Genomic DNA, 120,953 nt, shown 5'->3' with positions numbered 1-120,953 from the left:
GCCACCGAGGCCACACTGATGAAGAAGCGTGCCAACTACACAACCGATGTAGTACGGTTTAGTTCTCTGACCAAAATATTTTCAAGTATATGGACGTATATATATATATATATATATATATATATATATATATATATATATATATATATATATATATATAGTATTAAATATAGACTAATAATAAAACAAATTACAGATTTCGTCTGTAAACTGCAAGGCAAATTTATTAAGTCTAATTATTCCATCATTAACAAATGTTTACTGTAGCATCATATTGTCAAATCATAGCGTAATTTAGCTTAAAAGATTCGTTTCATAATTTACATGCAAACCGTGTAATTAGTTATTTTGGGTGTGTTTAGTTCCAAAGTTTTTTTCTAGACTTCCAACTTTCCATTCCATCAAACCTTTCATACACACACAACTTTTCAGTCACATCGTCTCCAATTTTAATCAAATTTTAAACTTTGGGCCAATCTAAACACAATATTTATCTATATTTAATGTTCCATATGTGTATCTAAATATTTGATGTGATAAAATTTTTAGAAGTTTGAAAGGACAAGAACAGGAGAGCTCCTCGGAATCCGACCACCTCTCTGCACTAGTACTGCATGCGTCACCGCGCTGGCCACCGTTAAGAGCAGGTACAATCACAGGCTATAAGCTAGCTGTAAACATATTTTAAGTAGATAATGAGAAGAGAGAAGAGTAGCGGGCTACAGATTTGTAGCCAGCTGTAGCATGAACTCCAAGACGCAGTGTGTGTATGACAGGTGAGACCATATATTAATAGTGTAGTATATAACTATTATATAAATAAACTATTAGATTGGCTATAAATGAATTGGAGCTAGTAATTGACTTTACTATTAAACTTGCTCTAACCGCTGTGCAGCGACAGTACGTGCGTCAGTGACATCCAACTCCTCGCCGCCGGCCGGCGAAAGCCTAGCTACGAATAGCTCACGAGCCTCTGAGCAGAGCAGCAGCTAGAGGAGTGAAAAAGAGTGGTAGTAGTAGTCCATGCTGGAAAGGGGATATAGTAATAAAAAGGTCCCCTCGCCGGCCGGCACGACGCACGGCGACCGCCGGGACGTGTCGCCCGTGCCGCGGGCGTCGGCAACGACGAGCACGACGACGCATCGCAACCCCTTGCTGCCCTCCCTCCCTGCCCATGTCGGATCGACCCCTCGCAGTCGAAGCCGTACACTGTCGTAAGGCAGATGGGTCAGGGTTGGGCTTGGACATGAGTCTTGGGGCCAGTTCTTTTCTCCAACCAGAATTAGATAAAGATTAAAATTTCCGTGGCACGTTTTTCAAACTTCTAAATGGTGCGTTTCGTACGAAAACTTTCTATATGAAAGATGCTCTAAAATATAATATTAATCCATTTTTAAAATTTGTAATAATTAAAACTCAATCAATCATACGTTAATACCACCTTGTTTTACGTAAAAAACTTAATATTCATCTTCATCTCCATCTTCAGGAGATTCAAATACCACCTTAGGTGGTGTTTGAGCCAGTTTGGATAATGGATTAAGAGAAAAAAATCACCTATCAACATGATTCTCTTTTGGATATTAGAGGTTAGTCGATTTCTTCTGCCTTCCATTATCATCTCCCTCTCACTCATTTTAATATTTTATCGTAACCCTGCACTCATTTTGCTAATCACAATCCCAACCATCTTAACATACTATAAAAAAAATCATAGAACAAGTTTAATAATATAATAACTACTAGCTTAAAAAATTAAGGCATTATATATGACCAACCTAATAGTTTACTCATGGAATACTAAGTTATATATAGATATAGACATATTGTATCATTAATATCTAACACACTTATCTCTCTCACACAGTATATTGAAGTTTGTGCTGTACGGTTGACTATAAATCTAGAGCTCGTTTTTCTTCTCTCTCCTCCACATAAATACAAGTATGATGTGACAACTTGTACGCCTCATTTATACTTATAGTATCCTGTACCCGCTCTTTTTTTAAAGGTTAAGCAACTGATTTCTCCTTTGAAACAACAGACTTTTAGAATGTTTCTTATAGGACTAAATGGCTAAAACTCTCGCAAAAATCGTTTAAATTCTGTGCATTGGAATGATCATGCCATGAGGCTATTGAGGGTGCATGCAAACAGGGTGACTCATTATCACACGATCAACTAAGTATTAGCTATAAAAACCTTGAAAAATGGCCGGTTTAATATGTTTTTTCTAAAAATAATTTCTATATAACCTTTTTTAATATACAATGCTTAGATGTTCGGAAAACGTATGTGCGAAAGACGAGGGAGTAGAAATTAATGAGCGTGTTCTACAAAACACACCATGAGCAGACCATATAAATATGTTAGTGCCAAGACGATAAGTTTGGCATGTTTGTATGGATATACTCTTTGAGCAAGTTTAATAGTATAGCCAACTACTAGCTTTAATTTATCTATAACCAATCTAATAGTTTATCCATACAATAGTTATATACTACACTATTAATACCTGGTCCTACCTGTCATACACACACTGCGTCTTGCAATCTGTGCTACAGCTGGCTATAAATCTGTAGCCCGCTACTCTTCTCTCTCCTTATTTATCTTCTTAAATTATATTTGCAGCTGGTTTATAGCCTACTATTGTACCTGCTCTGAAACGTTCATTTTTATGAAAATACTAGGATGAACGGATGAGCACGCTACATGCATAGTATACTAGTAGTGAGCATTGTGTTTCCACGATGCAGAGCTGACAAAATGATTAGCAAATTATCACCAATGTGTCAAGTGGACGCAACACACGCGTACTAGTAGTACAAAACACACAAATGGCGTTTGATGATGAGGACGTCGATCGAACAAGCTAGCTTACAGAAGACATGCTCCAGGATCGATTTATAATTAGCTGGACAAATCGCGGGATTTCCTTGAACATCCCAACTAATCGTACCATATATCCTAGCTACTCGATCGTGACTAACATCGTCCACTCGTCTTGTTGAGTCTTTGCCTAGGGTCTTTCGGAAAAAAAAAGTCTTTGCCGAGTGTACATCCTCATTCAAAGAATCAACTTTAGGTATGATTCTAGATCCAAATTTATCCTTAGAAATTGATTCTTTTTCAAACGGAGATAGTAACATAGTAATTCCTCCGTTCTAAAATATAAAAATGCTCCGTTCTAAAATATAAACATTTTTAGAAAAGTAACAAGTCAAACATTTTTTATTTTAACCATTAATAGGGAAAAAAATCAATCATGTAAAATTGATGTTACTAGATTTATTATTGAACAAACTATTCTAATATGCAACTTTTTTATTTAAACTATCTTACTTTTATAGATATTGTTGATCAAAGTAGCATCTCGGAGACCACATGTCAGGATAAAAAATACTTATATTTTAGAACGGAGGGAGTAGTTGTAGTATGATGGACTTCCCTAGATACTTAATACTATTATCAGTTTCGGATATCTGTTTAGTATACAGTCGCCGGAATTAAATAATACTAGATTCTTAATTTTTAAGAGCAATTTAGAAGGATCCACTATTGGAAAAACATAAGGGTGAGATTGCTTTTTGTCAGCTCCACAACTAAGCTATTTCAGACATTAAAACTCTGCCAAACACAGAGATTTGAAACTCTACCAAATATATATGCTAACTCAAGACTGTCATACTATTTCCACCTATATATTCATGGTTTTATGATAAGAGGGAGAGCACGGAGGACCAACGTATATCTTCCCGACATTTTCCCAAACGGCCGATTGCATATTTGCATGCCCACACAAAAGTTATTACTCTTCGCAAGGAAACAATTTTTTTTTTACACTAGCCGTGTTTAGTTCGTGTGCCAATTCTTTTTAAATATATGGACACATATTTGAAGTATTAAATGTAGACTAATAATAAAACAAGTTACAGATTCCACCTGTAAACTGCGAGACAAATTTATTAAGCCTAATTAATCTGTCATTAGCAAATGTTTACTGTAGCATCACATTATCAAATCATGGCGTAATTAGCCTTAAAAGATTCGTCTCCCAATTTACATGTAAACTGTACAATTGATTTTTTTTCGTCCACATTTAATACTCCATGTATGTGTCAAACATTTGATGTGACGGAATTTTTGGAAGTTTGAAGGGAACGAAACCCTGCCACTGTTAAAAAAAACAATATTCTACTAGTATTTTTTTTCTCCAATAGAAGAACTGATATTTTTTTTTGACGCACTTGAAAAACACCAGCTGCTTTGCTAGCTGAGCACCCAGAGGCCAGAGCAGCAGCAGCAGCAGCAGCAGAGCGAGAGCCGCCGCGCCGCGTGCGTTTCGTTTTTTTGCTTTCCCACTCCCGAGACGCCGCAGAGCGCACCTCGCTCTTCGTGCTGCTGCTGTTCGCCTCGCCGCCGCCGCCGCCGCCGCCGGAGTAGCCGAGCTTGTGTGCGTGGTTCATCTGGCAAGAGCTAGCGCCGAACCCCGCGGCGCCGGCGCGGCGGTCGTGCCATGCGTGGAGGAGGAGGAGGAGGACTCTGAAGTGAACTGCCATGGCGAGCATGAAGCAGCAGCAGACGCCGGCGAGCTCCGCGGTGACCGCGGCGGCGGCGGCCTCCTCCTCCGCCACCGCCGCCGTGGCCGCATGCGAAGGTATACTGCTTTTTTTTTTCTCTTCTCCTCGCTCGTCTGGTGGCGGTGGCTGACGCGGCGGCTGCGGCGGTGCAGGGGAGCGGAAGGCGGCGGCGATCAACTCGGAGCTGTGGCACGCGTGCGCCGGCCCGCTCGTGTCGCTGCCGCCGGTGGGCAGCCTCGTCGTCTACTTCCCGCAAGGCCACAGCGAGCAGGTCATCATCATCTCTCTCTCTCTCTCTCTCTCTCTCCTCTTCTTCCATCATCGACCTAGTTTGATCGAAGACTTCTTCAGTTCTTGCTGTTTAATCTCTGCTGTATTTTGGATGCTCTCTCCTCTCCTCCTCTAGTATAATGTTAATCTGATGATGCTGCTCATGGCAAGGTTGAAAATTTGTGGTCTTTTTTGTGCGTTTTGAGGTGAAACTCTCAGATTTCTGTGGGTTGTTCAATGGGAATTTTTTTTCTTTTGGTTAATTACAGAAAAGAACTTTTCTTTCTTTCTTTCTGTATGTACTGTTGCAGTGATTGATACAGTGCAACGATCCTTCTCAGAGCAAATGTTTTACTTACACCCCAAATAAAATTTTGGCTTTGGATATTTGATCTCCTATGGAGATAATTTTTTTATAACAAAAGAGTTGAAGAGTATTTCTCGCATGATGCATTGTTCACTGCTAATGTATGTGAGGATTTTACTTGCTAGCAGAGACATCTCTGCTTGTATGTAGCTACTAATAACTGTACTTGTTCATTACCAAAGTGGTTGGGAGCATTGGGCCTACTGGCTTCCCTTTTCTGTTGCCCTACTAGTATGGTGAGTACTGTTTCGATGTTAATGTGGTTTGGTCTCCATGAAGCATCTTATGGGATTTGGATTTCTTGCATCCATGACCCTGAGATGGATCATTTCTAGTCCAACCGATTGTAATAAATAAATACTCCTACTTGTTTTGAGAAATTTTGTCAAATGGTAAGGTATGGTGCTCTGATTGAAAAAATAAATAATTAATTATTAGGTCAATAGACAGTCTTGGGAGGACTAGTCCTGCAATTATTCGTGCATTTCTTTTTAGAAAGATGAGAAAAAAGGTCCTTTTTCATGAATGATATTTGGTTGCGCTGCACATGATGGTAATTGTACTTATGCGAGTTTATCTAAAAAAAGTTCACTCATGAACCGCACTTTCTGGACTGGACACTACGAAACTTCATTTTTTTATTGAAATTTTGTTGACAGGTGTACAAAAGTAACATAGTATGTTTGAAAGGTTGTACTTTCTTAAATTTTTATGAGATGGTTATCGAGTGCTAGTTTACAGAGTAGTGCAGTAGTACTTTTCTTTTTCCACTTCCATGTTCTTGAGCACAAAACCTTTTTTTTCAGTTTGAAAAAAGTGGATGTTGATCCACATATACTGGCTACTTGGTTCAGCTGACTGCATTTTTCATTGTTTCAGATATTAAGAAATGCTTTCTCCATGCTATTGGAAACAGCAGAATATCTACTTAATCTAAGCTTTTTGTTTCAGGTTGCAGCTTCTATGCAAAAGGATGTGGATGCACATGTTCCAAGCTACCCAAATCTTCCCTCCAAGTTGATATGTCTTCTTCACGGTGTCAATTTGCATGTACCTAAAGCTACTTGCCTTCCATTTTCTCTTTGCTTTAAGAACTAGCAATCAGCAATACTAAAATCATTATCTTTACCTATCAGGCAGACCCAGATACTGATGAAGTTTATGCACAGATGACTCTTCAACCAGTGAATACAGTGAGCAAACAAAAAATTGTGGTTTCCGCAAAAGTTCCTAGTCTGTTCAAATGCACTCATCAATTGCTTTTATCAGTATGGAAAAGAGGCGTTGCAACTATCAGAGCTTGCACTAAAACAAGCAAGGCCACAAATGGAATTCTTCTGTAAGACACTCACCGCAAGTGATACAAGTACACATGGAGGATTCTCTGTGCCTCGCCGTGCCGCAGAGAAGATATTCCCTCCCCTGGTATGTAGGCTTCATATCTTCTGATTTTCTGCAACAAAAGATCTGTTCTTAGCACCATTGTAATTTTGCCACTCTGCACTGTAGGACTTCTCTATGCAACCTCCAGCTCAAGAACTGCAAGCTAGAGATATACATGACAATGTGTGGACATTTCGTCATATATATCGAGGTGTGGAAAATTTAACATTCAGTATAACATTCTTTGTAAAATGGCAGGATAAATGAGATTCTCCATGCATCTAGTATCTACTTTTGTTCTGGATAGCCCCTCCATTGACCTTGGTAAGGCAGAGTATGCCTTTGCAGTTTCGGAAATTGAATTTGATCTATAGTTTTCCTATAATAATACCAACATGGGTACCACTTCTGCATCAGTTTTCTATTATTAAGCTAATTAATAGTGAACAATAATGTCTGTCTTATGGTTTATAAAAGTTAACAGAGGTCCCTAGTTCTATACTTCTATTGAATGTCTTTGATGCGTATATGTAAAGTTTGGAGACAGTTAATTATTTCTGTGCTTTGTGTTATCAGGTCAACCAAAAAGACATTTACTTACTACTGGTTGGAGCCTTTTCGTGAGTGGCAAGAGGTTATTTGCTGGTGATTCTGTTATTGTTGTGAGGTGAACTCCATGCTTCTTTCCTTAGTTCCATCTAATAAAAGCTTCTCCTAGTTTAGGTACAGAATAAACAGCAAAATCCAAGATGTAAATGCCCCCTTTTTTTTTATTGTCATGTTATTTTCAGGGATGAAAAGCATCAACTTCTACTAGGAATCAGGCGTGCTAACAGACAACCGACTAATATATCATCTTCAGTACTTTCAAGCGACAGTATGCACATAGGAGTCCTTGCTGCGGCTGCCCATGCTGCTGCCAACAGTAGCCCTTTTACCATATTTTATAACCCTAGGTTTGCGTGCTGACTTTATACTCCTGTCTGTATTGTTTACTGTATATTCAATAGCTAAGTTGTATAGACAAAACTGAATAGCTCTGAGTATTGTGTTTTGACGTGTATGAACTTTCAGGGCCAGTCCTACTGAATTTGTTATCCCATTTGCAAAATACCAGAAGGCACTGTATAGTAATCAGATATCTTTAGGAATGCGGTTTCGCATGATGTTTGAAACCGAGGAATTAGGAACAAGAAGGTACGCTGGCATTTATTATCCGTAAAACACATACTTTTGAAACATAATGAGATTCATGCATTTTGCTTTCTTTTTAAAACATGGAGAAAAAAAAATCATGGCTATGTTGTCCGTATAGGTAAATATCTACCTTTTCAGGTACATGGGTACAATAACTGGAATAAGTGACCTAGATCCTGTGAGATGGAAAAACTCCCAATGGCGCAATTTACAGGTTGAATTCCTGAATACCTTTCAAGTTGTGTTAATCTTTTTCCACCCTTCATTTTTCTTCCATTTCGCTGATTTGATTTCTATAGGTTGGCTGGGATGAGTCTGCAGCTGGTGAAAGGAGGAACAGAGTTTCAATCTGGGAGATTGAACCGGTTGCAGCTCCCTTTTTTCTATGTCCCCAACCTTTTTTTGGTGTGAAGCGCCCCAGGCAATTAGGTATAACTGATATTAGTATGTTCAACAAGAATACTCAACACTGATTTCCTTCAAATGGCCTCTGAACATTTGGTTGCAAATACCTTTCCTTAATTTAAACAGTATGCGCATATACTAGTTTGGTACTTCTCTGCTCATATTTTTTACTTATTCTATGTGTGCTGGAAACAATTGGTCTGCATATTTGTTAAACATTAGACATCGATGCGGAATTACTTAATGGGTTATTGTGTATGGTTATAGTAGACTGAACAGGATAACAAGTGTATAAATTTCGAAACCAGGATTGCTATAGGCTACATTATCGCATTAGCATATGTTTTTTTTTATGGTAGTATATTTCATATTCTTTTATCTGAATTAACAGATGACGAGTCAGATATGGAAAACCTTTTCAAGAGGGCAATGCCTTGGCTTGGTGAGGAGGTATGCATAAAGGATACTCAAAACCAGAACAGTACAGCACCTGGTCTAAGTTTGGTTCAGTGGATGAACATGAACAGGCAGCAGAGCTCATCATTGGCTAACACCGCTGCGCAGTCTGAGTACCTGCAAGCTCTAGGTAACCCTGCCATGCAAAACCTTGCTGCTGATGAACTTGCAAGGCAACTATATGTCCAGAACAATCTCCTTCAACAGAACTGCATACAGTTTAATTCTCCCAAGCTCCCTCAGCAAATGCAAACCATGAACGATCTGTCCAAGGCGGCAATTCCGTTGAATCAGCTTGGTGCTATCATCAATCCTCAAGATCAGAAACAAGATGCTGTCAACCATCAGAGACAGCAGAACTCCATACAAGTGATTCCCCTGAGCCAAGCTCAATCTAATCTCGTCCAGGCTCAGGTGATTGTTCAGAATCAGATGCAACAGCAGAAGCCATCTCCAACTCAAAACCCGCAAAGGATTAATGGCCAGCGGCTGCTTTTGTCTCATCAACAGCAGGATCAAAATTTACAGCTGCAACAGCAGCTTTTACTTCAGCAAAAACAACAGTTACAGCAGCAGCAGCAGCAACAACAGAATCAGCAGCAGCTAAATAAGTCCCTTGGACAGTTGGTAAATCTGGCAAGTCAGCAGTCTAAGTTGTTTGATGAGGAGCTTCAGTTGCAGATATTACAGAAACTGCAGCAGCAATCACTGATGTCACAATCCACATCAACACTCTCACAGCCACCTCTGATCCAAGAACAGCAAAAGTTAATCACGGACATGCAAAAGCAGTTGTCAAATTCACATTCACTTGCTCAGCAACAAATGATGCCCCAACAAGAAATCAAGCCTTCATTGCAAGCAACACCATTGCTACCCACGGTCCAGCAAGAGCAACAGCAGAAGCTTTTACAGAAACAAGTCTCACTTGCAGATGTGTCAGGAGTTGCTTTTCAACCAATTTCATCAACCAATGTGATCCCCAAAACTGGAGGTGCTATGATCATTTCGGGTGCTACACAATCTGTAGTTACAGAGGAAATGCCCTCTTGTTCAACATCTCCATCCACAGCTAATGGAAACCACTTTACACAATCAACCAAAAACAGACATTGCATCAACACAGAAAGGCTGCCACCGTCCACTGCTCCAATGTTGATCCCAACCTCCATTGACGCTGTAACAGCAACTCCACTAATGACCAAGGAATTGCCAAAGCCGAATAATAATGTGAAGCAAAGTGTTGTCAACTCAAAATTACCAAATGTTGCTCCTGGCCCACAAAATTGTATAAACAATGCATTGCAAACAGACAACTTGGAAACATCTTCATCAGCAACTTCATTATGTCCTTCCCGAACAGATGGACTTGTGCATCAAGGTTTCCCCTCTTCTAACTTCAATCAACACCAGATGTTCAAAGATGCACTTCCTGATGTAGAAATGGAAGGTGTGGATCCAAGTAACAGTGGCTTGTTTGGGATCAACAATGATAACCTGTTAGGATTCCCAATAGAAACAGAGGACTTGCTGATAAATGCACTTGATTCTGTCAAGTATCAGAATCACATATCAACTGATGTTGAAAACAACTACCCGATGCAAAAGGATGCTCTGCAAGAAATATCAACCTCCATGGTTTCCCAGTCATTTGGTCAGTCGGATATGGCTTTTAATTCCATTGATTCTGCGATCAATGATGGTGCCTTCTTGAACAAAAATTCCTGGCCCGCTGCCCCTCCGCTGCAGAGAATGCGGACATTCACCAAGGTATTGGCTTTTCCTTAGCTTAGGTTATGATGGTGTAGCATTCAAGATGTGTGTTTTTGTGGCTCGTATGCTAGTAAGCCTAATCTAAGAATTATAGGTGTACAAACGAGGAGCTGTAGGCCGGTCTATTGACATCGGCAGGTACTCTGGATATGAAGAGTTGAAGCATGCTTTGGCTCGCATGTTTGGTATAGAGGGTCAACTTGAAGATCGACAGAGAATAGGCTGGAAACTGGTCTACAAGGATCACGAGGATGACATCCTGCTTCTTGGTGATGACCCATGGGAGTAAGTATATCTATCTTTCTCCTTATGTGAACCTTTAATTTCCTGCTCTAAAATAGGCCCCAAGATAATAAAGATTGCTAAAATTGACAGCTAAAGATATGTTTACCAGAGTGAAACATGGTTAATCCAGCATGATAATATGACAGAAAAATATGTTTATGCATAAACTGAAAAACAATGCGTGTACAAGATGTGCAAGTGAACTATTCGATGAAAGATTTTACTGGTTAGTTATTCTAATATGAGCTGTTGCGGATTATGCAGGGAGTTTGTGAACTGTGTAAGATGCATTAGGATTCTATCACCTCAAGAAGTGCAACAGATGAGCTTGGATGGTGATCTGGGGAGCAATGTCCTCCCCAACCAGGCTTGCAGCAGCTCAGATGGGGTGAATGGTTGGAGGCCTCGCTGTGACCAGAACCCCAGGAACCCTTCCATCGGCCCGTATGATCAATTCGAATGACCTGACTTAGAGGTTCATTCACATATGAAATATTTGACATCCCTGTCTTATTTTGCGTCCATTATGAATTCAGAATGGGATCAGAAGAGATGCAATGGCTACAAAAACCCAGCATAACTATCATCAAATCCGTGGCCTAAAAGGCTATGCGCCGAATTCAGTGTAGAGTGTCAGCTTATAGCTGGGAGGGCAAATGCTCCTCAGAATATTTCTTTTCCTCTTTTGATATATTGTGTAGTTTTTGCATTTGCAAAAAGTTAGAGATAAGAATGGAACTTACCTAGAGCTGTTAACGAGTTGAGACAGGGTTTAGGCGAAATTTAAGATAGTGTATTTTAGAGAAAACATTTGCCCTAACTGTTCTTGGGGTTGTTCAAGCCTCTATTAAGATCAGACCCAGATTAGAAACCACTATAGCAAATATTCTGCACCTTTCCTTCTTTATCCTGTCATCTCCTCTGCCAATCAATCAATTTCTGAATTGAAGATAGTTTGTTTCACATCATCACATGTAAAATATGGACTGATTCAAAAGCACAGAAATTATATGTATTTGCACTCAAGCTTATAAGCACTAAAATTGAAACCACTGCGAATTCTGTAACTGTTGTCTATCAATTAATGGTGTAAACATCTTATTTACAAACAAGAGGAGAACCATTTGACAATGCACATACAATTCATTGTTGAGTGAATCCTTCTGGACGAATGAGTGTTGGGCTTCAGGTCTCGGTCTTTGGTTCGAGCTGTTCCAGTTCCTCCATGAACTCTTGTGTCATCTTGACATAATCCTCCAAGTGCACCCTTTTCCATTCCTACAGATAACACATTGCACAGGAATTAAAGGTACCGAGGACATCACAATTCGACAACAGAAGATTCAAAGAAGTTGACAGCAGAAGAGAGAAGAGCAATGAATGAGCAGGGCTCAAAAGTCAGTAAACATTCTACACAGCTAATTGACCATGGAGTATAAGTCTACCAGTTCTTGAGTGTGTGCTCTATAATTAACCAAAAGATCTGACATGCCATTTCTATTCAAGTTCGAATTTGACCAACTGATTCACGTCTATGTTAAATGATTGATGACTGATTGAAGTTAGTGATCTTGGTCACTCAGAGGAACAAGGATTGCTGAACTGACAGTAGAACTAGAAATGGCTTTCTACGGATGCATATACTATTTCTGCAAGAGCTTGCAGCTCTCATGGTGTTGGCTGCCAGGTTGTTGCATTGGATGATTATGATAACATGGTTTCGCAAACACGTGAATTGAGTATCATTGTGTTAAGAACCATGATAGCATAGTGTTAGGACGTTATACACTGTTATGGCATATGGAAGTTTTTTTTTTTAAAAAAAGGAAACATCCTCACCTCAAAGTCCCATTCACCATAGAGGTCAGGATCATCCTGATTGCCCCAAATGTATGCATAAGCAAGCAATTTCTCCGATGTGTCCTGAAAATCCAAACCATCCCATCTTACTGAAGCCATATGATGAAAAGAAGAAGCTAATCAAAACATTTCTCCTTCAAGACACAGGGTCCAATCTTGCTGAACATTCAGAATTTCAGTACAGCATGACAGACTGCTGAAGCAGCAATTTCAGGCAATCTAAACAATCGGAATTTGCTAAGTACATAGTAGAGATAGGCTTACAGTTAGTGATATCTCAACGGTTCTCTTGACATACTCCTCATCTTCAAATATATCCAGCACATTGAGCTCCCTGTCAGTGATGCCCTTGAAAACCTGCACAACATACATAAAAGAAGAGTACAGATTAACTGGCCTTAATTTTCTCCACATGCTGATTTAGCAACAAGCACTTGTGATTTTTCTCTTCACTTGACTCTTCAGCTTTCTTGAATCTTTGATTGCCTAACCGAGAGAGGAAGCAAGAGGGGCGTACCTTCCCTGAGACCTCCTTGCCGTCGACGGGAAGAATCGCCGGGTAAACGCGCCGCTTGATGCTGAACCTCTGGCTGCAGGAGACGGTGGCCGGTCAGAATTTCGCAGCAGAGAGGAGGGGATTCTTGGCAAGAAGAAGAAGAAGAAACAGATGTCTCGTGGACGGACTGGTTTGGGAGGACGGCCGGGGAGGAGGACGGCGAGCGGCCGATGAGGACGCGCACCACCTCCTCCGCCATTAGCGTCCCGTAGACGAACACGCGGTGGGAAGCCGCCGCCGCCGCCATGGCGATGGAGGAAGGAAGAACACCCGAGGCGGCAGGAGGACGAAGGCAACTAACGAGCAGAGAGAAGCGAGGACCGACGAGTCTATGACAGGTGGGGCCAGAGACCGATGAGTCTATGGCAGGCGGGGCCAGGATGCCAGATAAACAATCTTGGAGGTCAAATGGTCAATCGATCGACGATGAGTCGACCAGACTCGCCGCGCCGTCGACACCGGCGAGCACACCGTCCTCATTCGGATTCGGATTCTGCCTTCCCGACCTGCCTCAACGCCTCGGATTCGCCGGTCGCCGGTGGTTGCTTCCATGGGCTCATCTACGTCTACGATGACCACGGCGGCGAGGACTAGCGTTACCATGCTCTCCCGCCGCCTCCCTTCCAACCCGACTCCTGGTCGGCGGCGGAGGCGGCACCTACCGCTTCGACACGGCGCGCCGCCGACGACTGGACGCTGCCGTTCGATCGGCGGCCTCGCCGAGTACGTCCCGGAGCACGGCCTCTCACCGGCTAGTGATGGCAGTGGCATGGTCCTCTCTCTGCCACGGACCTTGACGCCGGCAAGCCGCCGGTGTGGTCGCAGCCTTCTTCCTCGGGATTACACGCTGCCCGGCGCGCTCAATCCCGTCGGCTCAGACCTCGTCGGCAGGTTCCTGCATCGCCAGGTTCTTGGAGACCGACGACGAACACCGTGATGGCCCGGAGCTGTTCGTGGTGTTCACCGCCGTCGAGGTGGAGCTCTGCGACGACGACGACGGCGATGCACAGGTCTCTGATGTATAAGCTCATCAGCAATATATTGTACTCCATTGGGTGCTAACAGCTTTGATTACAGCTGATTATTAATCATCGGAAAGCAAGTTCAGAGAAGCACCGTATATTTTCACTGAGCACCGTATGTCGTCTAAAAATAGTTATAACAGAAAAACTAGCCAACGGAATTCCCTAGGAACGGGAGAAGTGAAAGGATATCCAATCTTATCTGTCCCTTTCTACCTCTCTCTCCCGGAGCTTTGCTTGGTCGTCCTCCTCCTTCGCCTCTCCTCCTCTACGCCTCTCTCCCTCTCTAACTCCTCTCTTCATTCCTAATTAATGTGGCTGGGCAAGTACTCACAGCAAGCCCTGCGACAAGGCCAGAGCGGTGTTTGCTCTTGTTGTGCTAAACATCACATCGTTGATGGTGGTCATGGGAGCTCTCGTGTACCAGGTGCTTAGGAAGAGCTTCAATGAGTTCGAGCTAGGAAGAGAGATTGAGGTGTCCGTCCTACTGTCACAGGCGATGTCCATAACCATCATGGTCACATGCGTGTCGAGGATGTAGCAGCGGCGATCCGAATCAAGGATGGCAACAAGAAGGAATAGTGTTCTTCCACCTCCAAGGAAGATAGCCATCTTATTTTTGTGCTTGCCTCGTCTCTTTTCCCTTGTTCTCATAGCTCCCATCGGCATGAGGGCCTAATATCCATGAAACATGCTTGATACCCACAAGATACCTAATGCTTAGGTATCGAGTTCCTAATAGATAGGTATCATGTAACTGGTACCCAGATTGTTTCGACTGATATCATAGGTATCAGGCCTGATACCTAGGGTAGCAAGGTACCTGGTACCTAGATCGGCATGAATCCCATAGGTACCAGATCTGGTACTGGGCATCGGGTACCTGGGGTATCATATACCTGGAACCTAAACCAGCCTGATACCTGGGGTAGCAAGGTACCTGGTACCTAGATCGACATGAATCCCATAGGTGTCATATCTGGTACTGGGCATCGGGTACCTAGGGTATCAGATATCTGGTATCTAGACCAGCCTGATACCTGGGATAGCAAGGTACCTGGTACCTAGATCGGCATGAATCCCATAGGTACCAGATCTGGTATAGGGCATCGGGTACCTGGGGTATCAAATACCTGGTACCTAGACCAGCCTGATATCTAAAGGTACCATACCTAGTACTAAGATATCATGGTACATGGGGTATTCGGTACCTGGTACCATCTGAGTATCGTTGGGTACCTAGACCAGCCTGATACCTAAAGGTACCATACCCAGTACTAGATATCATGATACATGGGGTATCCGGTACCTGGTACCACCTAAGTATCGAGTACCTAGTGTGTTGTGTCTCTAGTGAAAGACTGAAAGACAACCATAAGCCTGTAGACTCTCACGTGATGATGTGAACATATGCTGACGCTTTGACCCTTGTATGGAATTACGTGAAGTGGATAGATTGACAGAAGTGGTTGGTTGGTCAAACAATCATCCTCATTAAGTTATCCCGTTAGGACCGGAGTCCGTGGTGTAGCAGTCCTCTAGTTATAATCATCTACAGTTCACACATAGCTTCAAATATTATTCACGTCCAGATCACACGCCCTCGCCTTCCTCCCTTCCCACCCGCCGCGTCCCCCGGACGCCCCCGCACTCACCCCCCTTCTCCGCCGCCACTAGAGCGGACTTCGTCGGCGGCCAACTCCTCCTCCCCTCTCTCCACTCCATCTTCCTCCGCCATTCCCTTCCCATCGTCTGTCCGCCGCCGGTGACTATCCGATTCGCTTATGTTGAAATTATAAGCACATAATGATTTAATTTATTTCATAAATAAATCATGACATTGCAGATGTAAACTAGTATGAACACATCATTAGGTCTACACATGTAAACTAAACAGTAAAATATGAACAGATCAAATATGCGCAACATGTCGAACACGTACCGAGGTGGCGGAAAGACTGGTTGCTCGGCAGGGACTACTCGCGGTTGCAGGCGTCGACGAAGGCGCGCAGCACGCAAGCGAAGAGGAAGGCGAGCCGTCGCGGACGAACAGGGAGCAGTCGCGCGAAGTGCTTCCCAAAAACCTTATTGCCGCCTTCTCCCGGTGCATGACGTCGAAGGCAGAGGTTCCGGAGATCTGCTCTCCCGATCGCTGGTGCACACCGGCGAGCGGGATGGAGTAGTCTACGAGCGATGGCGCAGCACAGAGTAGGAGGCAAACCCTAGATTGATTTTGCGTGTGTTGCGTGAAGGCGGCGTCTCGGTTTATATAGAGATAGATCGCATGATCAGGGCGCCCGCATGATCTCCACTCCGCGTAACCGAATCGGATAAGTCGCTTTGCAACGAGAAAGATCGTTTGGCTTCGTGAAAACCCTAGTTATTCGTGGTGGGGGAGAAGAAGATCCAGAGCAATCCAATCCAATCAATCCAATCAATCTTTAGTAAGATTACTTCATTTTGGGGACGATCATCGATTCATCCGATCGATCGACGATGAGTGTTCGTCGGTTTGTTCAACTGGTGCTGGAGGAGTTCGCCCCACGCCGCAGCAACTACACGCTGCGGAACATAGACATGGACCGCTTCTTCCTTCCACGTCCATCTCCGGTGCCATCCGCCGCCGCCGCCGCCGACGCGGTGGAGTACGGCAGCCTTCCATGCCCGGCCATGACCTTCTACCCTCCCTCCTCCAGCTTGTCCGGGAACCAGAACATGGAGTTCTTCCTCCTTGGAGGCAACCACAACATGGTGGTCGCCGCCGACCAGAGCTGCCGCACCGTCCTCTACGACCCCGGCGAGCACGCCGTCCGCACCATGCCCGCCCTCCCCTACCAGGTGACATTGCCTGCCACCTCCGTCACCGTCGGCGACGACCTCTACATCCTCGATGTCGACGACGGTGGAAGCTTCCATGGGCTCATCTATGAGGATGGATTGAACGAGGATTGGCGCTGCTGCGCGCTCCCGCCGCCGGCGCTGTCCGACTTCGAAGTCGACTCCTACGCTGTGATCGGTGGCACGGACATCTGGTTATCCACGCACGGCAATGGCGGCATCTACTGCTTCGACACGGTGCGCCATGCGTGGAGCACAGTGGCCACAAGATGGACGCTGCCATTTGTTGGTCTCGCCGAGTATTGCCATGAGCACGGCCTTTGGTTTGGCCTCTCACACAGCACCAGAGACAGGAGGAGGAGGAGCTTGGTGCTCTCCGCTCTGGACCTTGATGGCGGCGAGCTGCCGCTGCTTCGCAGCTTTCCTATGGAGTTCACACCGCCAGACGCCCTCAATCTTGTCAGCTCGGACCTCGTGAACCTGGGCTCCGGCAAGTTCTGCATCGCCAGGTTCTTCCGCACCGATGAGGATCATCGCGATGGCGAGGAGCTGTTCGCTGTGTTAACCGCCGTCGAGGTGGAGCGCTGCGATGACGATGAGGATGATGCTGGTGGTGGTGCCAATGGTGGAGGGCTCCGCATGCTGAAGCACAGGTCTGAGATGTACAAGCTCACCAGCGAAATGATGTATTGGGTGCTTTAGTTATCTGGCCAGGGGCCTCAAATCACTGAACCAACCAGAGTCCCTACTTTTACTCTAACTGAGCTAGGAAGGATCGATTAAAGGTTTTTATCATGTTCAACTTGCTGGGTGGCCCGCGCAAGGCTAACGCCTATACACAATTATTTTTTTATATGATTTTACTTAAACTTTATTAAATAACCACCTCATTGTCTTATAAGACTTTAAAAGACCAAATCTTAAAATCCCCATGTTTCTAATTTTATAGTAGTTTTTAAAAAGTCACACCACTTACTATCCCTTACATATTCTTTTTTATTTGCTTGCTCGGTCTTCCACTGTTTCTATTCATTCTCCTTGGAACCTTTAAAAATTGGATCTTATAGTTTTTAGAGTTTATTGTCTCGTTGGGTTTTGTTTTTAGATTTTTTTTATAAGTTCTGTCAAACGTTGCCATTATACTTCTCTACGGCCAGTCTGCTGCATCTTTGGTATTTTCAAAATCGAATATAATTATCGTTTATGTTTTTTTTTACTTTCTAGAAGTTCCGCCAAAATGTTCGTGAATTTGTCACTGTACTCCTCTACGGCTCGCCCGCTGCCTCCCTTCTTTATTGTCATTGAGATTTTAAAATCAAACATAATTATCATTGGAGTTTATTTTTTAAAACTTTTTAGAAGCCCGAACCTTTTAAAATTGGACCTTATAGTTTTTAGAGTTTATTGACTCGTTGGATTTCATTTTTTATAATTTTTAGAAATCTCGTTAAACGTTGCCACTATACCCATCCGCCGCTTACTTTTTATTGTTGTTGGGATTCGTAAAATCAAACATAACTATCGTTGGAATTTATTTTTTTACTTTATAGAAGTCCCATCAACCATTGCCGGCTCTGCCATTGTACTACTGTACGACCCGCCCGTTGCCTATCCTTTTTATTGTCATTGAGATTTTAAAAATTAAATATAATTATCATTGGGGTTTATTTTTCGACTTTCTAGAAGTCTCGCCAACCGTCTTAACCGGTTGCTTTACGACCTATCCATCATCCTTCCTTTTAATCGTCATTAATATTATATTTGGTGTTTTATTAATAATTTTTATATGTCCCATCAACCGCCACCACTATACTCATTTATATGCTTATTACTTAATTAATCTCGTCATGTGTTTTAGATAGTCTTTTCTTTCAATAGTCTTTATTTTTTATCATCAATTTTAGTTATTTATAAATTGTATTCCTAGTTGAAATCTTATTTTTATTTTTCTAATTTAAGAATTTATTTTATTTTTTATTTCTAATATTAACTAATATTGAATTGTGTTCTTTTAATATTTTTATTTTTTATTTTTAATTTCAGTTGTTTCAAAATTGTATTCCTTCCTGAACTCTCTTTTTAATTTGTCCAATTTTGGATTTTATTTTATTTTTCATTCTAAATTTTAATTAATCTCGTATTGGGTTTTTATATGTACTATTATTTCAATATTGTCTATACTTAATTCCGACTTTCAGTACTCTTCTTTTCTTTTATTTTCTATTTTCTATTTTTTATTTTTATTCTGAATTTAAATTAATCTCGTATTAGGTTTTTTATATGGACTCTTCTTTCAATATTTCTTAATTTTAATTTCGGATTTTATTTATTTTTCAATTATATTTCTGCTCGAATTCTTCTTTCTTTCTTTTTTGCTAATTTCGGATTTTATTTTATTTTTTATTCTGAATGTTAATAAATCTCGTATTGGGTTCTTAAATGGACTCTTTTTTCAAGAGTTCTTATTTTTAATTATGAATTTCAGTTATTTTAAATTGTATTTCTAGTTGGACTATTCTTTTCTTTTTCTCCGATTAATGTGGGAATTTTTAGCCTCCAAAGCAAACGTGGTACCTCCTTTCAAAACTGTATGGCACAGTAATACAATAAAATGGTTTTAGAGGGAATCATTTGAATATGTGTCCGATCTTTTGAGTTGTGTCATTGTTGTTATTTGTAATCGTTTTGTGATCAGATATGGCGGTAAATTTTATTTTGTTTCAGTCAATTTTTTTATCGTTAGAGTTATCCTGGTATTCATGCTATTTGGGGGTTCTCAAAGGAGAGGACAGCTCTCAGAGCGGAGTGCTTGATGTAGTTAATTGCATGTGTTACCAGTCATGATGCATGGATACGTGATATTGGTACGGAGATACGGGAATTTTGAAAAACATCAACATGACGATACGGTGAGTATATACAAAAATATTTTTAAAAAACTAAAGTATAGAGAAGGTAAAACAACAAGATTACCTTAACAAAACAAAATTCTATGCATTGTTGACTCTTACAAACAAGCAACAAGCTTAACACCTTGTAACCTTAAATAATAAAAATGGTCAGTACTAAACTTATAAAATATAGTAGTAGTGTAGCATTGGGGTTTTAATGGGCTATTGAACAAGTGGTTATAGGGCTAGGTATCAGAGAAGTATCTAATAAGTATGGTGCGAGTATCGTTAATTATTTTTTATTTTTTCACTGTTTAGTGTCCGTATCTAATACTCCTTCGATATCGTATCGATGGAGTATCCGATATAGGTACGGCAAGAAAATAAAGTATCGGTGTTTCACACTCAGTGGTGAGTATGGGTGTTCTTTTAGTATTTGGTGAGGCTTCCATGTCTTCTCCCACTCGTTGTAGCCTTCTGCCAGCAGTGAGTGATGATGAGTCTGCATCTTCTTGCTCTTTGACCAGTGTGGTCACGCTGTGTGCACTTTTGGGTTGGTTTGCCCCCTACGGTTATGGGGTAGGGATGTAGGGTGTTGATTTTGAAGTCATGCTGGGAGAGAGTGATGGAGGAAGGTGGTTTCAGGGCCTGTTTAGTTAGTGAAATGAAAATTTTTGGGTGTCACATCAAACGTTTGACCGGATGTCAGAAGGGGTTTTCGGACACGAATGAGAAAATTAATTTCATAACTCGCCTAGAAATCGCGAGACGAATCCGTCATTAGCACATATGGGTTACTGTAGCACTTATGGCTAATCATGGACTAATTATGCTCAAAAGATTCGTCTCGCGATTTACATGCAAACTGTGCAATTAGTTTTTCTTTTTATCTATATTTAATGCTCCATACATGTGTCCAAAGATTCGATGTGATGTTTTTAGGAAAAGTTTTTTGGGAACTAAACAACCCCTCAGTTTCTCGAGAGTGGGTTTTAAACTATCGAGGGAACGTCTTCTTGTCGTTTACATGTCACTCAAATACTTATGAAAAAGTTTGAAAAAAATTGGGAAGATGTATTAGCATGTGATATATCACTCCACAAACATGTAAATTCAAATTCAAATTCTACATGTCGCAACGAAAAAACAAATTTGACTGTGAATATACGTTAACTAGGTGTAGTTTAATTTGTTTTTTTCGTTGTAATATGTAGAAATTGAATTTGAACTTGCATGTTTGTGGAGTTATATATCACATGTTAATACATCTTTTTTTTTCAATTTTTTTCACAACTATTTGAGTGACTGTTCATAGCAAAATTTGACATATTCCATTGAGTAAGGAGAAAGCACATAGTGGTATTGACGGCATGATTTTGGGATCTAAAGTTAGAAGATTGCATCGACTAAAGCTATATCGGCTGGAATATATCAGCGGCAGAGCTATAGAAGATGCCGATAGAAGTTGGACAGTAGCCAGAAGTCAACTCTTTGTCGGACTCGATATCTCAAGATTTGGAGATATTATAAGGGAAGTCGAGTTCGAGGAAGATATCGTGGGAAGTGTTTTATATTGTAAAAAAAAAGAGTTTTATTTTGAGCTTTGAACCTCAACCGCTCATGCAAAATCATACAATATTGTATTTCTTTCACACAAAAAACCATCTCGTTCTCCTCATTTATGCCATCTGATTGGCTTTGCATGTTGCCCATCAGATGAGTGACACATGACGAAATGTAACCCGTGCATAGGAAGTGTTATAAAAAAAACGAGCTGAGATTTCAGAAAGAATCGCTGATATTTGTTTTTCTGTTTTTAAGTCCTTTTTAGAAAGACTTGTAATAATTTTTTTATTTATTAAGTGTTGGGTATATATAAGATGTGGGATGATAAGGTATGGGCGGTGTGTTCATCATCACCTAACATTGGTTCATACAAAGAAAAATAATGTATATTAGTTAGGATTTGTAAAATATTTGATATCTCAAAATGTACCTTTAATCTAAGCTTTGAGGCTTATGATCGAAGAGTTTTAACGAAATTAGGATTGTTGTTAGAGTTTCAAGAATAATATTATAGGAAGTTTAAAATATATGATTCTAATACAAGATTATTTAGGGCTTAATTTAAAAAACTATATATTTTTAGCATACATCGAATATCTTTTAACTATTTGATTCTAATAAAAGATTATTTGGGGTTTAATTTTAAAAACCATATATTTTTTAAGCATACATCGAATATCTTTTAATTACCTCAAATTATTTGAACTTTCATACACCTAATCCTTAATATTAAATACTTTTAACTCAAACAACTGATATTATCATTGTATTTTCTTTCATTCTTTAACATATTGTGAGTGAAAATTTAAAACATATTAATTACATGGATTATAATTATGAAAATTAGACTAGATTTTAAAAAAACTATAAAAAATCTAAATTATGAAGGAAAAACCTAATTAACATGAAAATTTTGTTAAAATAAACATGTATTCTATTTCATCCCTTACAATTGCGTGTGCTTAAAAAATTTATATACATTTTTTTAGATATTACTACGTATTATCAAATATAACTAAAATAATATATGATTACTTTATTTAAGATTTATTAATACAGACACATATTATTAAATATGTTCCGTCTCACGCACGTAAATTGGTGTGCCACTAGCTTTTTATATTTATTTTGTCAATAAGATGTTTTTATTATGAAAGCATAAGTGAATGATAGTTATTAAGTTGATAGAAATCGCCTTCTCTCTTTGGCTGCTCGGACAACTATCACTTGAATTGTCCTGCACTTTCAAAACAAATATATGCTAGTGACATGAGTGACATATACGTTATCCTAACTGTACAAGAATTCAGCAAACACGAAGCATTCGATTGGTTTGATTCGTTATTTTCTTTCTTTTTTTTCGTTTTTGTTATGTAGGAAGCCACGTGAAGTGCACGGTATATTTCACAGCATTTACCCACTAACATGGAGTACACGACCAGTATCCGACTTCCCAATTTTTTGATGGCTCATAACTATTTTCTCTAATTTTATTTTTAAATGGCTCATGACTATTTATCTGTGATGATATATAGACACATACTTCGTCCCGAAAGAAGCCAACCTACTTCTAGTATAGCGGATCTGAATATATTCATAAACATATAAACAAATAGGGCCGTTTTGATTTGCTACCAAAACTGAGACATACCAATATTTTGGTTATTGGACCAGTAAACTGGTTGGTTTGGATTGTGATCTAATCAATGGTAGTGCCTAAATTTAAATTGGTAGCAACGGCTAAATTCAAATTGATAGTGTCATCGGCCGGAAGTGCCTAGAAGTAACCCCACACAACTACCATTGTAATTATTTACGCTATGTAATTGCCGTGATGAGCAAAATGAACCTAATTATGCATATTTCTTATCATCTTATTTGTGCTTATTCTGCAACAAATAGTAACAAAGCTATTACTACTAAAAAAAATTGGTAGCGCTTCATTGGTACCAATCCAAATGGAAATTGACCCACAAAAATTTGACACCTTATTGGCATTAATCCAAACTTTCATATGTACTATACTACCCTACCAAAACCTTGGTAGTGCCAAAACTTGCTATGGCACTACCAAAATTTTGGTAGGATACTAAGAGCCTATTTGGATTGTTATCCTATCAATTTTTCTGGTAGTGCTAAAATATATGTAAGTTTTGGCACTACCTAATCTTTGGTAAAGTAAGATTGTATTTGATCATATTTGGTTTGCTACCAACAAAATATAGTCAAAATGTGAAATTACAGTGAAGAATGCTTTAGATGATGCCAAATCTAAATTATGTATTAGTAATGAACAAATCAAACACAATTACCATTCAAATTACCAATATATTGGTAGAGCATGTTTTTGTAGCAATCTAAATAGACCCTAAACCAAATGAGCCTATAGCCAACCTACTTCTAGTACAACGAATCAAAACATATTCATGAACATATATTTAGGATGTGTCACATCCAGTACTATGTTGATATTTTTAATGGATGGAGGGAGTACATGGTTAGAGGTTACGGGCTTGTTTAGTTTGGAATCAATTTTTATACTATCAAAGATAGTTTTGGCACTATCAAATTAAGTAGTATTGAATTTGAACTATTATGGGTAAATTTGGTAACAAATCAAACATGCACTTGCTACTATGAAAGTTAGTAAAAATTTTAGTAGGGTAATAAATTGGTATCAAACCAAACAAGCCCTATATCATCATACAGAACATAGAGAAACAATGAGTCATAAAACTTGAAGAGAGTTGATTTGGTTTGTGACATAAATTGGCCTTACAAATTTTTATCAATGCTAAATTCTGACAAGTTTATAGCTAATTTTAGTAAGACAATTGTATTTGAATTGAAGCCAAAATAGTCTAAGTTAACTTTTAAAATGGTATATTTCTTAAGCATGCCAAAATTTGGCTTCAAACCAAAGACACTAAACACTATTGAAACTACCAAATTTTGACAAATTTTGACATAATTTTAGTAAGACAAAGTTGTATTTGAATTGAAACTAAAATAGTCTACGTTAACTATTGAAATGGCCTATTTTTTAGGCATGCCAAAATTGACTTCAAACCAAAACCAATATTTAAATTAGTACTCCTTTCATATTAATGTGTGACGCCGTTGTTAAAAATATTTGACCATTCGTTTTATTCAAATTTTTCTTGTAAATATGAAAATATTTATGTCATGCTTAAAAATATTTGACCAGTCGTTTTATTCAAATTTTTCTTGTAAATATGAAAATATTTATGTCATGCTTAAAGAACATTTGATGGTGAATCAAGTCACAATAAAATAAATAATAATTACATAATTTTTTTATAATTTTTTCAAAGAACATATGATGAATCAAGTCACAATAAAATAAATAATAATTACATAATTCTTTTAATAAAATGAATGATCAATTGAAAAAAAATTCAATAACGTTATATATTATAAATAATAATTACATAATTCTTCTAATAAAAAGAATGATCAAAAAAGCCAATAACGTCATATATTATTCATATATTATGAAGGTAGTAATATACAAATAGACACTAAACATAAGACCAATTTACGCCTCAAAGCAAACCACAAAGCAAACCAGCCCGAAACCAGACAGATACAGATACTCAGAAGATACTCAGAAGCTGCTACTGATCTTGTTCTTGACATAAATATAGTTACAGCCTTTTTTTTGAATTTTCGGATTGTTCTCCAAAATCACCATCCAAACTCACCGGCCAAAAGATTAGTACAGCACTAAAACTAGAACTCTAAACATCTCCTAAACTCGTCTACTAATTGCACCAAAAGCCCACTGAACACTGAAACTAGTTCTACATTCTATGCACACTGACACTATCTGTCGAGCTGATCACTTGTGCATATTGTCTCTAGTCCCAACTCCCGGACAGCAGCGGCTTCACGTCGGCGACCTCGCCGAACATCTTCACCAGGTCCGAGCACTTGGCGGCGGCGGCGCCATCACCTTCGAGGTCGGCCTCGGCGTCGGTCTCGGTCTCCAGCTCGAGCCCCAGCTCCTCCTCGACGTCGTCGGACGCGGCGATCAGCAGGAACTCGCACCCTTCGTAGTTGAGCAGGTCCGGCGGGTCGGCCGGCGCGTAACGGTGGTTGCTCCCGAACCGCCCCTGCAGGTGCGCCGGGAACGCCGCCCTGCGCTTGCTCTGCAGCCCGCGGAACCCGCCGTCGCCCCCGCCGCCGGAGGGTGGCGGCTGCTCGGGGTTCTTGATCTGGATGAGGTAGGACGCCTCCGGCTCCACGTTCATGGCCTCCTGCGGCTCGCCGGCCTCGTCAGCTTCGGCGTCGTGCTCGCGGCGACGCGCCGGCAAGGGGAGCTCGAGCTTGTAGACGAGGTGGGTGTGAACGCGGCGCCCGGAGTCGTGCTTCAGGATGCGGTACACGCCCTCCCCCAGCGCCCTCGCCGCCGCCCTCCGCCGCGTCCCGCGCGTCGCCGTGCTGTACTCCTCTGCAAAATCGATCGCAACAAATTCATACATAAGAAGTTCACATTTCGATTTGGAACAACGAAATTAAAATTTGAATGCGTTTTGTACCTTCCTTGAGCGCGTCTTTGATGTGTTCGACGTCGGTGGTGACGAGCTCGACGTAACCCCAGTACGGGCGGCCGCGCTTCGCCGCCGGGTCCGGCAGGCTCTTCTTCCCCATCACGATCAGCCGGAGCAGCGCCTGCTCCTCGACGTTCACCTCCTGCAATGCAACAACACCGGCATCCATCAAATTTAACCTGAAAATCTCTGAAAAATCTGCAACTCTCTGTCACCGAGACGACCTCCTTGCCGTGTCCGCCTTCGCCGCCGCCATCGCCGTCGCTGTTCTGCGGCTGCTGATTCTTGTGGCCCTCCTTGCCGGAGTCCGGCGCCTGCTTGTCCTCGACGGCGCGGTCGCCGCCGTCGCCGGTGGCCTCGGGGCGGAGGACGATGTACATCCGCTGCACGTCGTCGGGGCCGCGCGCCTCGTCCTTGCCGACCTTGGGACGATAGAAGAAGAAGATCTCGCCCTTCTCCTGCATCCCATCCCACCACATCGATCGCCATTAATCCACTCCGCAAGCTAAGCTAACACTGATCTGAACTAAACTGTAAAAAAGAAATACAAAATGCGATCAAATGGGGAGAAATTAATTAAATTAAGCAGCAAACCTAACCTGGATCTCCACCTTGGGATCCGGCCTCGTCTTCACCTCCTTGCCGTGCCCCATGATCGCTCGCTTCTGTCGGATCGATCTCGATTTGCTCTGAAAAAAATACCCAAGATGCAAGTATAGTTTACTCCATAGCTGAGAGCTTGAGAATTGAGATAAGTAGACGGTGCAAGCACAGGAGCTTGCTGACGCGTGTGCAGAGACGTGTAGTATACTGGAAGCGTCTCGGCGGCCGCGGCGTGGCCGACGGACGGCGAGACACGTCGGCCGTCGGGCATGGGCCGTGGCCCAGAGTGAACGGCCGATATTGGGCTTTGGTTCTCATGGGCCTACCCGCTGCACGCCCAAGCGAGAATTCGGGCCGTATTATATCTGTGGATAAGTCTATATTGTGTCCCTCAACTTGTATCCCTCGATTTAATCGCCTCTCCCTTAACCGCAATACCGGTGTAACATCTCCTCCGTCTTAAAAAACCGGAGCAAATTAAGTCCCTCGTCTGTTTTAATAGCGGTTTGGTCTATGGTGCTCATGGACCCAAAAATTTAAAAGGAATAACAGGCCTACATGTTAGGCTGAATAGGACAATGAACAACCAAACATTAAACTAGAAATGAAAACCACTACATCGATCTCTCTCTAAATCAGGACTTTATGATTGCTAGTTGCCATAGACATCGATCGATCCCAACATCAAGGCCACTAACTAGTACTAGCACTTGGTTTCTACACATAGCCAGCTTGATCAGCTAAACACATCATTATTGCAGAAATGCAGAGCCAATTCGTATCACTGGGCCAGTTTCGATTGCTACAAACCAAACACCTCTATTAAAATACTACTTATGCTATAAATTTAGCTTTGCCCATAAACTTGCTAAATGTTATTTTATCAGAATATTATTATGTGTGGTCTAGTTTAAAGATTTAATTGCAACTAATTCAATGGTACAATCAAATTTTAATCAGATAAACAATTTAAGAGAAAATATAGTTTATAGTTTATTAAAGAGGTGGCTATATGTGTACCTAGAAGAGAGGAGAGAGAAGCTATTGGCTTAACACTAGAGGCTAAGGGGACAACAGAAGGGTGTGGGGGTGCCCGATATATTTTTACCCGAATCGGGCGTCCGGCCCAGAGCAATCGCGACAGACATGTGCCATATAAAATCAGATCTCCTACTGTAGATGCCAACCACGGGTGTGTTTAATTCACGCCTAAATTAAAAGTTTGGTTGAAATTGGAACGATGTGACGGAAAAATTGGATGTTTGTGTGTGTATAAAAGTTTAGATGTGATGGAAAAGTTGGAAGTTTGAAAAAAAAAATTGCAACTAAACACGGCCCACGTGACTTTCTTTAGACAGTTCAGAGTTCCGGATCGTCAGGTTCAACAAGATTTGCAGCATTGAAATTGAAATTCAGGGGATTTAACATTTTAACACTTTTTAATAGATCAGTTTAATCCCTCTCACAATCGCATCTCTCACAAAACGGCAAATCTATTGACACTAACCATTCAGAGTGGCAAAACATTAATTATTCCAAAATTCAGTGGTAGAAGCAACAAGTTCAGGTTCTAATATCTTGATTCTCTTTAGATAGATAAAGAAAATGGTCATATTGATGTATGAAGAAATATTCTTTGGTTCGGGTTCAGTTGCTAGTAAAAAAATACAAAAGGTTAAGCAGAAAATAAAATGAAGAAAATCAACGGGTTAAAAAAAATTTAGGAGAAGGTTAAAAAAAATGAAGAAACATTAAGAGTGTGTTCAGATAATGGGATAAGAGTAGTGGGATTGAGATAGGGAAATAGATGAAGGGCTAGGATGAAATAAGGGAGGGATAATGGATGGCTAGGATTTAAAGAAACTCTTTGGTGGGTGGGAAATTATTTTCCTAACCCATTAGCCATGACCTAAGGAGTAATAGCGACTAGCGAGCACCATGGGTTTACGTCAGTGTGGAGTGATTCGATCAACTTCAAATCCATAGTAACATCCTGCTCTTTAAGGTCGGTTTTAGTGTAGCTTGAGGGGACATTTGCGTCCAAACAAAAAGACGGATCGATGAAAATATGTCAATGCCGCCAGGAGTTCTCTTTTTCAGTAGCTAACGGTTTCCGTATTTGTTTTTTTTTTCCTTTTTTCCTCTTGGCCCCTGGCAACGGCCTTCTGAATGTTTGCGTTGTGTAACTAAACTCTGCTATCTTCTTCTAATATATTGACATGCGACTCTTTTGGGCGTTCGTGAAAAAAAAAATATGTCAAATGGCACGAATCAGATTTGACATGAATACCTGTAACATGATTACGAATAGATGATTATTAAATGCATTTATCTAAAATGGTAATTTTTTAAGGGTTAATTGGATCCATGCCACTGTAAATATGCCAATTCGAAAAAATACTACTACTATTCGCGATATCGGCTACGTGCCACTGGAATTTGGAGAAATTGGAATCATGTCACTTCCGTCCAGTTTTATGTCAACCTCCGTCATCTCTCTCCTTCTTATTTTCTTCGCTTCTCCGCCATAGACACCGGTGAGCACTCCACCTCAGACTCGTTGGTCCTTGCCACTGCCTACTGCAGCTAGTCAGGGGTCCCCTCTCTATCTCTCGCTACTTCACCGCCAACAGCCGCCGCGACCTGTCCGTTCCTCATTGTCCCCGCCGGCGGACGTGGCACCCTCATTGCCGTCGTCAAGGGAATCAGCGGCCAGGAAGCTTCTCCGGCATGGACGACGGTGAGCCCAGGAGGATGACCGCTGAGGGGAATCGGCGACCGGGGAGCCAAGGGCGAAGCCCGGCAGGACGAGCGGCACGGGGGAAGGAGATTGGTGATGGCGGCGGCGAGGGTTGGGGACGGCGACGCGGCGGTGGGCGGGGTGGCAATCGGCACATGGGCAGTGGCCGGGGCCCTCGCCGGGGGAGCAGATGATGACGACGCAGGCGCAGCCCGACCCGCCGACTCCGAGACGAGGCGCTCGACAACGACGACAAAGTGCAGCCCGGCCGGCCGGCCAGCTTCGAGATGAAGCGCTTGACGACGACGACGACGCAGGCGCAGCCCGGCCCGACCTCCATCTCTGAGACGACGACGGCGACGACACCTCCTACCGCATCTATGGTGGTGGAGAGAGAGGAAAAGGAAAGAGAAGAGAGGGGAGGGAGGTGGGGCCCACGTGCAGTTGGGGGCTAACAGGGATTTTTGACGGAAAATGTGATGGAGTGGCACGGTTCCAATTTCTCCAATTTTCAGTGGCATATGTAGCCGATATCCTGAATATTAGTGGCATTTTTTAATTGGTATATTTGCAGTAGCATGGATCCAATTAACCCTTTTTTAATGGCACCATCAAATTTAACCTTAACATTGTGGGCTACCGGGGGAGCATATCAAATTACCAACTACAATCTGATTTAATGATTTTTGAAATGACCTAGTTAATGATCACTTGATGGCATATTTCTTCTGTTATAGAAAAACCCAACTGCTTATGTCTAACTCACGGTTTCCCTTATAGCCGGTAACCGCGTGGTTACTGCGGTTATCGTCCTAACCGTGGGGGGGGGGGGGGGGGGGGTATACCATAGGGGTTACCGGTGATAGGGTTTAATGAAATTTGTCCAAATTCAAAATTCTGAAAAAAATCGAAAAAATTCATGGAAGTAGTTCTTGGTTTGTAGTGGCAGATGGTGAAGAATTTTTTTTGAAAAAGAATAAGACAAATTCAAATTTGAGGGAAAAACCAAAAGTCAATTAGAAAATGAAAAAAAATGGAATGGGCCTTGTTTGGCACTGTTACAGATAGCGCATTAAGGCTCATAAGAGAAGAAAATATCTCCTGGGTTGTTGGGGGCTCTCCTCACGCTCTTCCTCCGCAGAAAAACTAATTTGCGCAGACGCTTCAGTTGGTTATCTCGCGCGCGTTGCCCACACAGGCCCACGTGCGACTTTTAGGTTTTTTTTCGATTTTTTCCATATGCACAAGATTTCCTCTTTTTCGGATATTTTTTTGTGATCTTTTTCATGAACTTCTTTTAATCTAAGCGCATGATTCAACTCAAATTTGGAGTCAAAAGTTTTCAAAATTGTAGTTAGAAGTTTTAAATTTTTAGTTTGAATATTTTTAAATGTAAGATAAATGTTTTTAATTTTGAGATGAAAGTTTTCAAATTCGAGTTGAAAGTTTCAAATTCTGAGTAGAATGTTTTCAAATCCGAATTGAAAGTTTTTAAATCTAAGTTGAAAGATTTTAAATCTCGACTTAAAAATTTTCAAATTTGATTTGAAAGTTTTCAACTCTCTATTTAAAGTTTTCAAATCTCGATTTGAAAGTTTTCAAATCTCGAGTTGAAAAGTTTTCAAATCTGAGTTGAAAGTTTTCAAATCTGGACTGAAAGTTTTTAAATCTGGGTTGAAAGTTTCAAAGTTGAGTTGAATGTTTTTCAAATTTGAGATGAAAAGTTGAAAGTTTTTAAAATTTGACTTAAAGTTTCAAATTTCGAGTGAAAATTTTCAAATCTGGATTTAAAATTTTGAAAATTTGACTTCAGATATAGATTTCTTTTCAATTTGTTAGTTTAAAAAAAATCCTAACTACTACCGTCATTATCTCAAACTGTAATTATCTAAAACTAATTGAATAGTTAACTACCTTTTAGTCCCGGAAAACGGGGACATCTAACTCCATGCCACTTTTAAGATGTGGCAATTAATTATTTGCCACTCGCTGTCTATGACATGTGGGCCCTCATGTGTCTATGATATGTGGGTCCAGTGGCAAATAATTAATTGCACCACTCGTAAGTGGCAAATAGTTAATTATTCCCGGAAAACGTGCATCGGGGGCGCGCACGCGCCAACTAGGCGCCCCCCTTTCTCTGTTGGCAGACTTGGCACAGGGTGAGGGAGGCAGCAGCGGCGCCTAATCCGCCGCATACGAGCCGGCGAGCGTGAAAATCGCGCGGTTTCTGAGGTAACCGCAACTAGGGAGGAGGTTATCGCCTAGGAGAAGTGCCTCGAGGTAACCCTCATCCTCCTCGCGGTTACCGCTGGCAGTGGATTTGTGTTTTATGCAAGGAAGTGGTGATAATCGTCCCAAATTGCACGGTAACCGTGGTTCCTATAGCAGTTATCGCGTGGAAACCGTGGTTTACATAGTTGAATGTTGTGTCTTTAGTTCAATGTTGAATGTTTCTAGGGTTCGGGTATAGTAAGTGCAAATGTGGAATGTTGAATGAAATTATGTAGTGCAAATGTTGAATGTTGTGGAAGATTTAGTTTGGTAAGTTGTTGAGTACTTCTGTTTGGAAAGATTGTTGGAAATATTGGTAATTAATCAGTAGTGAATTCAGTGCATCCGGTGTCCTTTTTTATATCATTCGTTTCGAACTACAACTTTCTATATTCTTGATGCTTGCTTATCATATGAACAATCATATTTGTAGTCGTGGATAATATATTGTGGACTGTATTATTTCAGCTTTATGTAGACTTCATAATGCTTTGAAATATGAGGTCGTTGAATTGTTGTTGTTGAATTATTGTGCTATGAAATGTTTCAGCTGTTTGGTAGCTAGCTTCTGAGAATCTGGAAAAGCTCTGAAACCCAGCTTCTCCAGCTTCTGGCTTCTTAGTTCATTTTTCAGAATCTGTAACTACAGATTCTCAGAAGCTGTGGACTGTTTGGGGCAGCTTCTAGCAGAAGCAGCTTTTGGGAAAAGCTGCAGCTGGGACAAGCTCCCCCAAACAGGACCGTTGAGTTGCTTCAATATCCACAATAAAGAAAGATCGTGCCGATTTTTTGTATTTTACACCCAAAAGTTATACTTGTAAGTATCCTATATATTCTTCCAATTATCCCCAATTTCTACACACATCCGGCAATAACTGCATGAATATCACGATTATCCTTCCAAACCGTGCGGTAACTGCGAAACCACTGACTTTTTTGAATTCAAATTTTTGGAGATGAATTTTGCGCGGTGGCGCTCTGTCGCAGCGTAGGATTATCCTGGCCATCAATCTTGTGCATGCGCGTCTGCGTCGCGCCAATGAATCGGTCGCACACACCTGCCCCGTGGTATGTGTATATTTCCATAAATATTTCAAAAACACGTGTATAATTGCAAAAGGTTCAAAAATAACGTATATTTTCAAATCTTTTTACGCTCCAATTTGCCGCCTTGTAGTTCACCACAATGACGTTAGTGTCCTGTGCATGCATCAGCAGCAGCGAGACTGCATGCGAGTGATGATAGAGGTACTCCCTCTAGTTCTATATTAATTGACGTTTTAAATAAGGTTAAGGTTAAACTTTTATAACTTTGACTATCAATAACTTTAAAAATATTTAGTTTAAAGAAACTAGAAAAACATAAAACTAGAAACTAGAGCGTGTCATTGTCCAAAGCGTCAATTAAAATGAAACCGGAGGGAGTATATGGATAACCAAACAACCTCGCCTGTCGACAGATCTATAGATGTAAAACATAATTAGTTTCTGTTAGAGTATAATCTCATCGGTGTCGAATAACGGGTTCCCATTGCCATCTCTAGTTGTTGGTACATAAAGGATTTTTCTTAGTAGCCAAATGCTTGTCATTTGATATAGGTAAAATGGCCACGCTTATTAGATAGTATATGTTATTCAAATATTAAACTATTGTATAATGTTAAAAAATATTGGGACTAATTTATAAAACATGTAAAAGCAAATGTGGTGGACTTATTTGCAGAATCACAATCATCACTATTGCAAGACCAATAAATATGTGGGGTTTACAGTTAATTAAGTGCATAAATAACAACAGCTACCAGCTGATTCCGTTACTGAAAATTCAGTACATGCTGACCGCTTTCAATTGATTTGCTTCATTCACATTCTTTTTGAACGAATATTGAGCGTTCCTAAACTAATAGATTTGGGCCATTTGGCACTCATTTTGGAAGGGCCCACACTTGATGGTAATGCATTATGATTAGTTATTTTTATTGTTATTAGATGATATAACATAAATAGTATTTTATATGTGACTATTTTTTTTAATTTTTTCATAATAAGACAGACAGTCAAACGTTGTACTACATGAAAATCCAAAACTGCGTTATTTTTGGGATGGGGGGAGTATCATCATCATCAACTACTCTCTCCGGACTGATAATATTTGTCGTTTTGGATAAGAGTGAGGTCAAACTTTAAAATCTTTGATTATGAATAATTTCTAAAATATTTATCTTTGAAATATGGAGACTATATGGATAGATTAGTTTTAAAAAGTACTTCAATAAAATCATATATTTCTTAACACTTCTATTCATATTATAATAAAAAATGAGTAAATTACACTAGAGGTGCTTAAACCTGTAACGAGGTTTCACTTAAATCCACGAACTTGCAAAACGAGCATCGAGATCCCTAAACTTGGTTTAATGTATCATCCCGGTCCAAAGCCTCATTTGACCATGGTCTTGCTTACGTGGCATGCCACGTGGACGATGACATGGATTTTTTTTTTATTTTTTCTCCCTTCTTCTTTTTTTTCTCCCTTTTGCCACTGACAGATGGGGCCCACTTCTCTCCTCACTACTCTCCTCTTCTCTCTGACCTCACTTTCCCCTCCTCTCTATCCTCTCTCTCTTCAGCCGGTTAAGCGGGACGGGCGGCCGGCGACCGAAGCAGGCGACAAGCGGGTCGGAGCGGAGCGGCCGGCCGACTGGCGGAGCAGGTCGGTGGAAAAAAACAGTGCCAGGCGAGGCTGGTGAGGGGGCGGGGAGGCCGGCGGCAACAACGACTTCATCTCCGCCACCGAGCTCGCGCGCTCTATGGCCGACGCCTCCCCCGCACACGTGGCCACGGTCGGCGACCTCTCCTCCCGGGTGTGGTCAGCGACGCCTCCCCCACACGCGTGCCGCTCCTCTCCTCTCCGGCCGCTGCCCGTGCATGCGCGTCCTCCCGTCGGCCGGCACCCGCACGCCTCTCCTTTCTCGCCGACCGCCGTCCGTGCACGCGCGCTGCTCCTCTCCTCTCCAGCCGCAGCCCATGCACGCGCGCCGCTCCTCTCCTCCCGCCGGCCGGCGCCCGCGCGCCGCTCCTTTCTTGCCGGCCGTCCCGCCCGTCGCCGCTTCGGTTGCTGGCTGCCCGTACGTCCTGCTCAACCGCACGGAGAGAGAGAGGATAGAGAGAAGAGGGAAAGTGAGGTCAGAGAGGCCCACTGACAGGTGGACCAGTGGTAGAAGGGAGAAAAAATAAAAAAAATCCCTGTCATCGCCCACGTGGCATGCCACGTAGGCAAGACCGCAGTCAAATGGGGCTTTGGACTGGGATGATACATTAAACCAAGTTTAGGGATCTCGATACTCGTTTTGCAAGTTCATGGATCTAAATGAAACCTCGCTACAAGTTTAAGGACCGCTAGTGTAATTTACTCATAAAAAATAGTGGTCAAAGTTATCTTTTAAAGACCGTATCGTTATCTAAAACGACAAGTATTATCAAATCTAGAGGGAGTAATAAACATTGTTTTGTGTGTAAGTTTAATTGGTGAGACGAGGATGAAATGGTAGTTGCGCAGTACTCTTAAAAACACATCATCATCATTGCTTTGTGTCTAAGTTTAATTGGTGAGACGAGGACGAAATGGCAGTTGCGCAGTACTCTTAAAAACACATCATCATCATCAATGTTTTGTTGTGTCTAAGTTTAATTGGTGAACATATCATCATCATCATCATCATCATTTTATGTCTAAGTTTAATAGGTGACGTTGATAAAATTAGGTAATGCAATTAATGCATCCCACATTAAGGACTATTAATTCCTCCTTCATTATATATATCTCCGTTTTATTTTATTTTATTTGTTTCATTATCCTTATGAAGCATGCAACCGACATGGACGGTTTACGGGTGCACATGTATCTATCCGTTTAATTATATGGATGCTGATGCATCTCTTTTTATAGTTGCTAATGGCAAAGGCAGGCGAATCTTGCCATCTGCTAGCCGTGATGCCCTATTACCCTCCTCGTCTAGAAGAACCAAAAAAAAAAACACTAAATATTATCTGACAAAGGGTCACACATGTTACATTATATGAGATATAACACACTATGGTATATAAAATTATAGGCTGTCTATACATCATTTGATAGAAAATCCTTCTATAAATCCTGCAAATTTTAGACCACCCAATTGCATTAAGATTTGCGCCAGAGCAACAAATTAAAACCCACAAAACCTCCTCCTCATCCCCTTTCTCACGACAGAAACCCACAAAACCTCCTCCTCATCCCCTTTCTCACAATACAGTCGCCGCTTAGCTCTCACGCGTCCCCTCCCCCACCTCTCCTCCCTCTCCTCCCTTCTGGAGCCATCGGTAGCGAGATGCCCCTACCCCGCCATCTTCCTTGTCTCTGGTGGCTCCTCGCTCCTCGCTGTTGGATCAGCCACCACCTCCTAACCACAAGCTAGCTATTCCACTGCTACCAACCGGCACCGACGCCTCCGCCTTCCACGACCATCCCTCTAAGCCCGGCAACCTCCCCCTTCTTCCCCCTTCCCCTTCCACCCCTCCCATCCCCACTCTAACCCGGGACCCTCATTTATTGGCTCTTCGCTAGAGTTTGGGTTGTCACCGGCATTGAAGAAGAAAAGGAGGATGTCAGAGTTGGAGAAAAAACATCTAGAGCATGAATCGAAAAGCACATCTAGTGAATCAAAATCTGTAAGATTTGGGAATAGATTTTCTATCAACAGAAGGGTAGCCATTCTGATAAAATTACTAATATGGTGTAGAAAAGCTCCACGAGTAAACACGGTTATAAGAGTTGTGGCTTAAAAGATTAATGTCCTCGCTGTATATGTAAGTGGGTTGTTCCATATTTATACCGAAAGTCTCAAAATTCATGGAATTCTTGACGTTTGATTTATTCTAGCTAGCCGAGGCTAGTGTAAAATAATCTTCAGGTTTCGGGTCTGCAAATCATACAGTGTAAAGGCTGCGTTGGATTCTCCCAGAAGAGTTGGATTAAATTTTGGATATTGGTGGCACGCTTTTCAAACTGCTAAACGATGTGTTTCGTGCGAAAACTTTCTATATGAAAGTTGCTCTAAAATATCAGATTAATCTATTTTTCAAGCTTGTAATAATTAAAACTTAATTAATCACACGTTACTACCACCTTGTTTTGCGTGAAATACTTAATCTTCATTTTTATCTTCAGGAGATTCAAACACCACCCAAGCTAGCATGTTAGGCGTGCATGCTTCGCTTAATTCTCAGATTATTCTCATATGTTTTCACTGCCGCTAGGCGCTACAGAGAGCATGTCAGTCCCATCACTTGTTCAATTCAACCTTTTTCCTTTCCATATCTGAACCCCTTCTCATAGTTGAGAAAAAAAAGAAAAAATTAAGGGCCCCTTTAAAATCGTAGGAATAAAAAAATAGAGAAATAGGAAAAACACAGGATTCTGACAGGAATACAATTGTAAAACAGAGGATTGCAAAACACAGGAAAAACACCAGAATGGCCATTTGATTGGACCACAGGAAAAACGCAGAAATCAGATGAGAAAGACTCAGAGGAAATGTTCCAAGAGGTTATACCTCTTGCTAACTTTCCTCCAATATATGTATAGGATTACCTATTTCATAGGAATTTTAAAGGATTAGATAGAATTCAATCCTTTGTTTCAAAGGCTTTCATAGGATTTTTTTTTCCCATAGGATTGAAATCCTCCAAAATTTCTACATTTTCCTATAAATCAAAGGGGCCTTAAGTGGAGGAATTGATTGCATTGTATAATTCCAAAGTAAAAAGACAAATTATGTTTTAGGTTAATTTCATTCTTTTACTTAGAAATTTATAAGTTTTTATGATCAATTTTCCTTACAATCACATAAAACACACACGCCCGCAGATATACATACGCCAGTACGTATACATAGCCCTTATCGCCAGTATATTTTATGTGCCAGTACTAATAATTGTAAGACCACAATTAAAGAAAAAAGTACGAAATATCCCCTGAACTATCACGGTCGACCGAATTATTCTCTAAATTTAAATACCGGACATTTTACACCCTAAACTATATATACCGGACAAACAACCCCCTGAACACTGTTCTGGGAGGTTTTGATTTCAGCTATCACATGTGGCGCCAACGTGGCAGCCTAATCAGAAAAAAAAATCCCTTGGGCCCGCCTGTCATCCAACTTCTCCCAGCCCCTTGCGCTCTCTCTCTCGTGCGCGTACTCGGACGGCCAGCGGCGGAGCTCGCTCGCGCGGCTGGGCACGGAGGCGAGCTGGTTCCCCTAAATCCAGCCGCCGCCGCCCTCTTCTTCCCTTTGGCCGCCCGCGGAGGAGGCAGCCGGAGCTCATGGTGGGCGGCGGCGCGGGGATGGGAGGATGGCAACGTCGCGGGGACGGGAGGTGTGCGGGGTCGGCGACTGCGAGCTTCTTCGCGGCGCCTTGGGAGGAACGAGGCGAAGGCCCAGCCGCTGCCGGTGAGGAACGAGGCCGGAGGCGAAGGCGGCAGAGAGGAAGATCGGCAGCGTGTGGTGGCGAGCGCAGAAGGACCTGTCCGCGAGCGTGGCACGCACCAGCGCAGCGGGGGAAGGGAGGCGGAGGAGGTCATCGCCGAGCACCTCGACGCCGCCCATCGCCTGCCCTCGCGCGCCGACCGCAAGCGCCGCACGGCCGCCACCTCGACGCCGCCCGTCGCCGGCCCTCGCGCGCCGACCCCCGCGCCGCTCGACCTGGGACCGCGCGGCCGCCACCTCGCGCCGCCCGTCGCCGGCCCTCGCGCGCCGACCCCCGCGCCGCTCGACCTGGGACCGCGCGGCCGCCACCTCGCGCCACCCGTCGCCGGCCCTCGCTCGCCGACCCCCGCGCCACTCGACCTGCGCCCGCGCGGCCGCCACCTCGACGCCGCCCGTCGCTGGCCCTCGCGCGCCGACCCCCGCGCCGCTCGACCTGGGACCGCGCGGCCGCCACCTCGCGCCGCCCGTCGCCGGCCCTCGCGCGCCGACCCCCGCGCCGCTCGACCTGCGCCCGCGCGGCCGCCACCTCGACGCCGCCCGTCGCCGGCCCTCGCGCGCCGACCCCCGCGCCGCTCGACCTGGGACTGCGTGGCAGCCACCTTGACTTCGCCCGTCGCCGGCCCTCGCGCGCCGACCGTCCGCGCCGTCCCACGCCGCCGCCCGCCGTGCGCGCCGCCGCGGCCGCTCGACCCGCGTGCTTGGGGGAGGATGAGTGAGAGAGACGGAGAGTGAGATGAGAAGATATGACAGGTGGACCCCACTACTTTTTTATAAATAGAAAGCTGACTGGACTGCCACGCGTACGCCACATAGACCAAAACCACTGTGGATTAGGTCGAGGGGGGTAATTTGTCCGGTTTACATAGTTATGGGTGAAGAATGTCCGGTTTTGTGGTTCAGGGGTAATTCGGTCGACCGTGATAGTTCGGGGGAGGGGGTAATTCGTACTTTTTTCCAAATTAAATAGCTAGGGTAAGGGCATGAAGAATTTTACATGAATAATTCCGCTGCAATGATTCTCTTTGCGTCTATATATATCTAGATATATATTGCACACTGTAATTTGTTTTATAAGTTTCATGGCTCCTTTGTTCCATACACCCTTTTATTTGTTCTTGCCGTGTATTTGACTCCTTTGTTTTGCACCTCTTTTCATTTTCTACATGTGTATGTTCTGATACTGTAATTTAAAAATCTAGTAAAAGCTTATCGCTCTGGATTTTCATTTTCTTTTTGAGGAAAACTGATTTTCATCTTTATACTTGAATAGTTAGATTTCACAACACAATCAGAGCGTGATGCATGTGAGAGTGAGACGATTGAGATTTTATTTAGGAGTGAAGTATATGGGCGGTCCCTAAACTTATGCGGGTGTGTCATCTAAGTCCCTAAACTCCTAAAATGCATTTTTAGATATTTGAACTTATCATGGGTGTCATATAGGTCCAAACGAGTTCTAACCCACTCCATGTCCTGACGTGGTATTGTCACGGTGGTGCCTACGTGTAAGTGGAATCCATATAATTAAAAACCATAATTTTCTCATATAAGGTAGATAGAAAAAAAAATTCTAAAGTAGAGAGGAGAAAATATGTTTTTTTAATTTTATTTTTCTATGTGATTGGCACGTGGGTCTAACTAATATGTAGGCACTATCGTGGCATGCCACATCAGCGCATGGAGTGGGTTGTAGCTCGTTTGGACCTATATGACATCGAAGACAAGTTCAGAGATCCGAAAATGCATTTTGAGAGTTTGGGGATCTAAATGACACACATGCACAAGTTTAAAATAGCTATAATATGTTGCGTGGACAAAACAACAGAAGATAAACTTCCCTATCAGATTTGACAGAAAATTTACTTATAATTTCAGTCGACAGGCAGATTGGACCGCAGATAATTCGCATGATTAATTTGAATGAAAAAAATCTACTCATTCTGTCCTGCCTCTTTTTCTTAAATTAAATATGAACAATAAGCAAAGTTTTGTCAAATCGGGTTTTACAATTTTATGACATGGACTCCCACGCCATCCTAAAATAAGTTAATCTAATATAAGATGTGATATTTTCTAGCACTACGACGTCTGTCCAGATTCGTACGTAGTGCTAGAAAATATCAAATCTCGTACAAATTAACTTATTTCATCACAGCATTACAGTGGGACACACTGCGAATGGTAGTTATCCCACGTGGCATCATTTGGCGCCAAGGTCCTCCCCTTTAAAAGCCAGCCATATGTGAGTAGCTAGGTATTGCTATGCCTTGCCTAGGAGCAAATTAATCCAAAACCTGTGCTCTAGCTAGCTGGAGCTAGTTAGGTGGCCATTCTTCTCCATCTCCGGCGAGTTGATTGGCTGACTGACTGGCGGCGGCCATGTGGAGGTTGAAGGTTGCGGAGAGCGGTGGCACGCCGTTGCTGCGGTCGACGAATGGCTTCCTTGGGCGAGCGGTGTGGGAGTTCGACCCCGACCACGGCACGCCGGAGGACCGCGCCGACGTCGAGAGGGTGCGCCGTGAGTTCACCGACCACCGCCTTCACCACCGGGAGTCAGCTGACCTCCTCATGCGCATGCAAGTATATATTAATTACATACGCTCATTCATCCCTTAGTTTTTTAAATATATAATGTCGCTATTCGTTTATTAATAAAAGTATTCAGTTGTTATATACTTCTATTTTGGTTATGGTTATATCATCACTGCAGTACATTAAGAACGACTTATATATAGAGAGAGAAAGCATTATGAACGGTCAAATATATGTTTAAAAATCAATAATCTCATATATTAAAGAAGAAAGGAAGTAATAAACACGAATGGCTCTGTATCTTTCGAAAATCAATAACCACCTCATATATTAAAGAAAAAAGGGAGTAATAAACACGAATGGTTCTATATCTCTTATTTGTATATATTATATAATAATTACTTATTAGTTAAACTGCAATTTACTCCAATACTTTTTGAGAAACGCAATTTACCCCAATATGAAACTGTACGGTGTGTTCGCTTTCATTTGATTTTGTTGCAGGGTTTCGTTCATTTCATACGGTGTTATTTTCATTTCCTTTTGTGTTGCAATTTGCATAGCAAAACAAGCATCAACGTCGTCGTTATCGTATTCCACCCGTCAATAATAAGCTTGGAGAGAAGGAGGAGGTGACTGAAGAAATCGCCATGGCTTCGTTGAGACGAGCTCTCGACGAGTTCTCTTCTCTGCAAGCAGACGACGGACACTGGCCTGGAGACTTCAGTGGTGTTATGTACATCATGCCTGGCTTGGTAGTATATTTAAATTGTATCTGTCCTGGCTAAATAATTTATGCTTAGCTATTTCGTTGTTTAATTTCTGGTGATCTAGCTAATTTCTGTACAAATAAATGCAGATATTTGCCTTATATGCCACTGGATCACTGGACACTATCATATCACCAGAGCATCGGCGGGAGATATGTCGCTATATCTATAACCATCAGGCATATTTTTTTCCGTATATATGGACGACTGACCATAAAATAATTATAATATGCTCATGTATTCATGGTTTAATAATTTTAATTATAGAAGAACGTGTGTTACTCCAGTACTTGCAGTACGAATGTTTATAAAAACAAAAATGGGTGGTTTGCATAAATTAAAGCACGAGTTCAGACTTATTTGCTCAGACAAAATATAAGCATATTTTTCTAAGTAACAATTAAATGTCATTAGTATAAAAAACACTGAGTAAATTTCCCAAAACTACATATAACTTAACCAAACTGTGTCAAAACTATAGATTTAAGATAACGTATCACAAAACACAAATTTACCATCAAAATTATCATTAAAATATTGCAAAAGTACATATCTAATAATGTTTTTGTCACAAGACTATAGGTTTTATTTAAATTACTCGAACTATATATTATTATATTAGAGTAATAAGTTATGATGAATTTGGTGCTAAACCTATAATTTTGTGATAACTTTATTATTAAATCTACAATATTATGATACTCGCTCTTAAATCTGCAATTCCGCGATAAATTTAATATTAATTCTATAGTTTTATGATACACCATTTAAAATATATAATTTTATAATAGCTTGGTTAGAGAATATGTAATTTTGTGAAATTCACTTTAAAAACATTTGATTTTCCATATTTTGTGACCGCAAATTCTACACATGCATGTGTTATATAGAACGAGGATGGTGGATGGGGCAGTTTGATCTTGTGCTCGAGCACCATGTTTGGCACATGTTCAAACTATATCACCCTTAGGCTTCTCGGCGAAGAGACAAGCAATGAGCAATTGGCCAAAGGGCGCATATGGATCATATCACATGGCGGCGCTACCCTTGTTCCACAATGGGGAAAGATATGGCTCTCGGTCTGTCTACTATATTATTGCATGAATCCACACAATAATGAATTTTGCTAAACAATTGCTTTCGTTGATTTTTGTAGGGTTCAGTTTACTTTCGAAACATCTTGATTTATATAAATATGACTAATATATAATGGTTAACTAAATGATAGGTATATTTAGCACTTTCTAATCGTACCAACCGATTCATATTTTAATTAAAGTACTTTCACACGATTGGTTTTATAGTACAAGGTTTTCACTTTCGCGCCAAAAATTTCGGCCGTTTCGGTAGAAACGAAATTTCTGAGTTTTTGGGATTTTCGGCGTTTTTTAAGACCATTTTTTGAAATTTTAACACAATTTAACTGAATTTGACTAAATTCACAAAAAAGTTAGAAAAATCGAAAATTTCAACCGAGATAATCATTTGCCAAGGTAAGAATTGGAGGCAGGGTTCACTCTATCGGGAAGGGGAAAAATTTCGGGGGTCACCGAAATTTCGAAAATCTTTCAGAAACTTCGAACGGAATTTTCAAACAAAATTTGAATTTAAACAATAAAAATAAAGAAATTTTACCAAGATCAGAGTATAGATGAGCATCGAGTCTATTCAATCCAAAGCAGAGGAACAGGAGATTGAAACACAGTAACACGTAAGGATGCGAGGCTTGTGCGGCTTGTGTCGTCGTCCGGTCATCGTCGTGCTGCCGAAGAGCGATGGAGCCGCCAGCGGCAACTCTAGCCAAACGGAGGATGCGAGGCCCGCGCCTTGTATCGTCGTCGTGGTGCCGAAGAGCCACGGAGACGCCGCCGGCCACTCCAGCCTCGTGAGGCCCACGCGGCTTGTGTCGTCGTCGCGCCGTGTAGCGCCGCCGCCGGCCGCTCCAACCAACCCGCCGCCTCCGGTTCCGGCCACCGCCGCGGCCGCTGTTCGCTAGCTTGGGAGGATGGCGACCTGCTGCCTGCTGGGCGAGCTGTTGGAGGATAGCGAAGCAGCAGCAGCCTTTGGTATATAAGTGAGGAGGGGATAGGAAATTGAGGATTTTTACCATGAACATTGTTTTGCCGAAATTTTTAACCGGAGCTCATGTTTATCGGGACCCACCAATAGACCTGAAATTTCGTAAATTTCGTTCCGAAATTTTGTACCCTGATTAGAGGGAAGGTAGAAAAAAAAAGCCCAAAAGACAAAAAAAAAAGGAGAAAAAACGAAAAATGAAAAGAAAAACGGCGGAAAAAAACCTAAGCCCGAAAAAAAAAGGGACGGGGGAAAAGAAAAAAAGATGGAAAAAAGAAAAAACAGCGAAAAAAGAAAAAAAGGACAAAAAGAGAACCGGAAACCTTACTTATTATATATATAGGTATAAAAAAGAAAAAACAGCGAAAAAAGAAAAAAAACGGACGGAAAGAGAACAGGAAACCTTACTAGTCAAACTTCTTTAAGTTTGACCAAGTTTATATAAAAATTTAATAGTATTTTCAACACAAAACAAATATATTATCAGAATATATTCAATGTTAGATTTAATGAAACTAATTTGATATTTTAGATGTTGTTAAATTTTTCTATAAATTTGGGCCAACTTGACAAAGTTTGATTATGAAAAAAGTCAAACGACTTATAATATAACACGTTGATTGATTTCGGACAAATTAATTTGATTCACTACAGATACTTGGAGTGTACGAGTGGGCAGGAAACAACCCCATCTTCCCTGAGCTATGGCTGACCCCACAATTTCTTCCTTTTCATCCAGGTATATATATACTAGTAATAATCATACTGTATACTCCTACATCAAATAGTAGCTAGTTGCACACAAATCAAAAACAGTTTAATGGCAATGCCTGGAGTTTATATCAGACTTAAGGTTCATGAAAATTCTTTAATTTTGAACTGAATTTACTTTTGTGCAGGCAAATTCTGGTGCTTAACTCGCATGGTATACCTGCCGATGGCCTACCTATACGGCAAGAAGTTCGTGGGCCCCACCACGCCGACCATCCTGGCGCTGCGAGAGGAGATTTACTCGGCCCACTACCTCACCATCGATTGGGCCCAGGCCCGCAGCGCCTGCGCCAAGGTAATTTTTGGGCCGGGCCGAATTTGTTGGGCTTCTTGTTGGGGGAGGAGTGCCCCGCGAGGAGGTGGTAGAGTGGGGAGGCCGCGACGGCGGCGGCGGCGGCGACGTTGGCGACGGCGCGGTGCGGGTGGCTCTACGCGCCTCCTTCCGGCGGCGCCGTTCCTCCACCATCGTCCCTGTATCTCTCCTCTAACTGTTCGTAATGATCTCTGGGTGTTGGTGATGGCAGGAGGATCTGGTCTGCCCGCGGACGCGGCTGCAGAATGCGGTGTGGAGTTGGCTGTATAAGTGGGTGGAGCCGGTGATGAGCAGCTGGGCGATGAGCAAGCTGAGGGGGAGAGCTTTGGATAGGCTCATGGAGCACATCCACTACGAAGACGAGAACACGCAGTACCTCTGCATTTGCTCTGTCAACAAGGTAGCTTCAATTTATTCTTCTCCTCCTCTTTATGGTCATATCGTTTATTAGATATGTATGGTGCATTGGTGCTGACTGTTAGTTTGATTCTGGAGGGACTAGGGTATGTCAGATTTGAGCTAGACATATCAGGATTCAGATTGTTTGGATATATCAACTGATATCTGTCTTCTTATTGATTCTTTTTAACAACATTCAGGCTCTAAACATGGTCTGCTGCTGGGCGGAAGATCCCAATTCAGACGCATTCAAGCGGCATCTTGCGAGAGTACCTGATTTCTTGTGGCTTTCAGAAGATGGCATGAAGGCACAGGTTATTAACTTTTGTGTCTTTCGTGCATAAATTGAATATGTAACATGGTTAATGCGTCTACTGTCGGTACTACCATAACTTTGACAAATGTTTTACATCTAGGAAAATTTTCCTATTACTATCTAGTGTTTTCATTAAATTTAATGGAGGAACCAGGACAGACCTATGAATTATTGTACTTCCAGTGATGTTCAATTGCATAATTAGGGGGTACATCAGTAGAAATATCAATTGGTATGATAGGAATAAAGCTAAATCTTTAAACATGACACGCCTTTCGTTCTACAAAATTATCTATTTATTCAAGGAAAAAAATTGTGATAGATTGTTATCTCAATGATAGGTATATGATGGTTGCCAGAGCTGGGAGACAGCATTTATAATTCAAGCGTTTTGTGCTACTGATCTTGTAAATGAGTATGCTTCTACTGTTCAGAGAGCCCATGAGTTCTTGAAAAATTCACAGGTACAGAATCTCTAGTTTAATAATCTAAATCATAAATTAACTACTTTATAAGATAATCCAGCATATATTGCATATTCTTTCTTGAAGGTTGTTAGGAATCATCCTGGTGACCAAAGTTACTGGCATCGCCATAGATCAAAGGGTTCTTGGACTCTTTCATCTGCAGACAATGGATGGGCTGTGTCTGACACTACAGCAGAAGCACTGAAGGTCATTATGTTTCTTTCTTCTTTCCTTTTTGTTACTAATGTAGACAAATGAAGTATAAAACTAGTGTCATATTAATCTAGTCCTAATAGGTGATAGCACATCGAATAAGCTCATGCATAATTTCTACGCTGTCTTCCGTAGAAATCTGACATAATTTCATTTCCAGGCTGTATTGTTGCTGACAAAGATATCTATTAACGTGGTTGGGGATCCCATTGAAAGAGAAAGGCTGCATGATGCTGTCGATTGCCTCCTATCTTTTGTGGTATGCATTTTTTTTTAAATACAGCTATCAAACCTGATCTTGTAATTTCCTTTCAGAGTAGCCCACATACGTGATATTGTGGAAACTATATCTCGTATACTGTTATCAGTTGTGCTAACCAGGAGAGGTTAAAGGAGTCTGTCGCACCAGACTTACAGGGACAATGGGCTTAAATATGTTACATAACCTTTGTCTGGAACTCAGTATGGGTGCAGCTGTGAAATCCAAATCCAAGCTCAGAACTTGCACAACTTGTTGCCAACTTTATGTGGCCAAAATGTTAAAAATCGAACTAAAAATGGTGATTGTGCTCTCATAGTCTCATTAGTCCTTCGGTTTAAAAAAAAAGTCTCATTAGTCCGGGGAGATTCCTTCAGAAAGTTTTAGTTGTCATGGTTTAAAGATGTGAAAACCATCTGCTCAACGTATTAACTTTTCCTTGCAGAACAAAGATGGTACCGTTTCTACATATGAATGTAAAAGAACTTCTACTTGGATAGAGGTGAGTTTCTGCACACTATCGCCCCGATATGCTTTATAAACATACATCAGAAAAGAACTCAATGATTGTGCCTACGTCATAACTCATAGCACAATCAAACTTTTTTATGATGTTAAAATAACATCAGCAACATGCCTGCACTTCAAATTATAATTTGATTTAGCACGTCATGTATTTTCAGTACATTTACATTGAAGAAATCACCTGTTTTATTTCAAGTTCTTATTGCCATTGCGGAGCCTGACATGTCCTCTCCTTTTATAACCTAGATTCTCAATCCTTGTGAGAGTTTTCCAAACATGGTGGTCGATTATCCGTAAGTGATGCAAGTAACATTGTGCTTAGAAAATCCGTGAAGCACCCATTTCACTTTGTAGATATAGTAACTCCTTGCAACTCACGTTGTACTTAATTTGGCAGATATCCAGAATGCACGTCCTCAGTGCTTCAAGCTTTGGTGCTATTCAAAGAACTGTGCCCTGGTTACCGTACTGAAGAGATAGAGAAGTGTGTTAGAAACGCAACAATGTTTATTGAGAATACACAAGGCGAAGATGGTTCATGGTTTGTAGAAAGAGCATTTACTGACCAGTGGAGAATTTTTCTCTCTTCTAGTCTAACAATAACTTGGTTGTTTGGCAGGTTAGGCACTTGGGGTGTATGCTTCACCTATGGGGCCTTCTTTTCAGTAAAAGGGTTAATTGCTGCTGGAAGAACATATGAGAATAGTTCTTCCATCAGGAAAGCATGTGATTTTATAATGTCAAAGCAGCTCAATACTGGTGGATGGGGAGAAAGTCATGTCTCTAATGAAACTAAGGTAAGTTTTTTCTTTCTCTCTTTCTCAACATCATTCATTTTTTTTATGGTTGAATAAGCCTGTGTAGTTCATTTGGTTGGAAGTTTTATGATAATTGGCATGTAGGATACACAATGGTGATTAATTAGCATAGTTTTTTAAAGCACGACTTTAAATTCAACTAGAACTGGCATTTACTGCGTTAAGGATATTAGGGGTGTTTTGTTAATTTCTCATCACCTTGTACACAATATTTTGCCTTGGGACTAGATCAATTGAGCATTGTTTATCCCCAAATCTTCTCTAGAAGTGACATACTGAAGGTATAGTAGAACCAACCTCACAGCCCTAGTAATGGTGTGTACCCTGCTCAGTTTAGGCCTTGAGCATGGGCGGGCTTGTTCATACCCCTCAAAGGAAGCCATTCAAGCAAATATTTGTTCTTGAATTAGCATAGGGTTTGAAGCACAGCCCATTCATTTGATTTGTTGTGTATGTTGAAGTTATTACTTTTCATTTGCAACAAGCTCTACTTCCATTCAGAAGAAATCTTTTGAGGGAAGTTGGACTAGTGCAAATTTCTACAAATTTTAACGTATTTTGAGGTTTTGTTTAATACACCATTAAATTAAAAGGTAATTCTTGGAAATGTCAACCTTTTGCAGATTTCCCCACTGATTTTTTTTTTATAATATCAAACAGGTTTATGTAAACATCAAAGGTGATCATGCTCATGCAGTGAATACTGCTTGGGCAATGCTGACTTTAATTTATGCTGGACAGGTATTTTTTTATTGTCAATTTAATTCTCATAGGAATAACTTGTTTATCAAATGATCTCTGTAACTATTTAATTTGGATGTAAGATGGAGCGAGATCCAGCCCCGCTGCATTGTGCTGCAAAAGAATTAATCAATATGCAGTTAGAAACAGGAGAGTTTCCCCAACAAGTAAGTCCCATTTAAGTTCCATTGGGGACATGTCTTATATCGATTCATGGAAAACTTGAGTTCGTTATTCAACTGTAATTTTATGGAATGAGACGAACAACACAAGAAAAAAAAAAGTTCATGTTATACAGTACATCGTATGTCAGGAGTGGGGTTTAATTCCCCCAGCTTCTCTGATGTGATCTATGGTCATCAATTAATACATAATATGACTAGACTAAACTTTACATTATACTGCTCAATACAGTTCTGTTTACATGCTCAGAAAAGAACCAAACCATGATCTAGCAATACAATTAGCATACTGAAAATGATATAGGCTATAACCTTCCTCGCACAAATCAAGTGGTTTTTAGGAAAGAACCATGGTCTTTACATTAGATAAAAATCAGGACATCGACGATATATTTTTTACTGTAGTAACAAACTGATATACCATACAGTACCTTCTGTACAAGGATTTTAACACATACAATTCCATCTTTAACTGTCATTGTGGAAACTTGAAAAGAAACTAATTAGATGGCCTAGTTTAACTCCTGGGGATGTTCTAAGGTGATTCAGCATTACTTGTGTGAACATTTTAAGATCTATCTCATGTGTTGCTTGTGCTCCTGTACTGATGTTAGGAACACGTTGGATGCTTCAATTGCTCCGCCTTCTTCAATTACCCCAACTACCGCAACTTATTTCCCATCTGGGCTCTTGGAGAGTATTGTAATCGTCTTCGCTCAGAGAGGCGTGCATGAGAACATGGCAGGAAACTCTTATACATGCTGCAGATATATTGATCGCCCTGTACAAATATTACTCGGCTATACCTAAAAAAACAAGCAAAATCTTCTAGCTCCGTTGCATATCTCGGATGTAATTGCTTGCGATCCAATTTGATGTTGTATATATATTGTCAAGACTGGTTATCGTAAATTCATAACCCATTGGCTTTTGAGGCTTAAAAAAAATTCAATATATATGATGGGTTCTTATTTACTATTCCCTCCGTTTTATATCGAGTCTTTGCTCTGATATCGGGGTTGTCGAAAATGAGCTTTTGTGCTCGCTTCATGTGGTTAGGTGGTTGGTTTCTTTGACAAATTCAATGAGAAAGATGAGTTAGATGTGATCCTATTGCTTCGAAAATGTGTTTATTGACATGTTTATCAACAAATACGCTAATTCCTACTGTACAACACTGAAACTGGAAAAAAAGCACGTTAATAATGCTAATTGGAGAGAAATGTCAGAATTAGGAGGAAGTATTTGCAACAATAGTAGTATCTGAGGAATCTCAAACTCAAGGTGATATCTGGTGTGTTTTTTGCAATTTTCTCGTGTTAAAAAGAGGGTTATTCACGCAGCAATGATGGCTTGCACAAAGTATCAACTGAATCTTGGGCAATCACGTGGCCTTGTCTCAGCAAAGAATGTGAAATACCACAAAGTTATGTCACTACTATCAAACTGTCATTAGTAGCAAAATTTACATGAGTCATATGTGAATATCGCAAAATTTGTCAAATCTATCAAACGAAGCAATTAATAGCCACTACTATTTGTGATCATCTTGTGACTCCCGTGCGAATGCGACAGCTACTCTGCTTCTTCGTTAGGAAAAACAAAAATAAAGGCAGATAAACTACGCAACCATTGATTTGTTGTGCTCAGTTGGCAAAGTTGATGGTATAATTATTACGTTTGGTGGAATTTGCTTCTGAAATTTAAATTTAGACATTGCGTGTTTCATTATTTTCTCACGGAATTTAATTTCCGGTTACACAGTCACATGATACAAGTAGTTCCTTCTCTTCTCTTTAAAATAAAAAAATAAAAAAAAACCACGTCCGTCCGATCGCGATCCGGCGGTTGGCATCAGCTCTCGTTGACTCTCACCTTGCTGCCGCAGCAACCGCCGCCCTTCGCCGGCCGCGTCGCCGGCGCCGGCGACGACGCGGTGGCGCCGTCGGTGGTGGTGCGGTCGAGGAACTCGCGGTTCTCCTTCCAGACCTCGCCGTCGTCGTACACCTCCTTCTTCCAGATGGGCACGGACGCTTTGACCTCGTCGATGACGTAGCGGCACGCCTCCATCGCGTCGGCGCGGTGCACCGCGGACGCCGCCACGAACACGCTCGCCTCGCCGGCGGGGACCGTCCCGAGGCGGTGCGCCACGGCGAGCCGCCGCAGCGAGTGGGCGGCGCGGGCCTCCCGGAGGATGGCCGCGAGCCGGCGCCGCGCCATGGCCCCGTACGCCTCGTACCGGAGCTCCACCACCCGCCTCCCCTCGAAGCTGTCGCGGGTGGTGCCCTCGAACGTGGCGATGGCGCCCGCCGCCAGGTCGCGGACGTGGCCCACGTACCGTGCGATGTCGAGCCGGCCTGACCCCTCGTCGAGGATCTCCACGAGGTCCTCCTCCTCGGCCGCCGCTGCCGCCACGGGGAGCTCGTCGCTAGCCATGGGGTGGGGTTGAGATCGAAGTCGTCGCGTTCGTGGGAGAGAGAGAGAGAGAGAGATAAGGTTTCGTGGGGACGGGAGCGCGCCCGCCCGACTGCGCGAGGGGAGGCGGCGGCCGGCGGCGCGCGCTCGTCGACGGTTGGGGATGGGACCGAGCCCGCGCGACGGCGCAAGGGGAGGCGGCGGCCGGCGGCGCGCGCGTTGGACTCTGGAGCGGCGGCGGCGGCGCGGTGGAGGTGGAGATTGGAGAAATGTGGGGAAGGGGAGGGTTGACGTTGACTAGGGTTAGAAGCTATACATATCTGGTTATTGGGCTTCAATTTTATAGCCAAAACGACTAATAAAGTCTATAATTGGTCCCTAGCTACGATGCATGCGGGTCACCGCGAGGGATAGGGAGGGAGTGGAGCGGCCTCCCTGCCCGCCATCCTCGATAGTGATGTGTTTTGGACCATTAGATTTTTCGTAGATGGTAGATATTAACCATCTCCATCCCCTAATACGTGAATTCACCATGGAGATTGATGATCGGTCCCATCGCCATCTATGAAATTTTGAGCTATGAAGTAATCGAGCGAGCATGCGCTAGATAAATCCAATCTGCTTCGGAATCTTCAGGTTTCACAATATTTGCAGCATTTAAATTGAAATTGAAATTCAGATGTAGCAGCAATAGGTTCAGCTTATGATCTCTTCATAGTATATTTAATAAGAAATTGAATTGAGTTCTGTAGGCTAGCTGAAGATAGGAAGATTTAAGACACGTTGCAACTATTTCTCATTTTGATACTATCGATCCCATCATTCCGCTTATCCTGATGTTTATTTCTACTGTTTGTTAGCAAACAAAAATTAATTTATAGTTCAAACTCCTAAGCGATATAAAAGAAAATGTTGCAAAATAAATCATGAAAAAAACCTTAAAATCAAGTTCAAAACTAAAATTTAAAAAAATTAAATTTTAGTTTATAAACATAAGTATATAAGTATAAGTATAAGTGAAACGATGAGGACCTACGACTTCAAGTCTTCAACGTACAGATCTGACCAAAGCTATAAATCGTTCAAACACTTTATGTTAAGCAACATTATTCATGAGCCCTAGCCCCTATTTTTCACTTGCACTTTGTAAATACGCATAGAAGCAATAAAGATTAATCTACTTTCAAGAGTCTTTGATTTGTGTTTTGCTCGGGTGCGGCGGTTAGAGTGACGTCTACTGCTCATTCAGACCGACTGCAGCAGCAACAGGTGACGGCTGCGCAACGGGCGATCAGCCCGGAGGTATCTGTCCAGTCAGACTTACGCATCAACTCCGGTCAGACCGATCTCCATCGATTCGATGGTAACTTTTAATTCCGATAAAAGATTTAGATTTTGGTAATCCAACCATTTACCCTCTCTGATTAGCTTAGTTGTTTTTTGAATTCAGATTAGCTTAGTTGTTGTTGTTTGAGCATAAATGCTGAACACTAAGGCTGTGTTTGAGGGAGAGGAGATTGAGAAGATTGGGAAGATACGTAAAACGAGGTGAGCCATTAGCGCATGATTAATTAAGTATTAACTATTTTAAACTTCAAAAATGGATTAATATGATTTTTTAAAGCAACTTTTCTATAGAATTTTTTTTTCAAAAAACACACCGTTTAGTAGTTTGAAAAGCGTGCGCGCGGAAAATGAGTCACAATCTCCCCTTTCTCCTGTGAACGAACGCAGCCTAATTCAACTATGAATAGCAAATTGAATCAACTAAAAAATTCAGTCATGCTGACTGCGCTGCTTTCAATTGATTTGCATTTTTATATACTGTTGTACTGATTGATTTGGGCCATTTGGCACTCAATTTCGAAGGGCACACTCTCGAGAGGTACAGTTATATTATATTAATTCATTATATTCATGGTATGTGAAACGAAAACGGCTGAAGATACTAAAGAGTAAGCTAGTTGTGGCACAGTAACCATCTCGTACTTAAAAATGAATGTGTGTTGGGCCAGCAATATGGTGCTAGCTGATGACGGTCGTTTCCTGTGTTATTTACAGGACCATTGAAAGCACATCTCGGTGCAAGTATTGCCCTTATCCCTACGTTTAATTGGTGGCATCAAGTAAAGCGACCGCCGTGATTAGGACGTAAGTTTTGTGTCCAAGTTTAATTGGTGGGATGAGGATAAAATGAGGTAAGTCATTTAGAGGACTATTCATCCTTAATTATATATTTATTTCAAATTAGGGTTTTGGTTTCGCAATCCCTTATGAAGCGTGCAACCAAACATGGTTTAATTACTGGGGTATGCACACTACTGTAGATAAGGTAAAATATATTTTTTTACGGGCGGGTGGAGCAACCACCTAGCCTAGCATATATGTAAAAAAAAGATTTTCATAATCGGACATCGCAATCGTACGTGAAAATTGATTTTCATACATGGACAAGTTTAATATGCCTGTTAATAAAAATTAGTTTTCATAGACGAGCGAATTAAGACGCCCGATTACAATAGACTTTTGGCAAAAAAAATAAAAAATTTCCCTAAATCCAAGATTACCAAAATTCAAAAACCCTAGCTCCCGGTGAAGTCGGCGGCTGATCAGGTAGCCCCTCCCAAGGCCACTGTCACCAAATATGCGAGGGAGGGAAAGAGGCAAGAGAGGAAAGGCTGTACCGTTGGATCCACGATGCATAGTTCATAGCGATCTTCGAAATATTTTTTCTCTTAAACTGCTTATCTGATATAAGATCCGATCACACCGTTATATTCATTATAATTAAATCTTTAGAGCAACATGTCACATTATTTTGATAAAATAAAGATATATTCCCTCCGTCCTACAAAAAACCAACCTAATACTGGATATGACGCATCCTAGTCCAATGAATCTGGACATATCCCTGTCTAGTTCGTTGTACTATAATATATTATGTCACATCCAGTCCTATATTTACTTTTATTGGGACGGAGGGAGTATGTTTATCCATTAAAATTTAATGTCTTAAATGCAATAGCAACATGTTCATCATGTGTTTCGCAAATTTTTAAATGTTTCAACGGCTAACTTTTTTTTTCATCATATACAACTTAGTTTATTATTAGTGGTCGACTGCACCATGTGACAACCTGATCTTTTTTAAAAAAATGGACACCTGATTTATACTAGCTTAAAAAAATTTATCTTTTGTCAAATCAACATATTGCTTGTTGTTTTTTATGAAAAATGAGATGATCTATTATTTACTTCTGGATTGGTATTTTACCAAATTTTTCTAGAGAGCAGCATAAATTTCTTTTTTTTATATCCTCCACGTAGTGTATCTTATATCTTTGGGAATTGGTTTGTGGGTATTAATAAATTATAAAACCAAAAATCTTATCCTTGTTAAAGCATATTCTATATGTTAGGCTCTACGGCTTAGCAGAAATGATATGGTTTTGGATAAATCACTATTCAAATCTTATATACAAGTACTTTTCAAAACAAGGTATTGACTCCGGTTTTGGGCACAACTATAAAGGTGTGATGAGAACAATAAACTTATGAACGCTGCATGTCGAACCTTGAGTCAACGGTTATATAATTTTTCGCCAACTTTGGATAGAGATTTACAAATAAGCTTCAATAATTGTAGAGTTTTATCTAGTGTTATTTGGATATGCTTTTATGGATTTGTTGGTGTGTGCTCAGAATTGAGTGGATCTATGCAATAATGGGCCATAGCTCGTTGAGCAAATGACATAATTTTCTTCCGTTATTAAAAAAAAATCAACGTATGGCTTAAAAAAATACAACTCTTTCTTGGTAGAAATCCGGCTACAGATGATGGGGTTATGTATTAGTACTCCATAGAAAGAATATCCATGAAAAGGACAACCGCGTACATCATCAGCTTATCCCAAGCGGCACCATTTGGCTCCAAGCCCTTTAAAAAGCCAGCAGCCATGCCAATACTATCGGTAGGCCTTGTCCAGGAGGCAAAGAGCAAACCAAACACACGCGCGTGTGCATGCTCTATAGTCTATAGCTAAGTTAGCTACACCTTCTTCTCCATCTCCGGCGAGTACCCGTTGATTGGCTGGCAGCTGCTGGTGGTGGTCGCGGCCATATACATATAGCTAAAGCTGCTAGCTAGCATGTGGAGGCTGAAGGTGGCCGAGGGCGGCGGCGCGTTGCTGCGGTCGACGAATGGCTTCCTCGGGCGGGCGGTGTGGGAGCTCGACCCCGACCACGGCACGCCGGAGGACCGCGCCGACGTCGAGAGGGTGCGCCGTGAGTTCACCGATGACCGCCTCCGCCGCCGCGAGTCGGCGGATCTCCTCATGCGCATGCAGGTTCATATATGTTACTTAACCGCTCAATCATCGGCTAACCGACGATCGACCGGTTATACTCTTTTCCTTTTTTTAATATATGATGCAGTTAGGTTTTATACGTATGTTTAACTATCCAAAGAGAATAATTATATATTTTTTCTAAACTGTTTTATCAATAAATAATAATTTATCTTTTATATCTATATATAAAATATTTTTGAATAAGATGAATGTTTATTTAATAAGTTACTAATTAATTAATTGCAATTAACACCAATACGAAGTCGTGACAGTGTTGGCTTTCATCTGATATGATTTTCTTGGTTTCATTTCATACGATGTTACATTCATTTCGATTTTGTTGCAGTTTGCAAAACAGAAAAAGCTTCAACGTCGTCGTGATAGTATTCCACCGGCCGTCAAGCTTGGAGAGAAGGAACAGGTGACTGAAGAAATCGCCATGGCTTCGTTGAGGCGAGCTCTCGACGAGTTCTCCTCTCTGCAAGCAGACGATGGACACTGGCCTGGCGACTTCAGTGGTGTTATGTTCATCATGCCTGGCTTGGTAATTAATATTCAATTGTATTTGTCTGATTGTCTCTAGCTAAATTAATTCATATTTTCGAGGGTTTTAGTGATCTAATTGCTGTCCAAAATAAATGCAGATATTTGCTTTATATGTCACTGGATCACTGGACACTACGATATCACCAGAGCATCGGCGGGAGATATGTCGATATATCTACAACCATCAGGCAAAGAAACAAACAAAAAAAAAAAACTATATACGGGCTGACCCTAAAATAATAAGCCAATATGGTTTAAGATTTTATTAAGTATAGAAGAACATCTATTACTCTACTGTCCACAAGTACTGCTACCACTATAAAAACAAAAATGTGGTGGTTTGCATAAATTAAAGCACAGTTCAGATATATAAGCATATTTTTGTAAGTAACAATTAAATGCACTAGTATGAAGAAACAAACATTAAGAAAATTTTACAAACTACATAAATTTTAACCAAATTATTGTAAAACTATAGAGTTAAGATGACGTATCATAGAACTACATATTGACCATCAAATTTATCATGAAGCTATAGATTTAAAGTGAAATATCATAAAACTTTAGATTTCAATAACGTTGTCATCACAAGAGTATTGATTTTAATCCCTTAAACCTACAGTTTTGTGATAATTTTATTATTAAATCCATGTTTTTATGATACTTAATCTTAAACCAATAGTCACATGATAAATTTAATGCTAAAAATATTTGTAGTTTGTAATACACCGTTTTAAATCTATAGTTTTGTGAAAGTTTTATCAAAGTATCTGCTTTTACTAGAAAACATTGGATATTCTATATTTTGTGACATCAATATCTACATGTGTGTGTAGAACGAGGATGGTGGATGGGGCACGTTCTTGAGCTCGAGCACCATGTTTGGCACATGTTCAAACTATATCACCCTAAGGCTTCTCGGCGAAGTTCTAACCAATGAGCAATTGGCTAGAGGACGTATCTGGATCATATCGCATGGTGGCGCTACCCTTGTTCCACAGTGGGGAAAGATATGGCTCTCGGTCTGTCTACTATATAATCCCATGAAAATGCACTATATAATAAATCTTGCTAAAGAATTACTTTCATTGGGGCAGTTTAATGTCAAAATGCTAAGCTATATAGTAGTATAAATTTGAGCAATATAATGGTTAACTAAATGATATATAGGTATATTTAGCATTTACAAATTAATCGTATAAAGATTTATATTTTTAAGTACTTTCACGCAATTGGTTTTATAGTCATTCATAATACAGCCGATGATAACTAACAATGTTATTCATCAAGATCGACCTTTCCAAATTAAAACATGCAGCTCTTATAAAAATCAAACAGAGTTTAACATATATTCTGAAGTATATATAATTAGTGCATGCTGCTAACTAAATACACGTAGCTTGTTGATTCGTTTCCGTCAACTTAATTTGAATTCGCTACAGATACTTGGAGTGTACGAGTGGGCAGGAAACAACCCCATCTTCCCTGAGCTATGGCTAGCCCCACAGTTCCTTCCCTTTCATCCAGGTAAATATTAATAGGAGACTGTGTTGTGTATGTATATATCCTCCTACATCAAATAGTAGCAATATAAAACAATTTAGTGGCAGTGCTTGGAGTTTATATTTTATCAAAACTTCATTAATTTATTACGCATGTGTAGGTAGACTTTTAACAGGATTTTAGTGAGATCATGAATGTGCCACTAGTTTCTGTCTCTTAAAACATATGTTAGAGAGCGTATTTCACGTTTTTGTGAGCGTGGTGTTACATATGTAGTGATATGTATATGTATGTTTAAAAGAAAATTCATTAAATTTATTTTTAAGAATAAATTTTAATTTGGGTGCAGGCAAATTTTGGTGCCTGACCCGCATGGTATACCTGCCCATGGCCTACCTGTACGGCAAGAAGTTCGTGGGCCCCACCACACCGACCATCCTGGCACTGCGAGAGGAGATATACCCGGTCCACTACCTCACCATCGATTGGGCCCAGGCCCGCAGCGCCTGCGCCAAGGTAGAGAGAGAGAGAGATACTATTTTAGGCTGGGCCGAATTTGTTGGGCCTCTAATTGGGCCTAACGTAATTGGGCTTCTTTTTGGGGGAGGCGTGGCCCGTCGTGAGGCGGCGATTCTCGCCGCCGGTGGCGGCGGCGGCGGCGGCAGTGGCGACTCGCCCTCCTTCCGGCGGCGCCGTTCCTCCTCCATCCCCCCTGTCTCTCTCTCTCCTCTAACTGTTCTTCATGCTCTGGATTTTGGTGGTGGCAGGAGGATCTGGTCTGCCCGAGGACGCGGCTGCAGAACGCGGTGTGGAGTTGGCTGTACAAGTGGGTGGAGCCGGTGATGAGCAGCTGGGCGATGAACAAGCTGAGGGGGAGAGCTTTGGATGCACTCATGGAGCACATCCATTACGAGGACGAGAACACGCAGTACCTCTGCATTTGCTCTGTCAACAAGGTAGCTTCAATTTTTTTCCCCTTTGTGATAGTCATCGTCAATTACAGATGTTTGATGTTAAGTGTTAAATTTGATTCTTACTTTGCTCTTCATTTCTAGTAAGAGAAATGGGGGCCATGGGCCCTAGTTCAAAAAAAAAAGTGTTAAATTTGATTCCGGGGAGGCTAGGATATGTCAGATTTGAGCTAGGCATCAGAATTCAAACGGTTTGTGTGAAGCGGTATTTGTCTTCTTATTACTTGTTACTTTAAACAATATTCAGGCTCTAAACATGGTCTGCTGCTGGGCGGAAGATCCAAATTCAGACGCATTCAAGAGGCATCTTGCGAGGGTACCTGATTTCTTGTGGCTTTCAGAAGATGGCATGAAGGCGCAGGTAACTAAACTTTTGTGTCTTTCATGCATAAATTGACAAATTTCATGTGGAAGTGGGGCTAACATGGTTAATGTGTCCACTTCCGGTACTACCCTAAGACATACTTTACATCTAGGAAAGATTTCCTGTTACTATCTAGTTCTGTCATTAATTTAACAGAGAAACGAGGTTATACACCTATGGATAGTTGTACTTTCAGTGATGTTCATCGCATATTTAGGGAATACATCAGTAGATATGTTAAACATATACCAAGAAGGTTTCCAACCTACAACAGCTATAAAGCTAAATTTCTAAAGTTGCTGTGCCTTTTGTTCTAGAAAGTTAGCTATTTTATCTCAGGCAAAGATATGAAAAACTGTGATAAATTGTTATCTCGATGATAGGTATATGATGGTTGCCAAAGCTGGGAAACAGCATTAATAATTCAAGCGTTTTGTGCCACTGATCTTGTAAATGAGTATGCTTCAACTGTTCAGAGAGCCCACGAATTCATGAAAAATTCCCAGGTTCAGAATCTATACTTTCATTATCTAAATTTAGAAACCAACTGCTGTATAAGACTATAAGATTCAACATAAATTGCATAATCTTTCTTGAAGGTTGTAAGGAATCATCCTGGTGACCAAAGTTACTGGCATCGCCATAGATCAAAGGGTTCTTGGACTCTTTCCTCTGCAGACAATGGGTGGGCTGTGTCTGACACTACAGCAGAAGCACTGAAGGTCATTATGTTCTTTGTTCTTTTCCTGGTTACTAATGTAGGCAAATGAGGTATAAAACTAGTGTCATATTAATCCAGTCCTAATCGGTGACAGCACATCGAAGAAGCTCATGCATATAAAAAATATTGGCCTTGATATATTCCCAATTCTGCATAATTTCTATTATGTCTACCCTAGAAATCTTACATAATTTCATTTCCAGGCTGTATTGTTGCTGACAAAGATATCTAGTAGCATGGTTGGGGATCCCATTGAAAGAGAAAGGCTGTATGATGCTGTTGATTGCCTCCTATCTTTTGTGGTATGCAAATTGTAATCTCCTTCAAGACTAACCCCCATATGTAATCTTGTGAAAACTATGGTCTCATTAGTCTGGGTGATTCCTTCAGAACGTTCTTGTTGGCATGATTTTAAGATGTGAAATCGATTTTGTCAACGTATTAGCTTTTCCTTGCAGAACAAAGATGGTACCATTTCTACATATGAATGTAAAAGAACTTCTACTTGGATAGAGGTGAGTTTCTGCACACTAACACCCTAACATCACAAAAAAACTCCATGATTGTGCCTACATCATAACACAATCAATCTAATTTATGATGTTGAAATAACATCAGTAACATGCATGTACTTCAAATTATAAAACACGACTATTTGATTCAGCACGTCATGTATGTTCCAGTACATTTACATTGAAGAAATCACCAGTTTTATTGCAAATTCTTATGGCCATTCCAGTAAGCCTGACAAGTCTTCTCTTTTTCCAACCTAGATTCTCAAGCCTTGCGAAAGTTTTCCAGATATGGTGGTTGATTATCCGTAAGTGATGCAATTACATAAATCCTGGTAGCCCCTTTCACTTTGTAGATAAAATAACTCCTTGCAACTCATACTGTTCTATAAATTGGCAGATATCCAGAATGTACCTCCTCAGTGCTTCAAGCTTTGGTGCTGTTCAAAGAACTATGCCCTGGTTACCGTACTGAAGAGATAGAAGAATGTGTTAGAAACGCATCAATGTTTATTGAGAACACGCAACGCAAAGATGGCTCATGGTTTGTAGCAAGAGCATTTTACTGACTAGTGGATATTTTTTCTCTCTTCTAGTCTACTCCCTCCGTCCCATAATATAAGGGATTTTGAATTTTTGCTTGCAACGTTTGATCACTCGTCTTATTCAAAATTTTTTGAAATTATTATTTATTTTATTTGTGACTTACTTTATTATCCACAGTACTTTAAGCACAACTTTTTGTTTTTTATATTTGCAAAAAAAATTTGAATAAGACGAGTGGTCAAACGTTGCAAGTAAAAACTCAAAATCCCTTATATTGTGGGACGGAGGGAGTAACAATTTGTAACACAATAACTTGGTTATTCGGCAGGCTAGGCACTTGGGGTGTATGCTTCACCTATGGGGCCTTCTTTTCAGTACAAGGATTAATTGCTGCTGGAAGAACATATGAGAATAGTTCTTCCATCAGGAAAGCATGCGACTTTATATTGTCAAAACAGCTCAATACTGGCGGATGGGGAGAAAGCCACGTTTCTAATGAAACTAAGGTGAGTTTTTTTTATCTCTCTAGCTCTTTTGATTGTTCATTTTAATTTTTATGGTTGAATACACATATATGGTTCGTTTTGTTGGAAGTTTTGTGATAATTGGCATGTAGGAAAAACAATGGTGGGTTAATTAGCATAGTTTTTTTAAAGCAGGACTTTAAATTCAACTAGAACTGGCATTTACTGAACGTATAGTAGAATTGTAGAACCAATGCTCATAACACTAGTAATGGTGTGCACCCTGTTGATTTTGTGTCTTGAATATGGCTGTACGGGCATGCTTGTTCACACCCCTCAAAATAAGCCATCCAAGCAAACATTCATTCTTGAATCAGCATAGGATTTGAAGCACAGCACATTCATTTGATCTGTTGTGTATGTTGGAGTTATTCATTTTCATTTGCAACAAGCTCTGCTTCCATTCAAAAGAAATCTTTTTATGAGGGAAGTTTGCAAACTTCTACAAATTTTGGCATATTTGGGGCTTGGTTTAATACTCACTGTTAAAACACACTTTTTGGAAATGTTAACCTTTTGCAGATTTCCCCATTGATTTTCATTTTTTTGTAATATCAAACAGGTCTATGTAAACATCAAAGGTGATCGTGCTCATGTAGTGAATACTGCTTGGGCAATGCTGACTTTAATTTATGCTGGACAGGTATGTTTTTTGTATTCTCAATTTAATTCTGATAGGAATAACTTGTTTATCAATGATCTCTGTAACTATTTAATTTGGATGTAAGATGGAGCGAGATCCAACCCCACTGCATTGTGCTGCAAAAGAATTAATCAATATGCAGTTAGAAACAGGGGAGTTTCCCCAACAAGTAAGTCCCCATTTCAGTTTTGTTGGGGGTATGTCTTATATCGATTCATGGAAAACTTGAGTTTGTTTATTCAGCAGTAATTTTATGGAATGAAGTGAACATCACAATAAAAAAAGGTTCCTCCTATACAATGCATCGTATGTCAGGAGTGGGGTTTAATTCTCCCAGCTTCTCTGACGTGAACTATGGTCATCAAGTAATACATAATATGACTAGACTAAATTTTACATTATACTGCTCAATATAGTTCTGTTTACATTCAGAAAAGAACTGAACCATGGGCTATTGCTTCCTCGCACAAATCAAGTGGTTTTTAGGAAAGAACCATGGTGTTTACATTAGATAAAAATCAGGACTTCGCAACATGTAAGGAACTGAGATCTACCATACAATACCTTCTGTACAAGGATTTTAAGACATACAATTCCATCTTTAACTGTCATTGTGGAAACTTGAAAAGAAACTAATTAGATGGCCAATTAGTTTAACTCCTGGGGATGTTCTAAGGTGATTCAGCATTACTTGTGTGAACATATTAAGGTCTATCTCATGTTTTGCTTGTGCTCCTGTACTGATGTTAGGAACACGTTGGATGCTTCAATTGCTCCCTCTTGTTCAATTACCCCAACTACCGCAACATATTCCCCATCTGGGCTCTTGGAGAGTACTGCTGGCATCTCCGCTAAAAGAGGCATGCATGAGCATGGCATTGTGATAAAGGAAGGGGTCGATGGCATGCCATGAATCTCTTATATATGCTACAGATGTTACTGAGCACCTCATCACCCTATACAAATATGTACTTAGTTATATACTACCTGATGTTGTATATATTGTCAAGACCTGGTAAACATAATTCGCTGGGAAACAGTATAGGAAGAGAGTGAAACTTAAACATGATTTGTTGTTGTTGTATTTGTATCCATGAAGATAAACTGTCTTAATAAATTTCTCTGGGAAAGAAAAAAAAAAGAGATCTTCCTTCAGAAGGTGGGCACAGATGGTTTGCAGCTTTTGTTGTTTTCAGTTTTGGGCTCTTTCAGAATTACAGTTATAAGGTCCAATGAGAACTCTTACAAGAGACTTGCATAGTTGCATAGTGTTGTATTAAGAAGAAAGGTCTACTGAAAATCAATACTCCCTCCGGTTCCATATTAATTGACGTTTTAGACAAGGTTGAGGTCAAACTTTTATAACTTAGACTATCAATAACTTTAAAAATATTTAGTTTAAAGGAACTAAAACAACATATATAGATTTGTCTTTTAAAGTACTATAATAAAAGTAAACATGCATTTATTTATTATATATATTATAATAGAAAAATAAGGTCAAAGATGTATCTTGTAGACCATGTCATTGTCCAAAACGTCAATTAAAATGAAACCGGAGGGAGTATTTGTTTTGATGGCAGATGGGTTTTGATGGCGTATCGGTTTCTGGCAATTACTGCACTACAGTGTGCGTGTGTCCTTGATGCGACTCTCTTCGTGACAGAACAATGAACATATTACATCTGTTCCAAAATATAAACATTTCTAGAGAATTTGTTGGCTATCGATTTCTGGCAATTGTTGCACTACAGTGTGCTTGTGTCCGTGACACGACTCTCCTCGTGACATAACAATGAACATATTACATTTGTTTCAAAAGATAAACATTTCTAGAGAATTTGTTGGCTATCGATTTCTGGCAATTGCTGCACTACAGTGTGCTTGTGTCCTTGACGCGACTCTTTCGTGACAGAACAGTGAATCTATTCCATATGTTACAAAATATAAACATTTCTAGAGAATTTTATAGAAAATACAAATTAAGTATAAGTAGAATTGAATAGTAAAAGACAATTATTATTTAAGAAAAGAAAGTAGGTGAAAAAAATAAATAGGATATAATTGTGAATGGTTGAGATGAAGGAGTGGGTGAAGAAATATCTATATTTTAGAGTAATTTTGAATTTAGAAATAGCTATATTTTATAACAGAAGAAATCTCAAAGGTTGTTGGAAGCCGGACGGGGCTTTCAACCCTTCAATGTATGGCGTGGCAACCAATAACGATGACCGTTTCTCTCTGGCCTGAGCTTTCATTCTTTACATAGAGCATTAATGTAATAAGGACTGGAGTATGTCATGTTCATGTAATAAGGACTTTTAGTTGGAGTGCTCTAAGGAGCTGTTTAGTTTCCAAAAACTTTTCCTAAAAACATCATATCAAATTTTTGGACATATGTATGGAGCATTAAATATTGATAAAAAGAAAAATTAATTGCACAGTTTGCATGTAAAATCGCGAGACGAATCTTTTGAGCCTAATTAGTCCATGATTAGCCATAAGTGCTACAGTAACCCATATATGCTAATGACAGATTAATTAGGCTCAAAAGATTCGTCTCGCGGTTTCCAGGCGAGTTATGAAATTGGTTTTTTCATTCGTGTCCGAAAACCCCTTCTAACATTCGGTCAAACGTCCAATGTAACATCCAAAAGTTTTCATTTCACCAACTAAACATGCCTAAAAGCATGTAGGCCTGTCAATTGCCTAAGTACTCCGTTACATTCGCAGCCCATGTGGCAAAAATTGTTTTGGGGGTTATTATGACATTGATTGATGGAAACCAGAATAGTTCTATGACAAATAATTCAGCGTTTTGTCTCGAGATAAATATATATTTGAAGGTAGTTTATGAAATACTGGGAGTAAATTGTATCCATTTTGTGCAACTATTTCTAGTTAATGGACCGTTTTCTTTATCATGGCAACTTAATTAGTACGATGCATCTCTACATCGCTTTCTAAATGACGAGTTAGGTGTCCGTGCTTTGTAACATGAATGGAACATAAATTATGATGAGTCGATTTTTTCCGGTACCGGTTTCTTATGATGGGTTAGGTTTTTTTTTTTTCTTGGAGAACTTTTTTTTTTGGGGGAGACGGTATTTTCTTAGGGAGATGACTCTGGTCGGACGCCCAATCGGGAGATGGTAAAATCAGGTGCTCATGTCAGCGCTCGATTTACGTACAAAATTACTTTAAACTGATTTATCTCTTAAATTACTTATCCAAATTATGATCTGATTACACCATTAAATTCGTTGCAATTAAATCTTCAAAACAAGACCACACATGGATATATTCCGACGAAAAAAATTTTTAGCTTATTATTGAATTATTTTTAAATATTGCACGATGTTCCACCAGATATATCGGAATTGTTTCACTAAGTAGATCGAAAATGTTTCGCTCGTTTAAATTGGGTGTTGTTTCACCTTATATAAAAATAATGTTTCAGCAAATAGCGAATGAATGTTTCAGTTCAAACTATCGCTTGGTATTTCACGGCTTTCAAGGAAGAAGGAACGCGTGGTCATTGCTGACATGAGAGAGTTTCGTTTTACAGTTGCATGATTATCTACTAGAAAAGAAAAAAATGCCCGTGCGTTGTAACGGGTGAAGTATATTTTAATCTCATTATTGTTATATGGTTTAGTTAAGATAAAATTCACTGTGGGATTTCGCTTGGATATATATATTTTTAGAAAATCATGATGCAGTTAGGAGTAGATCATCTCAAGTTAGCATGCGAGTTTTTTAAACAAATTTCTTACATAATTCCTTATGGATTACCAAAAGTGAACGATCTTAAAAACCGACTTAAATACGGATATGTATTTCCAAAAGCAAACGAACTTAAAAACCGACTCATACACGGATGACGTACCAAAATATCGGCAAAAACATCTTCAATTTTTATAATAGTAGAGATAAGTCAAACATTAAATTATATACACTTATAATATAATTTTCAAATTATATAATTCACTATTCACATTTTATAGGAGAAATATAAAATAATGATTTATTGTCTATTTATTTATGAGAAAAATATTAGTCAAAATTAACATATACCTAAAATTTAAAAATTAATATGAAAGAATGAGGGAAAATAATACATATAAGAGATGGTCATGATATATTGTGCGGTGAAAAAAGGGACCACAATCGAATACTTTATTATTGAGCAAAATCGAGGGTATTATTTTTTTATCTTTTTTTAAGTAGAACTCTGTATTGTTATGTTTTAACATATCATGAGATTATTAGTAATAGTTAAGTAGACCGCCCAACCATACCATATAGTAACGATAAATCTGTAGTGACTTAGATAGCATGAGACTACGGCTAATGGACAAAAAATAGTAAATTCATTTTGTACAATGTATTTTTAAAAAAATTCATATTATATCATTCTTTAATCATTATTTTCATTTATAAAATAGCTAACTTTATATTTTTTTTCAATTTAGACAACCCCATTCTATCCATCTTCAAGTCCGGTGGAATCACCGTTGCTTCACCTCCAAATCCAGTAACTCTACAACCACTCCATACACACACTCTCTCTCCTTTTTCTTTTTCCCTCTAATAGCTAGGAACCGCTAGATCCAACAAGGAGGAGCCTAGATCTAGCGTATTCGCTCTCGGTCAGGTCAGCTCCTATCGTCCTGAGTCCTTGCAAGGCCGATACCCCGGCCTCAACGACGACCATGCCAATAGCGTGCATAAAAACACGGGAGGCGGAAAGACAAATCAGTGATTAGAGGGTGCAATTGCACATGTGAAGGTGAAGAGGAGGAACGATGGTGCCTCATGAAGAAAGAGCGGTGGTGGTAGATGGAGCAGGAGGAACGATGGTGCCTCATGGAGAAAGAGCGGTGGTGGTAGATGGAGCGGCACTGATATAAATCCTCAACCAAATTTGTTGCGTTTTTTCTCTGTGAACCACCACCAGTCATGATAAATAAAATGGATAACATCACTAAATTTGAGATAAAAGTGAGGCACTCGAGTATCTTCCCTCTTCCCTTTGCGTAAAAGAAAAATCCCCTGACTCGTCTCCTCCGCTCCTTGCACGGTTGCGCCATCTCGTGGCTGAACAGGAGAGGGGCGCCGATCTCCATCTGGCGAGCAGAGGGGATCCTGGTGAGCATCCACATCCTCTTCTTCTTCTATCTATATACCTTATAATTCAACAAATGATTTTACTCATCACTCTTTATTCCTCGTAGAACGGTCAGGATCATCTCTGCTTAAAATCCAACGCTGAGAATCGTCTCCACCTCACACCTCTCAACCGCGCCCTCTTCTCCGCCCCCTCTCTCTCGCTCTCACGCGCCGCCGCCCCTCCCCAACCCCGACCTACGCCCAAACCCCCGTCTACCTTAATCTCTCCCTCTCACGCTGCGCCACCGCCGTCGACGCCGCCCTCGACTGCCGCCGCTCCGCCGTCGTCGCAACCGTCGTCTCGCCGCCACCTATCCCCGCCGCCGGCTCGCCCTCAACCGATCCCCATCGCCGTCGTCGCATCCGTCGCCCTCAACCGATCCGCCGTCGCATGCCGCATCATCGCCGTCGCGCGCCGTCGACCCCCTGTCCGCTCCTCCTGACCTGATAGAGAAATCCGCCTCCCCAATCCCCCCGCGCCCCGCTCCACAGTCCCGCATCGCCCCCCGCCCCCTTCCTCGCTCTCGCTCTCCAAACCCTAACCCTAACCCCAACCCTGGTCGTCTCGGAGCATCTAGCACCGGATCCCGCGGTCCCCTCACCATCTTCGCTTGCGATCTCACTGGTCGCGCCTCTATTCACGGCCACTGCGGACCGCTCCCCTCCAACCGGAACAGCAGCATCGCCATCGGCGACGGGAGCAGGATCCCCATCTGGATCAGCGGTAAACAAGTAGGTGATTGGATTGGCTTTCTTTTATTTGGTTGTTTTCTGCACTTTGAACGAAAGCAAGCAAATTCTCCCTTCTTTTATTTGGTTCGATTCAGAATTGACAATACATAATAAATCTGAGTAAATTGTTAAGCAATCTTAGTATCTTACATTACTCCTTTCCTTTAATTGTGAGATGATGCTAGAGATATTGAGTGGGATTCTATAACATGATATATATTCAGCTACTACCTGCAGAATGCATTCTCTTGTGCCGTCTAAAATGGGAAAAGAAATGGCTCTAATTTCACTGAGGGTTTTTTAAAATGTAACAATGACATAGCATTGCTATTGACAAATTTTATCATTTTAATTTATTTCTCTATCAGGTCACTGCTAACCTTGATTATCTACCCTATAATTCACCAACTTCACTCCTACATACCTCATTCATCAAATCCAATGACCCAAAATTCTTGAATCTAACAACTCACATACACGGTGATTGGGGCAAGAAATTATGTAGCATGTACAGCAGGTTTTCTTGGGGAATAGTTGTGTTTATTGCTTCCAGGATAATCTTTTTCTAAAATTATCTGCACTGCTGTGCTGCACATTACTATAGTCAAGGTCTGAAGAAAGCGTGATAAGGAGAGTATTCTTACCTTAGTGCAAAGCAATAGGAAGCTAGGCTTCGGAAGAATTATGAGTACAAGCAGTGATGGGGCTTCTACAACTGCCACTGGAATCCTAATGCTCTTATTTATTTTACCATGGAACTGCCACTAAAATTATGTGGGTCATGAATTTTATAACAGTACCCTAATAGAAATGGATTTTATTTACAACTGCCACTGGAATCCTAATGCTCTTATTTATTTTACCATGGAACGGCTACTAAAATTATGTGGGTCATGAATTTTATAACATTACCCTAATAGAAATGGATTTTATTTTATCATATTTAATTACATTCTTTATTGTGCTTACTGCATTCGATTTTTGAGATATGCACATGGGTAAGTTCATTGCACTCTATAAATGTGGTAATTCACTAGCAAAGTTTTGGGAGTATAAACTTGTCTAGGAAAATGCCTGGGAACTGGTCAGAATACCATGTGGCTCTGAACACTCTGATTTATAGGGTTTATGATAACACACTGACTTACTTACCTGAATATTGTTTCTGAATTTTATCTTATTATCTTCCTCAGATAATGTATTTCATGAGGAATGGTTAAAACTAACATGCAAACTGTTGTATTCCTATTAAGGCCACTGTGTGAGGGACGACGCTGCAGCTGCTGAGGTCCTGTCACTGTCTCTCCGTCTCCATCTCGTTGCCACCTCTGCCACCTTTGTGCTGTATAAATACTTTGGGTTTATTATATCTTGTTTTATTTCCCCAAATAGGACTAATTTTCATGAGATTTTACTTCTATGAAATTCAATATTTGGTGTGCTTTCTAATGCAGACTGTTTTTGTGTGCATGTAGGAAGCTGATTTTATCATCTGAATCAAGTTTAGATTTGTACAATATCTGCACAAATGGAATTGGGGGACAAGGCAGTAGGCTTTATTTTAACCTTGACAAGTCTATCCATCTTTACATACTATACTTTCTGGGTCATCATCCTGGTTAGTAACATCTAGGCGTTTTTCATTTCAAATATAACATCTATGATTTTATTTCTGGATGATAAGCTGTTCCTCTTTTTTTCAATATAGCCATTTGTTGACAGTGATCACTTCGTCCACAAGTACTTTCTGCCTCAAGAGTATGCTATTTTGATCCCAGTGCTTGCTGGCGTGATTCTCCTATCTTTCTTAAGCGTGTTCATGGGTCTTGTTATGCTCAAGTCAAAGAAAAAGAAGAAGACCACTTGATTGAATTTAACCATATTTGTTTATTGATTACGATTGCAAGCTCTATACAAGAAAGCAGGTTTTGCATATGATTCCGTTCTATGTAGTGGTTTTTGCATGTAAGTCGTAGTTTCAGCTTTATTATTATTATTTCATTTTTGCTGTTGGGTTGTGAACTAAACTTAAAGTGCATGTTTATATCTTCATGGCTAATTTCAGCTGGACAGTCCGAGGACTTGTATTGTTATGCAAATCAAATCCACTAGAAGTATAAGCGCGGCGCCACGCCGCGCACGCTAACATATGCATAGGGCGCGCAAGTCCGGATCCGCCGCTGCCGAAGGCCGGTCGTGTGGCGACGGATCCGCCGGAGGACCCCCGTTGCCGTCACTTGGGGAGGGGGGGGGGGGGGGTCGCACGGGCCACCGAATGCCGCCCGCACGGCGGCAGCTCCGCCGACCTTGCTCCTCGTCGCCGCCGCCAACAAAGTCTGTACCGTCCCCGCGCCGACTCGAGGGCAGAGAGCTCCTCCGCGCCGCTGACCTACTTAATGCCTCCCCGCGGAGTTCCACCCCCAAGATCTGCCCAGCACCGCCTCGTTGTCGGAGAGGTCCCACGCCTCGTACTACCCCTCGGCCCCATCCTCATCGGCAGCCCCGCCACCATCGCCATCACCGGAAAATCCTCCTTCTCTTTCTCCTTCTCGGCCTTCATACGAACCTGCAGCGGTGACGGCGCACAGGAAGGGGGCGGCGGCGCAGCACAATGGAGAGGAGGTGGGAGGCGGCGCGCGGAAGGACGGCGACAACACGCGAGGGAGGGGGCAGCGGCGCAGCACAGCGGGGAGAGGGCGGCGGCGCAGCACGGCGAGGAGGAGTTGGGAGGCGGCCGGGCGGCGATGCGCGAGGAGGGGTGGTGGAGCTCCACGTCTTTCGATCTGCGTGAGGTGGGGAGGGGTGGCGAACTCGCGGTCGGAACCAGCATCGCCGCCAAGCTCCTGTTGTGGTCGCCGCTGTCGAGTTCCGCAAGCTTCTCCACGCTGACGATTTCTTGCTCCCCGGCTCCCTGCTTGCCCTGTTCGCCCGCCGCGGCTTCCTGATGGGGACGGCTGGCGCTCGCGGCTGGGTCAGCCGCCGCCGCATGCCCCATTGCCGGCCGGCGGCGGGATAGGGGAGAGAGCAAGGGGGAGGGGCGGCGGCGAAGCGTCGTGGGGAGGGGAGGGGATAGATATGATATGTTTTTTTCGGAAAAAACCTCTTGTTTTTTATGTTTACATCGCTACCCCTAAGAGTAGAACTTTACCTTCTTCGTGTTGTATTTATATAAAATACGAGGGTTGTTTCGTATAAAATGGAACGTGATGTTAGTCGGTGGGAGGCAGTGCACACTATTCCGTTCAAACACGAGGATTTTTTTGCATAAATATCAGCACGCGTCATTTGCTCCGAGGAGGCAAAACGTGACGCACATGCAGCGCGTGACCGGCAGAACCGATGGGGAACCCGAAGAGAGAGAAAAGGAAAGGCTCCACAGCTCACCCAATCGAGGAGCTTCTAACGAGGAGCAAAAAAAATATATATATTTCAAAAAAAAGAGAGAATCGGTAGCTTTAGGGCTTTTATTAATTGATAATTTCTTTCGGAGTTAATTACCGAGAAAAGAATCATATGTACATGACAAACAATTGGCTCTCTCCTCTCCAGTCCTACCATACCTCTTGCTCTCAATTTGTCTTCCCTTCCTGAATCAAAGGTCATGTAAAGATCATTATCAAAGGTCATGTAAAGATCATTGATTTGATGCTTCAGCAGCATTTTTGTTCTCTGCAGCTGTGCACGCAAATTGTGTTTAAGCAAAAATATCAGTAAATACCAATCTGGAAGTTTTGTTTTGTAATTCGAGTGACGCCAAACTTCAAATTAACAAGCTTCATGTAAGAAATTACTCATGGTTACTTGCACATTACCGGACTGATCAATAACAAAATTACATGATAAAAGATTCAGTAAAGTATTGTTTCAAACTTCATGTACACATACTACTTCTATATGCGCATTTTATATGCGAGTAATTTTTTTTTCAAATGCCATCCCCATGGCATAACCTAATCCCTGTGCTTTCTTATATCCATCTACTCCATGTACAAGTAAACCAGTATAAATTGTACATAAAAAATGAAAAGCAGCAACCATTCTTTGATGGCAAACAAGTCACAGATGTTACAATCAACAAAAGATGAGAAAAATGCAAGAATTACAGATTTACAGTTGCACAGCTCATGGCAGTGCCCAGTGTACTAAATTTCATGTCAAGCCTTGATGTAGTCGAGAAAATGGACATTTGGCCATCTTCAAAACTGTGTTTCGCTATTATGCCATCTTCAAAACATGATTCGATAAAATGCCAATCTCAAGCCCACGCTACTCGTTGGATTGCCATTTTCTCATTTTCTCTTATTTCTAAAATCGTTTTGCCTTTTCCACCTGATGATCAGACACAAATGCCCCTGGACACCAGAATGGGTCCCTGGTCGAGTTCATGGACGGCGTGGCCTCCCCGCAAGACAGGGCGCCGCTGCCGTGGAACCAAGGCATCCAGGCCGCCGGGCGCCGAGCTCACGGCGTGCTAGTACTGTGGTACATGTAGAGAAACTGCTTGGAGCCTGAGGCCGCGTAGGAGTCGCCGAAGCCGCTGCCGCCGCCCTGGTGGTACGGGTGGTGCCAATGAGAAGCCCCCGCCGCCGATGAGCCGACGCAAGGCTTGCAGTGCCAGTACGTGCCCAACGCCTTCAACGCCATGTCCTTGATCTAGAATGAAACCCAAACAAAACCTCCCATCAAAATCAAGCCCGATCTGGGTGATTATGACCTACCCTAAACCAAGTTTCAACATTCACGTGAGTTCCCATATAGGAAAAACCAAAGAGCCTGAGCAGAAAATTAGGAGTGGAAGATGCAGACCAACGTGTACGGCAATGGCAGCACCTACCGTGGACGGGAGGAGTGGTATCTGATGCGGTTGTACCCCATCGCTGATGCCCAACGCTTCTCCATCCTCTGATGCGGCAGTGTGGCACGAGCGGCACCGCAGTGTCGCGCAGATGCGCTGCCGCAACGACCGCGAGGGCGTGGAGATCGTGGCGGTGGAGCGGGGTCTTGTCGGAGGGGCACGCGTCGGACGCCGCCGAGACGAATGCCCCGAGCTCGTCCTCTTGACCGCCGGCGTCATTGACCCGCCAGTTCAAGGCACCCGGAGACCCTTTATTTTCTCCCCCACGAGTCCAGGGGCATTTTCGTCTGATCATCATGAGATGGAGGCAAAAAGATTTCATAAATGAGTAAAAATGAGAAAATGGCAATCCGGCGAGCAGTGCAGGCTTGAGATTGGCATTTTATCAAATCACGTTTTGAAGATGGCATAATAGCGAAACCTACTTTTGAAGATGGCCAAATGTCCATTTTCTCGATGTAGTCAGCATCTAGACAGATCAAACAAGCAACTCAAAGAAAAAAGACAGATCAAACAAGCTAGGTATTCAATTCTGGATGCTCCGCAATTCGCAAAAAATATGTTTGCGTGCAGGGAAACTGCTTCTCGTTAAGGCAAAGCTGATATTTTCCATCTCCATATTATCAATAGTCTTGTCAGATACAGTTACCAATACAGTAGCACCAATGAAATTCACGAGGGAGCTGTAAATAAAATCATTGATATAAACATCCCTAAACAGAAAAGTGATCAGGCTGGTTAGCATTTTTATCAAGGAAAGTGTCATTCCTATAAAAATGTCTCCTACTACAAATTACCAAGCAAAAACTAACAAAGTTGGGACAGTTTTTTTTACTGTTACTATTAACATGTCAACAGTTTGAGTCTAAAGGGAACATAGCATGTTAAAGCCAATCCACAGTGCTAGACATCTTAAACTCTAGTTTCCAGTTAAAATCATATTCTACAAAAAAAAAGTACGTATATGGTTCGGAAAATATATGTGGCCTTCAAATAGTAAGACAACTGAAATAAGGGGCTTTGTATGGAATCTATTCTACTGGTTCAAAAGCGGTGAATATGCAGTTATATAAATCAAGGTTTCAGATTAAGAAGCGTAACAAACCATGGATCGCTTGAGACATAGAAGTGGTGTCTTGACCCAAAAATTTAGAGGATAGGAAGCAAATTTTGGAATTTTACCTTTTCCGGCTTCTGCTGCAAGCCTGCAAGCCATCGTTGGTCCTCATCAAGCTCTTGAGCTTTGAAGCCGAACTCTCTACTCCTTCGGTGGCACCATTCTTGGAGAGCTGCACTTCCGCGAGGGGAACTCCCTTTTCTCGCGGCAGCATGGACTGCACGCACGCACGAGGTATGGCAGGTCACGGAAGATGGCTACCACTTCAACCATCCACTCGATGTAGTGAAGAATATCTGAGCAAGAAGATAATTTGGCAATCCAATCTTCAGAAGATTTCATTCAATCTACTGCATAGAACAAAATTTCAGGGGAAAAAAGTTTTGGTAGATGTGTACCTCACCGATCCACCGATGGGTCTCTGATGCTCACCGGTCCACCACCCACCCATGGGCATCAACAACCATGGTGCCCACAGAGCAAATTTCAGCTTGCAGCTTGCAAGTGTACTTGAACAGCGTCAACTTAATCTCGCCTACATAAAAGATGGTTAGTTTGACATCAAAAGTTCAGTTCGCACCTGTCAAATATCTGTCCATTCGGTACCATATCAACATATGTAAAATCAAGTGAGCACCTGGAAGCCAATGGGTGGACTTGGGCCTTCACCTACTTTAATATCCTTGTACTGAAGAACAGATTCTGTAGTCACCATGGCCACCTTGGCGTGCATCAGGATGAGTTAGTTGCTGAGATTTAGCATGATTAGATGATTAACATTTACTAATCTCCAGCTAAACATGATTATGTGCGTATTCATGCATAACTCAAGCAGGGTTGAAATATTCCTAACAACAAAACATAATCGATCACCCTGGCAAGAAAGAAATTGCAGGTAAAATTTGAAACAAAAAAAATCGATCACAGTAAGTACATTTTCGAGCTCCTTCTCACATGCGGCATCGCAGAGCTTGAGCTTCTCCTCGGGAGACAGCCCGGCGGCGAGGGCATCATCAAACGCGGCCAGGCCAAGCACGAGCGCCGACGATACCCCCACGGCGACTCCAAAAACGCTCCTCTGGGTGGTGCTGGTACAGACCACACCGCCATCATCCACTCCGCGCTGTGGCAACACCGTTCCCGCCTCACCAACGGCCTCGCACCTGCAGAAGCAGCATCGCCCAGCCGCTAAAATCAGCACCGTGCTGCTGCTGCTATTGCTGCCCTTGAACGCCCTATCGTTGGGAAGACACGGTTTGGAGGAAGGGAACATGTGGTGGGCCGAGGGGAGGAGGAAAGGCGAGGTGGCAGCGGCGGAGGAAGCGGGTGCAGCCATGGCGAGAGCAGGAGAAGTGGGAAATTAAAGGAAGGAGATGAAGATGTCTCTCTCTTCTTGCGCTCTTGGCTAGGGTTGAAGACCACCTGCTCTTTTTGGAGAGGTTGGTCGCCACCGCCGGGGCTGCGGACGATGGGGGGGAAGGAAGCGGCGCGGGGTGGGTAGGAGGAGGATGGCGATGGTGGTGGTTAAGGGGAAAGGCGAACGACGGCGGCGGCAGTCCTGCCACCATCGTCGCCGCCGCTGTCGCGGATGTACAGGCACGGAGGTGGCCGACCGCGCCGTAATCGTCCCCTCCACCACCAGTTACCCACCGAACGGATCTGGAGGGATCCGGCCTCGCCATCCTCGCCGCCGCTGTCGCGGATGTACAGGCACGGAGGTGGCCGACCTTGCTCGTCAAATCCGGCACCCCACCGAGCGGGGCGAGAGGGCGGGAGAGAGGAAGCAGCAGCGTGGGGGAGATGAAGAGTACGGCGCCGGCCAACGTCGAATTACTCCGGTCGGCCGGTAACCGCATCCGGCCTCCACCCACCGCCGCCGTCACCACAAGTGGATACAGGGGAGCACCGGCGGCGGCTTTGGCGGGCGCCGCCTCCTCCCTCCCCCCTCGACTCCACCACAAGGGGAGGTAGAAGAGGGAGGGAGGGAGGGAGCACCGGCGGCGACTCCGACGAGCGCGCCTGCGCGCGGAGAGACGACGGCAGTGACGCGCTAGGAGGGGGCGGGACGGGAGGAGGGATGGGGCGGCCCTCCACCTCCGCCTCCACCGGATCTGGGAGGAGGGAGGGGAGCCGCCGCTGCCACCGCCGGTAACCGCCGCCTTACGCCGCGCCAGATCTGAAGGGGAGGGCCGCCGCCGCCAGCGCTCTCCACCCTCCCGGTGGAGCCGCTGCCGCGTCCACCCTCCGCGCCGCCTTCGCCCTCAACCTCCGCCTCCACCGGATCTAGAAGGAAGGAGGGGAGCAGCCGCTGGTGCACCCTCCGCGCGCAGCTACCGCCGACAGCCGCCGCCGCCACCGCCACCGAGAGAGGAGAGCTGGGAGGAGGGGAGGAGAGAGGAGAGGCAGAGAATGGGAAATGGTTTCAGGATTGGGGGTTAGTGTAGGACGATTTACAGAAACCTTACTGTGTTTTAATGTTTACAGCGCTACCCTTAGAAGCGGAATTTTCTCTTCTTCGCATTGTATTTTCTTAGAATACGAGAGGTTATATGTAAAAAGAACAATGGGGTGTCAGTCGTTTCGAGGCCGTATGCGCTATTCCGTGCAAACGCGATGAGCTTTTTGCAAAAATAGCCAACCACGCTTTATCCTCCGCAAGCAGCCGAAAAAATTCAAAAAAAAGAGAAAATTCGTATGGCTAGAGGTGTTATTGATTGATGGATGATTTAGGCTCAATTCGTTTCCTCCTTTTCTCAACCTTTCTCCCTCGTTTTTCGCACGCATGTTTTTTAAACTATTAAATAGTGCATTTTTTAAAAAAAATTTATACAAAAGTTACTTAAAAAATCATAATAATCTATTTTTTTAAAAAAAAGTAAATAATTAATTAATCACCCGTTAATCGCTGCTCCGTTTTCCCGAACACAGCCTTAGGGGTAGTTGTGAACTTGTGATCGACACATTTTCGGTTATACTTTCACGACCCGTGCCTTCCGAAATTTTGAACACCTCACAACTACGACCTATGCCACATCAATATAGACTTACGAAACCTCCCATTATATCTCGAGAAAATACCGGTCTCGTATTTTTATTAATCTATTGTCCTAAAACATATAGCTACTCTTTAACATTTAAATCTCCTTTTCTAAATTATAGATATCTATCCACTTGCCTTTTCATTTCAACCAATCAGAAACATTCTTAAAAAGTTTAAAGGTGACAACAATTCGAGATAAAAGGAGGGTACCGACAAATTTTGTTATACGCCACTTTAATTTGTAAACATTTTAAAATTTGCCACCTAATTTTTGTGGCTTTTAGAATTTACCACCGAGAATGCGAATTCGGTCATTTTGTGCCACTTCGTTCATTGGCCTGCTGCCGTCGTGCACCACAACCATTGTTGCTTAGCGCATCGCAATGGTCACTAGCTCACTCAACCTCCATCGGTGCCCCGTTGCCACTGTCCTCGGGCAGCTAGCTCAACCTCAACCTTCATCGTTGAGTTCAGCCTTTTGCTTGCGTAATCCTAGGTTTGACCTCGATCCCCATTGGCACTTGGCACCATCCCCACACTTGACCTCTGGCCACACCGTCCCAAGCTCGACATCAGTCTCCAATATTGATGTCACCAGTCAGCTCGACCTTGAACTCTGCCTACGTCGTCCTCGGGCTTGAGTTTGGGCACCGCCCATGCTATCATTGGGCTAGGCCTTCACGGAGGGTGCCTAGCGTCATGGTATCATGCAGTGGTAGTGGACAGACGTCAAATGGATAAAGCAGAACAGAATGAAAGAATTCACATCCTCAATGGCAAAATTTAAAAAGGCGTGCACATTGAATTTCAAATTTGAAAAGGTTTGCAAATTGAGTGGTGTATACTGAAATCTATCGAGCATGAAATATCTTTCCCTGTTCATACAAATTTAATTTGAAATATGTGAAAAACATTTGAGCTTTTCAAACCCAAGGTTTAAGATACTATAGATTCGTTGTATTATGATGTGTTTAAGTAGGTTACTATATTTAGAATAGAGATAGTACGCTCCAACCACTTGAGATAATACAACCTCTATTTTTAATATACGACGCTATTAACTTTTTAGATACGTTTAACCATTAATCTTTATTAAAAAAAATTACGTATTATGCGACTTGATTTATTAAAGGTTTTAAGCATGAACTTATATTTGATCTTGCTTAAAATTTTTGAGTAAAATTAACATTGTCGTATATTTAAAAACGAAGAGACTATATATAGTAATATCCACGTCCCATATTACTTGTCGCTTTGACTTTTTTCTTAAAATGTTTGACCATTTGTTTTATTTGAAAAATTAGTGTAAATATAAAAAAGATAAGTCATACTTGAAGTACATTTGATAACCAAACAAGTCACAAACAAAATAAATAATAATTCTAAATTTGTTAATAAGACGAATAATCAGATATTATAAATAAAAAATCAAAGCGATAAATAAGTAATATGGGACGGAAGTAATAGTATTATTTTTCGAAAAGAAAAACAGACATTCCGGATCCGGACACAGCCCACGAGACCTCCTTTTCATACAGCCGGCGTGGCATTTGTGGGCCCAATCTGTCAGTGCCACATCACACCACACAACCGCAAAGAAAGAGTGGGCCCCAAGGCCCAAGCCGAGCCAAAAAAAAAACCCAGCAGGCCAGAATCCAGATCACCACTAGTTCCAGCCTGTGCCGCTCCTCCGTATTATAACGCGGCGGGATCTCGTGCTCGTGCGCCGCCCCGCGCTCCCGATCGATTCGCTCTCTCGCCGCCGCCGCCGCCGCCGCAGCTGACGCCGTCGGTTTGGTTGGTTGGTTGATCGGCGGCGAGGAGGGGGAGGGGGGGGGGGGAGGATGTGGCGGCTGAGGGTGGCGGAGGGCGGGGGGGACCCGTGGCTGCGCACGAAGAACGGCCACGTGGGGCGCCAGGTCTGGGAGTTCGACCCCGCCGCGCGCGACCCCGACGAGCTCGCCGCCGTCGAGGCCGCCCGCCGCGGGTTCGCCGCCCGCCGCCACGAGCTCAAGCACAGCTCCGACCTCCTCATGCGCATGCAGGTAAAATGCCTCTCCCCGCGCCGCCACCCTCTCGCTCCTACTACTGTACTATATACTACCCCCTTTGCTTAGCTCGTCTGAATTGCTCGTGGCCGGAGGCGGCGAGGCGCACATCTGTGCGCGGTGTTCTCTCGCGGGAGGCGGCGTCACCGATCGAGCGCGACGCTGTCGCTGGAAGCGTTCAATGCGGTGATGATGTGATTGCTGTTTCAGATACAGTGTATTTCGGTTTAATGCGCATCGGGTGGATGGGTGGGTGAGCGGAGATGGGCTCTCGCAACTTGCACGCGCCTTCTTTTTTCCTTATTCGTGCTAGAATTCGTGGTGGATGCGATGCAAGCCGGCGATCGATCTCTTCCCCTTTTCGCTATGCCTCATCCGTTTGCATGTTCCAGTGGTGGATTTTGATGTGGATGCTGCATTCAATTCCAGCCATACGCCCCATATGATTCGAGGTTGCGGCGCAGAGTTGCCCATTGAAAATATAGAGATGTTTCGCTATCCATGTTAATTAGCAGTAGTAGGATGCCCTGCACTAGTGAATTCTTGTTATTTTATTATCATTGTCTTGTCTGTGTTTCAGTGTTCCCTGAGAGCTCTGCATCCAAATTGTTTGGTGATTCCGGGTTGCTTGTGCACCGAGTAGCTTGGAATTAAATTTGGGGATCTGGTGAAGTACCATGTGGGGGGCCTCCATCCAGTTCATTACCTAAAAATTTGGGTTCTTGTGGGGACGGCAATGGGAAGAGCTGGCTGGATAGGGATATGCCTTAACTCAAAGTAGCTTTTAATGTGCAGTGGCCGGTGGGCAAATCAAACTGGGTTAGCATGTTTTTAGCCTCTTATGAGGACTGTAGGATGCAGAGAACTCAGGTACTTTTTACTTCAAAATGTCTAATACCAATTACATGTGCAAACAGTAAAAAAGTGAGACAAATGTGATTATACTTGGAGGTAACTTTCTGACGTCACGATTTTATAGACTGTCCGGTAATATCTTAAACGTGCAATTTTGTGCTGAATATTTTTCATTTATTTACTTCTGTTTGGCTTGCCCTGAATTCTATGTATTAGCCATGAAATTAGTGTCTTTTTCACTAGTCAATGCACATGTCATCCCTGATATTTAAGCATTTATTTTGTATATTCTGTAGTTTGCTAAAGCAAATCCTCTTAAGCTGGACATTCCAGCTATCAAGCTAGAGGAGCATGAAGCTGTTACAGGCGAAGCTGTATTATCCTCTCTAAAAAGGGCAATTGCTCGTTATTCTACTTTTCAAGCACATGATGGACACTGGCCTGGGGATTATGGTGGTCCCATGTTCCTTATGCCAGGCTTGGTACTCTTCTAACTCACCACAAGTCGTCTCCAATTTGGTTACTCACTAAAATTTGAACTATGGAATTTCTTTTTAATTACTCATAATCTTGACCTGTATGAAAAGAAATGTTCCATACTGCCTGTTATATGTGAAAGTTACTCATTATATTTTCTATTTTACTCAGATTATAACATTATATGTGAGCGGAGCGCTGAACACTGCTTTGTCATCTGAACATCAGAAGGAGATACGGCGGTATCTCTACAATCATCAGGTAAGAAATCTAATTACACTTCTACAATCTTGAAATAAGTAAAGGCAATGTTTTCCTTTTCTGTGTGTAAGTGTAGAATGAAGATGGAGGATGGGGTTTGCACATTGAGGGCCACAGCACCATGTTTGGCTCAGCGTTGACATATGTTTCATTGAGATTGCTTGGGGAGGGGCCAGATAGCGGCGATGGAGCTATGGAGAAAGGACGAAAATGGATTTTAGACCATGGGGGAGCAACTTATATTACATCATGGGGCAAGTTTTGGCTTTCGGTAGGGAGTTAACACTTCCTCTCTCTGTATCTTGACCGCTGTAATAATCTAACCTGGTTTTTAAATGTAACAACTCTTTATATTCCCTAATCATGTCAGGTGCTTGGTGTATTTGACTGGTCTGGCAACAACCCAGTGCCACCAGAAATATGGTTGTTGCCATATTTCCTGCCGATTCATCCAGGTTGTGCTCCCCCTGTAGGCATTTATATCTTCTCCTATTGAATGTGTATGATAATATATTCATTACTTTGCTTGCTGTAGATTACATTAGTGCTAGTAATTTCTTACTGATAAACTTTATAATTATGTGAAGGGCGAATGTGGTGTCATTGCCGGATGGTTTATTTGCCTATGTGTTACATTTATGGAAAGAGGTTTGTGGGCCCAGTTACACCAATTATATTGGAATTAAGAAAGGAACTCTACGAAGTACCCTACAATGAAGTTGATTGGGACAAGGCTCGCAATCTATGTGCTAAGGTTTGTTAATTACTTAATGTTTGTTGTATTCACGTGCATAAGATAATTTGACAACAGTATGGTAAAATATTATCTTATGAGGTGAGTTAAAAAATCATCAGTAATATATTGTCATCTTACTTTGAACACATTTTGGACGCAAAAACTGTGCCTTTTTTGAATAATGTATTCCATATGTTTCTAAATAATTGGCATTGTTGACTTCAGAGCACAAATTTTGACCACCATATTATTTATCATTTTTAAATACTTAAAAGTATATTATATTATTGAAGTGATAAATATAACCTTAGAACTTTCAATTACCATGACTATACAATTTAAAATTTAGAAGTAGCCAAAGTTTAAATTTTCTTCTTGTTCCCTGGTCAATTACAAGCCAATAGTTGAAATCATGACTTTGACTCGTAATCTGATGATTTAAGCTCCTTACAAGCTGAAGGACTTTGTTATGCTTAGTTGTTATCGTGCATGGCTTGAAAAGTTATTGTAGTAAGCCCAAAATTTTACATAATTTATCCTATGTATCTTGCTTTTATCACTTTGTGTTTAATAAGATCTGGATTTTTCTTTCTGAAAGTTTTTTTTTTTTGGTATTGTATTGCAGGAAGATCTGTACTATCCACATCCATTCGTGCAGGATGTATTATGGGCCACTCTCCACAAATTTGTTGAACCAGCTATGTTGCGTTGGCCTGGGAACAAATTGAGGGAGAAAGCTTTGGACACTGTCATGCAGCATATTCATTATGAAGATGAGAACACCCGATATATTTGCATTGGTCCAGTAAACAAGGTAATTTGAAGACTATGATTGCTTATTGGTTCATTACAAAAGAAAGTGGGTTGTTCTTTCTTTTCTTGCTGCAGGCATAAAAGGGAAACCATTCCATTATATGGGTACACACTTAAAATTTTCAACTTTGAATGGAATACATGTGCAGCTGCAATTAGAGGGAAACTGTCATAATTACTGTGTTTTACAGTATTCCCCTTTAAATTTTCACCCATTTTTTTTTTATCTTGGTTTTCTATTTTATTGTAGCGACGATGGCTCCTCGCACCACCCTTTTTTTGGGTGGCCACCAAGCGGCCTATATAGATTAAAAATATTTTAGTTGCACTACCTTCTCTCAAGCGGCAAGTTCACTGTCATTCTTCTTCCCCTTCTATGTTTCTTTTGTTTTAAAACATGAACATTTCTGCCAAAATAAGCCTATTATAGTCCTGTGAAGACATATATAGGTAGCAAAGAAGCAATTTATTTTTGAATGGTTCATTAAACTTCAGATTATGGAGTTTCTTTTTGTTTCTTCCTCCCGTAGCTATAAGATGTAACTACTCTTGATGCTTTAATACCTGATGAATTAAGCTGCTCAGTCATGTCAGGCAATACATTGTGTTCTTGTCATTCAAATCTATTCTCTCTATTCAGGTATTAAATATGCTTGCTTGCTGGATTGAAGATCCAAACTCAGAGGCATTCAAACTCCACATTCCAAGAGTCCACGATTACCTATGGATTGCAGAAGATGGCATGAAAATGCAGGTCACCTTTTTTCTTTACTCTAACTTCCAACAAGAAAGTTGGTAACTTTGGCACAAGACACCTATTGAACAAGTGTGATTTACTGTCTATTGATGCCATTGGAAAATTGTTTTGGCATAATTTCTGCCAATGAAGTTTTTAACATAGCATAATTTTAGAGAAGCATTGCATCAAGTGTGTTCTGTTTGCTTTAACTATAGATTCTTTTTGTGACCGCTGTAGGGTTATAATGGAAGCCAGCTGTGGGACACAGCTTTCACAGTTCAAGCTATAGTGGCTACTGGCCTCATTGAAGAATTTGGTCCTACTCTTAAACTAGCACATGGCTACATAAAGAAAACGCAGGTGCATGCCTCATGCATGTTCCCTTATACGATTATACTAATCAACATTTCAAGCCATCTCATTACTTACCTGTGGCTTTTATCCTGAAAGGTTATCGATGACTGCCCTGGAGATCTTAGTCAGTGGTACCGCCACATATCTAAAGGTGCATGGCCCTTTTCTACTGCTGATCATGGTTGGCCTATATCAGATTGCACTGCAGAAGGACTTAAGGTAAATTTTATCTTTCAAGCTTGAGAAAGTATTGTTCTTCTACTCTTCTAGCATATATAAACTCTCTGGTATGCATGAGAAATAGTTATCAAGAACCATTGTAGATTCTCTTATGATCTTATCTGTAAAGTTTAGTCTGTTCCATAGCAATTGTCTGCTGGTATTCTTGACATTGTAATAGTTTGAACTGTTCTCGTTTTGTTTTATTATTAGGCGGCATTATTGCTATCGAAGATTTCTCCAGATATTGTTGGCAAAGCAGTGGAAGTTAATAGACTGTATGATTCTGTCAATTGTTTGATGTCATACATGGTAAGTTTTAATCAGTCTTCATATTTAAGGGTGATTGTAAACCTCTCATGTCATTTTAACATTTCATATGTAACATGAATAATATATAAAAAAATGAAGCTTTGGAGCAGCAGTTCAGTAAGCATCATATAGTGTATGCCTATATTCAAGTGCTCCTTTTGCATTCAGAACAAGGACAGAGAAGATGTTTGTCTTGTCCCTTTTTTAAGCACCTCGCATTTCTGTAGGATACCGAAACGATTTTTTTTGCTTCTAAACCCTGATTAATATGCATTAGAAACTTAGAATATTGGAGATCTGCTTTTCAGTTGATAATTAAAATTTGGGATGTGGTAAATGGACTCCTGTTTAACAATTGAATCTGCAAGTACCCTTATGTATGAAAAGGCATCCGTCACATTATAATTTTGTGCTTATCAATTATCATAAGACGTCTAATTTGTCATGGCTATAAAGTGTCTCTAATATAGCAGTTTAATGGCTGAAGGAAGAGTTACTAATGCATGCAGCCTTACTTTGTTGTACCGGGCATTCAGGTTTGATGGGTTCTCCACTCAACTATTCTCTAAAGATACATAGAACTATGGCAAACTAGATTTGTTGAAGTACGACATATAATCATTTCTTCAAAAAAAAAAAAAGTTTTGAAGTTCCAGTGCTCCACAAAGTTTTGTTGCCAATAGCTCCCCCATTCTCTTGTGTATTTTAATTGGTGTTTTAAATATATCACATGCATGTTCCTTTGGGAGGAACCTTACCTTACAGATCCTTATACTCTTGACAGAATGATAATGGTGGATTTGCAACATATGAACTCACAAGGTCTTATGCCTGGCTGGAGGTGAGTATAATTATCTTATTTGAGGACTATCCTTCTCTTATTTGTTGTCTAGGCAAGCAGTGCTGCAAGTCAATTTCTGCACTGACATCAAAACTGGGAAGTTGCTGACTCAAAAGATGGCACCTAAAAATTTGTTAATTGTTCTTGTAATCTTGTTCAATATAATAAAGATTTGTTGAGCTCTTTGATTAGATGCTTTCTTTGTTTGAAAAGGACAATTAACCATTGGCAGTAATATTTTTATATTGACTATGGAACATCCTTCCATGCGACTGTTGACTATGTTTCATGAATATTGACACGCGTTATTGAACTTTTCCAGCTTATCAATCCTGCTGAGACCTTTGGGGACATTGTGATTGATTATCCGTAAGACATTACAACCCATCCATTGTCCTCTTTTCTTGCTTTGCCATGTAGAAGGTGAACTGATCTTTCTTTCCTTCTCTCCTTTGTATGTGTATAAAATTTATAGTTATGTGGAATGCACTTCAGCAGCAATTCAGGCCCTGACAGCATTTAAAAAGCTCTACCCTGGACACCGCAAGAGTGAAATAGACAACTGTATAAGCAAAGCTGCTAGCTTTATTGAGGGTATTCAAAAAAGCGATGGTTCATGGTTAGTACAAGGACTTCACATGAAACAATAAGAACATTGCGTGCATATAATTGTCTACATTGTCTACTGCCCTTGGTCAAAAAAAAAAATTGTCTACATTGTTCACTCTGTATTTTCCAACAGGTATGGTTCTTGGGCTGTTTGTTTTACCTATGGCACATGGTTTGGTGTAAAGGGATTAGTTGCTGCTGGTAGGACATTCAAAAACAGTCCTGCAATCAGAAAGGCATGTGACTTTTTGTTGTCAAAAGAGCTTCCTTCTGGAGGCTGGGGAGAAAGCTATTTGTCATCCCAAGATCAGGTAAATTCATTTCTATGAAATTTGCACAATGTTACTATTCTTTACTTTTTTTTTCTGTATCATGGATATGCTTTCAATCTTGTTTACTGGATCGCATCCATCTATTATAATGTTGATAACCAGGTGCTCTGATCAATATCACCTGTTGTTTGGGATAAATGCTTCAAAACATGTAAAGTTTTAACAAGTGGACATGAACTCATGAGAGAACTTCCCTACAATCGGGATACAACTAGAACCTTGTGGTGCTACATTTTGTTGTACTGGATAGAGTAGGATGCTAAATTTCATGCCATTGCTCTTTTCTGCATGGCGCACAGGTAGGTTATAATGTGTTGCAGGGTTCTTTGCTGTTTTTTTGTGCCACCTGCTTAGTCACTTGAATTTCTTCCAGTCTTAAAAGATTAAATTAGTAGTGACTACTACCAACATGCTTTCATATGTAACAACAAATGATATATTTTTGGGAATCAACTATTAAGGTGTATTTCTTTTCTTTGTAATCCATGTGACATGTAAGAATTTTTATACATATTAGAACATTACCTTTACAAATAATATGTTGGACATTGTCTTGCACATAGACAGCACTTGAAATACTGTATTGATCAGGTATTGTATTGATTCTTAATTTACACAGGTTTCATCTTTGCTTTAACCATCTCGTGGCTTGTTTTCAAATAGGTTTATACCAATCTCGAAGGGAAGCGACCTCATGCGGTGAACACTGGTTGGGCCATGCTAGCCCTAATCGATGCAGGGCAGGTTTGTCTTTTGTTAAATATATTTTTGTGTATGGTTGACTTTTCAGTTATCGTAAAATGATACATATGCTTATTCGTGATAGTACTTTCCTCTTGCAGGCTGAGAGAGATCCAATTCCTTTGCATCGAGCAGCGAAGGTTTTGATCAACTTACAATCGGAAGATGGTGAATTTCCCCAGCAAGTAAGTTCTAATCCATCCCATGGGTTCATGACATGAAACGTTGCTCTAGAAAAGAAAGTGATGCATTTACTTCAGCCTGTAATAATCTTGTGGTGATTCAAACTTCTGTTTTTAAAAATAGAACATTTCATAGAAGTTCCAATGGGCATAAGTAGAAGCACAGAGATATAGGGTTTAGGTATTGACAAGCAATATAATCTAAACTAATTGACTGAGGGTTGTCCCTTAGTTGCGTGTTTCTAATCATTAGACTATTCTAGGCATGTTATCTAACCGGTCGACCATAGATCCAAAGTTGCTTGGAAATTATCCTGAAGTATCATTGCGCAATGTTGTCAAAAGATCTTTGATGCTAGAGGAACACGCATTGCTTCACTCGATATTGAACGAGGAAAACTAAATTGCTGACATGAGTTATCCTTTTCCTTTCACTATGTATTATTTACCATCATCCGAGATGCTAAATAACATTTTTTACACCCCCCCCCCCCCCAACCATATAACAGGAGATCATTGGAGTCTTCAACAAAAACTGCATGATCAGCTACTCCGAGTATAGAAACATCTTCCCTATTTGGGCCCTTGGGGAGTACCGTCGCCGCGTCTTGGCCGCAGACAAGTAGTTCAGCACGAGCAGAGCAGCAGCACCAACAATGTGCATGTATTTATACGTGAAATAATGTAGCTATGTTTTAGTTGTAATAATGTGGCTATATGTATTCTCCCGTTAGTGATGCCACGCCAGCGTAGTCAAATAGAAACGCATTTTGACACAAGTTCGAGATGAATGGATTCCTGAATCGAATGTTTGTGTTCAGATAGAATTCTTGCCACGCAAAATACAAACATGAAAGAAACCAGTTGGTTTTGGGGTGGATAGTTGGTTGTGTTTTTTTTGTTTTCAGGGGTTCAGCCTCCTGGGGTCGCGTGGGAAGAGAGAAGCCTTCCTGATGTTGCCGAGGCCGCAGAAGAGCATCACCACCCTCTCCAGCCCGACGCCGAACCCGCCGTGCGGCGGCGCGCCGTACCTGAACGCGTCGACGTAGGCGGCGATGCTGCCGACGTCGATCCCCCGCTCCTCCGCCTGTCGTGCCAGGACCTCCGGGACGTGCACCCTCTGCGCTCCCGAGATGATCTCCTCCCCTGTATTCCATGGCCAGAAAATCTTATTTCATTTTTTTCCCTCCAAATTGCGAGAGAATGATCTAGTCTCAGGAGAAGATCGGTGGTATCTTGAGATGAGTTTTGTCAATTACCTCGGACGAACACGTCGAAGGAGTTGCTGTAGCGTGGGTCGTCGGAGCAGGGCATGGTGTAGAAGGGCCTCACCGCCGACGGGTACCGGCAGAGCATGTAGAAATCAGTGTCATACCTGCAGTTGAAGAATACCAAGTACTAGTAAGGGTGCGTTTAGTTCACGCCAAAATTGAAAGTTTGATCGAAATTAGAATGATGTGACGGAAAAGTTGGAAGTTTGTGTGTGTAGAAAAGTTTTGATGTGATAAAAAAGTTAGAAGTTTGAAAAAAAAGTTAGGAACCAAACCAGGTCTAAGTAAGATTTTCTAATATAACAATTCCAGTGGTCAACACTCAACAGCAAGCTAGTAGTTCTCCATCATGTGGGAGTGAGATGAGATGATGGAAAGGTTACTTGGTATGAACCAGCTCGCCCAGCTTCTTCTCAGACTCTGTGTTGAGGTCTCCCATGGCCTCCACGTGGACCCCAGCTTCCTGTCAGAGAGGTCAATTGGATTTGTTACTGACATTTCTTATCAATATGACATCATAATTCACAAGCATTAGTTGAATCAGTTTCAGTTCCTTGTTGACGGCAAGGAGAGGATAGAAAGAAGCAAAGAATCTCAGTTTGCAAGAAGAATTGGTTTATGTGCAGTTGAGATGACAGAACACAAACCTTGAGCATCCGGATGCCTTCGTCATACTCAATGCGCAGTGTCTTGGGTAAGTACTGCAAGAATTAATCCCCATTTGTGGTTAATTCTTCTGTATAATAAGCTCTTGCAAAGTGCTATCACATCTATGATGATTCATAATTATGCACAAATGAATAAGCCCCCGGTCTGAGCAACTTTGACGCTGAAACCATCTGCCAGTGATTAACTTGTGGTAGATCGATCGGTTTCCTTTTTTAGATAAAGGAAGTTTTTATTGATATCAGATGATTACATCAAGTAAATATTACTCTCCCTCTGTTTTAGGTTATAAAATGTTTTGACTTTGGTCAAAGTCAAACTGTTTTCAAATTTGACTAAATTTATAGACAAATATAATAATATTTATAATACTAAATTAGTTTTATCAAATCAATAGTTGAATATATTTTCATAGTAAATTTGTCTTGGGTTAAAAATGTTACTACTTTTTTCTATAAACTTTGTAAACTTAAAGCAGTTTTACTTTGACCAAAACATCTTATAACTTGAAACGGAGGGAGTACAAAATATAACAAAAAGCTCCAACAATCTTTCATCTGAATCCATAAACTTGCTTACCTTCAAAGGTTTGAACGGATACTGCCTGTTAATGGCCTCAAGTTCCTTGGCGCAGTTCTTGTTCAGATGATCAAACATAGCAACAAACAGCCTATCCACAACATCACAAACCTGTTTCTCACAAGAGAAGCAAAAGAAAATTGTGTCACTGTTCATGCAGCTACATCACTTACACAGCTGAATTCACAAACAACGGAGCTAAATTACCTCAGAGTAGTGGTCTTTGATTGCCATTTCCATGTCAAGTCCAACGAACTCACACAAATGCCGGTGCGTGTTGGAGTCTTCTGCCCTGAACACGGGGCCAACCTCGAACACACGCTCGAATCCACCACAAATTGCCATTTGCTTGTGGAGCTGAGGCGACTGCGCCAGGCAGGCCGGCTGGCCGTTGTAGTCCAGCTTGAACACCGCCGCGCCGCCTTCACTGGACCCGCCGATCAGCTTCGGCGTGTGGATGCCAACGAAACCTTCTGACAGCAGCACTTGTCTGAAGATCTGCACCGTCCAAGAGTGTGACAACAACGCTCATCAGATCACAAATTCTTGTGACACCAACGGTTTCTGAAGATTTTTCTTTCGCAAATTCGGTTCCTGAATAATTCTTTTGCCAAATTTGTTTCTGGGTAATTCCGTGAGATCATCCCGTGTTCAATGTGCAAATCTTACGTTTTCGATTTCGCATTGGACACGAAAAATCGCCTGGTTTGCAGGTGTGCGCAGGTCGATCACTCTGAAGTCCAAGCGCTTGTCCTGCCCGACATGAACGAGCTGCTCGCCGGCCTTTTTGCATGCGACGAAACAATTAAGTTCACAATGATAGCTCCAACGAAACATGATTGTTTGCTGTGATCAATGGCAGTGTATGGATTGACAGAAAAAAGCTTACAGCCTTGGCCTTCACGACGTCTTCCTCGCTTCGCGCCGCGTCGTCGACGCTGATGGGGAGATTCGGAGTCGCTTTGCTGATGCAGTACAGCTTCTTCACCTGGATCTCCACTTCCTGCAGAAGAGTTGCCATGAGCAGACTGCAGAGGTGATCGGGATGGTGGTGATGGGTGGGAGCGGCAAAACGTCGAACACCTGCTGCGTGGTGCCGCGGACGGGCTCCCGCGGCAACGAGACGACGCCGGCGACGTCCACCACCGACTCCCGGCTCAGCCCGGCGGCGAACCGCGCCACCCCGGCGTCTCCTCCTCCGCCGCCGCCGCCGCCGCCACCCACGACGCACTGCACGGTGGACGACCCCTGCCGCAGCACGAGGAACGCGACGCGCCGCCCCACGGCGCGCACCGCGTGGGCCGCGCCCCGCACGCGCACGGCGCGGCCGGCCACGTCCGGCCCCAGCGCCGCCACGTCCGCCCACTCGTAACCGGGGACACTAAACAACCCCCCGCCGACGGCGACATCGCCATAGCCGCCGCCGTCCTCCTCCTCCGGCTGCTGCTGCAGCGGATCGCCGTGGTTGTCGTCGTCGCCGGTGGACATGGCGGATTCCGAGGCGAATTAACTAGGACTTGGTTGGATTGATTGATTGATTGAAATGCTCCCAACTAATCCCGCTTTGTCCATGAAAAGTCGCAATAAAAAATTCCGATGATGCGGCGATGAACAGTAAAAAATTCCGGCTGCTAATGCAAAATGTTTGTGCGTTTGCATACGTCATCCACATGGTTGTAGACACCGGAAGAAGCGGAGGAAGCTTCGGGGTTGGTGAGCTGAGCTGATCGTCGCCGGCGCCGCCGCTGCCGCCGTAGAGGCAGCTCTCGGTCGTTGGGGCGGGAGACGACTGGGGAGTTGGTGGCCGAGGAGAGCGGCGCTGGACGCGGGCCACTGTGGCGCGTACACATGCGTTCCTGTTGGTAGAGAAACCCTCGGCGACGTCGCCGGCAACCGGTGGGGAAAGAGGGTGTCGAGATGGGTTCCAAGCCCAAGGGCTATATTGAATAACCAAATACTTTCCGGGTTCCATATGCAAAACTGCCGCCACCGCCACCTACTCCAATTTCTATCGACATTTCTTTGAAAAAAAAAGTAGTATATAATTTGTCGTATACTACCGTTAACGACCAAATTTGGTAATATCAGCATCGGAAAAGGAGATTAGATCAAGGTGGAGTCGAAGGCGGAGATTGATCCGAGAACAGAGCAAGAATCGGCTGAAATCCAGATCGGCTACGATTAGGGTCGACTGGGTCTGAGTCGGACTGGGTGAGCCGATGCAGCCGATTCTGACAGTATAATTTGGTGTATGACATTGGGTTGAATTGAGGTGCTTCAAAATGATTGCCGCACATGGATAGAGTCCCGAGAAGGCAATTGTATCTATTAATTAGGATGTTTTATGTAACTTTCTTAGAGATATGTTTGGTCAAAAGTCTGCCGCAAAGACTTATGGTATCTTAGAGTTTGTTAGAGATAGTGGTCGTGTCCGGTATGGACATATCTTGTAATTCTCGGGTATAAATAGACCCCGAGCCCTATGTAATTTTTAACACACACTTTCAATACAATTTCAGTGCATCGCCACCTTTTTGCTTTAGTTTTGTTTCGACGAGTTCTTGCTTTCGGGTTGAGCTGCATCGGTTTCGATCTTCAACAAGAGGTAAAACTTGTTATGACGACTTGTGTTCTCGAGATTAGTGCTTCCATCTTTATGACACTCTAATCTTGTCTATATAATTCGTTAAGTTATCATATATCTTACATAATCCTTGACAATATCGTCATCTAACCTACAATCGGCTAACATCTGTTCATAGAAGGCAGCCGATTAGGTTAAATAGCGACGTTGTCCTAGATCATATAAGATATCTACCACTTTATGAAACACCCAGCGGCTTGATTGTCTAGATATTGTTCTTCTTTCATACTTAATGCTGCATCAGTTGAGTTTGATCTATTAAGTCGTGCTTAGTATATCAATCTCTAGCCTGTCCTCTGGTTGCCGATTAGGGTAGTATCAGAGTTTCAGCCGATTTTATCTGATTTAACCATATTCGATCTATATGCTTCAATGACATGTTAAATCCGCCTTTTATGTCAGGATCTTATTGCATTTAAGTATATTAAGCTTTTGTTTGGTATATTATATTTGTTTTGATATCTTTATATAAAGTAGTATCGGAGTATTAGCTGATACATGCTAGATCTATCTGATCGGCTATGCTATAAACATATATAATCATGTTATTAATATATATTTCGATCTAAGTGATTTATACTGTCTCGGCATGGTTACCGATCTATCCCAATCACTTGATTTAAGTATATATTAATATAAGAACTATATATCGTTAATATCTACAACTGATCGAATAGATTTAGTTCCTTACTATCTATTTATAACCACCGATCGATTCATATATGACATCGGCTCAAAGATAAATGATATGTCATCGGCATCTAGCCGATCGGCTATCATTTATAGATTTAACAATGAATTCTTTGTCTATATTTCTTGTTGATTACAGTATCAAATCAACTGGCACGCTCATACATTCGAAGGCGAGCTTTTGACCTGCACTGGAGTTAAGCAGATCTCCCAGACCTCGTATTTTCTGTCAACAACTACATCCATTTCATATTATATAACTCGTTTTAGGTCTAGAAAAACTTAGTAAATCTACAGTAGTAAATTAGTTTTATTAGATGTAACATTAAATATATTTTGATAATATGTATGTTTTGTGTTAAAATATTATTATATTTTTCTATAAATTTAGTTAAACTTATAAAGGTTTGACTATGTAAAAAGTTAAAATGATTTATAGTATGATACGGAGGGCGTATATATATTTTTACATTGGGGACTATTTTTGTTAACAAGCTGACAAGCCGAGTTGGGTGAAAATTTTTGTGGAAGATGGGTGAGGAGACAGAATTCAAAGCTTTTATGTATGGGGGACATACAGGTGAGGCTCCTCTGTGTATGTCAGCTCCACCTGTCAAGGACCCACGTTACTCTGACTTTACGTTAGGGAAGTTGCATCCAAGACATATTGTATTGAACCATACCCTTAACTAGCTTATAAACGTCACAATCACATCAGTCTGAAAGAGTGAGGATTAATTACAGTATGTATGGGCAAGGTCAATTTTTTTTAGATAAGGATGGGCAAGGTCAATGCAAAAGTATATTCCCTCCATATAGATATAAGGGTAATAGTAATGTTTATTGTCAAAATTGGTAATAAGGTGGATTTACGAATCAGTGGGTAGTAGCTAATACATACTCTAATTTTTAGGGAAATAATACATACTCTATGTCATAATGTGTGAATGTAAAAGGTGAACATAAGATAGAGTCCACAAGAGGGAAAAAAAGACCAAAATCCCTAGCCTCACATACTCTGCACGCACATTACTCACTGTATAAATACTATAGTTAAGTTGCTTATTGTTGGTAGCAGACATAGTTGCTATTGCTAGCTTTAACAATGTTTGTTGGCGTGGTTGTAAGGTTATTTTATTGCTTACTACCTGCTTTTATACTCTAAAAACATCCACAATGTGTTCTAAAACCAGGTAGTAAGCATAAATACAATCGTTATAGTAAGTAGTAAATAATTGTGGAAATAGTACCAACAACTACCAGGCAATAGCACTATAACCTGGTAGTAAGAAATAAAAAAACATTATTTTCTCATCTATGTGTTAACTCTCTTCTTTCTATCTTTCTCATTAGACTATTAGATTTTTTATGTTCCTGAGACCCATCTTATTGCCTCATACACATTGTGAAAATTTTGATAACAAAGAGACCTACTTTTGTTAAGCCTTACCTTACTTATTACTCCCTCCATTCCATAATACAAGGCACAACCACTTTTTCTAGATGTTACATAATATAAGGCATGCATGCATATAGGCAATTAACTATAATCCCTTCTCCATTAAATTATTACTTTTTTAAATCCTCCACTCTCATGTTCTCTAATTCTATTGGATGCATGCATTGTATTTATTAGGATGATCTAAACTACAAGATGATAATAATCATTTTCTTGGTCTTTAGATTAGGGGTGGTTATGTCTTATATTTTAGAATGGAGGGAGTATCAAGTAGCAAGAAAATATTGCTGATATTCTAAGGAGGACATAGGAGAATGGTTGAGGGTAGAATAATTGAAATTATAATGCTACTACATAATGTTAGTACGTGCATGCATGATTGGAAAAAAATTGTGACCTTGTGGGCATGTGGATACTATTACTATTACTGCATCAACACTTCCCCACATAATAATAATTAATGGGAAATACCTAACTCTGATACAGTATCATGAACGATACTCGTCAGTTTGTCAGTTGTCACTGTACAGGAAGGAACACCTAAACTGATAAGATAAAACAGTGTCTAGAGATGACTTTGTTAATTGTCTTTATATACATGCAATATTTAATGTAGAATACCAAAAAATAACGTGTTGAACTGTTGAGGGAGCGTCAGATCTCCATCGATCTGCCTCGAATTGATAAGGGGTTTAGTATATAAATTTGATCTAGAATTAAATTCGGTTGGCCTTTCCTTGGGACTTTGGCCGACCCAGTTTGCTAAAAAAATCATTTGTCCAGTATTTCCTCCGTTCCACAATATAAGACACAACTACTTTTTTTATATTCTATAATATAAGGCATACATACAATTAATTAGGACCTCTTCTCCATTAAATTATTACTTTTTTAAATCATCCACCCTTAAGATCTCTAATTTTATTGGATGCATGCATTATATTTATTAGGGTGATGCAAACTAGGAGATGATAATAATTATTTCTTGATTTTTGGGTTAAGAGTGGTTGTATCTTATATTTTGGAACGGAGTATTATTCAAGCTTATCAGAAAGAAGAAGCTCCCCGAAAAAAAAAAAAGGAAAGAAGAAGCTCCCCTACGTAATTGCAGCAGGAGAAGATCACACCCCTGTTCTTTCTCCAGCTGGTAACTAACCAGTTTGAGAGTAGTAAGCATGTTTCTCAAGCTGGTAACTAACCTTGTAATTTTTAGAAAACTTTATACACATAAATCTATTAAAATATTATCTTAAATCTATTTTTCAATCTCGTAACAGTTAATTAATTCATTGGCTTGTAATATCGAATTATTCATCTATTTAGAAGTCCATTTTATTCCATTATTCAGCTCAGAACAACACATCCGGAGTTAGCGAGCAAGCGAGCTAGCTATACTTTATTATTATCATCTTTGCTAATTAATTAATCGCAGCTAGATCGCTCGTTTCCCTCGTTTGGTTGAGTGTATATATACGGATGAATATATAGTGTGTATGTACATATATAGATACTGTCATATATACATAATGTGGCGGCTAAGAGTCGCGGAGGAGGCCGGCGCCGGCGGCGAGGGGTGGCTGAGCTCCACCAACGCGCACGTCGGCCGGCAGGTCTGGGAGTTCGACGCCGCCGCTGCTGATGACGATGACGCCGCCGCCGCGGCGGAGGAGGTCGAGGCGGCGCGCCGCGAGTTCACCCGCCGGCGACACCAGATCAAGCACAGCGCCGACCTTCTCATGCGCCTGCAGGTTGTATACATGTACTCCTTCCATTTCAAAATAACTCAATTTAGAATGTGACATAATGAATCTGGATGTAGACATATCCAGATTCGTTGGCTAAAGATATGTGTCATATTTCATCGTAAGTTTAGTTATTTTGATACGGAAAGAGTGTACATGTAATGCAAGTGTAATATATGCATGAGAATATTATACCATATAAATTTTTTTTTGCAAATAAAAAGACACATGTTTAAAAAAGTTTTTGTAATGTACTATCTGGGACTTACACTAGTTATATGTTATATGGTTAGAACACTTTTTATATATGCTAGTTACATTATAATGTAAATAATTATATTATAATTACATTCGTGTGATTTAAATGAATAAAATTGTTCATAAACGTATAGCAAAACCGAAGAAATCAACTTTGGTTTGGATTGGGTAAGAAAAACACACATCCAACTTCCAGTCCCATCGATATATTTTTTTATGTTTAATTAGGTTTTTTGGAAATACGGTTAGAAAAAAAAGTTTATTTATAATTATATTATATTAATATTGTTTGAAAATGAGTCACCATACTCGTTCTAGATGTCTAAATATTACCATATTAATTGAAGAAAAAACAAATCATTACATTGAGATGAATCTAGATTGATAAGTACAATTGTATCTATAGAAACATAAGATAAGAGTTATATATCAACACTTGTTTTGTATATCTAATATACATTATGTACAAAATATAATTATATACGTGGAAATAGGTGTAAAGAGTCGTGTATATAAATCTAAGATTGAATTGCACTTTGACTATCTTTCATTATCAAAGTTTTAAGTTGGACCACTCTTTATCTAATCATTTTAGTTTAGACTAGTTCATGTTACCTCTGTACTGGTTTAGACTATCTCAGCTCACTTATCTCTTCATACCAACTAATCCTATATTAAAGGTATGGCCTACATATAGCTTCAGGAGGGGAATTCCTAATGTAAAAAAGCCGGTATAATGAAAACCATGGATATACTACTTGAGAAGACGGAGGCAATCCAAATTACAACAAATATAATTTTACTTAATTCAAAGTAAAAAATGTATTATTTAAATAGTGGTATAAAGTGAAATTTTAGTAATAAAATTGAACTTTAATTTACTGTACATCCAATTCATAACCAAACTAATCCGAATATAATTATGTGAGAAAATTCTCTATTAGAAAAATAAAAAGAGTAAAATAAAACTTGGAAATCTCCCTTCCCATCACCGCGGAGGCGCAGATACATTCGCCGCCGTCGCGCCACCACCGGCGGCGGCGGTATGGCGGCCGCACCGCCGCCACGGAGGCTTGGCGCGCTCGCCAGCGCCGGCCTCCTCCACGGGATCGACGCCCAGCTCCGACGCGTAGCTGAGTACGTCTCTCTCCGCACTTCAAATTTTCACGCATCGACGGGTGGATCGAGCCACTGAGGTGTGGCGACGAACGCCACGCATGTCTGGGCTGTGGGATTGGGGTGACGGGGATTCGGTAGCTGTGCGGAGACGCACGGCACTGAGATCTGGGCTTGTTAATCATCTAGGTTTTGATCGATGATGACACTGTCACTCTGTCACTAGTACAATAAAATCGCAAAAGTTACTACTACTACTTAGATAAACTGTTGGAGTACTTTGTTTCAATTATTCATGGAATTGAACTGCCGTCACAATCGTGGTCGTCATTTTGTGGAAGAATTTCTCTGGGTCACTATGCAATATATATAGTGGTAACTTGTTAATACCATTTTGCAAATTGCAGTTCACTAGATCGAATCCCTCTAAGCTGGAGATTCCTGGTATCAAGCTGGGCGAGGATGAAGATGTCACAGAAGAAGCGGTGCTGACCTCTTTGAAAAGGGCGATTCGGCGTTATTCTACTCTTCAGGCACATGATGGACACTGGCCTGGGGATTATGCTGGTCCCATGTTCCTTCTTCCAGGCTTGGTACTTCCTTTTCACTGCTGTGGGAAAATGGATCTGTTGAAATTCATCCACATCGTTATTAGCTAAATTCACAATTTCTTTCATGAGGTAAAACATTCCAAAGCACTGCTCGGAGCTAGTATGTTGCTGTTAGCATCCTTGCTTTGATGTTGGTTGGTACTTGCTAGAGTACTGCCCAAAGATTCATGCTTGGCTAACCGTTTTTTAATTTTGTAGTCCCTTGGTTGTTTCACTTGCAATGGCTGGCCTTTTGTTTGTGTTTTTCCCTTAGAAGAGAACCTGCATTTCTGTTTAAAAGCAGTTCACATCAGACAAGCATCAATTTTATCGCCAAGTGCCAGCATGCAATCGTTGCATGTAATTTGTACATTTTGTAAAGAAAATATGGATCACATACATTTGTCTTCCTTTTGTCTATATAAGATTATCTGTACATTTTACTTCTCCATTCCTAACTCAGTTTTACCCAGGTTATAGTACTGCATGTGACTGGTGCACTAAATACTGTGCTATCAACAGAACATCAAAAGGAGATTCGCCGGTATCTCTATAATCATCAGGCAAGGACATAAAACTTGCCCAAATAACTCTGAAAAACTTACTTAGATAAATCTGTCATTTCAATACACATGCGTGCTTCGGTCGTGATAAAATCGTAAAATCTGTTTCAAAAATCATGAGAGATTTGCATTTGCTGAAGCTGATAATCGGCTGCTGAACTAATTTGCTCGTGCATTTACTTCCCTTTGCTGTCAGACTTTGGAGAGGTTCAGATGTGAGAACATGTTCTCAGTTTCTGTTACCAAGCCCCTAACGAGAAATTCATTCCTTTTTGGCCCTTAAAAAAAAATCCATGTAGAACATCTTTAAAAGAATGGAAAGAGAGGGCAACCTTTGAATTCAAAAGGGCATACAGTGCGTGTGTTTCATGTCCTTCTCCATATTGTATAGCTCATTATGTTGTGTAAAGAAAGTAACAAAAACTTTTTAAGTGCAGAATGAAGATGGAGGCTGGGGGCTGCACATTGAGGGCACAAGCGCCATGTTCTGTACTGTCTTGACTTATGTTACCTTGAGATTACTTGGAGACGAATCAGATGGTGGAGATGGAGCCATGGTGATAGCTCGAAATTGGATTTTAGATCATGGAGGAGCAACTTTCACAACATCATGGGGAAAATTTTGGCTTTCAGTAGGGAACCTACGCATTTTAATTTCCTTTTGTGTTATTGCTCTGGTCCCTATACAATTCTACCTTGTTTTACAATCCTAGAGAGGTCCTGCTAATGTCTTAATTAACTTTCTTAAGGTACTTGGTGTCTTTGACTGGTCTGGTAACAACCCATTGCTTCCAGAATTGTGGATGCTACCTTATTTCCTCCCATTTCATCCAGGTTTGCCTTCTCCTTACGTTTTATTTCTTTTTACTCTTTAATCTTAATTTGATAGAGTGTAAGTTCATCATACAATAATAGAGAAAATTATCGTAGGTACTGGCTGGAGTGCATGTTAGTGCAGGTATTCACTATATACAAACATGGTTCTTTGGCAGCTTACTTTGAATAAGTGTGTACCGGGCTGCTGCCACGTACGTATATTGCACTAGAATCCATGTTGTGGGTTGATAAAGTGTTAGTACAATAGGCTATGTCTCCCTTTATAAAAGAAACAGGGGAAATTAGCCCCATTTGGAAAGAATGGATTTATATAATTGCAGAAACATAAATACAGAATATTTTTACTCTAATGATATGATAGAAAATTTATGAATATGCTGACATGGAATTTTCATAAAACAAAAGGAAGAAGGTTCAGGAATATGTATAGATTGGTTAAATTCTTCAAGGTACGTGCCTATTCTGAACATCATAAGCATATATTTGGTTTAGGAATGAGTTGGGATGGGTTGGACTCATCCTTGTGTTTTTGGATGGGATGGCCCTATCTATCTGTTTGGCATGAGGGATGAAATGGTCCCAGTTTTAAGGGGATGGCTCACATGTCAGCGAGACAAAGAAGTGGGTTGGATTGGTCTGCCAATTTTCAAGGGACCATGCCAACCCGGATCTTAGAAGAATATTCCCTTTCAGGTTCATCCCATCCCATCTATCTCCAAACCAAATACCTTGAAAAGTGAGTTCAATCCAATCCGACCCATTCCATCCCTTGAACCAAACGCATGCAGCATGCTTAATCTCTAATAATTTTTTAAGTGTATCAATCCCTATATTACTAGATTCATGCATTGCTCCTCCAGCCAATTTGTTTGAGATAGATCAGCGACCATGTTCTTAGGGTGCCTTTACAACATTCTTTTTAGTGTTCTGTAATCTGTAGAAAATTTTATCTTACAATCAGTATATTTTGTTTGCCTATGTCCAGGACGGATATGGTCCCACTGCCGAATGGTATACTTGCCTATGTCTTATATTTATGGAAAGAAGTTTGTCGGCCCAATTACACCAATAGTACTGACCCTACGAAAGGAGCTCTACAATATACCCTATGATGATATTAATTGGGACAAGGCTCGTAACCAATGCGCTAAGGTTTATGAGCTTTATACTTTCCTTGTCTTTCTGATTGTGCACGGGTCAAACAGCAAGGACATAAAAAACAACTTTATCTTACAATACCATAGTGTCTGTTGCTACTCAGTTCTTGTTACTTCAGGTAGACATGTCTGTGTAGGATAAGGTTCTTATTTAATAAAGAAAAAAGAATTATGTATTGCAGGAGGATCTGTACTACCGTCATCCATTAGGGCAAGATATCCTATGGGCCACTCTTTACAAATTTGTTGAACCAGTTCTATCGCATTGGCCTGGCAGCAAATTGAGAGAGAAAGCTCTGAAGAATGCCATGCAGCATATTCATTACGAAGATGAGAATACTCGATACATTTGCAGCGGTGCTGTACAGAAGGTAAATTGAAGACAATGACAACTCTCTAAAAAAAAGAGCTCTTCTTGTTCTTCTGTTTGCTTTGATGCCTTTATTACTGATTGTTGTGATTTTTTTTTAAATGCAGGTATTAAATATGCTTTCTTGCTGGATAGAAAATCCTAACTCAGAGGCATTCAGATTTCATATTCCAAGGGTTCATGATTACTTGTGGGTCGCTGAAGATGGCATGAAGATGCAGGTGCTTATTTCATATTTGGGACTAATGGCTATCTTTTGAATCCATTTTATTTGCTTTCAGTTGAGGTGGTTGTGTCAACAGTAAGCTTATCCACATATTTGCTTATCTTAATCACATTGCAAAATTATTTTAGCATTTTCAGTTGATACTTACGTATTTGCATCATTCTTTTTAACTGACTCTATGCACAAAATCTGTGTGGTGTATGGCTCGATGTTTAAGTGGAAGTTGTCACAATGGATGCCTACTAGTATTGGAAGATACTCCCTCGACTATAGATGGCCAAATGGGCCGCCCGGACCGGGCCTGGGCCCGAGATCAGTCAGGCCAGCATGGCCCAACCTACATGTCGGGCCAGGCTGAGCACGCCCACTTGCTGCACCAACGGTTCAAGCATGGCCCAATAAGACTTGGGCCGTTCCGGACCAGCCCGAAGGCACGGAAGCCCATTGTGCCCCTCCTTGGAAAAAGTCTATTTTCCTCCCTGGAAAAAGTCTATTTTTCCTCCCTCATCTCTTTGGGACGTGCCTTATATGCCTGGAATAAGGCTATTTTGGCTCCCTCATCTATTTTGCCTTCTTGATTGTTGGACCAGGCCGTGCTGGGCCGGCTTATCGTGCTGAGGCAGAGGCCTAGGCACGAGCCCAACACTAGTCAAGCCGTGTCGTGCTTGGACCAGGCCAAAACCCTGTGCCATGGGCCAGGTTGTCGGGTCTCGGGCGTTTTGGTCAACTATACCTCCGTCCCACTCACCAAGGCATGATCAAACTTTGCACGGTCTTCAAAATTAATCTTTGACTTTAAATTTTTCATATACTATAATGTTTGTAGCAACAAAATCATAATCATATGAAAGTAAATTTAAATGATAATCCAATGATATTGTTTTCATCAAATAAAATTTAATTTATAATAAACTATTTAATGATCAAATATTTAAAGAGTTTAATCTTAAAATACGTGCACGCCTTAGTTAGTGGGACGGAGGGAGTATTATGCATGAATATTGTACTGTGTTTGTGCATGCATGCAGCTTACTAGCGTCAATGTCAATAAATTGTGGTTTGGCTTACTGTAGGGTTACAATGGCAGCCAGCTCTGGGACACAGCTTTCACAGTTCAAGCTATACTGGCTACCAACCTTATAGAAGATTTTGGTCCTACTATTAAATTAGCCCATGACTACATAAAAAACTCACAGGTAAATGCTTGATGTCAGCTTGTGCAAATAGGTTAATTCATCATTTAATTACTTACATGTTACTCCTTGCTGAAAGCTTCTTCATGACTGCCCCGGAGATTTGAGTTACCGGTATCGCCATATATCTAAAGGTGCATGGACCTTTTCTACTGCTGATCAAGGTTGGGCTGTATCAGATAGCACTGCAGAAGGATTAAAGGTAGTTAATATGTGAATGAGGTTGTCAGTATTAACAACAACGATATTTTCTTTAAGAAACCAACTTTGTTCTTGCAGGGTTTATGAAGTAGAAATTATCCTATAGTATTAGGCATCATAGTATGACCATTATAGCCTTCACATGTCACGTCTAAGTCTAACCGTTATGTTCTTTTGTGGCATTGATGGCATCATTTGAATTATATTTTACTAAATGTTTGAATTTCTATCTGATGTGATTCCTGTTAATTACCTTCAGGCCTCATTGTTGTTATCAAAAATTTCTCTGGAAATTGTTGGTGAACCATTAAAAGTCAATAGACTTTATGATGCTGTCAATTGTCTGCTGTCTTGGATGGTACAGATATCCTAACTTTTGTTTTCTTTAATTTCTTATTTAATAATATCCCCAGGGTATTTCTGTTCCCCTTGTGACATGTCAAAAGTCTCCGTATAAGCTGGAATAGCAACTTTTTTTTATTAGAGAAAGTAAATTGGAGAAGTACGTAGAGTTTATTAATTGCGATAACTTATAGAGTACCAATTAGGTATTTATCAAATTTTGCTTCAAATCTTGTACCTCTTGTCTCTAGGTGCCTTAATCAGTATAATAACTTCTGAATTGTCAAGTTATTTTAATCAAACTGGCTAATAAATTTTCTCATGCTACATATTTAATGCTTCTATGCTCAATGTTGTATATCCATTCTGTGGAATGACCAAAGCCTCCAGCTGTTGATTTATGTTATGATGGGTCTATCAGTATGCTTATTGTCTGTAATTCTTTTGGTACAGAATAACAATGGTGGTTTTGCAACATATGAACTCACAAGGTCTTATGCCTGGCTGGAGGTGAGTGGTTGAATTATATTGTCTTTGGTTAACTGTAAAAACACTGTTTGATAGGTTCACTCCAGTCAAACACTGTTTGACAACCTGACATGTTCTTTTGTACAATTCAGATTCTCAATCCTTCTGAGACCTTTGGGGACATAATGATTGATTACCCGTAAGACACTAAGATGCGATAGCTGTTTTCCTTATTAATATAATGCTTTATCAATCTTTGAGAGAAACAGAAAATGTGAATTGAATTCTACTGGCAGTTACGTGGAATGTACTTCGGGGGTGGTCCAGGGTTTGACAGCATTTAGGAAGCACTATCCTGGACACCGCAGGGAAGAAATAGACAATTGTATCCAAAAGGCTGATAGTTTCATTCAGAGTATTCAGAGAAGTGATGGTTCATGGTTTGTACCCCGAACTCCTTTCAGAAGAGAACATGTGACACATTGCTTTTTTTTTAAAAAAAAATGTCTGCTCAAAAGCAGAAATAGTTACTACTGTCATTCTACATTGTGAAAAACTATCCATTCACAACAACAGGTACGGCTCCTGGGCTGTTTGTTTCACTTCTGGGACATGGTTCGGAGTGAAGGGATTAATTGCCGCTGGAAGAACATACGAGAACTGTCCTGCAATCAGAAAGGCATGCAACTTCTTGTTGTCAAAAGAGCTTCCTTGTGGTGGTTGGGGAGAAAGCCATTTGTCTTGCAAAGATAAGGTACACGATCATTTCTTTCTACTAGGTAATGCACTAATGCCTACTAATGGGTCTCCAAATCCAGCAGTGCAATCTGGAGATCGATCCTATGTTGATAATTAAGGCGATTATGGAATATAATTGGATCAAATTACCAGTGATGTTACAGCACAAGTGTGTCTGTAACTCTTTAAATTGTGGCTATATATATATATATATGCGAATACGTTTTAATGTAGTAAACATTTTTGTAATTCTCCACGAAAACAGGTTTACACCAATCTTGAAGGAGAACGTCCCCACGCAGTAAACACCAGTTGGGCCATGCTTGCGCTGATTGATGCCGGACAGGTCTTTTCGTGTTTGACATTTTCTATTTGTGGATTTTAGTATGCAGTAACAGATTGTCCCCTGGCAATGGCTCTCTAACCGTTTGCGTTGTATAACCAAAACTCTGCTTTGTTTTAATATACTGACGTACTTTTTTTTTTTTGCGTGTTCACGAAAAAATATGCAGTAACAGATTGTGTGCGTCGTTTCCCATTTGACAATAACATCTTGATTCTCATCGGAGCAGGGTGAGAGAGATCCAGCGCCGTTGCACCGAGCAGCTAGGATTCTTATCAACCTACAATTAGAGGATGGGGAGTTCCCTCAGCAAGTAAGTCATAACTGCTCTTCTCTTATAGCAAAGTAGTGAGTTTTTTGCTTTTGGACCATTTCTCGATTTGTGCGTGAAAAATGAACACAGAAATTCAGGTGCAGAGTGTTGGCCAATGGCTGGGAGGGTTTTTTTTTTTGTTTTTACCCTTTCGAATGATAGCTTTTCTTATGCTTAATAATGTTAAGTGCTGTCCCTGTCTCCGGTAGCTTCTGAATCTGAATGAATTTTTGTGTGACTTGAAAAAAACAACAGGAGATCATCGGAGCATTCAGCAAAAACTGTGCCATCAGCTACTCTCAGTACAGGAACATATTCCCTATTTGGGCTCTCGGAGAGTACCGCTGCCGAGTCTTGTTAGGCAGGCAGGATGCATCGGTGACCGGCAACACTGCTAGCTGATGATACTGATGAAGTTATTTTCTTTTTAAAAACGAAAAAAAAAAAGAAGTCAAGAGTGCAGGTGTTGCGTGGCTTTCTGTACCTGAAACTTACTATTACCATAATAGCAGCATTATGGTTTATTTACAGCTGAAAGTGCACTGTGATATCGAAAACAATATGTGCTGATCATCGTGAAATAATGTCGTATTTAAGGGATGTATGTGTAAAAGTTCACCTCGCGTTGCGAATTGTGATCGTTCCAGGGGTATCTTAGAAAACTGACGTTCTAATGGGGTCCTTTGTGAAAAATGCCACCTCTTGAATCTTGACTCTGAGCAGCATAGATCCGATCGGACGGTTCACGTGGACCCCAGTCATAGGATCGGCAATGCTTTTAACGGATGATGATTAAATTTTGGGTAATTTTAGGGTCTTTTTTGAACAAATGCTTGTGCAAACTCACCACCCAAAATAGGTTCGCTACCATTTGGTGCCAGCAATCACTGCCACAGTGCAGGGCTTGGTTGCGTAGAGATATTGATCAGTGTTCCATGATCATAGATGCCCACAAGAAATCAAGAATCTGAAACCATGATCACTTGCTGAAGCAATTCTGATACAAAGTATCACCAGAATGAAATTATTCAAGCACACGATTAGTGACAGCGACTAAAGGAAAGCAAAAGTTAAGTTTATGTTTCATGGCAGCGCTACAACCAGAGTACAACACAACCAGATCAATTCAAGTTCAAGTTTCTCGCACACCTTTATTCTTCAGAACACCAAGAACGCAGTTCCAGATTTCAGATAAGAGCAGAAGCCATGTCGATTGCGCGACATCTGAAACATCGTCAGTTCATCTGATCATAGTGGGAGTTGTCATAGGAAGGCTTTGGGAGCTGGAGATGATCTTCGTCGTCGTCGTTGCCAAGGCGGTCGAAAGCCTGAAACTGCGCCTGCTGATCAAGGGACAAGCCTCCTTGCCAGATTGCTGGAGATGGCATCATGACAGGGTTGGAGGTGCCGGCAATGGCGGTGACACCAGGGTGAATCTGAGAACCTGGCTGAAGGTTTGCAGCACCCACTGAATCGATTGACAGAAGAGAGAGAGCATGCTCAAAGTCTGGGCCTCTAGCGGAGCCGGAAGCGACAGCAGAAGCTTCCATGCCTGAAAAATTAGTGAGTAGAACTGTAAGTTTTATGCGGATAAATAACCGAAAAAAGATCGTATGAGCAGATGCAGCTGGAATTGAAGTCATATATATCATGGTAACTATGAACAGATTGCAACAAAAATCTCAGTGAAGATAATTCCTCTCTTCTAGTAGTACATATGAGCCCAGGTTTTCCATGTAGAGGATCTTGGTCCTACTAGAAGTAATGATGATTAGATTATCCAACAGATTGCTACTCCCTCCATTTTGGTCAAAAGCTTAAAGCTTTCCTGCATGCACATTATTACACTCAACTAAGCTGTTGAAGCAGAATCATGCTTGATCAGGACATTCTGGTGCTAGTCATTGTACAAGAGTTGGGCCAAATGAAGAAACACCAAAGGTGGGTGGTTACCGGCCACAAATGAAGCTCCAATAACATGCGAAAACGCAAAGGTTTTCAGTGATTGCAGTCTACTTCACAGAACATAACAGAGCTTCAAACCAATCTATGATATCGATATATACCACTCACCTTACACACGTCACTACAAGCTGTCCTAGATTGCAAGGAGTGGGGTCCGGAAATTTGTTTCACATGTTGTAGCTTTGTGCCTACATTATTGTGAGCTGACTCAATGTTAAGGTGTCAGCAACTGGAGGATGGTGACAGCTCTGCTAAAAAGGATGAGTTTCATGGGAAAGATTGTGGTATGTGGACACTTGCTGCGGCACAATGCAATAGTACTTTTAAAATCAAGCAAGAAGCTAATGTAGTTTTCTTTCAGTCTTAGTCTGTAATGTCTGTAAGACTTTTCTCCGGCTTTTATATAAAGCTGGATCAATCTTTGGTAAGAAAAAGAAGCTGATGTAGACAAAGGATGAGTTTAATCAGAAGTCAGTAGCAAAGAAAAGAACATGGAGAAGAACGTAGCCCAACAATCAGGTTCTCGTGTTGTAAAAATAAATAACCAGACATGTAGTCATGGGAAAAACTTATCTAATGAAATGATACGACCATACGTCCTAAGTGCATAGAGTTCCATACCATCTAATAACTTCACAGAAACACCAATGATCAGCTAGAATCAAGAAGAAGCATCCAAGAGGCACCATCATATAAAATGGCTTCTAGGACTACATAGGCGCATCCGTCTATGCTCTTTTTCCTCATAAGGAGTTGTGAGAACAATTTTTATGCGGGTGAAAGACCCAACATTATTATTATTTTCTCATCTTTTGCTTTCAGAATGTTAACCTCTCACCTTTTTCTTTTGGAAAGTTCATCTATAAATAGCTAGAGAAACAAAATACCTTGGTTAAGGACCTTCGCGTTGGTTTCTTTGAACGCCATGAGACCATCAAAACTATGATGTGCTCCATGTGGCAGTACATTGCCCGATGCCTGCTGATTAGATACATGCGTCCCATCAACACCGGCAGCTATTGTTGGCCTTGACCAAGGAGCTTTTGTTGCTGTAAATTTGAAGCCTCCTGGTACTGGGTTATCCCAAGAACTTGCACAGCTTCCCATCTGACCATAAGGAGCTTGACCAAATAGAAAACTTGCCTGTTGCCTTGCATCTGCTTAGGACAGTCACAAGTCACAACAATTTCAGCGCTAAGCTAAACAGATGTAACGACTAACGAGAAGAAATAGGTTGCTTATTACTATTGTACTATTGCCTATTATGGAAGTTAAAGCCACTTTTGTACAACTTACGGGTACACTAAATTCAATGTGCACTTCTTGAAATTTTAGTTAATGCTTACTCAGATACTCAACAACTTCTGTGCTCCAATTCGTTAATTTTTCAGACTGATTTTTCTTTCTGAAGTATTATGTGCAGAAATAACAATACAAAGAGATGGCACAGTTGAAACTTCCCATGTTTTAGTACTGATCAGTTCGGTGACAATATTTATGGTATTGGGGGGGGGGGGGGGGGGGGGTGAGATTTAAACTGGGTAGATGACAAAATAAGCTTCAATTTCACAGAACTATAATGCAAATAGAATCTTAATACCACCATAGAGTAATGTAGAGAGCCTCGACGAACTTAAGGAAATTGCTTCTGGTTGTGGCTTCCGTCTGCGGGCATTGTGATCATGGAGGCGCCTGCGACAGCTTCGTTTTTTCTGGTCGAACTCAGCTAAACCGTGAAACCTACAAAAACAGCAGAAGTTCAAAGAAAAGAATGAAACAAGAACAATTTTACTTTACCTTAATCAAGGGTGCTAAGATCGGATTCAAGATAACAAGCAGACAACATATTTAGTAACCAAGAAGAAAATCTCACCGACTACACTGTTGGCAAAAGCGTCGCTCAAGACCCGCAACAATGACTTTAAGAGTCTTGCTGTGAGGTTCACATACTCGGTGCTTTCGATGGTAAGGTTTAGCAGAAGAGAGATCAACATTGCAGCCTTCAACTTGACAGTGTGGGTTCTGAGTGTTCTGCTGAGCCACCTTCACCTTCTTGGCCAGACCAGGAGTAGCCACACTCACACCAGATGGAGAACTCTTGACATTCTGCCCTCCACAGACATCTTCAAAATAGGTTCTCTTGCCAAGCTTCAGGCCAATCAAGGGCTCTACACGGTTGGCTGCTACCACCGGTGATCGAGAAGTTCCGGTGTCATCAACTTTACTCTTACCCTTGTCCATGTTCTTATCATGCTCTTCCGCAGATGCAAAATTGAGCTCTATGGTGTTCCCCACTTTGGACGGAGAATCGATCGACGCGGATATGGAACTCTTGGATGAACCATACCCAATCTCTGAGCTAGAAGAGAAAGTACCACCAGAAGAATGGCCTGATTCATGGCCTATGTCAACCCCAACACCTGCAAGTTTTGATTCAGCCAGCATCACATTCTTGGGATTCTCGTTCGCGCTATTTCCTATCGGCGGCATATTCTCCCAATCCCACAACACCGAGCTCTTCTGATTCCAGTCCATCCCAAAAGAACCCATGCCAGTTACAGATCCCAGCTGCTGCTGCTCCAACCTTTAAATCAACAAAATGAAATATGAGAAGGACAGATACTCAAAAAGAAAATATAACTCAATTAGAAGTTGCAGAAATCAGGACAGATTTATGGCATAGCTGACACTTGACTCAACTGTGCATCATTGAAGTTTGAGAGAGAAGTACAACCACCACAAGATGTGCTACCAAGAGTATCAATGAATGCCCATATATGCAGACTCTAGCTTAGCTTTATCAGGGGAATCATCAATCATGGCAAGAACAGCAACATCATCATTTCAGATGCAAGAAAGGCAAAGCACAACTACCTCAACAGTGGGGGGGAGGGGGTAGTGAAGTACCTGCTCTTTGCTTCTCTCCCAGAGAAAAGGAGCACAGCTGATTCCTGATGAATTCCTCCTGAAAAAAAAAACTGTTTCTCTCTCTCTCTCTCTCTCTCTCTCTCTCTCAATCAGCAGCAGCCTGGAGAAGCATGGAGCTCCACTGATCCGGCGAGCCGATCTGGCGATGGCGGCGCGTCCATCAGCTTGGCAGCCAGAGAAGCAGCCTCACTGGAGCATTCAAGCTTGGCCACACCACTGCCTTCTCCTCACTCTCATCTCTGGCTTTCTCAGATCTTATATCCTACTACACCTCTCCTCTTCAGGCTTTCTCTATCCCTAACCTTTGAAGCCAACAACATCAACCAGTCCAGTGCTGGACCCTACTATACATCATGACAAGAGAACCACCCCCAAAATTTCACAATCTCAAATCTTATCACAGTTTCACACTTTCACTTCTCACCACCATGAAAGATTTTACAAGCTCAGATCTTTCACAGTTCCACACCACCAAGAACTACTACTACCTGACCTCAAGGCTGCTGCATTATTTCTTCCATGTTAGCAGCACTGCAATGGTGGCAGCAGCATATGCAAATCAAATCAGAGGGGCAGGAAAAGAACCTATACCAAGTCAAGTCAAGTAGCTTCTTTCTTTCTTTTCTGTGGGGCACCTATACAAAGAAACCTATAGCAATTAGCAAAGGAAGCTTTTTTTCACCTACCTAGGGCTAGGGGACAAAGAACCACTCTACTCCTCTTGTATCTGAAATCAAGAATCTCACCTCTTTTCCCTCAAGAATCTGTGTCTTCCTCCAGAATTACTTTCCCTGGCAAGCGCTGGTGGAAAATGAGGACCTTAAACCAAAAGACAATGAAGAAAAGCAACTATAGATAAGAAAGACAAGACTCACAATAATCCAACACACACAAGATGGCCTCTCTCTCTCTCTTTCTCACTGTGCCCCACCTGAGCCTGAAATGAACAGGAGGAATCAAAGAGGGATGCCAAGTGGGTGGCCTGCCTCCTTGCACTGTCACACACACAGCAACTAGCCACATGTGCTTCACTGGCACAAACCAACAGTGCTCAATGTATCAAGCTATACTCACCAGTTTACTGTTACTGCTGCACCAACAGCTCTGCTTACTGTTGGTATGCTGCCTCTTCCAGCCCAATATGGCCACTACACTTCAAGTACTCACACAAAAGAAGCAAATCCCCTGTAAGAAAGGCACAACCTTTTGTACGATGAATTCAGAATTCAGATCACCTTCTCAGGGAAAGAGTAGGACATTCCTGTAGCCTGCAGTCTGCACACCTCAACAAGTTAGTGCCAAGTATAAGTGATGATACACATTTGCCCATGCTTACCTTGGAATTGCATTTCATAATTGGTGCATGCAAATGAATGCTTATCTCTTTCTCGTCTTGCTCTGGTGTGAGTGTGACACTCAGCTTCTGTTCTTCTAGGCCATCTTTACATAGGACCAAAAGTTGCAGTAGCTGCCTTTTGTCGGTTGTGCTTAGGTGGTGCTCCTCTTTGCTTAGCACTTTTGATGTGACACTGATGGCTGCAACTGCAAAATATAATTACTCCATATGAACAATAGGCAGTTGTGTAATGAGATGCAAGCCTTTTGCGTATTCCCGAAAATAAGAAACGGGCGGTTGTTAAATCAGCTAAGGCATGTGTTAAAATCAGCTACTATATCAAGTGGATCTTGATCATGTTGGCTACTTGCAATTGAAGAAGGCGACGTAGATTTGGTTCCCCAATGGTTCCTGCTTAAAAACAAAGATCAATCAGCACAGATACCACTTGAAAGTAGCAAAAAATGATTAGTTTAATTAACAACCATTGGGACTGTAAAAATTGGTTTGCGTGATCCCCTCCCCCATCAGCGGTAGGGAAGTAGGGAGTCGTGGATGCAATCTACACCACGTCTTTCTACAAAATAAAATGGGCCTGGTGATGTAAGGAATCAAACAAACAAAAAATCTCTAAATTGCAGACAGAAATATTTATGAACACTTGTGAACAACTGAACATACGATTTCAGAGATACATATATGAAGGCATAAGCCTTGAATTGGATAGGAGGATGATTAATAGTTAATAGCCAAGTGAATTTTTTATCACAAAACTGTAATTAAGATGGTAAAAGAAGATGAACACAAAAGAGTGGTCAGATTCAGATGAACTTCACTGCAAATTTCACATAGATCAAACGATTTTGCTATATCTCACTCGAAAGATTTTTTCTTATCTCTCACTCGATTTTCTCACTCAAATTTATAGTGCATTTTCTTGTAAGTTACAGTGTAATTTATGAAACTTACACTGTAACTTTTGTAAGTTACACTATAATTTTTGAATCTTCGCATGTAAATTTTAAATTTTGTATTGGATTTGGTCTTTTTCTTGAGGATATGGTAATTTAGTGTCCATTATGGTGTTTCTTAATTGCTTTTTGCTTTTTATTATATCTATCGGATTTTAATCCAAAGATTAAAAATCTGTGTGATACGATCATAAAAATCTTTCGAAAGATGTATAGGTACTCCCTAGATCAAAACCGTAATTAATTAAGATGGAACAATAATCTTCATGAGGAGCCAGCAATTTCCTACTCCAAGTTATCTAGATCGTTGGGTTTAGATATACTCCGCCATGAGATCTAGTCCAGGTGCGTGGATCTAGAGGCAGACAAGGCGGAGCGCGCCACTGTCGAGCCCCGATTCCGGCGATGGCGAGCGAGAGGATCCCGCTCCCCGCCGTCGAAGGCAGGAGGCAGAGGCACTCGCCGAGAATACCATGGAGATCGCTGCCTCGAGCGACGGCGAGCGCCCGCCGCAACAAGGCGGGATCTCGCCGCCGGCGGGAGCGGCGGCGATCTCGGAGGGAGGAGAGGGAAGAGCACCGCGATCAGCCGATCAGGGGCTAATCTGCATAATGCATTCCAAAACAGGGGCTCATTTGCAAAGTTTACGACTCTTGGAGTGGTATTGATCATAACCATAAGGTCCTTTTCGAAAAAAATGATGATAGATACTCCTATCTAAACGGTATATTTGAAAAAAAAATGTGAACAAAACTTTTATATATGTGTTCTTAGCCATCGAAAAGAAAGCGCTGAAGAATAAATTTCGATGAAAATCCCCAAAATCAACTCCAAATTTCAGGTTGCAAATTCAAATTTTAGCTGACGAAAAATAACTTATGAATAGAACTTTTATATATGCGTTCTTAGAGCATGTTCAGTAAAGCCCCTAAACACAGACCTTAAACAACTTTGAGAGGTTGAGACTAAAAAATAAAGTCCAACAGGCCCCTACTTAAGGCCCCAAAGTAGGAAGCCTCCCAAATTCCCTCCTACAGCCCCTAGGCCTGGGGGCTCTATCCCTAGCCCCTATCCAGTTTTTTTTGGTGCAGGGGAATGCTTCCAAGACGCGTGCTCCTTCCCGCGCGATTGCTTGCACGCCGCCGGCCATCTTGTTGCGGGTGATTCTGCTCTAATCCGGCCATCGCCCTGCTATAGTATTGGTCACCTGCATGGATGCACGTATGCATGGATTTTTCCGCATATCGATGAGACGTGGTTTGGTTCCTGTTAAGTGTGAACAGCCATCTGCCGCCAATGGCTAACTGAGATTTGATGCTGATCTAGAAGGAGCTACTACTATATCTTCTTCTTGCATATATTCATGCAGTTTCGTGTATGCATTGGATATAATATATCTTAATATTGACCAGCTCATATATGATTATATGCATCCATATATGCATGTATATCATTGGATATTGAGTGTAGGATGGATGAACTGCTACTGCTACTAGTCACAACAGATGGACTGATCGAGCATTCTAGTGAGTCATCCATGCACTCACACTAGTGTACGTATATGCACATATCAGTGTGATATTATAAAAAAATCAAATTTCAATTTAATTGTGTTGTTTGAAATTATTAATTTAAATTTGATTAAATTCTATGCGTTGGAAATATTAATATTTACATTATTGTGATATTAAACTAAACATAAAAGATGGATTATAAGATAAAATAGAGGAGAAAAAGAAATAGGGGCTAAGAAATAGACATTGTTGCTGGAGTTAGAACCATTCTTAGAGTCTTGAGGAAATGGGGGTAGCCCCCATTTAACCTTTAGGGACTCTAAAATAGAAGCTATTGCTGGAGATGCTCTTAGCTATCGAAAAGAAAACACCGAAGAATAAACTTCGATGAAAATCCCCAAAATCAACTCTAAATTTAAAGCTACAAATTTAAAATTTAGCTGATATGAGTATAAGTGTAAGCGGAAAGATGAGGCTGTTCAGTTGGTAGCAATCCAAAGAAGGGGGCTTATTTGAAAAAAATAATATCATTGGACTTGTGTTAAGTGTTAACCGTTGGATGGGAATCTAAGATCGAGTTACATTTACATAAAAATCCCTCTCATTTTCATGTTTGTAATTAGGCTCCTTCTCGGTTTCTCGCTCTCCGATCCCCCGACGAGGCGGCGGAGCTCCGGCGAACCTGGGAGGGGATCGGAGCAGGGTTCGTCAGGCCGCGACGGAGGGTGAGATTTCGCGCGGATCGCATGCCGGAGACGGAGGCTCCAACCGCTTGGCCGTTGTCGGGGATTGGAGATGCAGTTCTGAGAGGCCGCAGGCTGCGGCGAGCTTTCTCTGAACTTTTCTCATCATCAGCTAAAATCAATCGAGGTAATCAAGAACCTCTCGAATTGTTTGCTTCAGATCAGTAGTGTGGTTTCTGACTTCTGATATGCAGTGTGCAGGGATCGATGCAGCTTAGTATACTCACATTTTGTTGATTCTGCCCTGGTAAATTTGGAGAGATTTTTTTTTTTTTGACGCCATTGCCATCTGATCTGAGTGGTCATAGCTATATAACCTCTCTTCTGAAGTATTGGAGCAGAAAATGCAGAATCAAACTGAAAAGGAATATCAAGGCATAATGCGACATGGAAGAATCTGAAGTCTGAACTCGCCTGATTGCATGCAGGTTCGGCAACATTGCCCAACATCTCTGATTGTCAATCAATGGTTCAAGGCATGATCCTCATCACAATGGCACTGGTAGATCAAAGGCTACACTAACAAGAATCCAAGCATGATCGCGATAGCGGGTTCGCGGCATCCACCAGGGAAAAATAAAGAGGGAAAAAAGAGCAAAAAAAGAAAAGGTTCCTACATGAATGAACATACTGACAGCAGACATCAAATATCCTTATCCTCCTGCCAGATGGCTGATGCTCTTACTACAGCCATATCTCTTGTGAAACGAGCATCTATGAGAATGACAGGCAAAGCTGGAGAAGCACTAGCAGAAGCATCAAGAGGTTGCTGCTTCTAACATGCTGCAGCTTCCACGAGAAGGCCGAGTCGACCTCGATCATGATACCGAATCTGCATGTTCCGGTGCTGGGGTCTTGGCCAGTGATCGTTGCGAGGTTCGAGAACCCACAGGCGACATCGTCTTGATCGTTCTTCTGGTAGTAGCTGTTGAACGCGTACGAGATGTTGCTTCTGGTGTCCAGTCCCCCACAAGATGTCTTGTAACCAAGGCTGGTGCAATCTGCCAGGGAGCAGGCATAGCTGATGCTATCTGAAAGCCTTGGATCAGTAAGGCCTATAGAAGGCTTCAGCACGCACCACTTCCTCTCAAGGTACTTCACGTTCTTCGCTTTGAGAAGGCCATGTGATTGCCCAAGATTCAGTTGATACTTTGGCAAGCCATCATAGGTGAATATCCCCCAGTGACGCTCAAAATTACCTGGCTGTATGCTCTTCTCATCCTCATCGATTAGACTGAACAAGTAAGCATCAACTGGTCCAGGCCTCATCGGCGTTCCTCGCCCTGTGGCAATATGTGTTAGGAAGCCTTGGTTGAAGTGCTGCGCCATCTGAATATTTGCATTCATGTCCCCGTCAGTTGGCCATCCAATCTCCCCAACAATGACTGGGAGATTTCCAAAGCCATTCTTCTTCAAAGCCCATATAAGTGTGTCATAGTTTGCATCAAACATGTTTGTGTATGTCGCAGAGCCATCAACAATGGGTGATGCGGCACCATCAAAGAAGGCGTAGTCGACAGGGAAGTTTGAATCAGAATAGAGGCTTATGAAAGGGTAGATGTTGACAGTGAAAGCTCCACCAGTATCGCTCAGGAATTTTACGATGGTGAGCATCAGATCATGAATATCTGTGCGGAAGTCCCCATCAGAAGGCTTGCTAGTCGATGATTGATAAACATCAGCATTGAGAGGGCATGTCACTCTAACTTGACTACCCAAGCCAGCCTTCACAAGCGCACTTTGTATGTTTCTGATGGCAGGAAAAGTAGTTTGCAGAAAGCTTCCATTGTATGTCTCCAGGAAAGGCTCGTTACCAACAGCAACATACCTGATATTACAATAGGAAAACCAAGATGTGAGATCAGATGGTTCAGTGAGTAAACATCACAGAGGAACGAACTTGCAGGATAAAGTTGGTGGGATATAGAACATGAGTTATATGATGTGTTGTCAATCATCTTTTCTTAAGAGTGCGGAACAATTGGATGATTCAATTATATTGAGGCTCCAAACCATAGGTCACTGATTCAAATCCAGGAAAGTCAGAGTGGAACTAATGCACACACCCAACATCTCATTAGTGGTAACAAAACTTGGTCACCAGCTTGGAGGTGGCACACTAGTAAGAAATGATATGGTTGCGTTTCATACAAACACACAGAGGTCAGCATGAGTATTCAGTGAACTTCAGTTGTTATGCTCTATAATGTTAGTCCAGGTCATGTTACTTAGCAGTTTAGTATATATTTATAAAGTTGCTGTTTTGATATATGTATAATAAGGGATACTCCATGTGTGAATAACATGTAGGAAAATTTCTTACCAGCACAAACACAACACAGCATTGTTTAGTTAGAAAATCTAGTATTGTTTAGTTCGCAATGATGAAAAGCAACAGATCCACTCATACTTCAAATAAGCGTGTGATACTTTTTGGTAGTAAACACAGTTCCCTTGTGTACAATTAGACATGATAAGCAAAAGGAATGGGAGGTTTTATAAGCCATCTACATAAGGGGATCCAGTGATCCACAAAATCCTATAAGTGAAAGAAGAGGCATTAGCATAGTGACAGAACAAAGAGCTTATGTAAGGTCTAGATGCGGGCATGCAGCAATTCAGAGAGGGGACAATTATTATTCTCTTTCAACGAATAAAGAGGACATGTCAAAAAAGGGTTATCCTCCGCACAGCAATGTCCATACCTTCCACCTTATATAGCATACTACTGAATGCTACTGGTCATATCGATAGCTCAGTTTCAGTTGAAAAAACAGTACTACCCAGAAGCAGTTGTTTGTGAACATATTCAAAACAAAAAACTGGTAAACTTCACCCAAATGATATGACTACCATAGTGTCACTTGAGTGCAAAAACCTCATATTCTTGCTACAATTCCATAGAGGAGCAAAATTCTTTACTAACAGTATAATGATAGCAAGAAAGTCTCCCAACATGGTGTATGCATTAATCAGGAGTACAAGCACAGATGGATAAAACACAACTGTACTTTGTGGTAATTTTGCCTCCAGAGACAAACATGCTCAACCGACTCATCCCAGCAAGGGTGCAAATCGCGTGAGCCACGAAAAATGCAATGCTATAGACTACAGGGGGTTTCTAACTCAACCACTCTACCAAATATGAGCTGCAGTTGGTAGGAACCAATCAACACAGATTGAATGCAATGCTAACCACTCTACATAAAAACTCTAGACTTAACCAGTATGCTCAAAAGGCCATATCACACTAGAACAACCCGGTTGAACGTAATGCCAACCCTCTACCAAAAGCTCTAGACTTAACCAGTACTGCTTAAAAAGCAAAATCACACAAGAGCTACTAGAGTGAACTGAAGAATCTTCAGTGAGTGAACTGAAGAATCTTCAGTGAGTGAGTGAGTGAGTGAGTATACTATACCTGATGCTTTCTAGACTTAACCAGTATGCTTAAAAGGCCATATGAAACTAGAACTACTAGAGTAAGCTGATTAGCTCCCCAGCAAAAACTGCTTGAGAGTGAACTGAAGAATCTTCAGTGAGTGAGTGAGTGAGTGAGACCTGATCTTGACGCCGTCGTTGAGGTAGTTGGAGACGTTCTGGTCGACCCACTTGTTGGCGGCCGCCATGCTGCTGGCCATGGCGGCGAGCATGTCGTTGGGGATGCCGACCATCACCTCCAGCCCGCTCTTCCTCAGGGCGCTCATGGTGTCCTCCCCGGCGTCGAACAGCTTCACCTTGTCGAACCCGTTGTCCTTGAGCATCTGCACCACCGTGTCCGGCGCCAGCGGGTGGCTCGCCTGCGTCCCCCAGTTCGCCCCTATCGCCTCCACCCCCACCGCCGCCGCCGCCGCCAGCCACACCCAACACGCCACCGCCGCCGCCGCCCTTCCATGCCACCACCAAGAAGAACCCATTCTGCTCAGATCTTGGGATGATTGATCAGGCAAGCTAAAGAAACCAGCAAAAAAGGGGGATTTTGGGATCGATGAACACGAAGAGCAAAGCTCCAAGAAACACTAGAAGCTCGAAGATCGAATCCTTTCCTGAGCTGCAAGAAGTGAAGGACGCTGGAATCTCTGAACTATTAAAGCAGCATCAAGAGCTCAAATCTTTGGGAATAAATGAAGCCCAGCCGAACTCATCAAACTCCACCTAAAGCTTGACCACGAAAGGAGATTTCCTTTGATAGCTAAATGCAAGGACTCACATCACACATCAGTCCAGGGGAGAGCATTGATGGCTAGCATACCAAGCTCAGGTAGGGAGTAAATTTGCTGATGAGGACAGCACAGGGGACAGATACTAGATTAGATGAGAGTGATAATAAAGGGCTTTGCCAAAGCTGGCACCAAACAAAGAGATGGGCACAGACAGCACACAAGAGAAAAACTTTTCTAGTATTGCTCCCAGGATTTGCAGGAGGGGAAAGTAGAACAAGATATTTTTCAGGAAAAAGGAGAAGGAGAAGAAAAGATTTGACAGTGTGAACCAAGAACTGAACAGAAAAAGGAGAAGATGATCACCTAGACAACACTCTCACACTCTTGAGCTGCAAGCTGAAGAGAGGATATATGCTCCATAACAGTGATTAGCACACAGAGTGGTAGTAACTGAGGTTTTTCAGCTCAAAAAAAAAAAGGTACTAGAAAGATTCCTCACCATACATGCCAATCCAAGATACATCTAGTCCTGTTGAGCAGAGGGGCTGAGATTAAAAGGCCAAAAGAAAAGCAAAGCATAAAAAGGCTACTACTCTGATATTCCCCACTACTCCACTCTGAGACGCTCAAACGCCTTGATATTGGTAATCTGCTACTAGTGCTGGTCTTTTCTTGTTGCTGCTGCTTCTGTCTGTTTTTGTTTGTTTCTTTAATTGCTTTTTGTTACAGTTATCATGGAGAACTTGAGAGAGATGCTTAAAATACTTGTACAAATGCATTGGTTGTGGTAATCTCCTTGAACAAGCAAAATTAGGGGAGAACCAGCGAATGGAGAAAGTTAAACTAATGAGGACAGCATGGTGCATCGATGGTGACAATAATCTGTTAAGGTGTCAGGTACGGAATCGCAGAAGGTGCCTTTGCCTCATTGGCTACACGTCAGCAGCATCACACTGAGATGAGGCCCCAGGCTGAAGGAACAGTGCAGCTGATAGCTGGAAGGTTGTGTGACGTTGGATCGGTGGTTGGAGCTTTGAATAGAGGTTGGAACCAAAGTTGAACTTTGAATAGAGGTTGGAACCAAAGTTCGATTTGTGGAGTATCCAAGTAACCAAAGGAAAAAAACACTCTCAGGTGATACTAGTACTAAACAAAAGATATCATGATGTTTATTTTAAGTTGGAACCATCAGCACAGTACTACTTTTCTAAACTTTTTAAAAATAAACATTCGACCCTTGATTCTCAAGATCAGCAGGGCAACCTTGCCATGACAGAAAAACACTGTAGTGTAACAAAGGATTGGCAGAATGCCTAGAAGGTTCTTTTGAAGGGAAAAAAAAGTACTTTGGTGGGACTATTTTGTTTTTCTTGTTTAAAAAATCAAAAAAATTAATATGAAGTATAATACTCTACTTTCTTCTTTATCAATCATTGTTATACATGATAATATCATATTGATAACACTTCCCACATTTTTCCTAGCAAAAGAATGTGATAACAATATGTGATGTTGGTAAATCTATGTATTTATGAGAATGTGATAATCTAATTCTTCTGGTTTCAAAGTTGATGAGAACGGTAAATGGTCTTATAGTTCTGAATTTCCTTCTAAAACACGAAAATATGAAGTCATTTCTACATTGTAACTCTAATTGGCATTTTTCAGTAGTTAGTTGCTCATAATTTAATTGAAATCAGTACCCAATCTATTGCCTGATTGCTACAACGGTTACAAATTTAAGGTTGCTTTAAGTTCTAAAACACTTGAGTATTTGTACAAATCATGATGTTTAACATCAGTACTTAATTATGGCTAGTATTTGTACAGTAAGCTCTAGTTCTCTATTTTAAGCTCCAGTTTTGAATTTCATCTGTAGTTCTGAAATTCAGCTCTTGTTCTGAATTTTGACTTCGTTCTCAATGTAAGCTCTTGTCCTGAATTTTGTCTGTAGTTCTCAAATTAAGCTCTAGTTCTGATATTTATCTATATTTCTGAAATCTACCTCTAGTTTTGAATTTTGACTCTAGTCCTCAATTTAACCCCTAGTTATGTATTTTATCTATAATTCTGAAATTTACCTCTAGTTTTGAATATTGACTCTAGATTTGATTTTCAATAGTCATTTAATTTGTAGGTTATTAATCTGCTTTGATTTGTGCAGGTCCAAGTGTGAAGAAATGGAGATACTACCCGGATGATTTGAAGATCGCCATCTATCTACAATTGTTGGCAAAGACAGATCCTCTTGTGCTGCAACGTGGAGTTACCAAGGCAGTTGCATTGAATTTTGATTTGCCAGTTAGAGCTGTGCAGCAAGTATGGCGCAGTGGACAGGATTATGGTGGGACAGAAGGTGTGATAAACAAATTGCTCACAAGTTGTGGTTGCAAAAGAGTACAAATAGATATGGAATCTATCAGAGACGTGCCTTTGAGAGATCGCACAACCATTCAGGATCTTGCCAATGCGCTCGGTGTGAATTAGTCCACACTTCATAGGCATTTTAAGGAAGGCCAATTTCGTTGCCTACACGCATTAATTCCATGCATGCATGCATGCGTTACGAGGAGGCGTCAGCGAGATTACCAACGGCACTAGCTCTATGTGATGATTAATATGGCATTTTTGGTTTTTGCTAGTGGGATGATCAATTTGGGAAGGAGGGAGTATTTCTTTAGTTAGCAATTATTAATCATTAATTCAGGATTAGGCAGCAAGCTCGCTGCGCAACCCCACGAGCTCGTGCGTTGCCACGAGTTTGCTTCTTTGATATGCGGCAGTAGTATATTTTTTCCAGTATATTTTCAAATATCACTTTGTGTCTTTTGTCCACGGCAAAACGAGGTTACTAGAGCACACATAAAGATGGAAGATAGGTGAATTTTAATACTCTTATCTGGTACATTAGTGAGCACACTTGGTTCATGAGCTTAATGGTTATGAACTCACCAGATTCAAATGTCGCCTTCTTTAGCGTGTTAGGGGAAATGCATCTTGCCCCTCTCTAATAATGTATTTTGTATTATCTAGTTATAATAAAACCTCACAGGGCATATTCTTTTAAATATGTTATTTCTTTCACAATGGCTCGTACAATGTAAGTTATTGCATGATGCAAATATTCCATTTTAAAAATAGTTTTGGTCGCCTTTGGTGATTGGAGTAGCTAGTTTTATTTTCTTTCTAAAGTTTCAAAAGTACTTACAATTAGCATCTCCATGAAATGCCACAAAGCACTCAAATACTTCCTTCAATCATAAATATTTGATATTTATGACAAGATTTGGTTTTAAAACTCTTTTAATCAATCTTATATTTGTTGACAGAAAACACGAGGCCTGGGAGATCTGCTTAACTCCAGTGCAGGTCCAAAGCTCGCCTTCGGATGTATGAGCGTGCCAGTTGATTTGATCTTGCAATCAACAAGAAATAGAACAAAGAGACCGCAATTAATCCTATAAATGATAGCCGATCGGC

The 120,953-nt window shown here is 41.4% G+C and overlaps 12 protein-coding genes, 1 long non-coding RNA gene and 1 pseudogene across 37 annotated transcripts; 6 read left to right on the top strand and 8 right to left on the bottom strand.

Annotated features, from left to right (window-relative positions):
- The first annotated feature begins 4,283 nt into the window (after positions 1-4,283).
- LOC127762065 (auxin response factor 5) lies at positions 4,284-11,467 on the top strand. 2 transcript variants are annotated; one of them, XM_052286416.1, is made up of 14 exons: positions 4,284-4,660; positions 4,736-4,854; positions 6,172-6,270; positions 6,357-6,413; positions 6,490-6,645; positions 6,730-6,814; positions 7,180-7,270; positions 7,395-7,559; positions 7,678-7,800; positions 7,939-8,014; positions 8,100-8,229; positions 8,597-10,431; positions 10,529-10,719; positions 10,984-11,467. In XM_052286416.1, the coding sequence occupies exons 1-14, from the start codon at positions 4,561-4,563 to the stop codon at positions 11,180-11,182; spliced, it is 3,426 nt and encodes a 1,141-aa protein (XP_052142376.1). In that variant the 5' UTR covers positions 4,284-4,560; the 3' UTR covers positions 11,183-11,467. The 2 variants fall into 2 exon arrangements, with proteins under 2 accessions (XP_052142376.1, XP_052142377.1); XM_052286417.1 differs by lacking the exons at positions 4,284-4,660; positions 4,736-4,854; positions 6,172-6,270; ... (1 more) ...; positions 6,490-6,645; positions 6,730-6,814 and adding an exon at positions 6,832-6,927.
- Positions 6,526-13,446, bottom strand: LOC127762067 (AIG2-like protein D). Of its 2 annotated transcripts, XM_052286420.1 has the most exons (6): positions 13,264-13,446; positions 13,097-13,169; positions 12,844-12,936; positions 12,559-12,642; positions 11,860-11,997; positions 6,526-6,673 (listed from the first exon to the last, which is right to left on the bottom strand). In XM_052286420.1, exons 1-5 carry the CDS (start codon positions 13,380-13,382, stop codon positions 11,905-11,907), a joined length of 462 nt encoding a protein of 153 aa, XP_052142380.1. In that variant the 5' UTR covers positions 13,383-13,446; the 3' UTR covers positions 6,526-6,673; positions 11,860-11,904. The 2 variants fall into 2 exon arrangements, with proteins under 2 accessions (XP_052142380.1, XP_052142379.1); XM_052286419.1 differs by lacking the exon at positions 6,526-6,673 and having other exon boundaries at positions 11,717-11,997.
- A 3,207-nt stretch (positions 13,447-16,653) lies between these two features.
- On the top strand, positions 16,654-17,697 carry LOC127762066 (uncharacterized). The gene has a single exon (XM_052286418.1). The coding sequence runs from the start codon at positions 16,654-16,656 to the stop codon at positions 17,695-17,697; it is 1,044 nt and encodes a 347-aa protein (XP_052142378.1).
- Positions 17,698-24,747: 7,050 nt separating this feature from the next.
- On the bottom strand, positions 24,748-26,776 carry LOC127761985 (uncharacterized). Of its 3 annotated transcripts, none has more exons than XM_052286319.1 (4): positions 26,626-26,776; positions 26,251-26,484; positions 26,015-26,168; positions 24,748-25,926 (listed from the first exon to the last, which is right to left on the bottom strand). In XM_052286319.1, the coding sequence occupies exons 1-4, from the start codon at positions 26,677-26,679 to the stop codon at positions 25,334-25,336; spliced, it is 1,035 nt and encodes a 344-aa protein (XP_052142279.1). In that variant the 5' UTR covers positions 26,680-26,776; the 3' UTR covers positions 24,748-25,333. The 3 variants fall into 3 exon arrangements, with proteins under 3 accessions (XP_052142279.1, XP_052142280.1, XP_052142281.1); XM_052286320.1 differs by having other exon boundaries at positions 26,251-26,557; positions 26,626-26,740; XM_052286321.1 differs by having other exon boundaries at positions 26,251-26,557; positions 26,638-26,733.
- Positions 26,777-29,051: 2,275 nt separating this feature from the next.
- Positions 29,052-29,709, bottom strand: LOC127761528 (proline-rich receptor-like protein kinase PERK2; annotated as a pseudogene).
- Positions 29,710-40,448: 10,739 nt separating this feature from the next.
- On the top strand, positions 40,449-62,807 carry LOC127764028 (achilleol B synthase-like). Of its 4 annotated transcripts, none has more exons than XM_052288836.1 (18): positions 40,449-40,756; positions 41,272-41,463; positions 41,568-41,657; positions 42,369-42,557; positions 44,209-44,293; positions 44,454-44,620; positions 44,850-45,038; positions 45,238-45,351; positions 45,695-45,817; positions 45,905-46,027; positions 46,194-46,292; positions 46,738-46,794; positions 47,064-47,110; positions 47,215-47,358; positions 47,437-47,614; positions 48,296-48,376; positions 48,460-48,543; positions 62,403-62,807. In XM_052288836.1, exons 1-18 carry the CDS (start codon positions 40,556-40,558, stop codon positions 62,505-62,507), a joined length of 2,268 nt encoding a protein of 755 aa, XP_052144796.1. In that variant the 5' UTR covers positions 40,449-40,555; the 3' UTR covers positions 62,508-62,807. The 4 variants fall into 4 exon arrangements, with proteins under 4 accessions (XP_052144796.1, XP_052144795.1, XP_052144797.1 ...); XM_052288835.1 differs by lacking the exon at positions 62,403-62,807 and adding an exon at positions 49,173-49,536; XM_052288837.1 differs by lacking the exons at positions 42,369-42,557; positions 62,403-62,807 and adding an exon at positions 49,173-49,536.
- LOC127764033 (molybdopterin synthase catalytic subunit) lies at positions 50,248-51,308 on the bottom strand. Its single transcript, XM_052288845.1, has one exon. It carries the CDS (start codon positions 50,992-50,994, stop codon positions 50,413-50,415), a length of 582 nt encoding a protein of 193 aa, XP_052144805.1. The 5' UTR covers positions 50,995-51,308; the 3' UTR covers positions 50,248-50,412.
- LOC127764030 (cycloartenol synthase) lies at positions 55,107-86,914 on the top strand. 2 transcript variants are annotated; one of them, XM_052288840.1, is made up of 18 exons: positions 55,107-55,319; positions 79,768-79,953; positions 80,120-80,209; positions 80,286-80,480; positions 80,580-80,664; positions 80,797-80,963; positions 81,571-81,759; positions 82,399-82,512; positions 82,735-82,857; positions 82,948-83,070; positions 83,284-83,382; positions 84,167-84,223; positions 84,546-84,592; positions 84,699-84,842; positions 84,966-85,143; positions 85,828-85,908; positions 86,007-86,090; positions 86,597-86,914. In XM_052288840.1, exons 1-18 carry the CDS (start codon positions 55,122-55,124, stop codon positions 86,711-86,713), a joined length of 2,277 nt encoding a protein of 758 aa, XP_052144800.1. In that variant the 5' UTR covers positions 55,107-55,121; the 3' UTR covers positions 86,714-86,914. The 2 variants fall into 2 exon arrangements, with proteins under 2 accessions (XP_052144800.1, XP_052144799.1); XM_052288839.1 differs by lacking the exon at positions 55,107-55,319 and adding an exon at positions 78,402-78,613.
- LOC127764034 (uncharacterized) lies at positions 66,936-69,087 on the top strand. Its single transcript, XR_008015799.1, has 3 exons — positions 66,936-67,556; positions 68,810-68,900; positions 69,032-69,087. It is a non-coding gene; the product is annotated as an uncharacterized LOC127764034 (long non-coding RNA).
- LOC127764032 (uncharacterized) lies at positions 71,564-74,618 on the bottom strand. 5 transcript variants are annotated; one of them, XR_008015796.1, is made up of 6 exons: positions 74,483-74,618; positions 74,166-74,277; positions 73,927-74,063; positions 73,594-73,854; positions 72,391-72,698; positions 71,564-72,209 (listed from the first exon to the last, which is right to left on the bottom strand). XR_008015796.1 is itself a non-coding variant. In XM_052288844.1 (4 exons), the coding sequence occupies exons 2-4, from the start codon at positions 73,740-73,742 to the stop codon at positions 72,028-72,030; spliced, it is 639 nt and encodes a 212-aa protein (XP_052144804.1). In that variant the 5' UTR covers positions 73,743-73,854; positions 73,927-74,063; the 3' UTR covers positions 71,564-72,027. The 5 variants fall into 5 exon arrangements, 1 of the variants encoding a protein (XP_052144804.1); XR_008015795.1 differs by having other exon boundaries at positions 74,463-74,610; XR_008015797.1 differs by adding an exon at positions 72,837-73,124 and having other exon boundaries at positions 74,166-74,605.
- Positions 86,856-90,526, bottom strand: LOC127764031 (aspartate--tRNA ligase 2, cytoplasmic-like). Of its 2 annotated transcripts, XM_052288841.1 has the most exons (10): positions 90,265-90,526; positions 89,687-90,165; positions 89,493-89,606; positions 89,273-89,386; positions 88,811-89,101; positions 88,604-88,714; positions 88,006-88,059; positions 87,742-87,821; positions 87,347-87,462; positions 86,856-87,233 (listed from the first exon to the last, which is right to left on the bottom strand). In XM_052288841.1, the coding sequence occupies exons 2-10, from the start codon at positions 90,089-90,091 to the stop codon at positions 86,992-86,994; spliced, it is 1,527 nt and encodes a 508-aa protein (XP_052144801.1). In that variant the 5' UTR covers positions 90,092-90,165; positions 90,265-90,526; the 3' UTR covers positions 86,856-86,991. The 2 variants fall into 2 exon arrangements, with proteins under 2 accessions (XP_052144801.1, XP_052144802.1); XM_052288842.1 differs by lacking the exon at positions 90,265-90,526 and having other exon boundaries at positions 89,687-90,256.
- Positions 90,527-96,360: 5,834 nt separating this feature from the next.
- LOC127764046 (cycloartenol synthase-like) lies at positions 96,361-104,466 on the top strand. 8 transcript variants are annotated; one of them, XM_052288862.1, is made up of 18 exons: positions 96,361-96,533; positions 96,920-97,105; positions 97,583-97,665; positions 98,103-98,297; positions 98,415-98,499; positions 99,488-99,654; positions 99,842-100,030; positions 100,137-100,250; positions 101,329-101,451; positions 101,528-101,650; positions 101,909-102,007; positions 102,445-102,501; positions 102,612-102,658; positions 102,756-102,899; positions 103,036-103,213; positions 103,463-103,543; positions 103,770-103,853; positions 104,109-104,466. In XM_052288862.1, the coding sequence occupies exons 4-18, from the start codon at positions 98,148-98,150 to the stop codon at positions 104,253-104,255; spliced, it is 1,788 nt and encodes a 595-aa protein (XP_052144822.1). In that variant the 5' UTR covers positions 96,361-96,533; positions 96,920-97,105; positions 97,583-97,665; positions 98,103-98,147; the 3' UTR covers positions 104,256-104,466. The 8 variants fall into 8 exon arrangements, with proteins under 8 accessions (XP_052144822.1, XP_052144819.1, XP_052144821.1 ...); XM_052288859.1 differs by having other exon boundaries at positions 97,576-97,665; XM_052288861.1 differs by lacking the exon at positions 97,583-97,665.
- Positions 104,467-104,812: 346 nt separating this feature from the next.
- On the bottom strand, positions 104,813-109,615 carry LOC127764048 (squamosa promoter-binding-like protein 3). Of its 5 annotated transcripts, none has more exons than XM_052288870.1 (6): positions 109,493-109,615; positions 108,726-109,381; positions 107,692-108,402; positions 107,419-107,558; positions 106,706-106,975; positions 104,813-105,405 (listed from the first exon to the last, which is right to left on the bottom strand). In XM_052288870.1, the coding sequence occupies exons 3-6, from the start codon at positions 108,366-108,368 to the stop codon at positions 105,089-105,091; spliced, it is 1,404 nt and encodes a 467-aa protein (XP_052144830.1). In that variant the 5' UTR covers positions 108,369-108,402; positions 108,726-109,381; positions 109,493-109,615; the 3' UTR covers positions 104,813-105,088. The 5 variants fall into 5 exon arrangements, with proteins under 5 accessions (XP_052144830.1, XP_052144831.1, XP_052144832.1 ...); XM_052288871.1 differs by having other exon boundaries at positions 107,422-107,558; XM_052288872.1 differs by having other exon boundaries at positions 107,452-107,558.
- Positions 109,616-113,698: 4,083 nt separating this feature from the next.
- Positions 113,699-118,119, bottom strand: LOC127763263 (glucan endo-1,3-beta-glucosidase 6-like). Its single transcript, XM_052287911.1, has 2 exons — positions 116,872-118,119; positions 113,699-115,138 (listed from the first exon to the last, which is right to left on the bottom strand). Exons 1-2 carry the CDS (start codon positions 117,225-117,227, stop codon positions 114,025-114,027), a joined length of 1,470 nt encoding a protein of 489 aa, XP_052143871.1. The 5' UTR covers positions 117,228-118,119; the 3' UTR covers positions 113,699-114,024.
- Between the last annotated feature and the right edge of the window lie 2,834 nt (positions 118,120-120,953).

Source organism: Oryza glaberrima, chromosome 2 (assembly GCF_000147395.1).
Source record: "Oryza glaberrima chromosome 2, OglaRS2, whole genome shotgun sequence".
Classification (NCBI taxonomy): Eukaryota; Viridiplantae; Streptophyta; class Magnoliopsida; order Poales; family Poaceae; genus Oryza; species Oryza glaberrima.
This window is presented reverse-complemented; position numbering and strand designations above follow the sequence as displayed.

What these genes read in the sequence shown, in the direction of transcription:
- LOC127762065 (XM_052286416.1), top strand. Translation starts at nt 4,561, where the DNA reads ATGGCGAGCATGAAGCAGCAGCAGACGCCGGCGAGCTCCGCGGTGACC. An exon ending in AGAAGATATTCCCTCCCCTG is followed by an intron (nt 6,646 to 6,729) that starts GTATGTAGGCTT and finishes TCTGCACTGTAG; the next exon opens with GACTTCTCTATGCAACCTCC. An exon ending in ACCATATTTTATAACCCTAG is followed by an intron (nt 7,560 to 7,677) that starts GTTTGCGTGCTG and finishes ATGAACTTTCAG; the next exon opens with GGCCAGTCCTACTGAATTTG.
- LOC127762067 (XM_052286420.1), bottom strand. Translation starts at nt 13,382, where the DNA reads ATGGCGGCGGCGGCGGCTTCCCACCGCGTGTTCGTCTACGGGACGCTA. An exon ending in GCAAGGAGGTCTCAGGGAAG is followed by an intron (nt 12,937 to 13,096) that starts GTACGCCCCTCT and finishes TATGTTGTGCAG; the next exon opens with GTTTTCAAGGGCATCACTGA. An exon ending in CCGTTGAGATATCACTAACT is followed by an intron (nt 12,643 to 12,843) that starts GTAAGCCTATCT and finishes TTGGATTTTCAG; the next exon opens with GACACATCGGAGAAATTGCT.
- LOC127762066 (XM_052286418.1), top strand. Translation starts at nt 16,654, where the DNA reads ATGAGTGTTCGTCGGTTTGTTCAACTGGTGCTGGAGGAGTTCGCCCCA.
- LOC127761985 (XM_052286319.1), bottom strand. Translation starts at nt 26,679, where the DNA reads ATGGGGCACGGCAAGGAGGTGAAGACGAGGCCGGATCCCAAGGTGGAG. An exon ending in AAGGCGGACACGGCAAGGAG is followed by an intron (nt 26,169 to 26,250) that starts GTCGTCTCGGTG and finishes GTTGCATTGCAG; the next exon opens with GAGGTGAACGTCGAGGAGCA. An exon ending in CAAAGACGCGCTCAAGGAAG is followed by an intron (nt 25,927 to 26,014) that starts GTACAAAACGCA and finishes TCGATTTTGCAG; the next exon opens with AGGAGTACAGCACGGCGACG.
- LOC127764028 (XM_052288835.1), top strand. Translation starts at nt 40,556, where the DNA reads ATGTGGAGGTTGAAGGTTGCGGAGAGCGGTGGCACGCCGTTGCTGCGG. An exon ending in ATTTCTTCCTTTTCATCCAG is followed by an intron (nt 44,294 to 44,453) that starts GTATATATATAC and finishes ACTTTTGTGCAG; the next exon opens with GCAAATTCTGGTGCTTAACT. An exon ending in AACATGGTGGTCGATTATCC is followed by an intron (nt 47,111 to 47,214) that starts GTAAGTGATGCA and finishes TTAATTTGGCAG; the next exon opens with ATATCCAGAATGCACGTCCT.
- LOC127764033 (XM_052288845.1), bottom strand. Translation starts at nt 50,994, where the DNA reads ATGGCTAGCGACGAGCTCCCCGTGGCGGCAGCGGCGGCCGAGGAGGAG.
- LOC127764032 (XM_052288844.1), bottom strand. Translation starts at nt 73,742, where the DNA reads ATGCTGCCGCGAGAAAAGGGAGTTCCCCTCGCGGAAGTGCAGCTCTCC. An exon ending in TGCAGCAGAAGCCGGAAAAG is followed by an intron (nt 72,699 to 73,593) that starts GTAAAATTCCAA and finishes CATGATGATCAG; the next exon opens with ACGAAAATGCCCCTGGACTC. An exon ending in TACCACTCCTCCCGTCCACG is followed by an intron (nt 72,210 to 72,390) that starts GTAGGTGCTGCC and finishes GTTTCATTCTAG; the next exon opens with ATCAAGGACATGGCGTTGAA.
- LOC127764030 (XM_052288839.1), top strand. Translation starts at nt 78,413, where the DNA reads ATGTGGCGGCTGAGGGTGGCGGAGGGCGGGGGGGACCCGTGGCTGCGC. An exon ending in TTTCCTGCCGATTCATCCAG is followed by an intron (nt 80,665 to 80,796) that starts GTTGTGCTCCCC and finishes AATTATGTGAAG; the next exon opens with GGCGAATGTGGTGTCATTGC. An exon ending in GCACTGCAGAAGGACTTAAG is followed by an intron (nt 83,071 to 83,283) that starts GTAAATTTTATC and finishes TTTTATTATTAG; the next exon opens with GCGGCATTATTGCTATCGAA.
- LOC127764031 (XM_052288841.1), bottom strand. Translation starts at nt 90,091, where the DNA reads ATGTCCACCGGCGACGACGACAACCACGGCGATCCGCTGCAGCAGCAG. An exon ending in TCAAAGACCACTACTCTGAG is followed by an intron (nt 88,715 to 88,810) that starts GTAATTTAGCTC and finishes TGTGAGAAACAG; the next exon opens with GTTTGTGATGTTGTGGATAG. An exon ending in AAGGCATCCGGATGCTCAAG is followed by an intron (nt 87,822 to 88,005) that starts GTTTGTGTTCTG and finishes CCTCTCTGACAG; the next exon opens with GAAGCTGGGGTCCACGTGGA.
- LOC127764046 (XM_052288859.1), top strand. Translation starts at nt 97,085, where the DNA reads ATGTTCCTTCTTCCAGGCTTG. An exon ending in GCACTGCAGAAGGATTAAAG is followed by an intron (nt 101,651 to 101,908) that starts GTAGTTAATATG and finishes AATTACCTTCAG; the next exon opens with GCCTCATTGTTGTTATCAAA. An exon ending in GGTCTTATGCCTGGCTGGAG is followed by an intron (nt 102,502 to 102,611) that starts GTGAGTGGTTGA and finishes TGTACAATTCAG; the next exon opens with ATTCTCAATCCTTCTGAGAC.
- LOC127764048 (XM_052288868.1), bottom strand. Translation starts at nt 108,368, where the DNA reads ATGGGTTCTTTTGGGATGGACTGGAATCAGAAGAGCTCGGTGTTGTGG. An exon ending in TTTTGCCAACAGTGTAGTCG is followed by an intron (nt 107,559 to 107,691) that starts GTGAGATTTTCT and finishes CTGTTTTTGTAG; the next exon opens with GTTTCACGGTTTAGCTGAGT. An exon ending in CTCTACATTACTCTATGGTG is followed by an intron (nt 106,979 to 107,418) that starts GTATTAAGATTC and finishes GACTGTCCTAAG; the next exon opens with CAGATGCAAGGCAACAGGCA.
- LOC127763263 (XM_052287911.1), bottom strand. Translation starts at nt 117,227, where the DNA reads ATGGGTTCTTCTTGGTGGTGGCATGGAAGGGCGGCGGCGGCGGTGGCG. An exon ending in AACGACGGCGTCAAGATCAG is followed by an intron (nt 115,139 to 116,871) that starts GTCTCACTCACT and finishes TTGTAATATCAG; the next exon opens with GTATGTTGCTGTTGGTAACG.